Raw genomic sequence first — 121,896 nt, 5'->3', positions numbered from 1 at the left:
GTTCTATTAGAGTATCTCGATCTCGCATTTGCTACACGGAGTTGGCTTTCGAATCATAACTCAGTGGTTTGTAATCCGATTCTTCTGTACTACTTCAAGGACTTTCTATGAAGATTATTCCAGCTATACACCGATTTTCAGCTCATTGCTCTAAGCGGTTTGCCTAGTAGGCGTGAAAACTAATACTTTTTTATTCATAAAAATCGATCGCGTAATTGTGATACAGGTTGGGTTTTGTGTCATATCTCCATAGTCGTTATCTCGATTCCTTTCAAACCACCAAAAAGCACTCCTACGATGGTTACTCCATCTACATAGCAATTTTCAACTCATTCCATGAAGCGGTTTACCCTGTAGGCGTGACAACAAATCGATCTTGTTTTACGCGAATAATCGGTCATAACTCCTGAACCATTCATCGGATTTGTACCAAATTTGATGCTAGGATTCGCCTTTGGACTCCCTTTCTGTGTGCCAAATTTCAAGGCGATCGGAGTACGCGTTTGCTTGTTATAGCAATTTTTGCAAGTGTGCGAAAAGACGAAGAAGAAAAAAAAACGAAGAAAAAAAAACGAAACTTTGGTAGCTCGTATCTCGGAAATGGCTTGAGCGATTGCCTTCAAATTTGGAATGTAGACTCCCCTTGCTGGTGGGCAACTGTGTAGCAAATTTGGTTCCAATCAGATAAGTGATCACCGAGATACAAAGGTGTGAAAATGACGTTTTCGTTCTTCCTTAATTTCTTTGGGCGGCCTTGTACTCAAAGGGCTGGCATTTCAGTACATTGTGTGCTCTAACCTTTGTCCTCAAAGTTAGAAGTCAAGCCTAACCCGGAGTTTTGGTCCAACCCATGTGGCAGTCATTCAGGATACTGAGTTGCTGTTATTGTTAATTACTGTGTAGAGCTCACAGAAGGAGTATAAACTCACAGAAGGAGTATAAACACACAGATAATCATACATAAAATCAGTCCGTTGGGAAGAGGTATAAGGATAAATCATGTTTAAATTGGTTCAAATCATCAAGTTCAACTAATGAATCAGGTAGAGAATTCCACAAAGTGATTTCAGAGGGTAGGAAAGAATTTAATTATGCTTTTTATTATGCTGGCATATTTGATGCAGGCCTACAGTTAGGCATCAAAGCCATGAGCAAATTGCATTCCTATGATATTTCCTGGCAGATATCAAGATATTTTCCAGGCAATATGCAAGTTAAACTCCAAGTGGTGCCATTGAATGCCCATACTAAAAGTAGTGCACATATATTATTAATAAATTTAAGATACAACTTTTAAGCATATAAGTAATTTAGGCACTAAGGCCTGGGGAAAAACCCAGTCACAATGAACCAGGAAAAAACCCATACATAATAACAATGAAATATTTGCATCTAACTAATAAGTTTTTGTGCTAATACAGCTCTGTCAGACCTTAAGTTAATAACTACATGTGTGTATTTATTATTATTTACTTTTGTGTATCTGTATATAGCTACATTAGTCAGTTTCAGTTGTTAACCCGTAGGTTTCAGCCAGATTATTTATTGCATCTTCTTCAGTGATGTCATTCCATCCTTCTTCATCTACTGGAGTTGGTTCTGCCTGTGTCCATTCAACAATTTCAGTGTTGTATGTTGCTATGAACCATTCCCAGTACTTGGGACCAGTTTGTGGGCTCTCTGTTGAAATCAACCAATTTGGGTAAATCTTTTTGTACTCCTTGTAAGGATGAGGTTCATTGTTAGTGGCTGCATTCTTGAATGTGTAATTAGCTTCAGGATTAACAGCATGAGTGCATATTTTGAGGACTAGTTTATTGCTCTCAGTGTAGGTGTATTTTCCAAGGCATCTGGGGCGGTGAATTTCTGTATAGTGGGGCTTCCCAGAATCAAGATGGTTCTCATCTGTCAGTTCACACTGTTCCTTGCAAAATGGACATTGTTCTTTGCAACCAATCAGTGAGTTGTGTAATACATTGTGAGGGGATTTTACAGAATCTGTTAACTTTTCAACAATTGCTCGTACATTTTTAAATTCAAGCAACATTTTCTTTGATTCATCCTTAAGGCTTTTAATAAGCTGTTTTGTGAAGAAGTTGAGATTATGAATACTCTGGATACCAACGATATCTGTCATCTCCTGTAGATCAATGGCTATGGTTTTGTTGATGCTGTCATGAAAGCTCTCTAGCCACACTTTCATATCTAAACTTTGAATGGATTCATCTTGCAGACCCAAGTCCTCATCAGAAATGCTCACTGTTATATCAGGGTTTTCAGTGCAGTATTGTGAATGCAAGTACTTTATTGTATCAATTATTTTAATGATAATATCATTCAGGTTTACCTCAGCAAGGTTGTACAAATTAGTATTTCCTTTGTTTTTCTTTGCTTCACAATACTGTTTAACATAAACTTTACACCAATACTTCAGACTGTTGGCAACGTTGCTTAGATAAGCAGTAAATTGTTTAAAATCTCTGGTGGCTGCTAGATCTTTCATTACCAGAACCTTAAAATAATTCTTCTTTCTGTAGTGACTGCTTTCACTTTTCATGCTGTCTACAATCTCTATCTGAAGTTTTTCAATTAGTGCCTTTACTATTGGTTTTGTAATGATACTACATATGTTCTGTACAGCTGTTTTATCATTGGAAGCTTCTGAAAACTGTGTTTCAAAAGTTCTGAAAAACACAGGTTTGAGTAGATTCATTGCTTCTATAGGGTCATTTTCAACTTCACGCTGTCTAACTTTTGCTACAAAACGTTTGTATGAATACCCAGCAACTGTTAATCCCATGTCTACATGATAATGTGGAGTAAATGCAAAGTTATTTTTTGCATTATTGAATTTTTCTATGTGGTTTCGCAATTTCATTATCAAACTAGAAATCAAACCTTTATTGAAATCTTGAACCTTTTCCAAACTTTCCTCTATCCACTCTTCTACTAAGATGAAAAAGTCATTAGTTTGGAGTTTTGCTAAACGAACATCTTCTTCATTAACATCAGCGTAACGTCCAGCAGATCCAGTTATTCCAAGCTTACTTCCTAAGTTTTTTGCATATTTTGTTAAATTTTTGGATAATCGTGTAGAGTCAAGATGAATGCGATCAATGTCCAAACGTAATGTTTCCCTTCTTTCTAAGGGCTTTTTGGTTAATTTTTCTGTAACAAGGTGACCATGAGTAGTGTACTGCTCTTCCAAAACATGGCAGATTTCCAGACTTACTTTTCGATCAGAAGTATACCTCACTGGTGGTATGTTTTGTGCTATTTCTTGTAGCCACTTTTGCCACTGTTTGTTGAAAATCTCCTCTCGCATTTTTGATGTATACTTTTCTTGCTTGGCATCTGCTGCTAAGCCAATAATTTGTGCCTGAAGTCTTTGCCGATATGATTGCTGCATGCTATCAATTTTAACTCTACCTTCACGATTGCGCTTTAGTAAATTGCAATATTTCTTTGCTTCCACTTTATGCTCTTCACAGAGACCATTTACTCGAACTTCTGTACTCTTTCGCCATTGTGCTAGTGTTTCAGATCTGTCACTCTTTTCAAAGAACTCCACCATTTCCTCACTCACTCTAACATAGATTTCATTAATTTCTTTTTCTACTCTTACCAAACAGTTGTCTACCACAGAATCAATTGCAGATGCATCACAACTGCTAATTTCATTCCCAGCTTGATGTTGCCATTCTAGAACTTTGTGTTGCAGTTCCCAAGACCACTTCCCATATTTTGTGTCAAGCTCATTGTAAGCAGTGACTTCTAATGTATTTTTAAAGCTAAACACAAATTTTTCTTGAAGAACTGCACCCCATAGTGTTTTAACCCTCAGTTGAAAGCTGCCAAAACTGCACAGGATTTTTCTCTCTTGTATTGCAGCAACTACTGCTTGCTTTAAAGTGCCTGCTTTAAAGCTATACCCAGGGTTCACTGGAGCCATTGGAGGATCTCCTTTCCACAAACTGGGAAACATGGTGACATTTTTTTCATCATCAAATTGAATAACATCTTGAAAGGATCTGTACTGACTTTCACATTTTTCTACCTTGGCTGCTGTGCTTGTCATATCATCTAACCTGTTTTGGAAATTTTGTCTACCCACCTTGCTTTTACTATCAGCCATGACCGCTGTAACATTTTGGTGCACAAAGTGACAGCTAAGCTGCATGTCAACTTTTTTCATTCGTATAAAAGCATGAACTGCAGTTTGTAGTATGTCCGTTAGCTCACCTGGTGTTTCACCGTAAATATTGATTATTGTCAAATCAGCCAGACCAATTACAAATGCTGCTAATTCATTATCATGTTTTTGAGCTTCTTTGTACTGTAGCTCAGGAGCACGTAGTCCTTCTGTGTCCACAATCAATATATGATCGGTGCCAATTCTCTTAGCAAGAGTTTTATTAACAGGCAACAACTGAAAGTAGGCTCCACGTGTACAACGTCCTGCACTGACATTAAAGTGAAGTCCAAATATGGTGTTTAAGAGAGTAGATTTTCCAGTACTTTGTATTCCCAATACAGACACAACAAAAATGGACTGTTTCTGTGAGTGAAGATCTTTCATCTTATCAATCACAGCTAATACCCATGTGATAGGGACATGTGAAGCATCTCCATCCATCAACTCCACTGGGTAACCCTCACTCATGAGCTCTGCAACTACACGTGGAAATGGTTCAACTTCATTCCTTCTATTCTTTGAAACATTTTTCAGTTGAATGTCCATTCTTGCTTCATACATCTGTCCCATTTCTCTAAAGAAGTGTTCAAGCCCAAGGGAAGCATTTACAAGCTGCTCATTTTGCTTTTTCAGTTCCTCTTTCAGTTGTAATATAGCATCAGTATCATCTGTCTGAGCTTTATTTTCTGCCTTTGCTTTAAGTAACTTTGTTCTTGTTTCTTGATAAGTGCTATGCAGATCTGGGAGGACTTTTCTTGAGTAGTCATCCAACAACATCTTCAACCAACACAGATAATACAAGCGTACATTTCCAGAATGGTCCAACAGACCATTTAAAAATTCCTTCATTACTTTAGTTGGCTTCTCTGTGAAATGAAACTGATTTTGCCTAATTGCCTTCTTTTTTGTATCCATATCAACATTGTAGTGATCGATACTGTCTGTTAGACTCTTTGCAAGTTGACGATAAGATTCTTTATCATGTATGGCCCATTTGTGCCATAAGTCTGGTCCTTGAAGAGGGAGCATTTTAAGCTTAGCTTGATGAGCAGAAATTGAAGTCACCTTCTCCATTACATTTTGTGCTAGTTTCCTTCCTTCCTTGTACCCTGTATCATCTTCATCAATCTGGATTCCAATGGCACGTGCAGACTCTACACAAGTGCTCAGACTTCTGCAGTTGCCTTTTGTGGTTTTCTGTAGTCTGGTCATTATTTCTTTACGAATTTCATTTCTTATTTGTGCATTGTTCTTGCCTTTCAGTTTAATAACCAACATACCACTTAGCATTTGTTCATGCTTCACATTTTTAAATTTTTCATTACCTTTGAGATCAGAAAACATTAGTGCCACACCGCCTGGGGTATCATTTAGCTTTTTCAACAGCTCAATTGTTTGAACATCCAAGCTGCTTTCTGTCAGTAGCACGAATGACATAAAGCTAATCTGCTGAAGAAAAGTTGTCTGCTTGGCATGCTTCCTAGCATCACCACGAAGATTAGCAAACAGTATTATATCAGAATAAAAACTGTTTGCATCATTTTTGCCAGATGGTAGATAGCAACACAACTCTGCCATTCCATCTATAAACAATCGATCTGCAGTCCCTCCTTCACAATCCCAGTGGAAGAAGAAATCCAATTTTGATTCACTGATTACTTCATTTATAATTTTAGACTTTGATTGCTGTAATTCTCCTATTTTGAAAAAGGAGATCATCGGACCAGCATAATCAACAACTCGACATTCGTTTGCAAAAATTTTACCACCTAAGTTAGATTTCCAAGCTCGGATTATTGATCTCATTCCCCATATAAGGAAATGAATATTGCCATTATGTGGGTTAGGCAAAAGGAATGGAATTGCAAGCTGGCAGGTAGATAATTTTGATAACAAATCCTGAGTCAGAAAATTGTCGCAACAATGGAGTAAAACTAATAGGACATCCAAGGGGTGGAACTCTTCCACATCTGCTAAAGCAGAGTTACCATTAATTTTTCCCTTAAACAAACTTTCTCTGCATCTTGAATCAAACATCATTATTTTTTGCAAAATGAGATGAGGTAGTACTTTGCCATCTTCTGTTTCATGAGTACTACCTAATGTCTCTTCACGAATGCTCATGGCATTACTAATCTTCAACTTTCTAGGAAATTTCTGAATAAGTCCCATTAGCCTCAGACACTCATCAAATAGTTGTTTCTGATGGCCTGGTGTGGGTTTATCATCGGGCGTAGTAGAAGCTCCAAGATCACTTTGAGGTGGATAATCAAACACAGGTTCAGAAGTTTTCTGTGTAGATATATACATATAATGCATGCGTAATAAGGTTACACTTGTGTGGATACATACACCCAATTAAGTATACTCTGCAAAGGTATCAAGATACACGTAGTGTGTCATGCAGCCAAGAAAGCTGGCATGCTACATCATGAGTATATTTACAGGAAGAACAAAACGTGATTTTTATGCATTTGTAGCTCTGTGCTCCCTTCTCAAATTGGAATCATTTTCATACTGCAAATGCCTTCATTGCACATACCAAATTTGAGTAAGATTGCCTAATGCAATCGTGAAATATGAGTCTTCAAAGCTCTGCTTAATTTCTTCATTTTTTTTGTTCATTCAAGGAGTTCGAGTGGCTTGATCGTTCTTTTCACACACTTTTATAAAATGTGAATGTGCAGTTCTGTTCTGTTCTTTTTTTAACTTTGGTACACTTTAACAATGTATTGCGGTACAATTGTTTGCCATGTTTGGTGCAGGTCTGGTTAATAGTTATAGAGCTATGGAATCTCAGTGGCAATTCTAGGCCTGACCTACAGGGGGGACAAGTAGAAACAGCATGACTAATGTTGTATGGCTTTAATATAAAATAGAATTTATTTCAGGAGAGTCTGGGGTGGAACCCCCGGAAGCTGCAGGATTTTTGCAATTTGGAGACTTGAAAACAACGTATGCTAAAAACCAGAAAAATGCTTAAAATAACAATGCCAATCTATACTGCAACGTTTCCCCAAGATTTAAAAAAAGTTATGTTTCAGCAGGGGGGCCATGGCCCCCACATGGCCCCCCTTAGAATCGCCTATGCTATGGATGATTACTTGTGTTTAAAAGGCTGACTTATCATGCCTACAGGGTAAACTACTTATGAGAATAACTTAAAAATTGGTACTATATATGTAACGGCTAACCATCATAACTCTAACCTTTTGTGGTTTAAAAGAAATCACATTGATAGCTATAGAGTTAAAGGCAAAACTAAACAACTGTAAATTGCAGGGTCAAAATAATCTAATAGAACAGTCACCTTGAGGTAAAAAGATACATGAAAATGTTGAAAAAAACTAATCAGTGTTTGAACCAGGGACCTCCACACTGAACACCCTAATCCTCAACTATGAGCCAATGCTATCATGAGTTCATGACCATTCACCTCACTTAATTTCCACTTTATGAATGAAACTTTTATAGCTAAAATCTAGTTTATAGTAAAAGTTCATAATTTCATAGTTTACCAATGGAAAATCTAGATTGTTCTAGAACATTCAATGTGTAATATAAAAATCCACACATTCTATTAGAGCATTACAAAAGTAATCAAATAAACTCGGTAATAAAGTACTATTGCAACTTCCATTGAATCAGAGCCAATAATTATTCATGTCTAATTCGTAATATTCCCAAATTACGCTAGAATAATTCGAGCATACCTTCTGCAATCAAAATTCCCAAAACTATTCCAGCATAATTCCCACAGGCCTAACTATAGCCTCCATGTATAAAACTTGAAAGGATTTGGTGATATTGTGTGGCTGCAGTAACCTTCAAAAGTCACTGTCCCAAAAAATTGATGCTCGGACAAAGTGATCTTTGTTCAGATACAGTACCTCCATCTCTACCCTTCCCATGCAATTTATATGCTTGTCATTAGTAGAGCTATCCTTGAGCTATCCCATGATATAAGCAGATTAGATTTATATTAATTAGAATTGCAGATATTGTCTGATTCCCAGACATTGTAACTGATGAATTGTTGGATACCAAAATTAATTGCAATTATAATTTCAGGCACAGCAAGTCTCTATAATTTCAGACACAGAAAATTCTTGTATTTTGTGAGTTTATGTATAGCCCTAGGTTAGAAACATATAAACATAGCTATTTAGACACCTATATACAGTGATTTTTGTCATTTCCAGATGGTAAGAATAATTACTTCATGGAGCTACAATAGATTATGTAGGTTTAGAATAGCTGCATAAAAGTATCTCAAAGTAATAATTTGAACTTATTTGAGACATGGAAGGTCAGAAATAATAAACTGCAACAATGTACAGAAGGTCGCCACTACTTAATCACCTTAGTGACTGTTCTATTAGGGTATATTAAATGCATTTAGATGCTACTATATAACAACAAATTAAATTAATATTGGCATAACTAATATTTGGTGGTTTGCTATATAATCACATAGTGATTTAGTTTGCCATACATTAGTCTCAATAGTAGGAGTGCAATTAATCCCAAATCGCATGGCCTTGTTTCTGTAATTGCACTGTAAAGTAGCGAACAAAATAGCGAATAACAGAAGCCTTTTAAGTGCAACAAGAAAGTGATATAATGAATAAATAATGGCCAGAAGTGATATAATTTAGCTTCGACCACTGACACAGGATGTCAGTGGACCATCAGTGTGCTGCCACGTGCGCCGATTCTATCATACCAACATCTGCAACTTGTATATATGTATGTATATGTACACTGTAAAGTTCATTATTATTATTATTATTATTACTAGGCCCGGGGCACATATAACCAAGTACAACCACCAATGGGGCATGTACAACAGTGCATGACCAGCACAGTGAATAGTGATAGTTACAGGTTTAACGATAAAATAATTATTTTGCAAAAAAACAAAAAAAATTCTTGCAGGCTACATAAGTACAAGTATAAGAAAAATTAGAAATTTTAAGCTACACTGTAGAGTATGGACAATGTACTTGTATATATGCAAGTAGTCAGCAAATTTTTGCCGATTAGTTAAAAGTATAACGGACCGCATATTGCTAAACTGCATGTATTCATTTAGAAGTTTATCAAGTTATCTAGCTTAACACAAGGTTCACTCACTAACTTTGTTTACATGGTATTACATGTATAGCTATATTATGTGGTTTACTTGACACATCATGTGAAGAAACATACAGAAAGTCATGAAGGAAAGAATGCTACCAGTCCGGATATGATGAAGCAAACAAGAGAAGTGTGCTTGACTTTATCCAACTAATACTGTCATGTCGTTATGAAGAAAAATTAAGCAAGTTTTTGGGTGATGTTTTATCACCAGCCACGCCCACACTGTCATTATCCTTACTATGCAGTACTATTGTGCTGTATGATAAATGTGCCCTTGGGTTGGTGCTACCGATAGTTAATAAGAGAGGAGAGTGTCTAATGCCGTATAGTCCTGTAATAGATGATTGCGCAGAAGTTAAATGGCTTCTTGTCTGCGTAACATACAGACTGGCTAGTATATTTTCGCATTTAACCACAAAGGCTATCCCAGACACAAGGGCGTGCGTTCAACCCGATGTTCAAGTTCACCACGAAGAGCATCGCTCTGTTGCGTAAAGAAGTGTGGCTGTTAACCTCGAAGATAACTCTGGGGGAGAGTGTCTGAGAAACCAATAAACACTGAACCAAAGGCGGAGTATCGCTTCGAATTTTCACTGCATCGCCATGTTACCCTACCTTTGAGCATTCTTCAATTGAAGGAGCACTGTTCCTTGTACATACAGCTCAGTCTTTAGTTCAGTCTTTGAATATTCTCGAGGATTCATCACGGTGCGGCTAAACTAATTGCAGTAAAGAAACGAACGAATACTAGAACCCTATATGTTACACAGAAAGGAAGCTGTTTAACTTCTGCACAATCATCTATTACAGGCCTATACAGTGTTAGACACTCTCCTCTCTTATTATTAACTCTTGGTGATACTGATGCAAGTTTTCATACTCAATGGAGGATTTTAATATAGTGTTACATATGGTGACTGTTTTATTAGAGTATTTGACAAGACTACAAAATCTTGTGTACAGAATTTGTGTGTGTCTGTCTGTGGGGAGGGGGGTCGGTTGTGTGGTTTCCACCCAGCCTGTGCATGGAGCTAAGGTCTGTTGGAGAGACAAGGTGAGGCAGGAACCATAGGACCTGATTCAAAAGATTCAGTACTGCCTTACCAAAGACAGATTATGTAGAGAGATGTGTGCCAGGAAAAACTGAAGAAGGTGCAGAACACTACTCTTTCTGCAGAGGAACTTGTCACCATTAATTTCAAAGTAGACAGGGCATTGCCAGACAAGTATTAAATGACATGTCTACAAGGGAGGAAGAGATAGCCATGGTTTGGTCCACTACCAATAGTGTGAGGCATCATCCAGTGGATAGCTTCACTTTAATGGTCAATGGTGTGTGTGTATGTGTGTGTGTGTGTGTGTGAAAGGAAAGTGGCATGTGCTCTGTACCCCCTCCCACCACTGTCAATAGCATTGTACACTTTCGCTTTTGATACATGCACTGTATATATGTGGAAATTTGATGTTTAATAACATATAAAATATTATAGTATTGTCAATACACTATGTACATATTATGTGCTTTGACTTCAAGTTCGGTGACACTAAACCAACTAAGGGCAGCCATACAAAGTTAATTTGACAGCATGCTTGTGGTTATGCACAACAAATGCAGAAACCCAGACCATACTGAAGAATCTCAGTGGACTAGCTTATGTATGTACATTGTTTCAAAAGTGGCAGAATGGATCAGATAAAGCATAATACAATCAGAATTTTAAAAGGAGACTACTGCAATTCATGTAACATATGCAAGGCCAAAATAATGATGATCTTATATGAATCTTATTATGCGGCAGTAGGTTGGCTCCAAAACATCTGGATAAAAACCAGTTACTGATGAGGAAGTTTAAACATTGTAATTGAGTGGACATCAGAGATACCCTTTCCACAGCAGTGTGAAAATGACAATCACAAAGTTCACACAATGTACTTATTCCTAATAGAGCAATCAACAATATGTTGTCAGTAGAATTTATTGTTTCACACTATCAGAGAGTAGCTGGGAAAGAAATAACACTTATTTTGCTTAAATTATAGTACAGTTGCCATTACAGTATTTCCACCAGTCATGAGAACTGTGTGAAAAATTGAACACAATGACCATTAACATGAAGGGACACGTACTTAGAAGCCGGACATTCAAAAGAGATCAATCTAAGAACTAGTTGATGTGACTCAACATTACTGCAAATGACAGTCAAAACCCTTCACCTTATGTGTGGTGATAAACAAAAGCTAAATAGAGCCTACATTATTGAGGTAACTTTCATCTGCTCTATTAGCGTGTCTTGATGTGCTTGACATTAGTGCTGCCACAATATGTCACTAGATATAGCAAAATCAACCATATCGGTGCAAGAGCCAAAAATGAGATAACACCAGCACAAAGTTGCTGCACTATCAGGCTAACAATTTCCATATCAAACTCCTCTTCAACTTGTCAGGTTTGCTTGTGGTAGACTGTTTTCTGGCAGCCTGTGTAACCATGCCAGATGTCTGTACAGGTTTGTGAACAGCAGGGAAGTGCTTTTGGGGTTCATGTATACACTCTGATCAGTAAGCTAAATGTGTGATGTATGTTTGTTTTGTGAGATTTCAGTCTATTCCTTACTCTGATGGGCTGTTTTGTGGTCTGGTGCCTTCAATTACCATCCTCGTCCATTTGTAGTCTATCTATTGCCCACCCTGCCACCCCCACACTCAGCCCCTGAGGACTCATGATAGAGCAACACTGGTGAAAAATCTATCTAAAATGGTGGGAAACTCTGCAAGAATTATCTTGGCCACCAGGTGTTCTTAAATGTTATGAATTGCTCCATCTTTGGTGAAAAATCCATACGTGTAGTTAGCAAGGCTGGTGAGTAACAATGCATTAAATTATTAAAATACTTTTTCTCTCAATCAGCAATGCAGTAATTTTCCAAAATCCAGTCACACATAGAAAAACTCCATATCATATATCACCAAGGTTTATGTCATGATACAAACATAATTATATCATGATAACTAACTATATCATGACAAACTCCTCCTTGTATTTAAGTTGGATGTATACCTCAAGTTAAAGTTACTCAGGTTTAAAGCATATTTTACTACAGCTGAGAAAAGTGGTTAGCACTCTATAGAAACCTTAAAACCTCAGCTTACTTTGGGGTTGAATTGTGCCCACCACTATAAAACATCAACACATACTTAATTAAATAACAAATACCATATTTCTGGCCTCCCCACATCATTGTACAGGGTACAAAGTGGTGCTACTATTGTGAAAATGTCGATATAATTGATTGGCTATATCACCACCTTGTTATCTCGATACTATCGATATATTGTGGCAACACTACTATTAGATATTTTCCTGGTGCCAGTGGCGTAGCAAGACTTTTCTGGACATAGCTATACAAACCATATAACTAGCATGCCAGTTTGAGGGAATGCACCCAAGTAATGTTGTTTTGAAAATTAGACTCACTGAAATTGAACCTGACAGTGATTTCAAAAATTTATACGACTGTTGCATTAGGGTAACTGCTCTGTTAGGATATCACAATATTTTATAGCATAAGCTTTCTACTAAATACATAACACCAAGAAATTTTTTAACTTTAGACCCTCTGAAATTGAAGGTGAGATGGATTTCAGCAGTTTAATAGAATAGCTGCTGCTGAATACTCTGATTTTCCTGACTGTTACATTAGCGTGACTGTTCTATTAGAGCAAGGGGGTGACACACAGGCACTCACTGTAGGTAGATCTACGACTGCGGTCTAAGTCAAAGGTCAAGACCACCAAAATCATGCCAATTCAATGGTCAAGGGTAAAAGCTTCCAACCCACAATCGAAAAGTGCTGAATTATCGTCAGTAAGTCACCAGTCAAAGGTCGAAAAAGGCTCTTGGTCACAGGTCAAAGCAAAATTTTGGCTGGTAAAGATTATTACCGTGGTCGCAGATCTACCTACAGCGCGTACCTACGTGACACCCCCTTGTTAGAGTATCTCGATCTTGTTATTTATGCTCGTACCTGGGCCTCGATTCCCACTACGCCTCTGTCAGCCTGGTGCTACCTTTCAGTCCTACCCCTACTTAAATTACAGAAACTTACAACACTTCTAGCCAGTTTAGTTGTAAATCTTCGGCTCACTGTTGTTTCAACCTTTTAGTGCCGCTCATCAGTAGCCATCCTTCTGGTCAAGCAGCTAGTCTATCCTAAACACCAACTTTCTATGTAGTATGATGGTACCAGTATAGTACTCTAGCCAATGGCGGTTCATTCTAATCCACTGAGTTTGTCTTGAAAAAGATCTAACACCTAGTTAAATGCGCAGTGCATAGATATGAACTGGTTGCTATAAGCTAAAACCGGTTCCGACCAGTTCTCAAACCGGTTATACAAGTTCAATGTTTATTGTTGCTCGTAGTACATATACAGCAGATTGCATATCCATTTAAAAATTGTGTGGCACATGCGCTGCTTTAATGCACACTTTCTCAAATGCAATCTTTCACAGAGCTACTTTTACAAACTGGAAATCATAGTCCCAGACGTCACTAACTTGTTCTGTGAAACAAAACATTTTCAATCTTGTGTGCACATGCACACATGTGGCACGGAATTTTTAAACGGAAATGCAATTGCTGTAAACTGGTTGCCATACACTCAAACCGGTTATACTAGAGGAATGTGTTGTAACTAACGTGTGTTGTAACTAACGTGTACTGCATTTGAACTAGTTGCCAGGTACTGAAGAGCTGTTACTATGCAAGAGAGTGTCACGTCGGCTCATGCTGTAGGTAGATCTACGACCGCGGTCAAAGTCTTGACCGGAGAAAATTTCACCTTGACCCTTGACTTGCAGCGTTTATCGTCTTTGGCCTGTGACTTGAGCATTTCTTATCGAAAATTTAGACCTCCACTTATTTTTCTATTTTCCTATATGCACCTGTGCTTGTAACCTAGTATAATATTTCTTAGTGCGTTCTACCAGCAGCTGGGAGAGAAAAATCATTTTAGTTACGACAAAATACCTGTTGGAGCTTTAAAACATCATCCTTACTTCTTGTGAGTTACGTATAATTCCGTAAACTTGATAATAGCTATGTATAGTTTTCGATTGTGGGTTTCGAACCTTCTGTATCGTCTTGACCCTTGACCCACTGTAAGAGCTATTTTGTGGCCTTGACCATTGACTTAGAGTTTGACCGCGGTCGCAGATTGACCTACAGCAAGAGCCTGAGTGACACCCCCTTGCTATGGATAGCGTTATATAGAAAACCTAACTTAGTAATGAAGAGTTGCAGAAATAAACCCGTCATTTCATTTAATGTTCGGATATCGCTTCACCCAATACCGGTTAGTGTTCTGTTCTATACCTTGTAGTTTTGTCTGTGAATTATATTTATGATGTCACGTTTGTATTATTTTTAGTACTTGGTTATATAATTATTATTATTATAGTCTTTAGGAGATTTATTTATTTATTGTTGTTTCCAAGCTAGCGTGGTTATCTACCAAGCTTCAAGAGTTTAGGAAGCTGGAAAGTAAATACAACTGAATTCCAATACAATGTACATACACTAAGTTGAATATACAGTAGCTAGTACGTATTGTTTGTAACGTACTGTGTTTGCTGCAATTTGAATTAGTGAGGGTATATGCTACTATTGGATACAGTGCTTCTTAGTTTCACTTGCCAACCCGAGTGCGAAACAATTAGCACCGATATTAGTGTGACTGCTCTACTAGAGTACCTCATGCAGTATTAACTTTGCTCGCTTAGTCTCACCATAATTATTATGTGCGTAAAGACATATTTGATTGTGGAATAATTTTCACTTCATTTAATGCCTAGTATAGAAAGCCACACTGGATAACACCATCCTTGACATTCTTAGCACTTGTATACATCAAATGTCCCAACACACGCAGAACAGTTTTGTAGCTCCCATCTTTGATGAGAAAAGCACTGGTTCACGACCATGCATGCAAACTACACGAATGCATGGAAAGAACTCACTGGGTGATGAGGCGATAGCTAATCCAGTGGCCCAATGTTACTCGTGCCTGAGACCGATGACCATGTGTATACTCCTGCCTGCTTTGCAGTAGTATCAACAACTGGCATGGTGAGCTTGTCCACTTCACTCCCTTATTTTATTTTTCTTCATCACCAAGACTGAGTTTCATTCAACCAGCTACACGGTTAATACAACCCATCCATGTGGCATTTTTCTGCACATGCATTTGAATACTGATACCTACTGTTTTGTACTACCTCTAGCAACCATGATGCGAGTGTCCTACACACTATACATGGTGCATAGTCTTTATATACTCTCCCATGCTTGCTAGTTGTGATCTTACCATACAAGCACACACATTAAATTATCTCCCTCCATTAACTTTGTTTAACAAGTTAATCTTCATTCAACATTCGGTCTCCTGTAAGCGTTTTCTTGTTTTTAACACTGAAATTCATGTTAGATGTACTAAGACCCTCCTTTAAGGTGCTTTTCATCATGTAAGATATTTCCATGATAGTTGTTAGTGGCAGCATTTTGGCTTGATACATTTATTATATGGGTAAGCTTGACTAAATAGTACTACCATACTGTTTGAGAACCCTACTAAGTAGTACGATGGTGCTATTGTACTGTTTGATAAAAATAGTAAAACAAGTGAGGTAACCTACAACTGTACTGCAGCTATTCTAGTAGATATTTACTCATCAGTTATCGCAATGCTACTGACAAGCTATACTAAGGAATAATTATCCATTAGTATATCTGCAGGTGTAGGTGACCTCCCTTGTTTCTTATTATGGTCCCTACTCAAATTTAAATTCCTAATTTTTCTCTTTGTACTTGTACAATGTACAAATATATTGATAAGCTGTGTAGTATTTTATTCATGAGGTGCTGTTTGTGCATGTAACGTTTATGCTGAATAATATTAGCGAGCAAAATATTTGAGAAAAATGCAATAAGTGATCTTAATTTGGTGGTCTAGCAGCCTGGGAAATAATTTAAATAATGGATGATGATGTTTTCATGCAATAGAGCCATTCACATGCATGAAAACAACATACCACAGAGAAACGTTTTACTGCAATAGTAGTGAGGGTTGTCAAGGCTACATACTATCCTATTCTGACTTTTGTTGAAGAATGTAAGAGTTGTACTTCCTACATTCTCTGGTGCAGATTATAATGTCTCAATTTAGTTATCATTTTCTTTGTTGGTAACCTCCTTTCCTTTCTTAATATCACCCAAGTTCCTGAACTATCAGTTAGCCTATCTTTCAACTCAAAGAAAGTCAATAGTTCCATGTTGTATGAATTATTGAGTACCAATGCATAATTAAAATGGTGAGCATTAAATTTGACGATTATATTAAATATCGCCAAATTTTCAAAATACTGAGTACGCATACATACGCACAGATTATGTGTAATGGCTAAGGAATCAGAAATCAAGATGACAGAGAATACTTACAGTGGTTTCAAGCAGTTGTTTTTGAAGTTCCTGCAGTTGTTTTATGGTTCCTACTGACTTTACAATTTCTTTCAGTTCATCTCTTTCCAATAGAAGAAATGTGGCACCATCTACTTTGTTGTCTATAGGATAAGATGTGCAAACTTTAGCAACTGTTCATGTAGTGTACATACATGCAACTAAAACAATTATATTTGATATCACACCACAAGTTGATAGTTTGCAGCTGATGAAATAAAAGTGATAAATATGTACTTGAAATATATACTCTAAATCAGGAATAATTTGCTGTCAAAAATTTCCGTCGCTGGCTGTATCGATGAAAATTAAAACAACATTATTTAACTATATGAATAATTTGCGCATGCAAATATTAACATTAGGTATTCCGTCAAAAACGTTTCATTGATTATGCCAGTGACGAAAATTTGTTGCGTTGAAAATTGAAATTTAATAGATAAAAATTTTCTACACCAAAATTTTCCTGATTTACAGTACGCTAACAATTTTATTTGCATTTAGACCACAGCAAGGTAAAATATTCAAATTCCATTTGCTGCTTACAGGTATCTAAACCCTGTACATCCCTTGTTAATGTCTTAATAGATCCCCGTCTCTGGAGCAGTACAAAACTGCAAGGTAATTACGTGCCTGTAACATTGGCGACACATGGACGTTTAACTGGTACCAAGGTGCTGTAATATGCATGTCACAAGCAGCTGTGAAGGTACAACAAGCAGCATTGAAGGCACAACAATGAGCTGTGGTCTAAATTAGTTAGACATTGAAACACAGGATTCTACAGAATTTAGAAACCCTCAGGCCCTGTAGTAGCGCCCTCGCTTTGCCCATGCACCACAACACTTGGCCTTTCGGGTTTCTAAATTCTGTAGAACCCCGTGGTTCAATGTCTAACTATTATTTATTAGACTCTATTTAGGCTGTTTCAGGTGAGTAATAGATCTCATATACTCCACCTTGTTTTCTAATCTATACTCCATGTCTTCAGGAACAATATACCATATGCTCAAAATCTAGGTTTATCCAATCAGTATGCATTTTTCACATACAGTGATGCAATAAGGGCACTTATCTTGTCACGTGAGCATGCATAATTGCCATGGCACCAGTATTATCGCAGGAAAACCAGCCGCTTTTGCCAAGTCTACAGCAGAAACAGCCGTGGACGAGGTTTGTAATTTGAGTGTAATGTAAAGTAGAGTGTAAAGCATTTATAAAGGCACTATGTGGAGTCTATGAAATTTGTAAACCCTCAGGCCCTTAGTAGCGCATGAGCAAAGTGACAGTGTTACAGATTTGGGCCTTCGGGTTTATAAATTTCCTAGACTCCACATTGTGCCTGTATAACTGTTATTAAAATAGTTTAAAATTTATATAGGGATCCTTGTACAATGTAATTTGCTCAATATAATAGGGCACTCCAAGAAAATTCCTTGTTTTCCATTTCATTGACCTCAAAAATACATGTAGGTACGTAGGCGGTTCATTATCTATTATTCATTATAGACATTTCCACTGATTTTCAAAATTCATAGCTAACTTACAGGTAAGAATACAGTAGAAATATTTAAACTAAGAACCTGAACAGTGAAAAGCTAGCTAACTGGGCTTTCTGAATGCCAAACTAGTTACTGCTATGCAATCACAGGATAAATAATAAATAAAATGTTCAGTTGACAGCAATAATGAATGACCATGCAGGAAGAGAATCTGTATGCGGGCGGGAAATGGGAAACAATGAATTTTCTTGGAGTGGCCTAATAATAAGTATACAATACTTTTAATGTCTAAACTTTATTGACTCCCACATACCTCTGAAGGCTTGGCAATCTTGTATACAATATCCTTTTCTCATTAGCCATGCCATAAAGTCTTCAAAACTTAATTTGGATACTTCTGTTTCACTGGTAGTTGTGTCTGCAAAAGATTTCACTCCTTTTAAGCTGCTGGTGCTCTTGTGTGGCTGTAAGGAGATCTGGTCAGTAGACAGTGATTCAAGTCCAGCACTTTCAATGAGGGTTTGAATATTAGCACTTCGCCTCTATGTCAAAGGAAGAAGTACTGTATGAACATATGACACTCATTATACTAGGGAAATGATCCAAGTGACAAATGAGTAATGACTCTTTGTTTTAAATATTAGTACAAAAGTCAAATTCTGGCATTGGCAGCTAACCTCTGCCTGTTATGTATAGTATGGGACATGGAGGTTTGCATTTTCTTGCCCAAATATATCTTTAAAATACCAGTCCTTCATGACAGCTTGGCAGCATTAGATAGGTATAGCCAAGGCCATAATGTCTTCAGAGCAACCCTAAATCCTTCCAACAAGTTTCTTATAATATATTTAACTGAATTGTCTACTAACTAACTAACTAACTAACTAACTAACTAACTGGCTGACTGACTGACTGACTGCATGCCTTTTCCAGTGAAACATAACTCAATAGTGGTTAAGGCTGCAGGTCTGATTTCTATACTGTCTGACATTGCTTCAGTCCAAGATATGCTTTTTTGCCAACTGCAGTATAGCTACAATGCATGTATATATCATGGACTTACCATTTTCTTTCTTTACTATCGCACAGGTGTTGATTTACAGTAACACATGAAGGCTTTAGTGCTCTATTTTTCATTTTGACTATAGAGGCACTTATCATACTAGTATTTGTAATACTAGATAATATAGCTGAAACTGAAGTGGAATGGCCACTTACAATTTCAGCAATTGATAGTCAAGTGGAGGTGGGAATTCAGTTGTACAATTACTTTTTATAATGGCACTGGTGCCATTCTTTCCTTTAATGCGGTTTTACAATTTTCTAAATTGTGCATAAATCCCTTGTACGTGAATTGATTTGTAAGAACATTGGATTGTAAATGTGCTGCTTTATGCTCATACTGCTCCCCAAATTTGAAGCAAATTAACCAAATCACACCTAAGGTATTTAATTTTTCTAAAGTATGCAAAAAAAAGAAAAAGAAGTAAGAATTAAGATTATGAAGAAAATAAGAAAAACTTTGAAGACATAGTTCTCATTGATGGCATGGTGGATTTGACTGAAATTTAAACAAGAAGCTCACTGGAGTTTCTAAAGCAAAAGTGGTTAATTTCTGTCATGCACTATTGAGCTATGGATGTGTGAAAATGGTATATTGTTAGTTCCTGTAAATTACACACTTGTCTGTCATGTGTCAGGTGTACTTGGCTGCACAATACGCTATCATGTGTCCTAATTATTGGATGAAAAACTAATAATTTAGTTTATGTGGCCAAATGCTTGATCATACATGATTATGATTAAAAATTTCCAGCATAGTGATCACAGCCATAAGTAGTAGTAGTTACCTCACGCACACACATATGCACTAATGTACAGCAAAATGATTATTGCATACAATATAATAAAATGGCAAATCCAGGATGGAGCATTTGGGGCAAATGCCCCTCCTATGAAGTACACAGCCATAGCTACTTCTTTTGATTAAAATACAAACCTTATGTTAGGCCAAGATCATATCACATGTACCTTGTGGAAAAATATGCTAAGACTTTACAACCATCTACAAAGACCAAAATGACAAAAATCAGCACTGAAACATACTAAAAGGTGATTATTTGCTACTTCAATAATACAGCAACTAACAAGAGAATCTGTTCTCCCCAACTACCTACAACTTAGCCTGTTTGTGCTCTTCCCCTTACCAGCTCCTGGATTTGCACTTGTTTTAATATACATACTTTTAATGAATCTCCATCCTTAGGAACAGGTAGTGAACCTTGAGGTTGGCATGCATTCTGATAAGCTGCTAGTGGAGACATTGGAGAATCTGGGTGAGTCTGCTCTGCTTCAGTTTCAGCTTTCTACACATGTATCAGTACCATTTGATACTACTACCATTTTAACCATATACTAATATGCATAAGTAAACACTATACATGAATGAAAATATTACAATTAAGGAATATATTTGAAGTATACAACTATGCAGTTATAAGATATGAGAGTACGTACTTACAAATAGTCTAAGAGCTGGTCAATTTCTGCTGTTCATACTTATCTGAGTTAGTTGGAAAAGAGCCCAGTGACAAGACCAGTGCATACCACAGAAGGCCAAACATTTTAGAGAAACTGATTAGCATGAAAGTCTGATTATGTGATAATCTGCAATAACATTAAAGCCATATTTCAAAAAATTTACAGGGACTGTATGGTAGTTACTGGGTAATATCAATTACATATATGTGCTTCATTGAATGCCACACCTCATATGGTTGTTGCATTTGAACAGTGGTCATACTATTACGTATGTGCCATTAAATAAAAGCAAAAATTCCATGCTTGGATAACCACTAAGGCTACTCTTTGAGTTCGTATGTAGAAGTGCTTGTTCTAAGCAGTTAGCTGCTTATCTTGGGTTAGAAAAGGGATGTCATAGACTATCCTACAGTAGTATATTTTGAGTAAGGAAAAGAGCAATAGTCATTCTACATACCGTAGAGGATATACTAATTTGCTGTTTCTTTTTTGTGTGCGTTGCAATTAAATATAATATGAATAGGGCTTTTAAAAATAAATTAAGTTTGTACACATGGTCTTCTTATAGCAATTATTTCACATACTGATTAACTGTCATGCTTATTAACTGCTTATGTTGTACACACCACCCTTGCATTGTGCCCCCCTTGAATTACACTTTGGAAGAGTCAGTTTCATATCAACATGCAATTACAAAGATATGACAGCCGTTTTCAGGACTAGTCACATAAAAATGTGTTGTGTCTATAAAAGGAATATATATGCAATCTCACTCCGCAGGCATTTATTTGGCTGTGACAGTAGTCAGAGTTGTTATTTGGCAAGCAGTGAAAGGTTAACAAAGATGGTGGAGAATCTTACAACCACCAAGTGTCAAGCCATACAGGACCCACTTACAATGCTTACATGCAGGACAACACACAGTGGCACAGACCCACAGTCAGGCCCTGGTTTTGCAACACTGCAGTACAGATTTTGATGGAGGCTTGAACCCCTCTTCCTAACAAGAAGACTATAGACTTGAGTACAATGAGGCAGATTCTGTGAGGAAGTAGAAGATGTCAACACTTAATATGGTACACTCATCCCACTCTCTGAGTCTGCTGCTACTTTCTTGGAGGCATCATTTAACAAGAAACTAGATGTGGCAAAGGCTAAGGTAGTTGATATTGCTTTTCCCTTCAGGTAGAAAAGCCATCTATGTTATGGATGTTGATGTCTGTGCAGTAGTCATGCAATTATTTTCATCTAAATTATACATCATGCAGTAGCAGAGACACAATGACAGAACAAATATCTACAAAGGGCCAATGGAATGAGACTGCATGTTCATTTCATATGCACATGTGTATTATACATAACTAGTCTTGTGACTCTTCTCATATCCTTGTAATTTATGCCAATTACATAATGATATTTCACTTCACCTTCCTCGTGTAATTATAAACAACATGCAGACACTTCATGCCCTGAGCCATTTACAAATTGTTGCTGCACCATTTTTGACATTAGACTATATAGTAGTTGTGGCATTTAACTGCGTAATTAACCCAGTAGGGTATTTATTTTAGCTGAAAGGAAGGTGTTAAAAACAAAATTGAAAGTATATGGCTACACATAGTCTACAACCTTATTTTAGGGATAGACAGTAATAGTATAATCTCAGGCTTTGTCTTGGACTCATACGTGTATCAATAACTAAAGTTAATATTTTACTCCTACTGTGATATACCTACATATAACATATTGTTTACTTTATGAACCACTTGTAGCTATGCAATCATGTTTAAATTCATAGGGCTGTACTAATACTGATACTATTGGTATCAATATTCTATCATGTTATGTGTTAAGCATATAGAAAGTTGTTGCATGGTTGTGCAATGGTTGAGATCTTACAATAGTCATCACTAAAGTCTTTTGTACCACCTTTTGGTGAACATAATTATAGTCATTTTTTAATTCTGTTGTTTTACAGGAACCAAAACAATAATTTGTATTAGCATAGTTTGTAAAACAATTACAAATAACTATGTAATAGTTAGACTTCAGACCACAGGGGTCTATATAACTTAGTAACCCGAAGGCCCTGTGATGTGGTGAAGCGAAGGCACTACTAAAGGGCAGAAGAGTTAATTGTATAGACCCTGAGTGGTCTGACACTGTTGACAGCTGCCTGTAACAAAAGAAATGTAGTGTGAATTAGTAGAAACAAGCCCACTGCTTCACCACAAAGTTGGTGTTAAAGATTTAAATTAATTCTCAGAGGTGACAGGTTGCCAGTGTTAGTGCCCATAATAAACATTAAGATACACCTGTGCCTCCAAAATTTGGTCTAAAGTATATAGTATCAGTTATTTAGAAGGCATGTTGGATAACATTTTAGTAATTTTCTTACAGACGATGCTTTACAATCTTTTAAAGAACTTGTGTTAGTGAAGATAAAATGAATAAGAATGCTATTATTTCCACAAACCACTGAACAGAAAATACAGTACAGTGTACAGAAAATACAGTATGGTTGATCACGTGCATAACATTTTAAATTATCAGAAGTAACCAAAAAGATATATCTGTTTGTTTTAAGACTGAACTTGCACTATATAGACACTTACCGATTGTCTGATGGGTGAAAACCGATGCAGTTTGAGTTTACAAAATGAATGCTCCAAACAAAGATGACCAGAAAGTACTTAAAGCACTGCTACGCTAGTACAATATGAAAATAAAGCACTCAGGCTTGGTCTCAAGCCTAATGTAGCACTTGGCTTTGCCTCGAGCTATTTTAGTCTCTCATCCATGCCCTTGTACTTATATTTCCATATTGTACATGCGGCGGTATATTTACAGCTGTTTAAAATTTTAGCAACAGTGGCAATACTGTAAAGCGGGTTATTTTTGAAGAACAAAATTTCGAACAAGAGCCGTAAATTTAAATTTCGGAGAATTTAAATTCAAACAGCTACAATATTACGAAAATAAATTCCTCAGTCTTCATATAGATCTGGCTCGTGTGTGCTAAGTCACGTGTATGCAGCTAGCTTAGTGCAATTGAGTCTTCATGCCACAATGTCTTTCACAGTGCAGTCTGTGATACGAGGATATCACGAATACAAGGATATGTGGATTGCTATGATTGGTGAGGAATTGTCATGTAAGCGAGAGCCTACCACAGAGAAGATCGATTTGCTGTAGCAGTTACCAAAGATTCTAGTATTGTGAGGCATGTACCTAGGAAAATATCAGCTATTTGCTCCTTGTTTCTGCGGCAGTCTGGCAAGATCAGTTGTTGTGTCACTGGGCCAAGACAGTACTCTAGTGATTTACCACAAGGGGGGCTCGAAATTCCCTGCATGCTAAAATTTACTCGTGCCAAAGACCTCAATCACCTGGAAAAAGTTAAGAAGCTAATTGAACATGCTCTTTCCTTTGTGATTGACGAATTTAGTCATCATCGGGAGTTTCTTGATAGAGTAAAGAGAGAAGTCACAGATGATAGCTGTGAAGAAGCCTTGGAAGAAGCACTAACTGGTGATGGTAGTGATAGTAACAAGCTTAAGGGGGTGACATACAGGTACTCACTGTAGGTAGATCTGCGACTGCTGTCTAAGTCAAAGGTCAAGGCCACCAAAATCATGCAAATTCAACGGTCAAAGGTAAAAGCTTCCAATCCACAATCGAAAAGTGCTGAAATATCATCACTAAGTCACCAGTCAAAGGTAAAAAAAAGGCTCTTAGTCACAGGTCAAAGTGAAATTTTGGCCAGTCAAGACTTTGACCATGGTCGCAGATCTACCTACAGCATGTACCCACGTGACACCCCCTTGTAGTAATAACGATGGCAATGATTTGGTGATAAATGATGAGTCTGTTTGCAGTGCCAGTAACAATGTGGTTGACTTAACTATGGGCAGTGATGTACCTAGTGTGTTTCCAAGCGATGAAAATGATGCAGACTGGTGTAGTATTTGTTTAACACAGCAAAACAAGTACAATATTCTTAGGGGAGACAAAGTAAATGATCTGGTCATCAACTTCATTCAAAAGTTGCTAAAGAAACAGTTTCCATTTATAATGGGGTTACAGTCTACATTACTGCAAAGCAAGCCACTGAAACCATCAGATAACATCTTTGCTTCCCATTTACAAGTTATCCATTGCCATAATGGTCACTGGATGGTTGCTTCGACTATGCATAGTGGTCCAACTGCAAAGGTGCAAATTTGTGACCGAATTTGCGAAAAGGGGTCTTCCATACACATCCAATTCTGTGAACTCGGAAGACCATAACTCTACATTCACAAAACATATTAACCTGAAACTTTCTCCATCCACTAAGCTATGCTGGTGCTCAATACTGACCAAATTACAAATCCGTAGTTGTTTCTCATCTGAAGTTATGAGTTGTCAAAGTTGGTAAATTGGATGTGTGTGGAAGACTCCTTTTCACAAATCTGATCACATTTATGATTACCTGTTTGATACTATAGATAGTCAAACAAAAACTGTTATATCTAATCTCTTTGGATCAGCTGCTAACCCCTGAAATAATAGTTGTTCCTAGGCAAGCTGGCATCAAAGATTGTGGTGTTTAGACATTAGCTATTCTGATAGCTCTCTGTTTCAGAATGAATCCTGTCGTTACCCATTTTAAGCAAGATTTAATGAGGCTACACCTTGTTCAGTGCATGGAAAGTGGTACTTGTACACCATTTCCATTGATGAAAGAACTTTCACATTATTAGGCAACTTTCTGATGGTGTAAACCACTTGGTATTGTTATTATTGTGATTTCATCTACATTTTTGCAAAATAAGTTCATCTTAATTACAGTACTAAAATATGCATGCAGACAATTGTATGATTTAAAGACTATGCCATAATCAATAAGCATGCCATAATCAAGTCAAGTGTAATGCACTGACAGACAATTATAGTGACAGAAGGTAAAGGTTGCATTTGCCTTATCTTAGTTGCTAGGAGTGGTACATTCTTACAGTGCAAAAGTAATGTAGGAGAGGAGATGAATACACTAGGCTTAATTGCAGAAATTTCCCTTGTACATGTAGTCAGTGATCAGTTAATTGTAAGACACAGTTCAAATAATAAACTTGATGCTAGAATTAACAATATGTGAGTATAAAACAGTCAGGCATATAATATTTATACACACACTCAGGTTGCAAAAGAGTTTAGCTATAGTCTGTAATGCAAAGGTACATCATTTGTAAAAAACTACAAAATTTTGCTAATTATATCAGTTATGCCTGCAGCTTTGAAGCCGTTCTCCACCATGGTATCTTTTCCCTTGATGTAATTGTAGGCACCAACAAGCCAACCAGCTCCCAGCGGTTTCATTGTGGACATTCTCAGATCAACAGACACGACATTGCCTGATTGACTATAGCCTTTCTTGACCTCCTCTGAATACCACTTTTGAAATTTGTCCCGTAAAAAAGTACTTTACTGGTTTGTTTATGATCGGATCCATAGGCTGAAGGTGGTCTGTACAATTTGGAGAAACTTTTACAATTTGTATGTTGTCGGAATCTAACATGTTGTAAACTTCATCTGTTACCTGGCCTTTAAATTCATCGAAAATGACTAATGCAGTCTGATTAGCTTTTCATGAGCTTTGCGGTTCTCTGAGACATATGGCAGAATAATCTTTTCTATGTACTCTTTTGTCTTCTGCTCGTTAGACCAATGGTTTGGTGTGAAAGTCACATTCCAGTCTTGGGGAAACATAAGACATGCTGATGTCTCACCTTGATATATTAGCTGTAAAGGAAGGAGCTCACCACTTAGTGCAGCACAAAGCACCGCAGTGATTTGAGGCTTGTCGTTGACCCCTACTGTTTCGACCCTCTTTGATCCTTTAGCCTCCATTGTCCACTGCGAGCCTAGCACCACATTGATGCCAGTATGGTCCCAATTTAGAATGAGATCAGATGGTACATCTTCCATGTCAACAACAGCTTTTATATCTAGAAGGAACTGTTCTTTTAGTTCCTTAAAATGCGAAGGATCAATTTTAGCTGATGTCATAACTTTTCTTTTCACAAAATTTGTTCGTTGATGTATTGATTTACTGGTAAGCTCAATTGGTCCACCATTTTCCTTCAACAGACCTTTATTAACTTTGTTTACTATTGCTTCACCAGTAGCTACAGTAACAGCAGTAGTAACAATCCCCTTCTTCTCATGAACCTCCTTGATGTAACTTATCACTTGTCAATCTAAATTTCACCCAGCAGAGGTGGTCTTCCTCTTTTTATCTGAGGCAAACTTTTAACTTCAACATCCTTCTTCTTGCCGCCACTCTCCTTTAGCGGATGCTTCATCTCAGCCACATATTTCAATTTCCACATACTGACGGCGCTATCTTTAATCTCTGTATGAAATTCTCTTGCATACCTTCGAATAGCTGCTTGATTTCCAAAGGTGAAAGCATGCTTTGCAATCTGCGCCTGTTGAACAGGCGTTAACCTTATGTAAAAACCTTGCTTGCGTTCAAATGGGTGTTCACGAGTGTGGTTCCGTGAAGAAAAAGCCTTGGCATAAGCATCGTTGTCGTCTTGTATAGCTTCAGGTGGTACAACTGCAGACAAGGGGCCATTTGGATCAGGCAGTTGTTTATCTTGGCGTTTTACAACAACTCCTGTGGTGGGTGTGAAGTAGCAATATAGACTATTCATCACAGCAACTACAATCACAGCATTAAAATAGCTACAACACAGCTCCTCACACAAAGATATGGTGACATCAGCTCTCAGTCACGGGCTAAAATGTTAGCCTTCAACACATGATCGAAAACGTAATCTTTAATAACATCATAAAACTGATTCGCCAAAACTTTCATAGAAATTATTTTCGAAGGGAATACGCCCTGCGAAATATTCGAAAAAGATTCCTTTCGAAAATAACCCACTATACGGTAGTAGTGGCAGCGATAAATCATTAAACAAAGTGCATCTCTAAATCCCCATTTGTACGTAACTTAAATTATAGCATATAGCTTTTTCTTAGCTATGTATTGCATTGATTTCTAACCACTAGCTCTGTAGCTTCTGAGTTAATGTTTGTGGACAATGCCTGACTAATTATTACTGGGTATTCTCATAACTGATCCTTGATAGAAAGGACTCTGAGTAATGAAAGGTAAAGAGTAGTTAGTATTGAGTACAGTTTACTTCAACTTATAATTGTATACATTATTAAGTGCATAATTCTCTGCATAAAACTTTCCGAACACTAATCAACAAATCGCTAACCTTTCTTGGCTTTGGTGCTGTGCGGGGAGCTACAGTTGGTGGAACATGAGCAGACCCAACAGGACTAGAAGATTGATTACCATTACTTTGACTTGGTGATACAGGTTGCTGTGTATCTGATTGAGTTAGCCCAATAGTCTGTGAATATGATAAAGACAAGGATGTAATGTTATGGATATGAGCTGCAGCCAAGCCTATGTCAAACACTTCAATGCATATTTGGTTAATTATCATTCCTACTTCACATATACATACAAAGTGTTTTTGACGAAACATAATATTATAGAAACCAGTTGGTATGGATGCAGCAACAAAATACACAGGCAAAGATAGCACCCATACTAAAATTAATAGCTAATAATTTAAATGAAGTAGGGTTCTGGTGATAAAAAGTAGATGTAGTGAAACAGGATAATATTATATTGTGTGCCTGGTATGATTGATAGTAGCTATTATCTCATAGCTATGTGGGAAATCCCTACATTGGCATGTTACTACCATCTGTTCAATGCCAAAATAGGGATTTTTCCACACAGCTACTGTATGTTATAATACTGTACATACCATCTTGTTTTACTATTCTTCATCACTGGACTCTACTTCATTTGTATTTCATTGTAAACTATAACACAGCTATGTTATGTACCCATGTGGCCGTTTATTAGAGTATCTTGACCTCCCTGCTTGTCCTATGTGAGCTACGCAATAGATTAGCTAACTGGTGTGGTTTTCTATGTCTAGTTTCTACAGCAAAACCGCAGCTGATTGCAGCTTATAGTACCTCCATCTTTTGTTCTTTTAAAGACACGCTATTGTTGACTACAAGCAGCCTTAGTCATAACACATCTTCACGAAGGTTCATAACAAACTCTCTACATATTACATCATTCTATAGTATCTATGGTAACTCCAAAACAAACTTCACAAAAATTTAGCTATTACCAACAATGCAATCTGATTGGAGTTAACTGTTTTTTTTTGTAACACACTCCAAGTTTTGAATGCTAGAGTGACCAGACCCTTCCTCTTTTTGTGAAGGGGTGCAGGTACCGCCAGACTAGTGAAATGGTGGTAGTGTGTAGCTTCTTTTGGCATGGCCTCTAGCCTAGCCAGAATGCTTTTTTCTTTTGTGTGAAAAAGGGACTGACCTACGTTAAGAATTCTGTGTAAAGTCAGGGTGAATGCTGATTGCTGCTGATTGGCAAAACCCTAAACTTCTTAGACCTGTTAAGTATAGCATCACGCACGCAGTCTGCACTTTTTACTGTTCTAAGAACTGGTAAAGTAGATAAGTACAGGAAGTTTATGGCTTCACCAATCAGCATTCAGCCAGGAATGTTACACAGAATTCTTATCATAAGTGTACCAGACCCTATTTTCCCCACTCCTACACAAAAGGAAGAAAGAAAAAAGTGGTATGGCTATAGCTAGCTACTGTATATTAATAGGTAGCTATACACAAGACTAACCAAAAGACGATGTTTCAATTCAATATCTGGTTGTCTGTGAGTGTTTAATGCTGAATTTGAATTAGATGCATTAAGACTATTCCTTGAAAGTGATTTTTGTAACATTTGATGTTTATATGATGATTTTAACTGCAGCACTTTTGGGCTGCGCCCATCATTTTAGGGTAATTATACTGAACGCAACAATACTAGGTATATCATACAGTATGGTAGTACTTTATGTTAGGGATCAGGGTTTTTCTGGCCAAAAATCACCCAAAAACCAGCTTTACAATACCATCCTGGTACCTTGGCAGTATTGGTTAGGTAACCAAGCCCAAAAGTGCCTTCAGTACGACTCTCAATGCTTCCAATATAATACATTGCTACAAATTTAAAAACTTTTATTCAATGAAATTTTCTATTGACTGACTGACTGACTGACTGACTAGCTGCCTGCCGGCCTGCCTGATGTCTTCAGACAAGCATAACTCAATAACAGCCAAGGCTATGGGCTTGATGTTTTCACTGTTTGATGTCACTTCAGCCCAACTGGTGCCTTTTGGCACACTGCGGTACGTACTGTACAATGCATGCATCATGGACTTACCTTTGTCCTCCTTTGTGTCCCATTTCTTTTTGCTGACAGTCCAAACTGTTGATTCACAGTAGCTAGCACAATGGCTTCCCTATGATAACGGGAATCGTCCGTATTTTCTGTGGAGACTGGATTGATTGCAGAGGCACTTTACTGTTCTTCATTTGTAATGCTGTGAAACAGGCTGAACATGTGAAGCATAATGACCATTTCACTTTTGAGTAAGTTAATGATAGTTGGGATGTGCCTTCATTACCTCAACACCATCTTTTCGTTGGATATGATATGAGTGGGTTCACCAGTCATAGAAATGTTACAAAAAAGTAAACAAACATTTATAAGAAAATTAATAATTTTAAGTTCGATTAGGGATCACAGAAACAAACAAGGGAGGTCATGATATACTAGTGGATATTTAATCCCTAATTCAGTCTTGGATATAGACCGAATTAGGGATTAAATGTCCACTAGCATATCTGCAGGTGTAGATGACTTCACTTGTTTCCCTACCTTTTTCTATGATCTCTAATTGAACTTAAAATTCTTAATTTTTTCTTATACTTGTTATACTTGACACTGCAATACCATTTTCTTTGCACGGGGACGAGGAGAAACTGAAGGACCAGAAGAGGAACCAAATGAGTTGTTCCTGCTGCTGAGATTACTGTCACCATTGGTGGCTACTCCATTTGCAGTTGGTTGATAATTTGAATTAATCTTTGTGGTAGCAACTGGTTGATGTGTTGGTGAATAAGGCCTTGCAGAGCACTGTAAAATATCCAGCACACCATATTACACAATATTATGTGTAGTAATATATTCAGAAACATTCACAAAATAATCATGATTAAATTAGTGAGCAACAAATTGAAATTTACATCAGTATTTTCATAGGTGTAGCAAGCACCTCGTGGTTGGGGGAGGGCAGGATAAAATAAAGGCTGTAAATTAAACTAAGGGGGTCTGGGGGCATGCCCCCCCCCCCCCCCCCCCCCCCCAGGAAAATATTTGAAAACAAATAATCTGAGATTGCATTTCACAGTATTTAACATTCTTGAATCATTTTAGCAGTACATTCTTACTTGTGTAATTTACTAGCTAATTTAATTATGTAAGTCACAAACAACATTGCCTATACGAAAATTAATTTCATCACTGTGTAAGCTGATAGTTTCATTAACTCATTATGGATTGAATAGAAAGGTGAATTATAGAGTAATCGAGTTTTATAGAGTTGAATATGAGACGACAGCCAAATTCATGCCCCCCTGGCCCCACCGCTTCCTACACCTATGATTTTAATAACCTGGTCTATACAGTAAGCATGCTTATATCAATTTTCATTGCTTCAGTCATGTATAAGACAAAAGGACTGTACGCAGATAAATCATGACAATTAAACATCAATGCAATTTACAACATGCTTGTTAATTGTTTAACTACATGTCACTAAAAGTAGTTCATTGCTATGTGGTAGTGTATAGCTATATGATTATTTATTTTAGCTTGCTTATAACCAACCTCTTGCTGAAGCTTAAGTATCTTTTTTACAACTCCCATTTTATTTGGAATCATTTCTTTCAAATCAGATTCACTTAGATCCATGAATGATTCACCATCAACTTCATTGTCTATAAAAGAAGGAATGTTAAAATTAATATTCATCATGGCAGTTGGAAATTGTCAAGGGAAATCAGACACTGGAAACTGTATGGTATAAGGCTTAGGGGAACTGAGGTTCTCACAAAGCCTGACTCAGTTTACTGATAGTGAATCCCTAGTTCTATGCTTCCTTGCTATGTCTAACTTTAAATATCATAATAAACACAGCATAAATAGTGTTCCAATACTTATACTAACTCTGTCTTTAGTCAGTATTGGAAAACTAATTTTATAAAAACTTCCTACATATACCAAGGCAAAATGGACCACAAATCTATAAATTCTAGTGCTAGCTATTCAGTATGCTTTTGTTTGAGCTTAAGTAAACATTTTGGACTAGTAGTGTCAACACACACATAGACAAAGTAAATACAGGCAGTATTTGTATGGATATGAATTATGCTGTGAAAGAAGTCAACGGTTGCAGTGAGCTGTAAATATATGAAATAATATGTTACCTGACATGTGCATGTGAGTAGACTCTATGTCACTGAGGAGATTATAACAGAGCATGATACTAAATGTGACCGAATTTGACAAAACAAGGCTTCCACACACATCCAGTTTTATGACTTTGAAGGACAATAACTCAATGTAGGAACATGCAATCTGTTTAAAATTTTGACCTGTTATTTGGCAGTACTGGGAAAGAATTGTGTAAAAATATTAGGTAAATGGCTTACTGAGTAGTCAAGTTACAGTTTGTTAAAGTCAGAAAATTTGATGTGTGTGGAAGCCTTGTTTTGTCAAATTTGGTCACAAATGCTTAGCTTGTGCTAAAATGGTAAGAAAACACATTTCTCCATAATCACCTAGACACTGTTCATTGTATCACTTGTATAATTAGCTAGATAAATTTGCATTTGCACTAAACACATCGCTTGCTAAAAGTAACTACATAGCAACAACTCCATGTAGCTATACATTTGATATTATTATACCTTCAAATGTTTGACATGATTCTGGTTTCACATTGTGTGCTTTTAGCCACACAACCAGTTCATCACAGCTGAATGCTTTGACATGCTGCCCAGGCAGTGGTGAGCCAGACATGATGGCTACAGCAAGTTGTGACTGGATTAGCTGCAGTTTACTTTGAATTTTTTTCACGTACTGCTGACATCAGGTGAGGCAACCAAGAAGTATAATAACTTAGCTCGCAAACTGCTGTGTGCATGCTACTGAGCAATTTTTATATCACTCACTTGCATGCCATATCAGCTGCATGCATGCATGAATCCATATAACGCATTTTCTTACTGTAGCTATGCAGATACAGCTGTGTAGTAAACGCAATGTACCTTGCAAATATCTCAGAACAATTGTGGTTGCTGAATAAAGTATGTGCCTGTCCAGGGCATGTAGCTCTGTTTGTAAAAATGTGTGTTGATCATGAAGAGACATGAACTCTGTTATCTCAGTTGTATAATAGTAGATACTACTTTGTTTTCACTCAGCTTGTACACTGTATGTATATATGTGAGTGTGTTGGCATAACATTATAGACCATAATCATAATATGTGACCGGGCCTGCAAAAATAGGGCATGTGGGCACAAACTACATTCCGTCATATAACAGGCCATATCTCAGTAATGGAATAGAATATTTGCATTCTGTAACTTGTATTATAAAGCTAATTAAATGGGTAATGAATGCTGAAAGTGTTGTGGCCATAACATAATACTTTCAAAAGTTATGAGCCATTAAAGCTTGAAAAATCTGGCTAATTTTATGTGCCCACATGTCCTATTTTCGCAGGCCCGGTCACATATGTTGGCACAACATTAATTTTGGTGCCATAACAATTTTGTTGATACGTAAGGATCTCTTAATTAATTTTTGCAGCATGCAATGTACATTCTGTACAGTAGTACACTCTGTACAATATAGAGTCTAGAGACACACCATAGTCAATACAGAAATCTGTCACGTACACATTATTATGTATAGGAGTATAAAAATGAAATTCAGTGGTGGTGATCTACTGTACCTACACTTTTGGGGTATTTTAGCACAGCGATATGGTGTACAATTTGGTAACTTTACTTGATAAAGTCTTCAATCAAAACAGATACAGATTATACAACATTTACTGCCAAAGAATAATCAGATCATGTCATTGATGAAAGTGTGCTGAGTTTATATTGTGTTACATCTTCCATTGCAGCAGAGCTTCAGTGCTTTACGTTGTCAGAGATGTGATTGTGTTTGCATTATTGGCGACATCCCTATGACCCTCACAAGAATTTTCATTTCAGAATTAGAACATATCCTCAGAGTGTTGCTGAACACCTCTATGGGGAGATTTATTACACCCTTGTGGAGTGTGGAAGCACCACAGGGAAGCACCACAGAACACTCCTGAAGGTTTTTTTGGAAAACAGTATAATTAATTGTATTTCTTAGAACAAAATATACTTGTCTCAACAGGATAACAGTTTGGCTAGCAGCCAGACTATCATCTAAAGCAATTTCCTGGTCTAATAAAACAAGAGTATTATTATTATTGTTTTAGATAATTACCCTGTAGATAGTAAATTTTATTTCAGTTGGATTGTGCACTTAGAGAAATAAGCCATGTGCATTACCACTCATTGTTGTTTTTTGGTGAAGTTGAAGTTCTAATTGACAATTATATACATTTGAATACCTATCCTAAACATCTCAGTTGGGATCATCATATAAATAATATTGCTGATGTAACAAGATAGATGTACATAATTGTTAACAAATAGGCTGTGACCATTGACAAGTGTCCTAAAGTCTCTACACATCACCATTTCTATTTTGAGGGGTCAGTTTCCTATACACTGGAGATTCACTTGCCAGACTCAGCAACAGAGAAATGTATTATCTCTGTCAAGCAAGGTGATAAACATCATCAGTTGAAATTTAAAATGTAGGAAAATTAAGTTTCTTGCATTATCGGACAGCAAATGACAAAGGGTAAAGGTAGAACCTTGGTCTTTTGCTGATAGTTGGTTAGATAAGCTGGAAATGCCAAGCACATTTTCATACATCATAATAATTATTCAAGAAGTGCTCCACTTATCTATATGCATGTATGCATAAAAATAAAAATAATAAAGCAAAGCATCTTTAAGCTGTGGTGCGCACAAAAATATTTATTAACAAACAGCTGAGCAGGTTGTTCAATGATTGCACAAATGAGTTTGCTTAATAGCTTCCTATTACATGAATACCATAGATGTAGTTCCAAAGGTACATACCCAAGACCAATTCTAGGAAATCCTATTTTGTTTAAGAATGTTTGGTCCTCCAGGAACACTTTACACTTAGTCAAGTTATGTCATTGTCAGTAATACACCTTGAACTACTCAAATGCAAATGTTGCAATACATGGATGCTTGTTTCAGATGTTCAGTGGACGTGTGTAGTAGGCTACAATGTATGCAACAGCACAAATACTGCAATATAGCTATACCTTGGCTACTTAATATCAATTACCTTAAGTCTATAGAGCTGGGCAAATGACTGAGCAATATCATTAAGCCATTGTGTACCACAAAATGGCCTTAAAAGGAAAAAAAAAACTGACTGACTGACAGACTATTGTACATCAAGCAATAAGACAACTATTTAAAGAGTTCCAAGAACTGCTTCCAGACCAAAGCATTCTTCTGCAAATAGAATTTCTTAGAATCAGTCTTGGGTATGCACCTTTGGACCACATCTATAGTATTCATGCAATAGAAACCTGTTAAGCTAATTCAATCACCATAGACACCAGGCTTTAAATAAATACCTTTGTTTCATTTCATGATGCTATGCTTAAATTATTTTATAAACCCTGGAACATAGCTACATTGTGTGTACATAACTACACATGGAGTACTACATTGTGACTAGGGATTGGGTACATAATGTATCAAATCTGTTTGTAATATACAATACATTCAAATGCTTCTTAGATTAAAAGGGACCACCCCTTGGTTGATTGTGGCAGAGCCTTTTAATTGCAACACAGCTAAACACTTGTATCTATGTTAATCAGAATCAATATAGTCCAAACACTGCTATTTGCCAATGCAAAATGAATAAAAAAATGAACCACTGTCAGATCCTACAATAATGTACTTTTACATAGTGAAATAACTGTTAGCAGTTCCTGGAACTCCATAAAATACTATCCCAGCCTAGAGTTTGGACCAGTTAAACTACTGGTACCAGACTCCCAGTACTATGTAATTCAAAGACTGACTCATCATGAGTCAGTGATGTATACATGTATCAAATATCAACACATGACCACACTTTTATGCCATTAGATGTAAAGTCACTGCACAGTTAATAAACATGTTACTATGTACCAGAACAATAAACATCATTTATAAGTGGTTGAATTTTTGCAGGCATATAATAATATTATACAGAAATTATTTCTGTCTTGTGTTCTTTGTCTAAGTCACCAAGGGAATCGAACACCAGTAACTCATTACACAGTAATGAATACCATTAAAATCAGAATTGTCTGTCAATTTGTAAATACCATTGTAATCAGGACACTTGTATGTATGATGATAAATGCCAAAGCATACACAAATACAAATAGAGATGTTTCACTACAGTGTGTATATCAGTCAACCTGCAGGCTGACTGCTAAGTGTTACACTACATGTACTTAGCTCTTATACTGGTACTTTAATAACAAATGTTTGTCATTTAGTGATTACCATCCCAGACAGATATTTTATTATTTTAAACCTATTAACTACAAAGGTATCATCCTACAACATTCTTCAACTACAAAGCATCAGCAGATGGCTTCATAATAGCTTTCATGGTGGCCACAAAATACTGAAATCACTATAAGTCACTCAAAGCAGGTAATATTAAAGTAGAAAGAAATCTTATCTTTGTAACAGAGTATAAAAATATTAAAACAAATTGGAATCATTGCATAACAATCTATTCATTGCTCAATAGGACAGCTGAGCCCACACATAGTTGCATATGATGATTATACATGTACACATCTAAACATCTCAGTCTGTCCTCAGACTAAAATGTGTATAGTTGCTGTTTATGCAGCTATTATTATGCAGCCATTTAATGCACAATTGAAATTCCTAGAAAAATGATCTGTTGGTAGTGGCAGATACGATCACTATCATCCAATACTACTAGTTTGTTATTCTTTGGAAGGATAGCAGTTATGTACATGAGAGGTGATAACTTACTGGCATGCATTATAATATAGCCACTGTGTAAGAAACTATGCATGTTTATTGAATGTACAGTAGGTGCCTGTGATAAAGTTTTGCAAGTTCTAATCATTTAACTGATGCGTAACATAATAATGAGCGTAAATCACAGTGGCTATATGTGACCCGGTCTGCGAAAAGGGCTCTTATAGCCTTTCCAATTATCCATGTTTGGCTAATCATAACTCCTAATCTACTAAAGCTATCACCATGTAATTACACCCACAGCTACTGCCAGGTTAGGGTTGATGAGTGACCAAATTGTAGGCTTGTACCATATTCACCAGTCAAGTTATGGGTTACCATATATATGCAATTGGAAAGGCTATAAGAGCCCTTTTCGCAGACCGGGTCACATATTATAATGCATGCCAGTAAGTTATCAGCTCTCATGTACATAACTGCTATCCTTCCAAAGAAACACAAACTAGTAGCATTGGATGATAGTGATTGTATATACCACTACCAATGGACCATTTTTCTAGGAATTTCAATTGTGCATTAAATGGCTGCATAATAATAACGGCGGCGTAGTGATATACAGCAACCATACACATTTAGTGTAAGTGCTATTTTGACAGGGTGATCATAAGATACAATGACTGACCCATGCCACAGTCCATTAAGTGCATAGAATTACTGGTATTTAAAGTGGTGAGGAGAGATTCACTCATCACCCAGCTTTAAACAGTGCACGTGGATGTGGTTTAATTGAAGAAATACATGGCAAAGTACTAGAAAAGTGCAAATGTACTAAATAAATGTAGACATGTACTTCAACTAGTCCATGATAACAAGATGGCAGTGAATGCTAATAGCTACAGCTCTTTCATAAAGCTTGCAAAAAATAAAAATTAATGCATAGCGCTTAATATTATAGTAATGCATGTACGTACGTATATGCACATGGAATAATCAAGCCTTATAAACTTAATAGTACTTGCTGAAAATTATAAGCAGTAATATTGTCACGGGTAACATCCTTTAAATACTACATACAAGCTGAAGTACATATTTTGCTACATTACACAGCACATGCACCTATATAAACACATTTGGCGAAAAGGGCTTATGCTGATAGTTTAAAGCATTTTAGTATCAAGTTATCTCTCTATAAGAAGTAGCACAGAAATATTAAAAAAATTGGTCAATGCATGGGTAGCTAGCAGGATAAAAAGTGTTTGAGGAGATTTCATACTGGGTTAATTATAAAAGCTATGGCTGTAATGTCTGCATAATTTTGTAAAACAACATTGAGTTCAACATTGAAACAATGAGTTCTTATTACTGTATATACTGCAGTCGCCACCCTGACAATCTCATAAGCATTTCAATAGTGTCATGTTAAATATGCTACTGACTGCAGCTGCTGGAACTGTTCATTATGTAATTGTTGTTACATAGTTAAGAAAAAGAAGGACAAACAGCTACATGTCAACTGTTAAATAATCTGAAATATTTTGTTTAAAACAAGATAATACCATATTGTGTATTGCTTTCCGTGTGATTCAGGAATCACTGTGTGCTCCTCTAAATCCTGTCTAATTCAATAAGAGTTATCTGAACTTTCATCTCCATTGACAAATTTGTTAAGTGAATACTAGGTACATAAAAATATCTTTCTAAGAACTCACATCATAAGGCTTTAAACTTGTGATACTTCAGTACACTGTACATAGCACAGTGTTGTAGAGTAACTAAGAACATACATAGAACAGCCCCCGAGCCGGAGTGTATCTGTTTCAACATAATTATGTTTGCATGTTTTAACAGCTGCTAGCTGAGATCATGACAAGGGTAGAATATACACCCTACCTCAATCTCAGTAGGTATCCATATACTGCATGGTGTAACTACTGTATGCATCAGCCATCTTATTTGTTTGAAATTAAAGTGAGGATGGCAAACACATAGTAACCAGGAGTTGCGATTGACACTAAGCTCTTCTGGACTCTTAAATTAGCAGAAAAATGGCATACTGTAGCTACATAATACATGTATGTATATGTGTTAAATCAAATATCTACAGAATATCTTGTGTTGAGTTATGCTGTATCTGTTTGGGGTTCACCATTAAGCCTTTTTATACTGTCCAGATTGTTCTTTTTGTGTAAATCAAGTAGTCTATGAATATAGCATAGTTCCAGTAGTTAAAGCCTGTGAAAATAATGAATGTGGGCACAATCTACACACCATCACACAACAGATCATATCTTAGTACTGGAATATTTGCACTCTGTAACTTTTATGATAAAGCTAATTCAATGTGTAAACAGCTAGGGTTGAAAATGTCATGGTCATAGCGTCAAGACATTAAAAGTTATGAGTCACAAAAGTTTTAAAAGGTAAGTAAGTTTTGTGTGTACACATGCCCTATTTCTGTAGGCCCAATCACTTATATTTATATAGCATCTTTAAACAGGCTGTAGGATCAGGTGTCATACAGATCTTCAGCACTTGTACTATAAAGCCTTAATAACTGAATAATAAATTAATTGGGTTTCTGTCCATGTTAGCTGAAATTTGTTAATACTGCATGTCTTCCTTATCACAGTGATGAGCGCACCACCATTTTATCAACTCCACCTCTTCAGTTTGCAAGCATAATGTCTCGTAATTGTGGTGTTAAATCCTGGCCATATTGAGGCGACCACAAGCCCAATAGTAATTAAAGTAAAGTTATTCCTAGGATATGTGCAGCTTTAATTTTTTCTTGTTCCGATGCTCCACATTTTGCACATTCTCCAAGTCACTATCAAATGCAAAAGTGTACCTTAAAACTTTGTACATGCAAATGGCATAGCTAGCTACAGTGTATATGCCGGCCAATTCACTTACCAAGTTTGACACAAATCCAATTGCAGAGTTATAGATGGTAATCATGTAAAAGTACCATAAATATTGTCAGTCACACCTAGTGGGCAAACAAGAGGTTGACATGGATTAATTTATCTCAGATACATGCATGAACTACATGGATGCTTATCAAAACATATTTACAAAGTCCAACATTACTACTTAGGAAAAACAATAAAGAATTATAACACAAATACATGTGTACAGTGAGTAAGTCATAACTCATGCAAAGCACATAAACCAGAAGCATAATATGTATAGTTAGCAACACATACTTTGAGAAACTCCCCTGGCTGGCTGCATAGGATTCTGAATTACTCACATGATATGCCTACTGAAAAGATAGTGGTGGAAAACAGTACCAAGTATTGATATGCACATTGTACAGTATGTACTCCGGTATACCAAAAGGCACCTGTTAGGCTGAAGCGATGTTTAACAGTAGCTGTTGTTGAGTCATGCTGGTTTGAAAGAATCAGTCAAGCAGCTAGCAGAAAATTCGAATTTTATTTTAAATTTAATAGCAACCTATTCGAAATGTTTTAAGTTGCACAGAAGGCTTGATTATATCTAATCAATACTGCCAAGGCACCATACATGAAGGTATTTTGTGAGTTTAGTTTCTGGTCAATATTTTGCTGGCACAGTAGATCCTTGTAAGAGCTGGTCTGGTTGGTTTGGCTCATTCAGTTTGGTTAAGTGGGTTTTTATACTGGAGTTGTGCTGAACTGAGCTAGCATGCTATATGAGGCAAGTGTAAATGCAGTGTAAAAGCTGTCTTAATGTTGTAACTTAATGTACATATACATATGTATTCATTTACCTGATTTAACAATGACTTTTAAATGATTTACAATATTGGAAAGCCCAAGGAAGGGATTAATCACAGTACCATGCAAGGTTCAACAAGCATTGTAAATACTTAATCTTCTATTCTTACTTGTCTTTCTTTGATTTTTTCAACATCATACATACATGTACTTTAATTTCAAAGTAGTTATAATTTCAAAGTAGCTATTTCCAACAAATTTCTATTTTATCACACAACTGTTGATCCACTAAATGTCGAGAAAAGTAAACACAACAGAAGTTAATAATGTGATCAGTGTAGCATAGCAGTACATGTTCTAAAATTTAATGTGGTTGTGATCATGTACCATCAATATGCTCTAAGCCTCTAACCCAGCCACCCACTTACTTGATGGTTCCTTGTGATAGAGCATGTGGGCAGCTGAGGATGAAACTACTTCTTTAGTCCCTTCAAGTACATCAAACTCCTCTAAAAACAATTAGTATGTCAGCTATATATTTTTGATACTATGAATAACCAGTCACATCACTATAATGTGTAATTGCTACAGTAACTCTACTTAACCACTAAGACAAAACTTCGAATTCATGTTGATATTTATCTAGTCAAAAACAGCTAAGCTGTAAAAAAAGGAGTGCAGCCCTTGAAAAGGCTATGGTGAAAAAAGATGTGAAATCCAAGGTGGCAGCCGAGAAATGGCTGTGATGGTAGGTTAATGGTAAAAATTTTAATAACGACAATTCAGGTGAATTAATTCAGGTGAATTTGGTGCCGCTTGGTCAATTGGCACAGAATTCACCTGAATTGTCGTTATTAAAATTTTTACCATTAACCTACCATCACAGCCATTTTTTTGGCTGCCACCTTGGATTTCACATCTTTTTTCACCATAGCCTTTTCAAGGGCCGCACTCCTTTTTTTACAGCTTGGCTGTTTTTGATTAGATTTCACTTATTTTTGTATTTGTATACCCCAAAGCCAGCCTATGGCCAGCTTTGGGGCTTTTTAACCTATATATTTTTCTTTACCACAGGAAAAAGAAAAAGATGAAGCAGATTTTATAAATACTTTAACTCATTCTGATTTTATCAGTAAATGTACAAATTATATATATAATGCATATATCAAGAGTTCATAATATAAAAAGAGAGCATATATTTATTACATGTCAATTAATCCCCACAGGATAAGTTTCAGCTGATCTCTCTACTGGGTGACTTGAAATGTAGCTGAACTCTCTACAGGGTGATCTGCTTGTACGTAGATGAACTCTTTACAGGATTCTCTCTACAGGGTGACTTGACTCTAGCTGAACTCTCTGCAGCAGGGTGATTTATTTGCAGTTGAACTCTGTACAAGGTACCTTCTTCTAGCTGATCTGTCTACAGGGTGTCTTGTTTCTAGCTGGTCTCTCTACAGGGCGATTTGTTTGTAGCTGAATTCTCTACAGGGTGATGTGTTTGCAGCTGCACTCTCTACATGGTGGTTGCTTTGTAGCTGAACTCTCTAAAAGGTGACTTCTTCTAGCTGAACTCTCTACATAGTGATCTTTTCATAGCTGAACTCTCTACAGGATGATTTGTTTGCAGCTGAACTCTCTACATGGTGATTTCTTTGTAGCTGAACTCTCTACAGGGTAATTTGTTTGTAGCTGAAATCCCTACAAGGTAACTTCTTCTAGCTGATCTTTCTACAGGGTGATTTGTTTGTAGCTGAGTTCTCTACAGGGTGTTTGTTTGCAGCTGAATCCTCTACATGGTGGTTTCTTTATAGCTGAACTCTCTACAAGGTGACTTCTTTTAGCTGATCTCTCTACAGGGTGATTTGTTTGTAGCTGAATTATCTACATGTGATTTGTTTATAGCTGAACTCTCTACAAGGTGATACTTCTAGGTGATCTCTCTACAGGATGACTTGTTTCTAACTGAACTCTCAACAGGGTGATCTGTTCATAGCTGAACTTTCTACTGGGCGATTTGTTTGCAGCTGAACTCTCTACATGGTGGTTTCTTTGTAGCTGAACTCTCTACAAGGTAATTTCTTCTAGCTGAACTCTCTACAGGGTGACTTGTTTCTAGCTGATCTTTCTACAGGGTGATCTATTCATAGCTGAACTCTCTACATGGTAGTTTCTTTGTAGCTGAACTCTCTACAATGTGACTTCTAGCTGAACTCTCTACAAGGTGACTTGTTTCCAGCTGATCTCTCTACAGGGTGACTTGTTTCTAGCTGAACTCTCTACAGGTGATTTGTTTGTAGCTGAACTCTATTATGGTGGTTTTGTTGTAGCTGAACTCTCTATAAGGTAACTTCTTCTAGCTGATCTTTTTACAGGGCATATTTGTTTGTAGCTGAGTTCTCTACAGGGTGGTTTGTTTGCAGCTGAACTCTCTACATGGGAGTTTCATTGTAGCTGAACTCTCTACAATGTGACTTCTTCTAGCTGAACTCTCTACAGGGTGAGTTGTTTGTAGCTGATCTCTCTACAGGTGATTTGTTTGTAGCTGAACTCTCTATATGGTGGTTTCGTTGTAGATGAACTCTCTACAGGGTGATTTGGTTGTAGCTGATCTCTCTACAGTGGGTGATTTGTTTGTAACTGAAATCTCTACAGGTTGATTTGTTTGTAGCTGAAGTCTCTACACGGTGTTTTGTTTGTAGCTGATCTCTCTACAGGGTAATTTGTTTGTAGCTTAACTCTCTACAAGGTGATTTGTTTGTAGCTGAACTCTCTACAGGATGATGTGTTTCTAGCTGATCTCTCTACAGGGTGATTTTTTTTGTAGCTGAACTCTCTACAGGGTGATTTGTTTGTAGCTGATCTCTCTACAGAGTGATTTAGGTTGTAGCTGCTCTCTCTACAGAGGGTGATTTCTTTGTAACTGAAATCTCTACAGGCTGATTTGTTTGTAGCTGAAGTCTCTACAAGGTGTTTTGTTTGTAGCTGATCTCTCTACAGGGTAATTTCTTTGTAGCTGAACTCACTGCAAGGTGATTTGTTTGTAGCTGATCTCTCTACAGGGTGATGTGTTTGTAGCTGAACTCTCTACAGGGTGATTTGCTTGTAACCGAATTCCCTATAATATTGTGTCTAGTGTCTATATAGCTGATCTCTCTACAGGTTGATTTGTTTGTAGCTGAACTCTCTACAGGATGATTTGTTTGTAGCTGATCTCTCTACAGGGTGATTGTTTGTAGCTGATCTCTCTACAGGGTGATTTGGTTGTAGCTGATCTCTCTACATTGGGTGATTTGTTTGTAATTGAAATCTCTACAGGTTGATTTGTTTGTAGCTGAACTCACTGCAAGGTCCTTTGTTTGTGGCTGATCTCTCTACAGGGTAATTTGTTTGCAGCTGAACTCACTGCAAGGTGATTTGTTTGTATAGCTGATCTCTCTACAGGGTGACTTGCTTGTAACCGAATTCCCTATAATATTGTGTCTAGTGTCTATATAGCTGATCTCTCTACAGGTTGATTTTTTTGTAGCTGAACTCTCTACAGGATTGTTTCTTCGTCACTGAACTCTCTACAAGGTGACTTGCTTCTAGCTGATCTCTCTACAGGGTGACTTGTATAGCTGAGCTCTCTACAGGGTGATCTGTTCATATCTGAACTCACTACAGAGTGATTTGTTTGTAGCTGAAATCTCTTGTTTCAAACTGATTTCACTGTAGGGTAACTTGTTTGTAGCTGAACTCTCTACAGGATGGTTTCTTTGTAGCTGAACTCTCTACAGAGTGATTGTTTTTTGTAGCTGAACTCTACATAGGGTGATTTGTATGTACCTGAACTTTTTACAGGGTGATTTGTTTGTAGTTGATCTCTCTACAGGGTTTCTTTGCAGCTGACATCTCTACAGGGCAACTTCTTCTAACTGAGCTCTCTCTTGTTTCTAGCTGTTCTATCTACAGAGTAACTTGTTTGTATAGCTGAACTCTTTACAGGTGGCTTTTGGTTACTGAACTCTCTACACTGTGATTTGTTTGTAGCAAAATTCTCTACAGAACGACTTGTATGTAGCTGAATTCTCTACAGAGTGACTTACTTGTAGCTGAACATTGTATAAACTATAAAGTAACTTGTCTGTAGCTGAAATCTCTACAGGGTTACTTGTTTGCAGCTGGTCTCTATAGGTTAACTTGTTTGTATAGATGAACTCTCTACAGGGTAGTTTCTTTGTAGCTGAACTCTCTCCACAGTGACTTGTTTGTAGCTGAACTCTCTAGAGAGTGTAGCCGAACTCTCCACAGGGTGCATGACTTGTTTATAGCTGAACTTCTTCAGTGTGACTTGTAATGTTCTGATTCTTCTGAATCTCTACAGCGATATACCTGTAGCTGAACTCTCTATAGGGTGACTTGCTTCTTGCTGAACTGTCTATAAGATTAACTGTTTGCAGCTGAACTCCCTACAGAATAACTTGCAATGTAATAAAATTCTATAATGGAGTAAATATATTAGCTGAATGCTCTATTAGGGTGACTGTTCTATTAGAGTATCTCGATCTCGCATATGTTACACGTAGTTGGCTTTGGAATCATAACTCAGTGGTTTGTAATCCGATTCTTCTGTACTATTGCATGGACTTTCTATGATAATTATTCCAGCTACACACCGATTTTCAGCTCACTGCTCTAAGCGGTTTGCCTAGTAGGCATGAAAACTAATAGTTTTTTTATTCATAAAAATCGATCGCGTAATTGTGACACAGGTTGGGTTTTGTGGCATATCTCGATGGCCTTTAACTGGATTCCTTTCAAACCACAAAAAAGGCACTCCTACGATAGTTACTCCATCTACATAGCAATTTTCAGCTCATTCCTTCAAGCGGTTTACACTGTGGGCGTGACAGACCTTCGACCTTATTTTACACAAATAATCGGTCATAACTCCGTGAACGTTTATCGGATTCTTACCAAACTTGGTACTGAGATTCGCCTTAATGAGCCCTTTAAGTGTGCTAAATTACAGCCCGATTGGAGCACGAATTCGTGTTTTATGGCGGATTTTGCAAAGTGTGCGAAATGAAGAAGTAGAAGAAGAAAAAAACGAAGAAAAAAACCCAAATTTTGGCCGCTCGTATCTCGGAAATGGATGGAGCGATTTTCTTCAAATTTGGAATGTGGACTCTTCTACCTAGCCGGCACTTCTGTAGCAACTTTGGTTGCAATCGTATAAGGAATCACGGAGCTACAAAGGTGTGAAAATCGCGTTTATTTTCTTCCTGTAAATATACTCACGGTGTGGCGCGCTGGCTTCTTGGGCCGCACGACACACTACCGTGTGTCTTGATACATTCAAATGCTTCTTAGATTAAAAGGGACCACCCCTTGATTGATTGTGGCAGAGCCTTTTAATTGCAACACAGCTAAACACTTGTATCTATGTTAATCAGAATCAATATAGTCCAAACACTGCTATTTGCCAATGCCTAATGAATAAAAAAATGAACCACTGTCAGATCCTACAATAATGTACTTTTACATAGTTACTAACAATGAAATAACTGTTAGCAGTTCCTGGAACTGTTGCTAGACCATAAAATGCTATCCCAGCCTAGAGTTTGGACCAGTTGAACTACTGGTACCAGACTCCCAGTACTATGTAATTCAAAGACTGACTCATCATGAGTCAGTGATGTATACATGTATCAAATATCAACACATGACCACACTTTTGTGCCATTAGATGTAAAGTCACTGCACAGTTAATAAACATGTTACTATGTACCAGAACAATAAACATCATTTATAAGTGGTTGAACTTTTGCAGGCATATAATATAAATTATTTCTGTCTTGTGTTCTTTGTCTAAGTCACCAAGGGAATCGAACACCAGTAACTCATTACAAAGTAATGAATACCATTAAAATCAGAATTGTCTGTCAATTTGTAAATACCATTGTAATCAGGACACTTGTATGTATGATGATAAATGCCAAAGCATACACAAATACAAATAGAGATGTTTCACTACAGTGTGTATATCAGACAACCTGCAGGCTGACTGCTAAGTGTTACACTACATGTACTTAGCTCTTATACTGGTACTTTAATAGCAAATGTTTGTCATTTAGTGATTACCATCCCAGACAGATATTTTATTATTTTAAACCTATTAACTACAAAGGTATCATCCTACAACATTCTTCAACTACAAAGCATCAGCAGATGGCTTCATAATAGCTTTCATGGTGGCCACAAAATACTGAAATCACTATAAGTCACGCAAAGCAGGTAATAAAAGTAGAAAGAAATATTATTTTTGTAAACAGAATATAAAAATATTAAAACAAATTGGAATAATTGCATAACAATCTATACATTACTTAATAGAACAGCTGAGCCCACACATAGTTGCATATGATGATTATACATGTACACATCTAAACATCTCAGTCTGTCCTCAGACTAAAATGTGTATAGTTGCTGTTTATGCAGCTATTATTATGCAGCCATTTAATGCACAATTGAAATTCCTAGAAAAATGATCTGTTGGTAGTGGCAGATACGATCACTATCATCCAATACTACTAGTTTGTTATTCTTTGGAAGGATAGCAGTTATGTACATGAGAGGTGATAACTTACTGGCATGCATTATAATATAGCCACTGTGTAAGAAACTATGCATGTTTATTGAATGTACTGTAGGCGCCTGTGATAAAGTTTTGTAAGTTCTAATCATTTAACTGATGCGTAACATAATAATGAGCATAAATCACAGTGGCTATATTATAATGCATGCCAGTAAGTTATCAGCTCTCATGTACATAACTGCTATCCTTCCAAAGAAACACAAACTAGTAGCATTGGATGATAGTGATTGTATATACTACTACCAATGGACCATTTTTCTAGGAATTTCAATTGTGCATTAAATGGCTGCATAATAATAACTGCGTAGTGATAAACAGCAACCATATGTGTTTAGTGTAAGTGCTATTTTGACAGGGTGATCATAAGATACAATGACTGACCCATGCCACAGTCCATTAAGTGCATAGAATTACTGGTATTTAAAGTGGTGAGGAGTGATTCACTCATCACCCAGCTTTAAACAGTGGATGTGGTTTAATTGAAGAAATGCATGGCAAAGTACTAGAAAAGTGCAAATGTACTAAATAAATGTAGACATGTACTTCAACTAGTCCATGGTAACAAGATGGCAGTGAATGCCAATAGCTACAGCTCTTTCATAAAGCTTGCAAAAAAATAAAATGTATAGCACTTAATATTATAGTAATGTATGTACGTACGTATATGCACATGGAATAATCAAGCCTTATAAACTTAATAGTACTTGCTGAAAATTATAAGCAGTAATATTGTCACGGGTAATGTCCTTTAAATACTACATACAAGCTGAAGTACATATTTTGCTACATTACACAGCACATGCACTTATATAAACACATTTGGCGAAAAGGATTTATGCTGGTAGTTTAAAGCATTTTAGTATCAAGTTATCTATCTATAAGAAGTTGCACAGAAATATAAAAAAATTTGGTCAATGCATGGGTAGCTAGCAGGATAAAAAGTGTTTGAGGAGATTTCATACTGGGTTAATTATTAAAGCTATGGCTGTAATGTCTGTATAATTTTGTAAAACAACATTGAGTTCAACATTGAAACAATGAGTTCTTATTACTGTATATACTGCAGTCGCCACCCTGACAATCTCATAAGCATTTCAATAGTGTCATGTTAATATGCTACTGACTGCAGCTGCTGGAGCTGTTCATTATGTAATTGTTGTTACATAGTTAAGAAAGAGAAGGACAAACAGCTACATGTCAACTGTTAAATAATCTGAAATATTTTGTTTAAAACAAGATAATACCATGTTGTGTGTTGTTTTCTGCGTGATTTAGGAATCACTGTGTGCTCCTCTAAGTCCTGTCTAATTCAATAAGAGTTATCTGAAATTTCATCTCTATTGACAAATTTGTGAAGTGAATACTAGGTACATGAAAATATCTTTCTAAGAACTCACATATAAGGCTTTAAAACTTGTGATACTTCAGTACACTGTCACATAGCACAGTGTTGTAGAGTAACTAAGAACATGCATAGAGCAGCCCCCGAGCCCGAGTGTATCTGTTTCAACATAATTATGTTTGCATATTTTAACAGCTGCTAGCTGAGATCATGACAAGGGAAGAATATACACCCTACCTCAATCTCAGTAGGTATCCATATACTGCATGGTGTAACTACTGTATGCATCAGCCATCTTATTTGTTTGAAATTAAAGTGAGGATGGCAAACACATAGTAACCAGGAGTTGCGATTGACACTAAGCTCTTCTGGACTCTTAAATTAGCAGGAAAATGGCATACTGTAGCTACATAATACATGTATGTATATGTGTTAAATCACATATCTACAGAATATCTTGTGTTGAGTTATGCTGTGTCTGTTTGGGGTTCACCATTAAGCCTTTCTATACTGTCCAGATTGTTCTTTTCGTGCCAATCAAGTAGTCTATGAATATAGCATAGTTCTAGTGGTTAAAGCATGTGAAAATAATGAATGTGGGCACGATCTACACACCATCACACAACAGATCATATCTTATTACTGGAATATTTGCACTCTGTAACTTTTATGATGAAGCTAATTCAATGTGTAAATAGCAAGGGTTGAAAACTTCATGGTCATAGCATCTAGGCATTAAAAGTTATGAGTCATAAAAGTTTTATAAAGTAAGTAAGTTTTATGCATACACGTCATGCCCTGTTTCCGTAGGCCCAGTCACTTATAATTATTTATATAGCATCTTTAAATAGGCTGTAGGACCAGGTGTCATACAGACCTTCAGCACTTGTACTATAAAGCCTTAATAACTAAATAATAAATTAATTGGGTTTCTGTCCGTGTTTGCTGAAATTTGTTAATACTGCATGTCTTCCTTATCACAGTGATGAGCGCACCACCATTTTATCAACTCCACCTCTTCAGTTTGCAAGCATAATGTCTCGTAATTGTGGTGTTAAATCCTTGCTATATTGAGACGACCACAAGCCCAATAGTAATTAAAGTAAAGTTATTCCTAGGATATGTGCAGCTTTAATTTTTTCTTGTTCCGATGCTCCACATTTTGCACATTCTCCAAGTCACTATCAAATGCAAAAGTGTACCTTAAAACTTTGTACATGCAAATGGCATAGCTAGCTACAGTGTATATGCCGGCCAATTCACTTACCAAGTTTGACACAAATCCAATTGCAGAGTTATAGATGGTAATCATGTAAAAGTACCATAAATATTGTCAGTCACACCTAGTTGAAAAACAAGAGGTTGACATGGATTAATTTATCTCAGATACATGCATGAACTACATGGATGCTTATCAAAACATATTTACAAAGTCCAACATTACTACTTAGGAAAAACAATAAAGAATTATAACACAAATACATGTGTACAGTGAGTAAGTCATAACTCATGCAAAGCACATAAATCAGAAGCATAATATGTATAGTTAGCAACACATACTTTGAGAAACTCCCCTGGCTGGCTGCATAGGATTCTGAATTACTCACATGATATGCCTGCTGAAAAGATAGTGGTGGAAAACAGTACCAAGTATTGATATGCACATTGTACAGTATGTACTCCGGTATACCAAAAGGCACCTGTTAGGCTGAAGCGATGTTTAACAGTAGCTGTTGTTGAGTCATGATGGTTTGAAAGAATCAGTCAAGCAGCTAGCAGAAAATTCGAATTTTATTTTAAATTTAATAGCAACCTATTCGAAATGTTTTAAGTTGCACAGAAGGCTTGATTATATCTAATCAATACTGCCAAGGCACCATACATGAAGGTATTTTGTGAGTTTAGTTTCTGGTCAATATTTTGCTGGCACAGTAGATCCTTGTAAGAGCTGGTCTGGTTGGTTTGGCTCATTCAGTTTGGTTAAGTGGGTTTTTATACTGGAGTTGTGCTGAACTGAGCTAGCATGCTATATGAGGCAAGTGTAAATGCAGTGTAAAAGCTGTCTTAATATTGTAACTTAATGTACCAGGGGCGGATCTAGGATTTATAAAAGGGGGGGGGGGGGGGGGGGGGGCTACCTCAAGGTCTAATCTCTTGGGTAGAGGAAGCATGCTGGAACTAGGGGGTCTGGGGGCATGCCCCCCCCCCCCCCCCCCCCCCCCCAGGAAATTTTTGAAAAATAGTTGCTAAAATACTGCAATTTGGAGACGTTTCCACATAAAATTCATAATATTTTGTACCTGTAGATATTTTATATACTGCCTTTTAGATTATAGGTATGGCTCTCTGAAGCATTTTGCTCATGGAAAAGCTTGGGTAGGTACAGACAACCAAGTACATGATGCACCCCCTCACAATTGCACAACACTGAATAGGTGCATGTTAAAATAATAATGTTGAAAGTGGAAAATTTTGAAATTTGAACAATACAAGATTGAATCTGAGAGCATTTTCAATGGAAATTGTGTACCTGAATTAAGTATTGCCATACATATTAACTACACAAGTAGATGAATGAAGCCCTTTAAAGAGACCAATGCACTTCATTGTATGTATAGGTGCAGGTAGATTTGGAAAAATTCCATAACAGAACCAACTACATGTTTCCAGTGAATGTTCTATTAGAGTAGTTAGCTGACTGCTCTATTAGAATATCTCGATCTTGTACACATCCAATGCTGATCCGGGTCCTTGTTGCATAAACTTTAGCATAAATCCACTGATAATACCTTGGAAAGATGTTTATAAGGTGGTTTTCTGAGTAATTGTATTATTAGTGATCATATAATTATGCTAAGACAAAATTTCATTATAATACTCAGCATATTGATCAAGTAAAGCCTAAATATGAAGGGGGGGGGCTTCAGCCCCCAAAGCCCCCCCCCCCCCCCCCCTGGATCCGCCCCCTGTGTACATATACATATGTATTCATTTACCTGATTTAACAATGACTTTTAAATGATTTACAATATTGGAAAGCCCAAGGAAGGGATTAATTACAGTACCATGCAAGGTTCAACAAGCATTGCAAATACTTAGTCTTCTATTCTTGCTTGTCTTTCTTTGATTTTTTCAACATCATACATACATGTACTTTAATTTCAAAGTAGTTATAATTTCAAAGTAGCTATTTCCAACAAATTTCTATTTTATCACACAACTGTTGATCCACTAAATGTCGAGAAAAGTAAACACAACAGAAGTTAATAATGTGATCAGTGTAGCATAGCAGTACATATTTTCTAAAATTTAATGTGGTTGTGATCATGTACCATCAATATGCTCTAAGCCTCTAACCCAGCCACCCACTTACTTGATGGTTCCTTGTGATAGAGCATGTGGGCAGCTGAGGATGAAACTACTTCTTTAGTCCCTTCAAGTACATCAAACTCCTCTAAAAACAATTAGTATGTTAGCTATATATTTTTGATACTATGAATAACCAGTCACATCACTATAATGTGTAATTGCTACAGTAACTCTACTTAACCACTAAGACAAAACTTCATGTTGATATTTATCTAGTCAAAAACACCAAGCTGTAAAACAAGGAGTGCGGCCCTTGAAAAGGCTATGGTGAAAAAAGATGTGAAATCCAAGGTGGCAGCCAAGAAATGGCTGTGATGGTAGGTTAATGGTAAAATTTTTAATAACAACAATTCAGGTGAATTTGGTGCCGCTTGGTCAATTGGCACAAAATTCACCTGAATTGTCGTTATTAAAATTTTTACCATTAACCTACCATCACAGCCATTTTTTTGGCTGCCACCTTGGATTTCACATCTTTTTTCACCATAGCCTTTTCAAGGGCCGCACTCCTTTTTTTACAGCTTGGCTGTTTTTGATTAGATTTCACTTATTTTTGTATTTGTATACCCCAAAGCCAGCCTATGGCCAGCTTTGGGGCTTTTTAACCTATATATTTTTCTTTACCACAGGAAAAAGAAAACGATGAAGCAGATTTTATAAATACTTTAACTCATTCTGATTTTATCAGTAAATGTACAAATTATATATATATATATAATGCATATATCAAGAGTTCATAATATAAAAAGAGAGCATATATTTATTACATGTCAATTAATCCCCACAGGATAATTTGCAGCTGATCTATCTACTGGGTGACTTGAAATGTAGCTGAACTCTCTACAGGGTGATCTGCTTGTACGTAGATGAACTCTTTACAGGATTCTCTCTACAGGGTGACTTGACTCTAGCTGAACTCTCTGCAGGGTTATCTGTTTGTAGTTGAATTCTCTACAGGGTGATTTGTTTGCAGCTGAACTCTGTACAAGGTAACTTCTTCTAGCTGATCTGTCTACAGGGTGACTTGTTTCTAGCTGGTCTCTCTACAGGGCGATTTGTTTGTAGCTGAATTCTCTACAGGGTGATGTGTTTGCAGCTGAACTCTCTACATGGTGGTTGCTTTGTAGCTGAACTCTCTGAAAGGTGACTTCTTCTAGCTGAACTCTCTACAGGGTGATCTTTTCATAGCTGAACTCTCTACAGGATGATTTGTTTGCAGCTGAACTCTCTACATGATGATTTCTTTGTAGCTGAACTCTCTACAGGGTGATTTGTTTGTAGCTGAAATCCCTACAAGGTAACTTCTTCTAGCTGATCTTTCTACAGGGCGATTTGTTTGTAGCTGAGTTCTCTACAGGGTGTTTGTTTGCAGCTGAATCCTCTACATGGTGGTTTCTTTATAGCTGAACTCTCTACAAGGTGACTTCTTTTAGCTGATCTCTCTACAGGGTGATCTGTTCATAGCTGAACTTTCTACAGGGTGATTTGTTTGCAGCTGAACTCTCTGCATGGTGGTTTCTTTGTAGCTCAACTCTCTACAATGTGACTTCTTCTAGCTGAACTCTCTACAAGGTGACTTGTTTCTAGCTGATCTCTCTACAGGGTGACTTGTTTGTAGCTGAACTCTCTACAGGTGATTTGTTTGTAGCTGAACTCTCTATATGGTGGTTTTGTTGTAGCTGAACTCTCTATAAGGTAACTTCTTCTAGCTGATCTTTTTACAGGGAATATTTGTTTGTAGCTGAGTTCTCTACAGGGTGATTTGTTTGCAGCTGAACTCTCTACATGGGAGTTTCATTGTAGCTGAACTCTCTACAATGTGACTTCTTCTAGCTGAACTCTCTACAGGGTGAGTTGTTTGTAGCTGATCTCTCTACAGGTGATTTGTTTGTAGCTGAACTCTCTATAATTATGGTGGTTTCGTTGTAGCTGAACTCTCTACAGGGTGATTTGGTTGTAGCTGATCTCTCTACAGTGGGTGATTTGTTTGTAACTGAAATCTCTACAGGTTGATTTGTTTGTAGCTGAAGTCTCTACACGGTGTTTTGTTTGTAGCTGATCTCTCTACAGGTTGATTTGTTTGTAGCTGAAGTCTCTACACGGTGTTTTGTTAGTAGCTGATCTCTCTACAGGGTAATTTGTTTGTAGCTTAACTCTCTACAAGGTGATTTGTTTGTAGCTGAACTCTCTACAGGATGATGTGTTTCTAGCTGATCTCTCTACAGTGTGATTTTTTTTTGTAGCTGAACTCTCTACAGGGTGATTTGTTTGTAGCTGATCTCTCTATAGAGTGATTTAGGTTGTAGCTGCTCTCTCTACAGTAGGTGATTTGTTTGTAACTGAAATCTCTACAGGCCGATTTGTTTGTAGCTGAAGTCTCTACAAGGTGTTTTGTTTGTAGCTGATCTCTCTACAGGGTAATTGTTTGTAGCTGAACTCACTGCAAGGTGATTTGTTTGTAGCTGATCTCTCTACAGGGTGATGTGTTTTGTAGCCGAACTCTCTACAGGGTGATTTGCTTGTAACCGAAATCCCTATAATATTGTGTCTAGTGTCTATATAGCTGATCTCTCTACAGGTTGATTTGTTTGTAGCTGAACTCTCTACAGGGTGATTTGTTTGTAGCTGATCTCTCTACAGGGTGATTGTTTGTAGCTGATCTCTCTACAGGGTGATTTGGTTGTAGCTGATCTCTCTACAGTGGGTGATTTGTTTGTAATTGAAATCTCTACAGGTTGATTTGTTTGTAGCTGAACTCACTGCAAGGTCCTTTGTTTGTAGCTGATCTCTCTACAGGGTAATTTGTTTGCAGCTGAACTCACTGCAAGGTGATTTGTTTGTATAGCTGATCTCTCTACAGGGTGATTTGCTTGTAACCGAATTCCCTATAATATTGTGTCTAGTGTCTATATAGCTGATCTCTCTACAGGTTGATTTTTTTGTAGCTGAACTCTCTACAGGATTGTTTCTTCGTCACTGAACTCTCTACAAGGTGACTTGCTTCTAGCTGATCTCTCTACAGGGTGATTTGTATAGCTGAGCTCTCTACAGGGTGATCTGTTCATATCTGAACTCACTACAGAGTGATTTGTTTGTAGCTGAAATCTCTTGTTTCAAACTGATTTCACTGTAGGGTAACTTGTTTGTAGCTGAACTCTCTACAGGATGGTTTCTTTGTAGCTGAACTCTCTACAGAGTGATTGTTTATTGTAGCTGAACTCTAAATAGGGTGATTTGTATGCACCTGAACTTTCTACAGGTGATTTGTTTGTAGTTGATCTCTCTACAGGGTTTCTTTGCAGCTGAGATCTCTACAGGGCAACTTCTTCTAACTGAGCTCTCTCTTGTTTCTAGCTGTTCTATCTACAGAGTAACTTGTTTGTATAGCTGAACTCTTTACAGGTGGCTTTTTGGTTGCTGAACTCTCTACGCTGTGATTTGTTTGTAGCAAAATTCTCTACAGAGCGACTTGTATGTAGCTGAATTCTCTACAGAGTGACTTACTTGTAGCTGAACATTGTATAAACTATAAAGTAACTTGTCTGTAGCTGAAATCTCTACAGGGTTACTTGTTTGCAGCTGGTCTCTATAGGTTAACTTGTTTGTATAGATGAACTCTCTACAGGGTAGTTTTTTTGTAGCTGAACTCTCTCCATAGTGACTTGTTTGTAGCTGAACTCTCTAGAGAGTGTAGCCGAACTCTCCACAGGGTGCATGACTTGTTTATAGCTGAACTCTCTTCAGTGTGACTTGTAATGTTCTGATTCTTCTGAATCTCTACAGCGATATACCTGTAGCTGAACTCTCTATAGGGTGACTTGCTTCTTGCTGAACTGTCTATAAGATTAACTGTTTGCAGCTGAACTCCCTACAGAATAACTTGCAATGTAATAAAATTCTATAATGGAGTAAATATATTAGCTGAATGCTCTATTAGGGTGACTGTTCTATTAGAATATCTCGATCTCGCATATGTAACACGTAGTTGGCTTTGGGATCATAATTCAGTGGTTTGTAATCCGATTCTTCTGTACTATTGCATGGACTTTCTATGATAATTATTCCAGCTACACACCGATTTTCAGCTCACTGCTCTAAGCGGTTTGCCTAGTAGTCGTGAAAACTAATAGTTTTTTTATTCATAAAAATAGATCGCGTAATTGTGACACAGGTTGGGTTTTGTGGCATATCTCGATGGCCTTTAACTGGATTCCTTTCAAACCACAAAAAAGGCACTCCTACGATAGTTACTCCATCTACATAGCAATTTTCAGCTCATTCCTTCAAGCGGTTTACTCTGTGGGCGTGACAGACCTTCGACCTTATTTTACGCAAATAATCGGTCATAACTACGTGAACGTTTATCGGATTCTTACCAAACTTGGTACTGAGATTCGCCTTAATGAGCCCTTTAAGTGTGCTAAATTTCATCCCGATTGGAGCACGAATTCGTGTTTTATGGCGGATTTTGCAAAGTGTGCGAAAAGAAGAAGTAGAAGAAAAAAACGAAGAAAAAAACCCCAAACTTTGGCCGCTCGTATCTCGGAAATGGATGGAGCGATTTTCTTCAAATTTGGAATGTGGACTCCCCTACCTAGCCGACACTTCTGTAGCAACTTTGGTTTCAATCGGATATGGAATCACGGAGCTACAAAGGTGTGAAAATCGCGTTTACTTTCTTCCTGTAAATATACTCACGGTTTGGCGCGCCGGCTTCTTGGGCCGCACGACACACTACCGTGTGTCTTGATACATTCAAATGCTTCTTAGATTAAAAGAGACCACCCCTTGGTTGATTGTGGCAGAGCCTTTTATTGCAACACAGCTAAACACTTGTATCTATGTTAATCAGAATCAATATAGTCCAAACACTGCTATTTGCCAATGCAAAATGAATAAAAAAATGAACCACTGTCAGATCCTACAATAATGTACTTTTACATAGTGAAATAACTGTTAGCAGTTCCTGGAACTGTTGCTAGAACATAAAATACTATCACAGCCTAGAGTTTGGACCAGTTGAACTACTGGTACCAGACTCCCAGTACTACTGATGCAATTCAAAGACTGACTCATCGTGAGTCAGTGATGTATACATGTATCAAATATCAACACATGACCACACTTTTATGCCATTAGATGTAAAGTCACTGCACAGCTAATAAACATGTTACTATGTACCAGAACAATAAACATCATTTATAAGTGGTTGAACTTTTGCAGGCATATAATATAAAGAAATTATTTCTGTCTTGTGTTCTTTGTCTAAGTCACCAAGGGAATCGAACACCAGTAACTCATTACAAAGTAATGAATACCATTAAAATCAGAATTGTCTGTCAATTTGTAAATACCATTGTAATCAGGACACTTGTATGTATGATGATAAATGCCAAAGCATACACAAATACAAATAGAGATGTTTCACTACAGTGTGTATATCAGTCAACCTGCAGGCTGACTGCTAAGTGTTACACTACATGTACTTAGCTCTTATACTGGTACTTTAATAACAAATGTTTGTCATTTAGTGATTACCATCCCAGACAGATATTTTATTGTTTTAAACCTATTAACTACAAAGGTATCATCCTACAACATTCTTCAACTACAAAGCATCAGCAGATGGCTTCATAATAGCTTTCATGGTGGCCACAAAATACTGAAATCACTATAAGTCACTCAAAGCAGGTAATATTAAAGTAGAAAGAAATCTTATCTTTGTAACAGAATATAAAAATATTAAAACAAATTGGCATAACAATCTATACATTACTTAATAGAACAGCTGAGCCCACACATAGTTGCATATGATGATTATACATGTACACATCTAAACATCTCAGTCTGTCCTCAGACTAAAATGTGTATAGTTGCTGTTTATGCAGCTATTATTATGCAGCCATTTAATGCACAATTGAAATTCCTAGAAAAATGATCTGTTGGTAGTGGCAGATACGATCACTATCATCCAATACTACTAGTTTGTTATTCTTAGGAAGGATAGCAGTTATGTACATGAGAAGTGATAACTTACTGGCATGCATTATAATATAGCCACTGTGTAAGAAACTATGCATGTTTATTGAATGTACTGTAGGCGCCTGTGATAAAGTTTTGTAAGTTCTAATCATTTAACTGATGCGTAACATAATAATGAGCATAAATCACAGTGGCTATATTATAATGCATGCCAGTAAGTTATCAGCTCTCATGTACATAACTGCTATCCTTCCAAAGAAACACAAACTAGTAGCATTGGATGATAGTGATTGTATATACTACTACCAATGGACCATTTTTCTAGGAATTTCAATTGTGCATTAAATGGCTGCATAATAATAACTGCGTAGTGATAAACAGCAACCATACGTGTTTAGTGTAAGTACTATTTTGACAGGGTGATCATAAGATACAATGACTGACCCATGCCACAGTCCATTAAGTGCATAGAATTACTGGTATTTAAAGTGGTGAGGAGTGATTCACTCATCACCCAGCTTTAAACAGTGGATGTGGTTTAATTGAAGAAATGCATGGCAAAGTACTAGAAGAGTGCAAATTTACTAAATAAATGTAAACATGTACTTCAATGAGTCCATGGTAACAAGATGGCAGTGAATGCTGATAGCTACAGCTCTTTCATAAAGCTTGCAAAAAAATAAAATGTATAGCACTTAATATTATAGTAATGTATGTACGTACGTATATGCACATGGAATAATCAAGCCTTATAAACTTAATAGTACTTGCTGAAAATTATAAGCAGTAATATCGTCACTGGAAATGTCCTTTAAATACTACATACAAGCTGAAGTACATATTGGCTACATTACACAGCACATGCACTTATATAAACACATTTGGCGAAAATGATTTATGCTGATAGTTTAAAGCATTTTAGTATCAAGTTATCTATCTATTAGAAGTTGCACAGAAATATAAAAAAAATTTGGTCAATGCATGGGTAGCTAGCAGGATAAAAAGTGTTTGAGGAGATTTCGTACTGGGTTAATTATAAAAGCTATGGCTGTAATGTCTGTATAATTTTGTAAAACAACATTGAGTTCAACATTGAAACAATGAGTTCTTATTACTGTATATACTGCAGTCGCCACCCTGACAATCTCATAAGCATTTCAATAGTGTCATGTTAAATATGCTACTGACTGCAGCTGCTGGAACTGTTCATTATGTAATTGTTGTTACATAGTTAAGAAAGAGAAGGACAAACAGCTACATGTCAACTGTTAAATAATCTGAAATATTTTGTTTAAAACAAGATAATACCATGTTGTGTGTTGCTTTCTGCGTGATTCAGGAATCACTGTGTGCTCCTCTAAGTCCTGTCTAATTCAATAAGAGTTATCTGAACTTTCATCTCCATTGACAAATTTGTTAATAAGTGAATACTAGGTACATAAAAATATCTTTCTAAGAACTCACATATAAGGTTTTAAAACTTGTGATACTTCAGTACACTGTCACATAGCACAGTGTTGTAGAGTAACTAAGAACATGCATAGAGCAGCCCCCGAGTGTATCTGTTTCAACATAATTATGTTTGTATATTTTAACAGATGCTAGCTGAGACCATGACAAGGGAAGAATATACACCCTACGTCAATCTCAGTAGGTATCCATATACTGCATGGTGTAACTACTGTATGCATCAGCCATCTTATTTGTTTGAAATTAAAGTGAGGATGGCAAACACATAGTAACCAGGAGTTGCGATTGACACTAAGCTCTTCTGGACTCTTAAATTAGCAGGAAAATGATATACTGTAGCTACATAATACATGTATGTATATGTGTTAAATCACATAATCTACAGAATATCTTGTGTTGAGTTATGCTGTGTCTGTTTGGGGTTCACCATTAAGCCTTTCTATACTGTCTAGATTGTTCTTTTTGTGCCAATCAAGTAGTCTATGAATATAGCATAGTTCCAGTGGTTAAAGCATGTGAAAATAATGAATGTGGGAACAATCTACACACCATCACACAACAGATCATATCTTATTACTGGAATATGTGCACTCTGTAATTTTTATGATAAAGCTAATTCAATGTGTAAACAGCTAGGGTTGAAAATGTCATGGTCATAGCATCAAGGCATTAAAAGTTATGAGTCATAAAAGTTTTAAAAAGTAAGTAAGTTTTATGCATACACATGCCCTGTTTCCGTAGGCCCAGTCACTTATAATTATTTATATAGCATCTTTAAACAGGCTGTAGGACCAGGTGTCTTACAGACCTTCAGCACTTGTACTATAAAGCCTTAATAACTATGTTTGATAGTCCATGTTTGCTGAAATTTGTTAATACTGCATGTCTTCCTTATTTTATCAACTCCACCTCTTCAGTTTGCAAGCACAATGTCTCGTAATTGTGGTGTTAAATCCTGGCTATATTGAGGTGACCACAAGCCCAATAGTAATTAAAGTAAAGTTATTCCTAGGATATGTGCAGCTTTAATTTTTTCTTGTTCCGATGCTCCATATTTTACACATTCTCCAAGTCACTATCAAATGCAAAAGTGTACATTAAAACTTTGTACATGCAAATGGCATAGCTACAGTGTATATGCTGGCCAATTCACTTACCAAGTTTGACACAAATCTAATTGCAGAGTTATGGATGGTAATCATGTAAAAGTACCATAAATATTGTCAGTCACACCTAGTGGGCAAACAAGAGGTTGAAATGGATTAATTTATCTCAGATACATGCATGAACTACATGGATGCTTATCAAAACATATTTACAAAGTCCAACATTACTACTTCGGAAAAACAATAAAGAATTGTAACACAAATACATGTGTACAGTGAGTAAGTCATAACTCATGCAAAGCACATAAATCAGAAGCATAATATGTATAGTTAGCAACACATACTTTGAGAAACTCCCCTGGCTGGCTGCATAGGATTCTGAATTACTCACATGATATGCCTGCTGAAAAGATAGTGGTGGAAAACAGTACCAAGTATTGATATGCACATTGTACAGTATGTACTCCGGTATACCAAAAGGCACCTGTTAGGCTGAAGCGATGTTTAACAGTAGCTGTTGTTGAGTCATGATGGTTTGAAAGAATCAGTCAAGCAGCTAGCAGAAAATTCGAATTTTATTTTAAATTTAATAGCAACCTATTCGAAATGTTTTAAGTTGCACGGAAGGCTTGATAATATCTAATCAATACTGCCAAGGCACCATACATGAAGGTATTTTGTGAGTTTAGTTTCTGGTCAATATTTTGCTGGCACAGTAGATCCTTGTAAGAGCTGGTCTGGTTGGTTTGGCTCATTCAGTTTGGTTAAGTGGGTTTTTATACTGGAGTTGTGCTGAACTGAGCTAGCATGCTATATGAGGCAAGTGTAAATGCAGTGTAAAAGCTGTCTTAATGTTGTAACTTAATGTACATATACATATGTATTCATTTACCTGATTTAACAATGACTTTTAAATGATTTACAATATTGGAAAGCCCAAGGAAGGGATTAATCACAGTACCATGCAAGGTTCAACAAGCATTGTAAATACTTAATCTTCTATTCTTACTTGTCTTTCTTTGATTTTTTCAACATCATACATACATGTACTTTAATTTCAAAGTAGTTATAATTTCAAAGTAGCTATTTCCAACAAATTTCTATTTTATCACACAACTGTTGATCCACTAAATGTCGAGAAAAGTAAACACAACAGAAGTTAATAATGTGATCAGTGTAGCATAGCAGTACATGTTTTCTAAAATTTAATGTGGTTGTGATCATGTACCATCAATATGCTCTAAGCCTCTAACCCAGCCACCCACTTACTTGATGGTTCCTTGTGATAGAGCATGTGGGCAGCTGAGGATGAAACTACTTCTTTAGTCCCTTCAAGTACATCAAACTCCTCTAAAAACAATTAGTATGTTAGCTATATATTTTTGATACTATGAATAACCAGTCACATCACTATAATGTGTAATTGCTACAGTAACTCTACTTAACCACTAAGACAAAACTTCATGTTGATATTTATTTTATGGGCGTGTATAAATATTATAGTGCAATAAAAAGTTATTAATTTGAAAATGAAGTGGAGTTCCTGTGATAAAAAGCAGTGAAACAAGAGATGATGGTAGCAATAAGGGAAAATTCCTAGCTACTTGGCATTGTAGCAATGAAAATCCCTACTTGTAATTGTAGGAGTAGCTGCGACAGTTTGTTAAGTGCCTCAAATAGGTTCATGGTATTCAAATACATTCAATTTCATAGAATTTCCCTAGAATTTCCTAGGGGGGTGCTAAGCTAGGGGCATCTAATATCAACTACTATAGTGGGGGCTAAAAATGTGGCAACTGGTTGATACAACTATGTAGTAATGCAGTGTGAGAAGCACACTCAGCATGAGGAGCATACTTTATCTAGGAGATCTGGGGACATGCTGTCTTAGGAAAATTTTGTATAATTAGCTTCCTGAGATCGAATTTGGCAATAATATTGACTGAATCTTTTTGAATAAGCAATGTGAGCCACTTTAGTAAGTGAAATCATTATTTTATAGTAGTGGTTACTGACTTTCATACAAAGGGCACAGCATAAAAATAATGTTGCAGTATATGGTTTGAGTTCAAAATTGAAATTCATGGGGTCTAGGAGTTGGTCTTCGTTAAAGAATTTTAATGATGAATGTTCTATTGGAGTTTACTGTTCTATAGCATTTTGATGAGTAGCAGCTTTTTAAGCATTCATCCCTTTGATCCCCTCTTGTTGATTCATATAGAAGAGATTGGCTCTTCTCTTCTCACTCTTTGCATGTTTTCATTTCCCATGTATGCAATTGCACCTGTACTGCTATTGTTTTAGCTAGCATGGCATAATAAAATTTTGGAGTTGGGGTACAGCCCCCCATGCACCCCACCTCCCAATCTTCCCTTGCTATTAGTATGTATATATTAGCAGGTTTGTTGTTACAAATTCAGTACACTTTACAAAGTTGTTTACAGATTTACTACTATTACACAAACAAATTTGCTGATTCTATGCAGGCTAGCTATGGAAGTTTCTCCCTGTTGGCCTCAACAGTTTCACATTATAATTAGCTAAGCAGTAAATTGGCATCTTGCAAACTCAAGTTGCATTGAGCTTTAAACTGCATGTCTAACATTATATACAGTACAGTCAGTACACAAGAGGCAACAGTGACATAAACTAGCTAGGCTGCTTTGCCTTCATAATATCTGTTATATTGACAGGTGAGACAAAAATAAATGATGTGGCTGTATGTTGTACTATATATTCCTCAACACAGTAGCTATGCCCTTGCTGTAAGGGTAGTACAATTATGCAGTGTTCCTCTAACCATGACTGTCATTATTATTACAAGTACAGTTTTTGTATTGTTTCTGCAAAATCTGTTCAGCGCTTTAGTCGTAATGTCAGTGTCTCAATGTTAATGTCTAATCTCGATGTCCATAATTAGGTGCACATGCAGCTGGGAAACTCAACAGGACACGACCACACCAGGTGTAAAAATATAATACTTATTGTTTACAGGGATGAAACGTGAATGTACTTTGCTACTGTAGTAATGTTTACACTTAATTAACAGCTTGTTGTTAAGTAAGGTGAAGGTGACGCCAGAAGGTGTATATGCACCAAGTATAGGTATTAAAGTTATTTATGGTGATAAAACGTGAGTTGTACTTTGCTATTGTTTGCATTTACCGTACTGTCAGTAATTTAGCAAATAAGTATGCACAAGAGAGAGGTATGTAGACTTTATTCCACTGATCAAAAATAAAAATCAATTAAATTGTGGGCAGAAGCATTTGAATCATTTGCAGTTTTCCATTCAAACATCTGAATCCTCAATTCTAGCATTCGTTTATGCACCACTAATAAGAGTCATAGTGACATACACTGTAGTTGTTATTGTTATTAACACTTTACAGTGACTAGCACTGAAGGTCTGACAGCAACATGTGCTGCAGCCTTTGGATTACCTAATGTAGCAAACTGGAACTGGAAACCTAAGAACATTACTTGACCTAGCTAATATTAAGGTTACATATACAGTATAGTAACAAGTGTAATTAACATGCAATACTGAATATGCATAACATTGGCACAAGTAGGACAGGTAGTAATCATCAGAAACTGTACTGATGTCAAGCCATAATAGTTACAGAGTTCCGTAGTTTGATTATGCTTGCAGTGATGTTAATTACTTTTATTATTAGAAAAATTGTTATAATATATGTTCTGTTGGTATATTTTCCTGAGCCATAATTTTTTCTTAATGACTCTTGTTACATGGGCCAGATGCCAATTGTTTTTAGCACAGTGAACCCTTTAATATACTGGAAAAGTACTCAGATGAGAGCCAGAATAAGTGACAATTCTGACATGAAAATGTAAGTGGAAGAGAACAGTGCATTGCTTATGCTTATATTAATGATAATTCAGTATTGACTTTTTGAAAAAATTCTGCAATAACATGTACTATTAATTATTATGTTCAATTCAAATTTAATATACAATGATTATTAATGTAATTAATTTAACCTGTGAAGCAGGAAAAAAAACCATACAGAAGTAACTATTAAATATGTATATCTAACTAACAAGCATTTGCAATAATGTCACACAGCAAATTATACTACTGCAACAGTACATGTATACGTATCCATAATTATTTACTATTTACATGTGTATGTACATTAGTCAGTTTCAGTCCTTAACCCATAGGCCTCAGACAGATTAGCTATTGCATCTTCTTCGGTGATGCTGTTCCATCCTTCAGCATCTACTGGGGTTGGTGCTGCATGTATCCATTCAACGATTTCAGTGTTGTATGTTGCTATGAACCATTCCCAGTACTTGGGACCAGTTTGGGGGCTCTCTGTCGAAATCAACCAATTTGGGTAAATCTTTTTGTACTCTTTGAAAGGGAAATATACATCGTTAGTGTCAGCATTTTTAAAATTGTAATCAGCTTCTACATTTGTGCATGTTTTCAGTACTAGTTTGTTGTCACCTATATGCTTGTACTTAGCAAGGCACCTAGGACGATGTATTTCTGTATAGTGAGGCTTTCCAGAATCAAGATGGTTTTCATCTGTCAGTTCACATTGCTCCTTACAAAATGGACATTGTTCTTTGCAACCAATCAGCGAGTTGTACAAGACATTATGAGGAGATTTTGCAGAATCTGTTAACTTTCCAAAAGTTGCACGTGGATTATTTTTAACATCAAGCAAAATTTTCTTTGATTCATCCTTAAGGCTTTTAATAAGCTGTTTTGTGAAGAAGTTGAGGTTATGAATGCTCTGAATACCAACTATATCTGTCATTTCTTGTAGATCAATTGCTACTGTCATCTTAATCTTCTTGTGAAAGCTTTCTAGCCACTCTTTCATATCTAAATATTGAACAGATTCATCCTGCAGACCCAAGTTCTCATCAGAAATACTCAATGCTGCATCTGGGTCCTTTTTACAGTATTGTGAATGCAAGTACTTTATCGCATCAATTATTTTACTGATTGTATCATTCAGGTTTACCTCAGAAAGGTTGTACAAATTGGCATTTCCTTTGCTATTCTTTGTTTTACAATATTGTTTAACATGAACTTTGCACCAGTACTTTAGACTGTTGGCAATATTTTTAAGATAAACAGTAAAATGACGGAAGGTTTTGGCAGCTGCCAGATCTTTCAGTACTAGAACCTTAAAATAGTTCTTCTTTCTGTAGTGACTGCTTTCACTTTTCATGCTGTAAACAATTTCTATCTGTAGCTTTTCAATTAAAGCATTTATTATTGGCTTTGTAATGATACTACAAATGTTTTGTACAGCTATGTGATCATTAGAAGTTTCTGAAAATTGCATATCAAAGGTCCTGAAAAACACAGGTTTGAGTTGATGCATTGCTTCTAAAGGATCATTTTCAACATCCAGTTGTCTAAGTTTAGCTACAAAACGTTTGTATGAATACCCAGCAACTGTTAATCCCATGTCTACATGATAATGTGGAGTGAATACAAAGCTATTAGCTTTTGCATTATTGAATTTTTCTATGGTTGTGCGCAAAATTCTTATCAAATTAGAAATTAAACCTTTATTGAAATCTTGAAATGTCTCCAGAATTTCCTCTACCCATTCTTCTACTAACATGAAAAATTCATTAGTTTGGTTTTTTGCTACACAAACATCTTCTTCATTAATTTCAGCACATCGTCTAACAGATCCATTTACTCCAAGTTTGTTTCCTGCCTTTTCTCCATGGTCATTGATTAATCGTGTAGAGACAAGATGCAGGTGATCAATGTCCAAATGTAATGCTTCCCTTCTTTCTAAGGGCTTTTTTGTTAATTTGTCTGTAACAAGATGACCATGAGAGTTGTACTGGTCTTCCAAGACATGACAGATTTCTCTATGAACTTTTTTATCAGAACTATGCCTTACTGGTGGTATGCTTTGGGATATTTCCTGTAACCACTTTTGCCACTGCTTGTTGAAAATTTCCTCGCGCATTTTTGATGTATACTTTTCTTGCTTGGCATCTTTTACTAAACTAGCAATTTCTACTTGAAGTCGTTGCCGATATAATTGCTGCATGCTATCAATTTTAACTCTTCCCTCACGACTGCGCTTCTGCAGATTACAATACTTTTTTGCCTCCTCTTTATGCTCTTCACAGATACCTTTTAGTCGAACCTCTGTGCTTTTTTGCCATTGTGCTAGAGTTTGGGATCTTTCACTCTTTTCAAAAAATTCCACCATTTCCTCGCCCACTCTAACATAGATTTCATTAATTTCTTTTACCACTCTTACCAAACAGTTGTCTACAATAGAATCGATCACTGATGCATCACAACTGCTAATTTCATTCCCAGCTTGATGTCGCCATTCCAGAACTTTGTGTTGTAGCTCCCAAGACCACTGCCCATATTTCGTATCAAGCTCATTGTAAGCAGTGACTTCTAACGTATTTTTAAAGCTAAATACAAATTTTTCTTGAAGAACTGCACTCCACAGTGTTTTAACCCTTAATTGAAAATTAGCAAAACTGCACAGCATTTTTCTCTCTTGTATTGCAGCAACTACTGCTTGCTTTAAAGTGCCAGCTTTATAACTATACCCAGGGTTCACTGGAGCCATTGGAGGATCTCCTTTCCACAAACTGGGAAGCATGGTGACATCTTTTTCATTATTAAATTGAATAACATCTTTGAAAGAGCTGTACTTACTTTCACATTTTTCTTCTTTGGCTGCTGTGATTGTCATAGAATCTAAACTGTCTTGGAAATTTTGTCTTCCCACCTTGCTTTTGCTAACTGCCATGACCGCTGTAACATTTTGGTGTACAAAATGGCAGCTAAGCTGCATGTCAACATTTTTCATTCGCATAAAAGCATGTACTGCAGTTTGTAGTATGTCGGTTAGCTCACCTGGTGTTTCACCGTAGATGTTGATTATTGTCAAATCAGCCAGACCAATTACAAATGCTGCTAGTTCATTATCATGCTTTTGCGCCTCTTTGTATTGTAGCTCAGGAGCACGAAGACCTTCTGTGTCCACAATCAATATATGATCGGTGCCGATTCTTTTAGCAAGAGTTGTATTAACAGGCAACAACTGAAAGTAGGCACCACGTGTACAACGACCTGCACTAACATTAAACTGAAGTCCAAATGCGGTGTTTAAGAGAGTAGATTTTCCAGTACTTTGTATTCCCAATACAGACACAACAAAAATGGACTGCTTCTGTGAGTGAAGATCTTTCATCTTATCAATCACAGCTGTTACCCATGTGATAGGGACATGTGAAGCATCTCCATCCATCAACTCCACTGGGTAACCCTCACTCATGAGCTCTGCAACTACACGTGGAAATGATTCAACTTCATTCCTTCTATTCTTTGGAACACTTTTCAGTTGAGCGTCCATTCTTGCTTCATACATCTGTCCCATTTCTCTAAAGAAGTGTTCAAGCCCAAGGGAAGCATTTATAAGCCGCTCATTTTGCTCTTTCAGTTCCTCTTTCAGTTGCAATATAGCATCAGTATCATCTGTCTGAGCTTTATTTTCTGCCTTTGCTTTAAGCAACGTTGTTCTTGTTTCTTGATAAGCGCTATGCAGATCTGGGAGAATCTTTCTTGAGTAGTCATCCAATAACATCTTTAACCAACACAGATAATACAGGCGTACATTTCCAGTATGATCCAACAGACCATGCAAAAATTCCTTCATTGCTGTGGTTGGCTTCTCTGTGAAATGGAACTGATCTTGCCTGATTGACTTCTTTTTCTTATTCATATCAATATTGTAGTGATCAATACTATCTGTTAGACTCTTTGCAAGTTGACGATAAGATTCTTTATCATGTATGGCCCATTTGTGCCATAAGTTAGGTCCTTGAAGAGGAAGCATCAGTAGCTTAGCTTCATATGCAGAAACTGAAGTCACTTTTCCCATTACATTTTCTGCAAGTTTTTTTCCTTCCTTGCACCCTGCATCATCCTCATCAATCTGAATTCCAATGGTACGTGCAGACTCTACACAGGTACTCAGACTTCTGCAGTTGCCTTTTGTGATTTTCTGTAGTCTGGTCACTATTTCTTTACGAATTTCATTTCTAATTTGTGCATTGTTCTTGCCTTTCAGTTTAATTACAAACATACCACTTAGCATTTGTTCATGCATTGCATTTTTAAATTTTTCATTCCCTTTAAGATCACAGAACATCAGTGCCACACCTCCTGGGGTATTGTTTAGCTTTCTCAATAGTTCAACTGTTTGAACATCCAAACTGTTTTCTGTCAGTAGCACGAAGGACATAAAGCTAATCTGCTGAAGAAAGGTTGTCTGCTTGGCATGCTTCCTAGCATCACCACGAAGATTAGCAAACAGTATTATATCAGAATAAAAACTGTTTGCATCATTTTTGCCAGACGGCAGATAGCAACACAACTCTGCCATTCCATCTACAAACAGTCGGTCTGCAGTCCCTCCTTCACAATCCCAGTGAAGGAAGAAATCTAATCTTGCCTCACTGATTACTTCGTTTATAATTTTAGACTTTGATTGCCGTAATTCTCCTATTTTGAAAAAGGAGATCATCGGACTAGCATAATCAACAACTCGACATTCATTTGCAACAACTTTACCGCCTAAATTAGATTTCCAAGCTCGGATTATAGATCTCATTCCCCATATAAGGAAATGTATATTGCTGTTATGTGGGTTAGGCAAAAGGAATGGAATTGCAATCTGGCAGGTGGATAATCTTGATAACAAATCCTGGGTCAGAAAATTGTCACAGCAGTGGAGTAAAACTATTAGGACATCTAATGGATGGAATTCTTCTACATCCGCTAAAGCAGAGTAACCATTAATTTTTCCCTTAAACAAATTTTCTCTGCATCTTGAATCAAACATCATTATTTTTTGCAAAACGAGATGAGGTAGCACTTTGCCATCTTCTGTTTCATGAGTGTTACCTAATGTTTCTTCACGAATGCGCATGATATTACTAATCTTCAGCTTTCTAGGAAATCTCTGTTTAAGGCCCATTAGCCTTAGGCAATCATCAAATTGTCGTTTCTGATGGCCTGGTGTGGGTATATCATCAAGCTTAGTAGAAGTTCCAAAATCACTTTGAAGTGAATGATGATCAATTACTGTTTCAGAAATTTTCTGTGTAATAAATTTGCACATGTGTAGGTAAACACGCCTTTTAATCTGCAAAGGTTTTTAAAGCTTTATGTATTATTGATAGATGGGTGATGCCAAATCTTTATAGCCATTATGGAGAATGTTACAGTACTGCTCAAAGTACAACTTCACACATATATATATATATATATCAACAATGCGTGATATTGAAAATGACCACTTATGTGATTTAAATATTCATGTGTAATAATCAATTGCACACTACTACTACATGCATGCAAGCTATGCTATTCACATCGTACATGCATCTACGTGGGTACAGAATAGCAAGTTGTACAAAACTGATGGGTTGTAAAAATGACTTCTTTGTATTATTGAGTGTCCCTAAGCTAGACTAAATTTTTACATGCGTAAATATTTTGTCACTGTAGGATGAACTACCATCTGTCACGCATTATGATTCATATCTCAAGAAGTAAATTTGAGAATACAATCTCTGGAATTTTTATTTTATTGTTATAATAAACCGTATACAAGTATTATTATTATTATTATTAACACCGTACAGTGACCAGCACTGAAGGTCTGACAGCAACTTGTGCTGCAGCCTTAGGATTACCTAACCCACTGAATTATACAACCTTCATTGTTACAGCAACGGAAGTCAAGTCAGCATGTGCAATTACACGTGCATCATTTGATTTTTTACAAGTACACACTAAAATTTGGAATTTTCAACTAGAGTAGGGACCATAGCACATCAATAAAAAGCACTGAAACAAGCTAGAGTAGTGCATGATACTAAAACAATAAGAAGTGTTATATCCCTACTGTGCTCAAGATACCATAATGGAAGTGCACAGTAGGGATATAATATTTTTTATTATTTTACTGTGATTTAATATTGTGCACTACTCCAGCTTGTTTCAGTACTTTTTATTGATGTGCTATGGTGAGTTGAAATTCGAATTTTTTTTGCGTATTTGCTTGTTAACTTTTTCTTGTAAATAATTATTGAGACTGGTGAATCCACGCATACCGCATCTGAAATGGCGCCGCATACATCAGCTATATCAATTATCATCTGAAAAGTGAAGTAACCATTACGTTTCGTTGTCAGCTATGTTCAACCTGTTACACAGCAGTACAATTCAAGAACTGTTCAAAAAGCACCTTCAGCAATGATGAATTGGACACAAAGGAGGGCACTGGTAAGTCCATGAAGAATGCATTGCATGTACTGCGGTATGCCAAAAGGCACCACTCAGGCTGAAGTGACATCACACAATGAAAAATATAGCCCCCAGCCTTAGCTGTTATCATGATATGCTTGTCTGAAGACATCAGTCAGTCAGTCAGGCAGTAAGTCAGTAGAAAATTCTGTTAAATAAACTTTAAAAAAAATTCCATACCAACTTGTTGAAAGTATTTCAGGTTGGTCTGAAATCTTGTTTGGGCTTAATTTTACCTAACCAATATTGTCTCATTGTCGTCTGGGAAAACTGAGGCTGGTTTTTTGGTGTTGTTACTTTGTGGACCATGCCTACTCCTTTGTGGCCCGTACTATCATACTGTACAATACTAAAAATTAATATTTTAACACATACCAATTTTCAATAATACAGACTCTAATTCAGTTTATCTTTGGACATCCTAATTCTGATCCATAACTCCTTGTAAGGCACTTGAACTGATGGCAATTAATGCAAATCCGTGGCAGCTGTGCCAAACCTTTACTTTAGCTAAGTATTACATGTGTAGTGGTACTGGTTCACGAGTTTAGCATGTTGTGTGTCCATGAGATAACTCCATGTGTGCATGTTGCAATTCATGCGTGTAGCTATACATGCGACACACAAGTATTGTGAAATTATACGGCATTTGAGCAGTACTTTTTATACAGGGAATAACAGCAAAATAAAAACGTTTTTCAGCTGTGCCCTATACATGTGATATAACATACAATGAAGTACACTACACACACACATTAAAACAGTACTGTAGTTTGTATTCACTTCTCGTATTATCAAGAGTCCATAATAAGAGAGAGGGTGTCTAACTCTAGTATGCTGTATCAAAAATGAGCCCGACTAGTGCAGTACCCCAGTTGGCTTCTAGTAAAGAGTCGATTATTGGTGCAAATAACCAGTTGCGCGGGGCCTTATTGATCACGAACTGCGTACACGTGTGCTAGACAGAATAACTGGTGGCATTAATTGGAGAAATGGCGTGTAGGTCAGATGGCGATTTGCCAAGAAGAAGCCGACGAAAACTCGTAGAAAAAGGTCAGAGACTTGGCAGTGATTCGACGTGAGTTAGTGTTGCTGTGTACAAGCTGTTCATTCATGTAATTTCTTTGAATAGGTCCGCGTGCAACGCGAGCGAACCAGAGAAGGGTAGGCCTCAGCCACCACCGATCATGAGGAAAGGACAAAGAAAGGTTAAAAAAGCGAGTACCAAACAATCGCAGAATTTGGACCAGTTACCACCCGTACCAAAGTTGAGGAAGTCTAAAGTATTAAACAAGAAAGAAAGAGATGAACTAACAGCATCTTTGGATTCGATAGATGTCTCAGTACTTAAAAGAGAAGTTAATATAAAGTTAGACGAGCAAGTTTTCCCAGATACGTTGATGAGTCTAGTTTGCAAGCTTCGTGAGGCTGAACAACCACTACCTGATATAATTGCAAGTCATCAGTTGTGCTTCTCAGGTCTTTACAAACAGTGTAAAAAATCTCCAGATTCTTTTGTAAATTTTCAGTTCCAGTGGTACCAGTACTGTAGTGCGTTTCTTCTTAGCAGCCAGTATGCTTTATCAGAGATCAATTTAACTGATCCCAATGCCTACCAGATAAGTGAAGCTAGAACACTCTGGCTTGGATTCTGTGAGGAGAATGGTTCTCCAGTTCCCGAGAGCAACCCTATCATGATGACCATATCATCAGCCATATACTATTGTTTACTGGATCATGTATCCACTTTTCAAAGTGGCAGTCTTGAAAAGACCAATCCTACCGTCCAGGAAGGTGATGATGTATACTATCGGTTTGGTGGTGCTGCCATATCAGACATGCTTCATCTCCGCTATAAACAAATTAAAGCTTGTCGAGATGACCAGAGAGATATTCTTTCTCAAGAAATATCACTACTGCACTGTATCAACTCCAAGGACAAAACTAACATACCTCAGTACCTAAGTTATCGTGACCGAGGGTATATGTATTTTCCAGATGCTGCATTCCTGCCATTTATAAGAGAACTTGATACGTTAGTGACAGAAATTGTTAATCTTGATGGACTAAAGTAGGAGGGAGAAAATTTGATCAAGGTTAGCTTGTACTTGAATAGCACTTTAGTTGACAATACATGTACCCATACAGGTTACACATGACAAAGTTAAAAGTCAGGAGAAGCTTGTACATGTGTTCAGAGAAGCATTATCTACTAGATCACTGAATGTGGAAGCCACCTACAGTGATGAAGCAATACAAAATGTGTATTCTACTTTTACAAGAAAGATTTGTAATACAAGAATACAGGAATTCTTGTCAGCTACAAAGCAGCATTTTGCAACGAAGAAAGGCCTGGCCTCCACAGTTGATGTCAATTTAAGAACTACTCTCCTAGCTTATCATGCCAAACTAGAATCCAATTTAGGCCTTAGCGATTAAAATTTGATTTAATTGTGTTGTTATTGTTGACATGTTGTAAATTATGCTTGCTTATTGTATGTTTTCTTCTGTAAAGGAGTTTCTACAAAACTTAAGTTTTCATCCCTGTAGTTTTTGCCACTATGATGAGATGCGGCACACTACTTCACAAGGTGGGCAGTACGGGCTGTTGTGAAGTTGACGGAGTCCAATTTTCCTCCAACACTAAACTTGTACTGACTGAACAGGCTTTCGACTGCTGATCCTGACAGCCGCAGAGGAGACACAAAATATGATGGGTATGTCTGCAAAAACCACTTGCAAAAGGCTTGAATTCCATACACATCAACTCGGAGTAGATCCCAGGCTATTGAACAAATATAGAATATAACAGCACGTTTACGTAGCACAACAGTATGTATGATTCACAGTTTAGAATAATTAATCACTAAACAGTACACACTATAAATCCCTTGAAAGATGGTTTGTTCAACTAGTACACTCACTTTGCCACGCGAGGAAATACCTTTTAGTTGATGATGTGTGAGGATACTTGGATCTATTGAACAAAACAACTAAATGCATCATAATTTTATGTAAATGCATGTACATACCTTTCTTTATTAATGAGCTCAGCCATTCAGTGAAATATTTGTACCCTTTGGTGATGTTTGTCAGTATCTCACACTCCAAACTCCTTATTCGATCATGAGACAAGAAGCCATGTTCAAAAATTATATGGGAAGCTTCTAAATAAGCCAACGTCTCAGCTACAGCTGCTGAATCATCTGGTGGAGGAACTTGGTTCACATACCAGTGGAGCTCACCAAGAACTTGCTCTTGCTACATATGAAAAATAAATGGAGCATTAAATTTATCAAATCATGAAACTCTAGCAACTGTAATTGGGTACATAATTCTTTACGAGCTACCAACTATATTGTTTACCTGCATGATTTTTGCTGGAAGAACATTAAGTTTTGTCCATGAATCACACAGGCAGTGTGCTTCCCTTAAACGTGGCACCATCCTTGCCTGGTTGTTGCTGGCTCTAACCAGCTCGCGTTTGTATAAATCTGTAATGGCATTCCATCCAAATTCAACACCTTTGCCACGTCTGAAGTGCTTTGTCCCATTCTCTTACGAAGAAAACAAAGCATTCACCATGTTTTTCAACTATAAAATGTAAAAGTTACCTCAAAATATGTACATAGGAGGTACATTGTCATACCTGATGGGAAGGACAAATCAACCAAAAAAGTTTGTTCAGTGGGTTAAATGGGTTGATTATCCATGGCTCTACTTTGTATTGATCACTCTCATCATCCTTAATCGAGTATGCTCCATTGCAGCCATGACTAGTTTGATAGTTGCAATGTTCGCAGATCCACCATCGCATACAAGCAAACTAGTTTTGAGACCATGGAACTGAAATAGCTTAATGTTTCAAACACACAAGCTACAACAAACTTGCTGTCTACTGTTGAAGAAGATGTGAAATATGGACCGACTATATCATAACAGCTGGTAAGGTCTCTCCAAAGGAACTGTAAAATATACGATGTCTGGTTAACTTCGGGGTCTGTTAGAACCTTGTATATGTCATTCAGTGAAGCCAAGTCCTTGGAATTCATTGCCAACCCCATAAATTGATGGTTTCTGGAATTCCACACCAGCTGGAACGCCACTTTTACTTCATCGAATATTAAAACTCCATCGGCTTTTGGCTCCTGCTTGCCTGCTTTACAGCACTGTTCTTTAAATGCTACATATCTAGCCACTTGATCAACTATACAGGCATTACTGGCACCTGGGGAATGCATGAATGCTCCTGTGAATGCTTGCATGGTAGACTTGGAAGGTAACTTGAGTATACCAAAGCTCTGCAAAGCCTTGTATACAGCTGGACTGCGAGTATACACTGCTAAAGCTAGAGGACCAAGAACATACATATCAATAGTAAAATATTATAACTTCCAACCTACCCATGCGGATGGTTATCATATTCCATCTGTTTCCATAACCCTCATTAGCTTCTAAATCACAGTAAATAAATAAAATACACAAGCAATAACCTATGAGAGCCTTACTGTTCCGCTCTTGATCCTGGGAAAACTCTTTTCTCTGACGATCTTTATCGGTAAACCAAACATTCTTCATTAGACTGCCAGCACCATGTTGTTCTCCTTCTTGGAACAGCTTTTCTAATTCTTCAGTGGGTATTGCTTCTACTACTGTACACATCTCTTCATTTTGTTCACTGTCCAAAGTAACTTCATTCTCCTCCAGCCTAGCTAGCTTCCAAATACTACTCGACCTTTGATATCGGGTATTACGTTTATGTGCCTGTTGGCTACCAGGAGACATATATTGCAGTCGTGCCCTTGATGAGGGAATTTGTCTTCTTATCCTTTTGGCTGGGCTTTCAGCAAGTGTCCTCTTCTTTTACAAATTCAAGTAATATATCAAACATTTGCAAGCTGGACACTTCACTTCACTTACTGCTTTCTCTGCTGCACATAAATTCGATGCAGGCAAAAACCAAAGTTTACAGTTGATGGAATCCACCCTTGAGAAAGGAAACTGAGTTAGACGGACGCTTTTAATATGAAACCGAATAGCTTTGTGGAACTCATTTTCATAATAATCGGGATCCACTGCAGGACAAAACGACTCTACGTGGACTCTACGGAAATGTGGACTTGCAACCAAAAATATGACACAGCTCTACCACATCATCAACTGACTTTATCTCCCCTTCTCTCCACAGCCTCATCAAAACGTGTACTGAATAATGTTTGTATTGAATGGTGATGGTAACACGAGAGGTTATTCCAAACGGGGAATGACTAAACAGGCTTTTCTGAGTTATCGTTAAAACAGGGTTGTTGCTGTCTGATGCAAGGTATCCAGTCACAAAAACAAGTTCAGGAAACTGATTACTAACAGCATCAACAATACCTTTCAAAAACATTTCTTTCTCAACCGGGGTAGCTACATCAGACGGAGCCATGGGTGGTTCTTTCTCGGATCTATCTGGGACGACATCAAACTCAGACTCGAAAAACGATTCGTTCATATTAGCTACTGGTGAGGGTTCTAACATCAACTCATTTGCTGGTTCCACATCCTGAATCTTGGCAACCGTGTCCATTTCCATCAATTCATCTTCATCAAGACTCTCTTGTTCAAACAATTCATCAAATAGCCAATAAGATTCCTGCGTGGTAGACACGCGAATATTCCTAGAAGGCGTAGCATTTACTGTAACACTCGGAGTGGCATGGGGCAGCGTGGCATCCATTACCGATCACGTGTCTATCGCTACAAACCCACATTCGAAACAGTTTGATGATTACTGCTGTATGCGTGACACAATGCAGCTGGCTGGCGAATCCATTGAAGCGTCCAGGAAAGGTGGCGATTACTGAAGTTAACACTATAGTAGTTTACGAATGATATACTGAGATACTAGTCGGGCTCATTTTTGATACAGCATACTAGAGTTAGACACTCTCTCTCTTATTATGGACTCTTGGTATTATCTATGAACTTTATGTGGTGTAAATCACGATCACATGTACAGGTATAATACAATGTAGTCCAGACATATTGATATATGTGCCATTACTTCCTGCATGGCATAATCTAATTTAAAACATCTAAGGTCGAGCCTGTCGTTATTGAGTTACACTTGTCTGAAAGCATCAGGCATGCAGGCAGGCAGGTAGGCAGGTGATAGAAAATCCTGTTAAATATATATTAATCGTATAGCAACTTATCGGAAGCATTTTTTGACCACTTTTGTGACATTTTGGAGCTTTATTCTACCCAACCAATATTGCCAAGGAAGGTCCATGAAGGTATTGTGGGGCTGGTTTCTAGTTAATATTGTTGTAAGAAAGTGCAATATAAAATTGCTATATTAGTGTATAGCAGCCTGGGCAATAATTTGATCATAGATGATGTTCTTATCATAGACCCATTCTCATGTAAGCCACACTACAAGGAAAATGTTCACTACATTAGCTAGTAGCGAGAGTAGATGGGGCTATTTTCTGCCTTATTCTGGCTTTTGATGAAGCATTTAAGAGTAGTTGTGTTTGCTATCTGCACGTAGCCTATTTTCAAGGTGACGTTTGTGTGAATCAGTATGGTTACAAAAATATCATTAAAATAGCAAGCACTGAATTTGACAATTACGCTAAATGCCAAAAACAAAAGTATTACCAAATGTTCTGAGTACATGGTACACATACAATGTAAACAGCTAAGGAATTAGGAATCAAGAATACTTACAGTGGTTCCAAGCAGTTGTTTTTGAAGTTCTCGAAGTTGTTTAATAGTTTCTACTGACTTCACAATTTCTTTCAGTTCATCTGTTTCCAATAGAAAAAATGTGGCACCATCTACTTTGTTGTCTGTAGGATAAGATGTGCAAATTTTAGCAACTACAAGTTGGTGTGTACAGTACAGCTAAAATGCTTGATGTCACACTATAAGTTTATAGTTATATAACAACTGATAAAACAAAAGTGATCAATAAAGTCAGGCTCACACTTCTGTGTGCAGTTATTATTGAAAATTTAAACTGGATTTTTTGCAATGTAGTTGTCCAATATATGGTATACTATTTCTGACATTTATTTGTTTGCACCACCTACCTCTGAAAGCTTGACAATCTTGTATAGAATATCCCATCATCATTAGCCACTCCATAAAATTTTCAGCACTTAATTTGGATACTTCTGCTTCACTGGCAGTTGTGACTGCACAAGATTTCACTCTTTTTAAACTTCCCTTGCTCTTGTGTGGCTGTAAGGAGATCTGATCAGCAGACAGTCCAATACTTTGAATGAGATTCTGAATGTTAGCACTTCGCCTCTGTGTCAAAGGATGAAGGTATGAACATAATAATAATATTCATTACACTTAACCAAAGGAAATGATCAGTGAGACCAAATGATTGACAGTTGTTTGACCCTTGAAGATGCTGGAGAACCAATTTTGGGTGATTTGATAATAAATTGTAGTAAGTTTGAGTACTGTACTTTAAATTGTGCGGTAATTATAAGTAATCTTTTGCAAAAACCATGTGAATTCAAATTACTATAAGTACACAAAAAGTTTGGAATTTTCAACTAGAGTAGGGACCATAGCACATTAATAAAAGTACCGAAACAAGCTGGAGTAATGCACAATATTAAATCACAATAAAACAATAAGAAGTGTTATGTTCCTACTATGCATTTCTGTTATGATCAGTAGGGATTTACCACTTCTTATTGTTTTACTGTGATTTAATATTGTGCATTACTCCAGCTTGTTTCAGCACTTTTTATTGATGTGCTATGGTCCCTACTCTAGTTGAAAATTCCAATTTTTTGTGTACTTGTTTGTAATAATTATTATGACTGGTGAACCCACGCATACTGCATCTGAAATGGCACTGCGTGCCCCAGCTATATCAATTATTGTCTGAAAAGTGATATCCATTATGCTTCATTGTCGGCTATGATCAACCCATTACACAGAAGTGCAAATCAAGAGCTGTTTGAAAAGCACCTCTGCAATCAAAATAGTCACTATGAAAGTATGGACAATTTCTGTTATGAAGGGAAGCCATCACGTGCTACCACCAAATCAACACTTTTCACTGTCAGCAAAGATGAATGGGACACAAAGGAGGACACTGGTACAGTTAGTCCATGAAGAATGCATTGTATGTAGTGTGGTATGCCAAAAGGCACCTCTTGGGCTGAAGTGACATCGAACAGTGAAAAAATCAAGCCTGTAGCCTTAGCCGTTATCAAGTTACGCTTGTCTGAAGGCATCAGTCAGTCAGGCAGTCAGTCAGTAGAAAATTCTGTTAAATAACTTTTTAAAAATTCCGTTACAACTTGTTGAAACGTTTCGGGTTGATCTGAAAGCTTGTTTAGGCTTAGTTTTACCTAACCAATTCTGTCTCATCGTCGTCAGGGAAAATGAGGTTGGTTTTTAGGTGATGCTATTGCGTGGGCCATGCCTACTCCTTTGTAGTCCCTACTATACAGTACGATGATCGTTCAATTAGAGTTTACATTTTTAAAGCTGAATAGTTTTCAGAGATGGGTGAACCCCCCATAGAATGGTGCCTGCATATACTGCCAATACAAGAAATTCTAAATTTAGAAATATGATATAAAGTGTTAGCTATATTGAAGGATTCATGCACATACAATTGCAAACAAACCACACATGTCAACGATACCATCATTGCACACAATACATATCTAATGCACACTTTCAATGAATCTCCATCTTTAGCCCGAGGACGAACAGGTGGTGGACTTTGAGGTTGACATGCACTCTGATAAGCTGCTAGTGGAGACATCGGAGAATCTGGGTGAGTCTGATCTACTTCAGTTTCAGTGTCCTGCACAAAGACAATAGAGTCATGGATTTTTTATCCTTTCTCCACCTTTTCAAAAATACTTTCTGTAACAACTTTAAACAGGCTGGAGTCCTAAAAACTTTCAGTACTTGTGCTGTATATTATTTTATTACCACTACCATTCGAGTCATATATATAGCCACAAGATAGAGTGAATACCAAACAATAACATTTGAAAGGGAATATACAGCTACATAGTGTATGCAATCAAATACTTACAGATACAGCTCGTCAATCTCTTTGTTCACTGATTTTGTGTTATTTGAAAAAATCAGAGACTATAGGCAAGAGTGGCACATGTATAGAAGGCCAAGCATCTTAGAGAAAAAGAATCTGATATCAATAACATCATTTCACACTGAAATTCAAAGAATTTACAAGGACTGGATAATGCTGGTTATTGTTATAACTGTATAGGTCATAAAGTAAACTAAAGTTTACATGTAGATATATCAGTAGGAGCAGAAAAGTTACTGTAGTTGTTGATATGAGTCAAAGATAAAGCCACGGATGGTAACATATTGTACCACTTCTGCTGCTTGTTGTTAATACTTCAGAACCTTCTCATAATACCCTCTCATATCAACACCTTGCTGGGAATATTTACTTGGTTAAATGCCATGGCTACTTATACGTCAACTGATTGAATGGTTGTGTACATTGTTAAGTATATAATTCTAGATATGTATCTGCATAAAACCTTGCTAAGATTATTAATAAAAATTGCAAACCTTTCTTGGTTTTGGTGCGGTGTGGAGAGCTAAAGTTGGTGGAACATGAACAGATCCAACAGGATGATTGTTATTGTTACTTGGTGACACAAGGTGCTGTGCATCTGATTGAGTTCGCCGAATAACCTGTGAATATGATAAAGACATAAATGCAATGATATGATATGAACTGCAGCCAAGCCTACAGTATATGTTACACTCTTCAACCTCATTCTTTCTGCATGTACAGGTGTATATAAAGTGTTTTGATGGAATACATAGAAACCAGTTGGTTGTGGATACAACAGGAAAAGATACACAGTATAGGTAATGTTGATTACTAATTCTGCTACAGTAACTGCAGTGTGTACCATTTTGGGACGAGGAGAAACTGGAGGACCAGAAGATGAACCAAATGAATTGTGTCTGCTACTGAGATTGTTGTAAGCCACTCCATTTACAGTTGGTGGATAACTTGCATCACTCTTTGTGGAAGCAACTGGTTGATGTGCTGGTGAATACGGCCTTGCAGAACACTAAAACACATCCAGTACATTGCATTAGACATGTGTACTAAAATCTTCAAAACATAGTATAGAGTGTTTAATGGGTAACAAATTGAAACTCCAAACATGTATTTTAACAACCTGGCCTTCATTCTTTGTATATAATATGCTTACAAACACTTCACTTATATAAGAGAAAAGGACTGTAAACCTTGACAATAACTTTGGAGAACAATGCAATTTGCAACATCTTAATACAGTAATTACTAACACTTTGCTGCCATATATGATTGTGTTTTCTAGCTTGCCTATAACTGACCTCTTGCTGAAGCTTAAGTATCCTTTTAACAACTCCCATTTTGTTTGGAATCATTTCTTTCAAGTCAGATTCACTTAGATCCAAGAATGATTCACCATCAACTGCATTGTCTGTAAGGGAAGGAATGTTAAAATATTCATTATGGCAGCTGGGAATTCTAATTAAGAGCAATTGCATTCAGAAATCTATACATTTTTATAGTCACCCACTAGGGACTGTAGCTACATTAGACTTAGTGGAACTAAGGCTTTTCACTTTGATTATATCAGTGAGCTTGGCCCTGTATACATATAGTTAGTCTACTTAGTTCTAACACTTCTTGTTTATGTTACACTGTGACTTCGAATTGCAGAATTAATTTTAGAGTTAAATATTGCAGCCAGCTGTAAGCAGCAAAGATACAAAACAATAATAATAATTTAACTACAATTATCTGGTATGTGCATGCCAGTTGACTTGAGCTATACCAATGACATTGAGGTAATTAGGAACTGATACTAAGGTATCAGATTAAAGGTTGCACTAAACATGTTAAAAAGTACAATCAGGTGGCAAAAACACAGTTCTCTGTAATTTACTGTTTGTTTTATATCACTTTTAATTAGCTGGATAAATTCATACCTGTATTAAACACATTGTGGCTGCATGGTGTCAATTTCATGCCATACATTTGATACAGTAATATCATTGTACCTTCAAATATTTGACATGATTCTGGTTTCACATTGTGTGCTTTTAGCCACACCACCAGCCCATCACAGCTGAGTGCCTTAACGTTCTGCTCGGGCAATGGTGAGCCAGACATGATGGCTAGCTAAGCTGTTCCTGGATCAGCTACTATTTACACTGAGTTTAGGCATCAGTACAGCAACCCAGAAGTACAATAACCTGTCAACTGTCATGTACATGCTACTGAATTATTTTTGTATCACTTGCATGCATGCCATATCACACTGCATGCATACATGAACCCATATAATGTTACTATAACGGAAGATTACACATTCTGCATGCTACAGATGTCTCAGAGTAATTGTGGTTGCTGAATGAAGTGTGTAGCGCATTTACGAGGGGTATTTAAAGTAATGTGTGTTGATTGTGTACTGGCATCTTGTATTGGATTCATTTAATCAGTTTGTATACATACAAAAAATTAACGTGTATGTGTGTTGGCATAATATTGTGTACTAAGAGAGGCCACAGTAATATCATTGATATGTAAGGATCTTGGTAGTTTGGTGTAATACATTCAGTTTCTAGGCAGTACAATACACTAATCACTACAGGAATTTGTCATATACATATTATTGTAGGAGAAATAAAGCAGATTAAAATGAAACCATTAATACATATATACATTGCAGCAATTAATGGTTTAGATCAGTGTTAGTCTGCTAAGCAGTTTATTGTTTGTATATGCATATAGTGTAAAATACTGTAGCTTATTGTTTTCGGTTAAAAAAATTCATCTCAACAGGGTTTGTTTAGCAGACTATCACCTAAAGTGACTTCCTATTGTAATATCCTGGGTTAGCTACCAAATGTATGATATCAAAGTTTGTTGTGTGGACATGTCCATGGTGGATGATTACACACTTATAGTGCAATGGCACACATGCCACTCTACATTACTGGCCATTTTTGTTTTGTTTGCCATAAATTCATGCCATCTTGGAACTATTATATTGGTGAGGTGACAAGACAGTATGCACATATGGACACAAATAGGCTGGGACCATGGATAAATGTCCTCAGTAAAGTCTCTATACCACCATGTCTACTTCGAGTTGTCAGTTTCCTATAATTTTGCTTGACAGACTCAGTAACAAAGAAAACTATCTCCATCATACAAAGTTTTGCAAAGTTATGTAAATATGTTGTTGTTTTTAGATGGTGACTTTGTTCACTAGATTTAAAGTAAATTAAGTAACTGTACAAAGGCAAGAATCTTGATTGATATTTGGTTAGAAAAGCTGGGCCTACAGTAGTTTGATGTATGTTGAAGCCATCAATCCTATCTGTATACATGCATAAAAGTCTATGTAGCAAAAAGAATAAAGTATAATATCTTTCAACTGTAGTACACAAATGTATTGTTCAGTGTACACAAATGAATGTGCTTAATGGCTTCCATTACATGAATACCACACATGTGGTCCACTGGTGCATACCCTAAACTGATTCTAGGAAATCTCATTTAGGTGTTATGTCATTGTTAGTAACATGTACACTTTGTTTACCCTTATTGTTACAGTACATGGATGCTTGTACAATCAGATTCAGATGTCTATATAGCTGGACATGCACATGTCCAGTAAATTATAAACAAAACAACAGGCTACAGCCTACTTAGCTATACGTATGTGGGATGGTGGCTGCTTTAAAGTATAGTCTGTAGATCTGAGCAAATGACTGGACAGTATCGTATAATGCATAATTATGTCCCCCTACAATGACCTTAAGACATGTATGTTGATCAACATGACAAACAGATAGAGACTTTTACTCATTAAACATAATATAAACACACCAGATTTGACAAAACCAGGCTTGCACACACATCCAGATTTGTGACTTCGAAGGATCATAACTCCATGTAGGAGTAAGCTATCACCTTCAAAGTTTGACCTTTTATTGCATCATGTAATTAAATGAGAAAAAAATTGTGAACATTGTAGGTCAATAGCGTACTGAATGGTCAAGTTACAAGTGGTTAAAGTTGAAGAATTGGATGTGTGTGGAAGCCTGGTTTTATGAAATCTGGTCACCTATGTATTTCCAGTGAGATAACTTGAGTAAAGAGTTCTAGGGACTGCTGCCAGACTAAACCATTCTTCTACAAATAGGATTTCTTAGAATCAGTCTTGGGTATGTACCTTCTGACCACATCACATCTATGGTATCCATGTAATAGCAACCAGTTAAACCACCACACAACCAGGATTTGGTTAAATGTCTTTGTCTACTTCATGATGCCACCACAGTTTATTTTACTTGAATATAGCTAAAGTTACATTATACATACATCTAACTACACATATAATATGCCTAGCATAATCCTGGCGGGTTGATTGAGGCAGTGTCTTCTGATTGCACAATGCACACAAAAATTAATGAACTACTACTCACCAGTTGGTCCATTCTGACTTAATTTTATTTATGAAGTAAAGTACCACTATGTGTGGGATAGAAGTTAAACCACACCTGCTCTATGTTATCAATACCTCAGCCTAATGTCTGGGAGGAATATTTTCAAACTGGACATGGTAAATTAAACTTATTAGATATGTGAATTTGTAACACAGTGATGTAACTGTATGATTATGTACTACATCCTACTTGATTGTTAAAGTGCCAGCTATTTCATTTTTAAATATATTTTTATGCCACTCTATTACATAAAAATGTATTGCTTTATGGCCTCCTTAGTGATTTCACTTTCTGTGGCCACAATGAAAGCTATTATGAAGCCATCTGTACTTTGTAGTTAAGGAATGTTGTAGGATGATGCCTTTGGTGATTACTTGAAATATCTTAGGTATTCATAATAAAATAATGGTCTGTAATGGTAATACTATTTAAAAAAGATGCTCTAGATGATTACTTTACTACTCTAAATTCCGTGCTGGGCTATTAACATCATAGAAGTATCTGTGTACTACATATAGCTGGTGAAGTGACCAGCTAGTGTACACATAATAGGATCATGGGCAAGTGTTCCAGTTACAACAGTGCAAGGATTACATACTCACTTGGTACTTGGTCAAGTTACCCAAAAGAAGAACACAAAACACAGCAATAATTTGTCATACGATGTGTGATGCACATTATAAATATTGTTATTTGGATATACTAATCAATGCTATCATCTAGAGTGTTACAGTGATCATGTTATAGTTAAATCCCACACAAGTAGGATATGCTATTATTATAATTTGAATGATTAGAATTTGTAAAAGGATGTTATAACTGAAAATTATCAGACACTTACAATCGAGTCAAGCAAGCAAATAAAGCAAATCAATATTATACACACAGTATCACACACACAAAAGCACACACATACACTGCAACAGTATACACATTCCTAGAGTGACTATAGTATCATTATATATATATATATATAAATATGACATCAGTTTTTTAGAGGGGAAAATATTTTGCAAATCGCAACCATCTTAGGATGAAAATTTTGCTTCTTCAGGAAGCATTTGTAATACTGCCATAATTGAGGGGAATATTTTCACAGATACGTAGTAGCCAAGTTTCCCCCTTGGAAAAACTCACATTTAAATGCTGGCACGTTTTCAGCTCTTGTATAATTATACAGCTGCGGAAGTGACTGAATTCATTTCCTGCCCTGCAGAACTGATTATGTAACTACCGTGATGTCAAGTGTTACCACTCTATAGATTATAAAGAGTCAGAGACCCTCTACATATCATTATATAAACTATGCAATGGGTTACACATACACTCCTTACAGACTACAAAATTAATGATTAGCTACAATGTAGTCAGCTCCATGCTATTAAACCTCTTCAGTACCTATCTGTCATTAGTATAAATGCATGCAAACACAAAACTACAGAGTAATACTATTACAGGTTTGTGTGAAGTTGAAAAATACTTATAGTTAGATAAGATAAAAATTACAATGTCAAGCAGCAATAACTTGAAGATGGCGATTGTGATACTCTGCAACAAAAATAGTACCAATGCTGTTGACTGCTATACCAATGATGTCATTAATTGTCCTTTTTGACTTCCCTTTGTTCCAAATTTATTACTCAACTGGTAGGTGGGGCTCAGTACTGTGTGACTTTCACCATCTCTAGTTAAAATATAATCATCAGGAGTAACTCAAACAGAAAATGGATTAATTACAATTGATCTTAATAAAGTGACCAACTTCACTAAAATTTTATTTCTCCATCACTACAACAGTTGGTCACATATACTTGGTCACTGCAGTCCATGGCAACATAACATGGATCCTGAAACTGTTCTGAACCAAATCCTTTGGAGCCAAATTTAAATACAAGTTTGTTATTGTTATCAAATATTTTTTTCATCCTGATATCCTTTGTCAGACAGTTAAATCAGTGTAACAGATGTCATCTGCAAAACTAATAAGCTAGTTTTACTTCTGACGAACTAAAAACATATGCAAATCAAATAGCTCCAGTCTTACAAATAATATTAACCCACACTCAACTCAGGCACTTTACCAAATGACTGGCTTTCAGCCAACACTGTTCCAGTATTTAAGAAGGGAAATAAAGGCATCTCATCCAATTATTGACCCTTTTCTCTGACTATTGTTTGTTGTGAAGTGATGGAGCACATCTTATTCTGTTCTACTATGAATCACTTAAACTCCCACAATATTATCAACCTTAATCAACATGGCTTCCGAACTGGTTTTTCCTCTGCAGCACTCAATTAATGCTTCTTGTTGATGACATTAAAAGCAATGGACTCTCATTATCAAGTTGATTTAGTGCTGTCAGATTTTTCTAAAGCATTTGACACAGTCACACACAATAAACTGCTACATAAGCTCACCCATTATGGATATTATACAATCTAACATTCATAAATGGATTACTACTTGGCTTACCTCCAGAACTCAAAGAGTTTCTGTTGAAGGATATACATCAAGTTTCGTCGGGAGTTCCCCAAGGCATTGTCCTTGGACCTCTTATGTTTCTACTGTACATTAATGACATAGACACCAACATTGCATTGCTTCCACCATTCATCTTTATGCCGATGACTGTGTTAAGTTACCTCAAGATCACCTTTTGTCTTACAGCAAGATTTAAACAAACTATCCCAGTGGACAGATATTTGGCAGATGAAATTGAACATTGAGAAATGTGTGACTATGACTTATACCAGATCACCTACCTCTACCCCCACAGTCTACTATATTCATGAGCACCCATTAGACACTACAGACCAACATGACTACCTAGGTATCAGACTTCACAGTTCTATGACATGGTCCTACCACATCCAACTTAAAGTGATCGAGGAAACTAAAGTATTAAATCTCATCAAATGAACACCACACAAAGAAGTCAAAGAATCTGCTTATTTCATTCTTGTAAGACCTGTTCTTGATATGCGACAATAATCTGGGACCCATACCAACAATATTTGATTGATAATCTTGAGAAGATTCAACGGAGAGCAGCTAGATGGGTTATGGCTGATTATCGTCTAACAAGTAGTGTATCCAAGATGTTATCTATATTAAACTGGCCTTCAAATGCCTACATAGCAGACTAATTGTGACCAGATTTAGCAAAATCAACCATATGGGTGCAAAAGCCAAAAAGTGAGATAACACTGATATGAAAGTGCTGCACTATCAGGCTAACAATTTCCATATCAAACTCACCTTCAACTTGTCGGGTCTGCTTTTGTTGGACTGTTCTCTGGTGGCCTGCATAACCACACCAGATGTCTGTACAGGTCTGTGAATGACAGGGAAGTGCTTTGGGGGGGTTCATACACTCTGAACAGACAAGCAGGGAGCTGAATGTGTCATGCATGAGACTTCCTTCTTTTGACGGGCTGTTGTGCGGTCTGGTGCCTTCAGTTACCATTCTCATCTATTTTGTAGTCTATCTCTTGTCCGCCCCGCCACCCCCACCCCACCCCTTTTTGAGGACTCGTGATACAGCAACATATCTAAAATGGCAGGAAACTCTACAGGGATTACCTTAGCCACTAGCTGCTCTTAAAGGTTGTGAATTGCTCCATATCTTTGCTGAAGAATCCAAATGTGTAGCTGCCAAGGCTGGTTAGTAACAAAGCTTTAAATTATTAAAGTACGTTTTTCTCTAAATCAACAATGTGCCCATAAAGGCGATTTTCCTAAAGCCAGTCACAATTATGTTTTATAACCTTGTTAACAAACCTACATATATTGAAATCCCACAACACCTATATACCATCACCTCACTTCTACTTATAACACCTGCTATTACTACCAACTCCACTATGTGGTACCATGATCATCAACAACGCATTACCAGATGAGATTCTTTCCCAAGACCATTTGTGACTGGAATAGTTTACCCCATCAAATCATTGAATCTGACTCAACTCGTTTTCTAATAGATTATCATGATTGTAATAGCTGGACCAATGATTAATACTTTACTTTTTAGTGATAAGTTGGTTGACTTTGTTGTATGTATATGTATATAAATTGTAAATTGTATGTATGCTCTGGAGCTGTAATGTTTCACAGCTCCCTGGGATATTATCAGTGTAAGCTGCCTATCCCAGTAACAAAGTCAATCAATCAAACTGTTCTAAATTTGATGGGTGTGTAGCAATGGCTAAAGCAGAAGGACTACTTGAGGATGACGATTATGTTTCTTGGGCTGCATTTCCAGCAGCAACCCTTAAGATCCCTTATCAGTAATTGTACTTTTATCCCTTTTCATCGAAAAGTCTGCAACTGTTGCCATGCATGGTTCATAGGCACGGATTGTCTAAAATAGATCTTAACTAAGTCATAATTCCATTTGATTAAACACTATTTGCTCTTGCAAAGTATGTACAGTAGTCTGGCTGCAGTCTCTTTGAGAACAGTACTTTGTAGTGATGCTTGGAGGCGGACTTCACTTAGAAACGGCTCTGTGGAGTATTATAGGCAATGCAGGGACAGATCTAGGATTTCTAACAGGAGATTTCTGGTGGTAGTAGGACTCAGATGCAGGAGTCTGTGCCCCCAGATGCTCGGACAAGGTTTTAGTTTATAATGCTTGAAATTTAATAAAATTTGATACTTAGAACTACTAAACACATTAGTTTTGGTCTATTGATCCTCACTACTATCATCTCATGCCATCACTTTCTGAGTGTTACTTGCAACTTCTGCAATGCAGAAATACAATGGTGTCTTGACTATAGCTTAGAAAGGGTACAATACTTACACTCTATCTAGCTACATGTGGTAAGTATATGTAATCCTTTCACACTCATTAAATAAATGTTCAGTTATGCCTTCCATATTCTAGTAGGAAGCTTAAAAACACTAGGTAAAATACAATAATTGAATATCAATGCCTAGAATAGATTATATATACGTAGATAGGTACATCTATCTACTGAATTCTTACTATATGGTTAGCTTATTTCACTAGCTTTACAATAGCTATAGGTCACTAGGCTAGCAACATATTTTACAATTATCTTGGAACATGTTTAATTAGTGAATGTTCTATTAGAGCATTTCACTACAAAGTAACTGTTCTATTAGAGAGTATCAATCTAAGGAACTAATCAACTCTTTGCTTTTTTATCTTGGCATTTGTCCTTCGTTATCACTACTACTATTACTACCACCATCTCTACTGTTTGTTTGAATTCTGCATGTAGTCTTGGAAGGTTTACTACTAAAAATCAACAAACTATAGCTAATGATTAAACAATGGGCATTGATGGGAAGTTTCAAACTTTGGGGTGTGATTCTTAAGTTTCACTGTAAGGAAAAGTGATAGTATCAGTTAGCTTGGTGAGTATGATTCATGTTTTATGCTCTGTGGGATGGTTTGTTTGTAGTTAAGGAAGAATCAGTTTAAACTAGCTAATAGCTAGTTGCCTACTGATTGTACAGCTGTTCAGAAGTATGCTAAACCCAAATGGATTTCTGAAAACCTCGGAAACCCCCTAAAACCACCCTTGCAATGTCTGGTTGGACAACTGCCTTGTATGAAGCTTGTATAGCAACAGCTGGAGTAGTGGATTTATTTTTGAAGGTGTCACATATCACTAGGATCAGATGCAGTCATCAAATTGCAACATTAGTCTAAGCATGCTTGAATGAAAGTGTAAAATGAGGGCCAGAGATGAAGTTAGGTTTGTTTGAAGAACATGAATGTAGTGACAACCAATGATAAAGAAGTATTTAACCTTTCAGTAGTAGGTTCTAATACTTGAATTGCTTGCTATATTTTCCAGATGCATTGTGTAAAGGATTTCAAATTGTACCCTCAGTTTTTTCTCTAGACCATGTGAACTATGCTAGCTGGGTTCCAATTCAACATTAAATCTCTTCCAGATAATGTAAAACATGAATATAAAAGATGTTGAGTGCTCAGGAAAACTCTACTGAATATTCCTGTATCTGATCAGGGTCATGAGCAAGATAATATGAGCTGGTGAAGGGATATTATGGTGGCAGGGGCGGATCCAGACTTATGGAAAGGGGGGTCAAAATGAACTAGGCACTACATTATCTGGTCTGGTAAGGTGAGGCCAAAAAAAGAAAGGTCACAACCAGCTGACAATAGCTGCCCACCTCACCAACCACGCATTTATAGCTGATATAATACATAAAAATCCTTACATAGCTTGCTACACACTGCTCTAATACTGTGAGTCTGTGACTACTCTGTTAGAGTATCTTTGCATACTAAAAAAATTTGGAGAGGGTCAGGAACCCTCTTTGATCCCCCACCTGTATCCACCCCTGTATGGTGGGGCAGTTGGGATCACAGGGTAATTAACCGCAATTAAGGAAGTGGATGGTGCAGCAGACCAGAATCTCGAAAATCAGTTCACAGCAGAACATGAACAAGGTCTGTCCACCCAAGAATTATTAAGAACTCCAACAATTTGTAATTGTTTGAGACCATTATACAAGCATGGAAAATCTTTTTAAGGATGATTGCATAGGCATTAGATTCCCACAACTACGTTAATCAGAGCACATTAAAAAGGCAAAGACTATTAAGAACACTGGCAATATCAAAAGTATCTGGTGATTACTAAAACCAGATCTAATTCAATTCATCAACTTTTCAAAAAACTACCTGCAACTATGGAAAAGGTAGTTTTCTAAAGTCATTAACTAGTTCAAAGAGTAATTGTAATCTATTCAGTCACCTCTACATTGAAACAATATTTGTGATGATGATTTAGAAGACTCTTTCACATGAGAATCACTCATGGTCTCTTTCTATTTCAGCTAAAACATTTTTTCAAAGAAGGCAGACTTAGTAATTTGTTTGGGTGGATCTACCTATACTGTAATTTCCATACAAAGATATTTGATGGTCCATGCCAGCTGTTGTATAATTATTGTCTTTCAAATAAATAAGCTGGTTCATTTGATCAGTGGGGTGTTGAATGTTCCTACCTTGGACAAACCAACAACTTATCTCGGCCTAATTGTAAATGAAATGATACTGAGTATGGAATCGATACATAAATGGCACTCTTAAAGGTGCTACTAGAGCAAAGGTTTGAGGGGATCATACAGTATAGTAGGGACCACAGAGGAGTAGGCGTGGCCCATGAAATAACATCATACAAAAATCTGCCTCAATTTTCCCTAATGATGATGAGGCAGTATTGGTTAGGTGACACTAAGCCCAAGCAAGCTTTCAGATCCACCCAAAATGCTTTCAACCAGTTGCTATAGAATTTTAAAAATAATTATTCAACAGAATTTTCTAGATTGACTGACTGAGTAACTGACTGACTGATGCTTTCAGACAAGCGTAACTTGATAACAGCTAAGGCTACAGGCTTGATTTTTTCACTGTTGAACATTGCTTCGGCCCAAGAGGTGCCTTTTGGCATACTGCAGTGTGTACAATGCAAAGTGGATATCAACCTCACTCATGACCCTAGTGTAAACTGCATAACACTGTGAAGCGGTTTGATTGGCATTACACCACAAGGATCAATCGACCATCCACATCACCAAGTAAAAGATTCTTAGCAAACCACTTTTTCTGTCAAGTGTACTCGACCACTCCAACCTCTTGAAATAAAGGCAATCGAAGGTTTAATATTCATGAGGCTGCCGGGATGTACTGTTAAACTACCACTCTATATTAGAGGAAAGATACAGTTGAGTATAATGGAGATTGATGCTTTCCAATGTCAGAATTCATGTCGAACAAGTCATTGATATGGTGAGACAATATATTATGATCTTCAGTCTGTTTTACTGATCACTGATATGCAAGAGTGAATCAGACATTTCTTCTGTAGATAAAATAGTTATTATATGTAGCTCAAGCTGCTTCATTTCACCTTCATTAAGGCAGTGCATATATCTCGCTACACACTGCATTAACGAGATATATGCACTCCACCAGTGCATATATCTCGTTAACTTGAGACATTGCACACTTAATAGGAGTGCACACTATATCTATAAATCATCAGATTTGTTATACTGTTATCCTCTTCTCTTATATAGGGAATCAGGCAAGCTGTGATTGTGGGATTCAATTTTAATACATCAACAGTAGTTTGTTTTTATATTTGTAAATGTAGCAATTAAAATAACATAATTAACACTAGTCTCTTAAAATTGCTATATTAGCAAAATAAAGTCAAACTACTGTTTGATGTATTAACATTGAATCCCACAATCACAGCTTACTTGGTTCCCTATATAAGAGAAGGGTATAGCAAATAAAGATTTTGCCAATTAAGTGGGTCTACATGGTTAAGTAGAACATAATAGTTATACCAAGGGCACTCGTGCTTTGCCTGTATATACGCACTTGGACCTGCGGCCCTCATGCTTGTGTGTATATATCAGGCAAAGCACTTGTGCCCGTGGTATAACTATCACACACACGCACGCACGCACACACACACACACGATCATTATGTGTGAGAAATATTAAACTACCAGAAGACTTGTTGATATAACTTGTAACCAGCTTAGTACTGTAGTTGGCACAGAACCAGTCAATAGTTATCAATGACTCCATCAATTTGTTAAACACATCTTCAGACAACTTAATGCAAAACCATATTCTCAATGCATTGTGCACTCAGATGCTCTTATTACACTTATCATAATTATATTCAGCTACCTGATAAGAATTGTTTTCATGCACCAGGGTAATATATGGAACAAGTACATACTGTTTCTAGTGAAGTACAACTAAATTATGTGAATCATTACAGGGCTAATGGAACAGCACAAAGTGCAGAAGACAGAGATTGGTTAGAACCTCAAAGGCACATACCAACGGTGAATGTATTGTGGCATACAATGGTGGCTATGTGCTGCTTCATTTCACCTCTAGCCTTGCGACTGTGGTCAGGCAGGCAGGGTATCAAAATTCGAGTTTCAATGTGTTATTGCTGTATTTGATGTTGAATGGAGTATTCTATAAAGGTGCGCATATGATATTTCTTTGATTCTTTTTAGATGCAGAAATTTTAGGAGTATACTCGTCACTATATGGGAACCCTACTAAACTGTACTACTGTACTGTTTGATAGTAACACATGGAAACTTTTGAACCTTAGAATATACTATTAGCTAGTTATAACTGTTGTTAGAAATACATACTAAACTGTATTACTGTCCTGTTTGATGGGAAGTAAACATGAGGACATTAGAATAAAACTATACTAGTAGCTAGCTATATCTATGATTAGAAATTTACATTTTTGAGTAAATATTTTGTACAAATTTTGCATCCAACATTTTATTTGACAACAAACTCTGACCCATTTTTACCGTTGCAATTGTGTACTAAAACGTAACATTTAAACAGCATTTAAGGATCTCACCAACACTTAATTTCTTCACTAGTGGGGTTATTGATTAGTGGAACTCCCAATCACATGAATAAAACAGAAAACTTAAGTAAATTATATCTACATTAGTATTGGAATTGAACAGAATAAAAGGAATATGTGTGGTTTACAGGGAGGTTTCCTGAAACTGGTCAAGTGTGTTCAGATTGATTTTGCATTGATTTGCCCAGGTATCAAATTGAAAAACTCTGGGCAGTCAACTACCCTAATAGAATAGTCACATTTTATGTTTCTAAAGTTACAGTAAAATGGTCTAAAATAATATACCAAAGTGTTATAAGACTCCCTGGAGGCACGCCGCTAGAACCCCTGAACGACAATTTTGTTGTATGCTTCAAATTTCATACAGCTCTACCTCTTAACTCTTTAGCCAGGTCCTGACATTATGCCAGCAGAAGCAAGCATATATCAAATAATAACGCATGTTTAAAATACCAGCTTCAAATATTTTTTTGAGGGAAATTGTTACCAGATTTAGTCTCAGAATACATAAGTATCAGTTATTGCACAAATCCAGGTGTCTGCACCACTCTGAAGGTCTCTAAAAGCACCGATACCTGGGCAACAACCAATTTAGGCTACGGCTCAGACAGCTCTGGTTACTGCCAGAAATGGCAGTTTTCTGATTGAATTAGTGCTAAAATAACTCACTGATAGGCTTCCTAGATGAATGCAAACATACGTAACAAAAAAAATTGTCAACAGTATCAAACCAGTTTAGATACCTACCCATTAAATACCTCATTAATGACTAAACTTCATAGCATACTACACATGCCATAGTCTCTTTTCATCGTACACTTTCCATTATTCAATATTTATTCTATGACACAGAGAGATATCATGCAACACTGTATGCATGCTAGCTTAAATAATATACATTGCACCAAGAGTTCTAAATATTATATTATTATGAACTCTTGATTGCACCTGTTAACTATGACCAAATAAGTATAATACTAACAACACTCAGCATGCTCATGAGCTGTTTTCCTTACATCACGTAACAGTACCCTTTGATACATAGACATAATGTGTGTCCTTCATGTAAAGCACACTGTTTATTGCAATGAGTTTTAATGCAAAGCAAGTGAATACAACTATAAGTTAGCATTAGATAGTAAAATTTGATATCTTTATATTTCAAGCACTGTGTTAGCTCAACCTTGCTAATTCTTCTACTATATATTATTAGCTTTTCAACATTCTGAATAGCAATTTTTACCATGTCTTATGACCAGCACGTTTTCCATGGTCTATTGTTCACAAGACTTTGAAAAGCTCTTGGCAGCATTTCTTTGGATTTCCTTTGCGTGTTTCATCAATACTTTCAACAGTATTAACTTTGCAATACAAAACATAGGCAACTCTTTCCAATAGGTTGGGATTACAATTTTGTTAAGGTCGCCCATTTCTGGTCCTGTGAAAACAAAATTTAAAAAAAGCATATGGTACCTATTACATACAACTTACATAATAGCTAGACGTCAAGAACCAGGGTTCTACGGGATTTAGAAAACTCGAAGGCCCTGGGCTGTAGCGCCCGAGCGCGCTACTAAGGGCCTGAGGGTTTTCTAAATCCCGTAGAACCCAGTGGTTCTTGACGTCTAACTCATTTAGACTACAACTCGTTATTGTACCTTGAGTTGACAGCTGCTTGTAAACGAGAAATGTATGGCTAATTACTAGAAACAAGCCCTCTACACCTCCCTACATGGCGGGACCTCAGCGTGGCTGTTGCTACCCATTTAAACGCCCATGCGTTGCCAATGTTACAGGCGCGTGCTATGTATCGAAGTACTGGACTCAGCGACTAGACTACAACTCATTGTTGCTGTTGTTGTGCCTCGACAGCTGCTTGTAAGCAAGTAATGTAGTGTTGATTAGTACAAACAAGCCCATTACACCTCCATCTAATTTAGTACGGCTGTTACTAGCCATTTAAACGCCCATGCGTTGCCAATATTACAGGCGCGTAATCATCGTGTTTCATATCGCCTCAGAGCGTGGTCTCTATTGGACATGAGCGTGGCTCTACGAGATTTAGAGACCACGTTTTCAGCCAATCAAATTTCAGTATCAAACTTGTTGTAGTCTAACTTTCTGTAGAATCTCCTCTTGTTGGCCTAGTTGCACTAGTGATCAAAAGAACAACACTAAAAAAATTATTAATTATTGAATCTGGTGTGGCTCTTGTGGCACATGTCTACAATGATTATTGATGGAGAGTTTCACTACTATGCCTAATTTAATGTCAAGGGTCAGAGTACTTGGTATACGACTTCATGCATCTCACATGTCCATACTTGGATAGCACTTACACAAGAAAAACTGGATAATATTACATATACACTATCACAATTGCAGGTATAAAATCACACCACCTTGTAAAGGTAACATCTATAAACCAGTAGTGAGCATGTGTCTTGTTGCATGTACGTACACATATACTGTAATAATCACGCAGTGAATAAATGTATTGTATTCTACATCAAATTGCTATGGTGTGTGTCAACAGTAGATCATGGTAATTTCAAATGTTTCTTCTTTCTTTCAGAGAGTGGAATTGACAACAAAATACTCTACACTCTATCATCAACATTAAGCAATTTAACCAAGCAATTATTCATACTGGTAATTGTAACCCTTATATCCACATAGTCCTGAAAACCAGATAATAAATATGAATGCCTTACACAAAGCACTGTCACTCTGTGGATAAAACGATACCTACGGTTTACTCTAAAGATAAATGGTGAAGCCAAAACTAACTGTTGGTAAGGAAACATGAAACCCTTTACATGCGTACATTTACAATAATGATCCATAACTTGATGGTTTTACTCCTATCAACTTGCACCAAGCACAACTTAAATCATGACAAAAGTAATAAGGAGAAGAAGATGGACTGTCTTAGTAGGCTGAAAATGGACAAAAACACTGATACAGACTCAAGCCCATCAATGAAACAATATAGGGAATGTAGTGCTGTTCATAACGTGCACATGATTACAAGACATCCAAGCCTAAAACATCAGGAGAACCAGAAGGAAACAAAAGCATGGGTGCATTTTTAACATGATATTAAACAATTATGTGAGTGGTTATATAATTATACTGTGAGAGTACTCCAAGCAGCAACAAAAGCAACTGAGAGGTCCCTTAATAGTCACTATGATTTGTACAAAAATGTTCAATGGTGGCTCAAGAGGGATTTCTGAGGTTTCCAGAAACTGGTTAAGATCAAGATAACTACTATAATAGAGCAGTCATCTCACTTGTACTATGCATAACTGCAGAAATTAGAGTCTGAGTTTCAAAGATCCAGACCCTACACAGATATCTTCACAGGGTTAGCTATGAACTGCTGCTTTCCATTGAATGACATCGTGAACACGGGTAAATAACAAAAATTAATAGTATGTTAGCAGGTAGTGTAAGCTTTACTGTTGGGAGCGCATGCTTAAAATGTGCTCCCCATAATTACATACTCAGCATGGCCTTGTTTCAGGTATCTTTGTATTATTTGTATGCTGTGAAACATTTAGAGCCTGTGGTAGTAAAGTGTTCAGCATTCGATGTGCCCATAACGTTGACTGCTATATAAAATTATGAACGTATCATTTGTGTAGTTTGCTTGTTGCCACCACACAAGAGTACGGAATATCACTGGACATGCTAAGCAGGTCTTCCTGGTTTTTGAATTATAATCAAACAGTACGGTAGTACTGGACCCCCTCAAAAATGATGCGAGTCACCTAAAATTCCACCACTAAAAATCATCCTAGAAACATCTTGCGTGATGAAAATCACTTTTACAGAATAATGATTATTACTCTATCTAACATCAAAATTTATACAGCATTAAAAACAAGTTGGTATTGTGCTAGCTACTTCTAAAATCTAGGCGCCATGCAGCAAACAAGCTTAGCTAGAATTACTTAACAGTGTACTAAACTAACATTCATTTTGGGCTTTGCTTTGTTGCTACATATACACAATTGAATCATAGTAATTTTTATTTCACAATGGATACAACATTTTGTAATTCTGTAATTACGTTGCTAAGGAGGTGTACCTCGAACAAACCGCTTTAACACACTAATAATGTACAGCAGTACCTTCTTAACTGTTTTACTACTTTGTATTGCTTGGATCTCCACTTTATTTTGTAATTTTTAATAATATACTAGTATGAATGTGAGTAGCATGTGTACATTTTATTTGAAAGTAAAGATTTACATCATTTCATTGCAGCTTAGGTACTAAACACTGCCAAATAGCTACTGTGACGCTGTTAATAATACTACCAGTGCAGATATGCATATATACACACTTGCCCCCTTAATTTTTAACAACAGTTTAACTGAAAGTGCTTTAGAATGCATCAGTAGCTACCTGAGAGTCTAAAATACAGAAATGTCTTGGCAGGCATGTGGCAATTGAAAATGCACTACAAGCAATCTACAAGAGTCTAAAATGAAAAAAATTACTTGGAGCGGCATGTCACTCTGAGAATGGTCCAGAAGTGTCTAAGATACAGCCCCATAGACAATGTGTGCATAAAAGTAAGCACACAGATTATTCAACTATCCTCCTCCCTTACTCTTGTTGTAAAACTTTATTTTGCTCCCCTTGATTTCCTAGATGAAGGCCAGTATGTAAGAGATGGATGAAGAACAAAGGTACTTGAATGCAAGGGAATATTACATATGTGGTATTTAGTATGTAAAACTTATTATTTTTGTGTTGTCTCTAAGTACATTTGATATTCAAATAGTCTATACTTTTGTTGCAGTTTTGTTTCTTGAATACATAGTATCCCTCTTTGCTTCTTCCCTGGTTAGTGATACACAACATGTTGAAAAAGAATAAAGGCTCTATCTCTACGCACTTGGATTGTAATGCTACCAGATACATCATATTATTAAGAATTAATAACACAGTGAACCTTCAGTTATCCGAACCCCTTTGTTTTCAGGCAATGATAAAAGTGTCCAGATAAGTGAAATGTTTGGATACAGAGTTCTGTTGAAATACTCTAATAGAACATACAAATGTATGTAAAATACTCTAATAGAACAGTCATTTCCAATTTCGAGGGTACGGATAAATGAGTGTCAAATAACCAAGGCTCTACTGTAATGCCACCCCTACTCACCATTATTAAATCTTGACTTTATTTTAAAATTTATTTGTTTAGTGAGGATCTAGATTTGTGTGAAATTCGTGAATTGCAGCTTAACTCACTGCTACAAGGCTGGCATTATTGAATGAACTATATTTTACCAAAGTATTCAACTCTAATCTTCCTGCCACAGTATTTAAAGAGATACGTAGAAGTGCTTTGTACATATCTAGCAATCACAGAAATTTAAGGATAGTAACAATTGCAGAAATTGTTAATTCAACTGAGGTTTACATTGGTACAATTTAAACTAAGTTAATTTGCCAAACACATGAGGTAATCGTGGTAAACAACAACAGCTGTGGTTAGGATGTACGCATGCGCAAAGTAGGCATGTGATCATTATCTGTCACCTAAACACAATGCTGGCACTACTCAACCTTCAGCTCTGCTGGTTCCTTTCTGTTGGTTTCTACTGATTGTCTTCGTTAGGCCACTTTGTCAGATGAAGAAGTCCATTCTGTCTGCCACTCAAGACCTTGGATGAAGCATCCATTCACAGTCCACTGAAACAAACTGGCCACCTCGAACCGGCATCATGCTAAGAATAGGACCAGAAATGACCATCATCGGGTGGGAGCATCTCGGGATGTACACAACACTGTACTAACAGTGATCTAGCAGGAACAATGATACCCACTGTGTTGCAAAAGTTTCTGCTAACACAACATTATGCCTTGCATTACACACACTGAGGGCCACAAAGATAATGGCAAGGATCAGGAATAGGCATCCCCTGCTGGGAAATGTAGTTATAGAGAATGCCTTCTATTTACTTCCTACGTAGATAGATGCTTGTTAGAATTTGAAGTGAGGGAATGGTACATGTTACCTTTGGGCTCCACAATTAATTTGTCAATCTATTTGTTTGGTCAGCACAGCAAAGTAGAGCTTTTCTTAAAATTTAGAGAGGTGCACTATTTGGACAATACTCTTACAGTGGGACCAGAAGAGTATAGTACAGAACTGAAACACTTTGTGCAGATATAGGCATGCCCCACACCCTCTGTTTTTAGCATCGGTAAAGGTGAAAGGGCCTTCATCCAGAATCTCTTTTTGAACAATGCTGGACATACCTCACTCAAAGATCAGATTCCCTGCAACAAATCCAGAGTACCTGGTCAAACAAGCTGAAAAAAAAGAGCCATATACTTTCTTTAGTGTGATTCATTTGCAATGACAATGACCAAAAAAAACAAAAAAAAAACAATGGTCTAAAAAAAGTTGATAGAAAGCAAAGGAGGTAATCAGGGCTGCCCAGAGAAATTAAGGGGCCCAGGGTAAAGTTAAAGTGGGGCCCCAGGGGCAAGGAGGTTTACACTCTGAATCACAACTTTGCCCAAGCTGTCAGACAAAAAAAAAGAAAAGGTCATTACATACTGACAATGATAATAGCTACCCCTCACCAACCATATCTCCTTATTGATAAGCTTGCTACATGGCTCCGCTGTTGAATACTGTGACTGCTCTATTAGAGTATCTAGATCTGACTGCTCTATTATCGATCTTATAAACAGATATTCGAGGGCCTTGATGGGGCCTCTTTTAGGCTGGGGCCTGGAAATAATCCCAATTGCCCAGGCTTATTATCTGGTGTTACCACTTGGCTAAAATAGAGACCCTGGTTAAAGTAACAATCTCAACATTGTTGCAGCATGATATTAAAAAAAAACAGTACTAGTGCACCTGCTACAGTGTATGATGTTCTTTGTTGTCCATTTTGACATTCTGATAGTATTCAAGGAACTTGCAAGGAAAAGACTAACAGAACTAATGTCAAACTGTTGTGGAGGGCTACCAAAACTGCCAAAGCTCATACTGACATGTAATCTTACAGCAGTTTCTCTAAAAGGATAGACTATCAGACTGGATATACCCAAGATTCCGTAAGTTGCTTAAGGAGACATTATTCCTAGTAGCTAGACAAGGCTAATGTACTACCCAACTGGAAAATGTGTGTGAATGTAACTACCAAGTTAACTTTTGATTAGGTACTGGGAATTTTAGTGCGTATAGTGTTTTTTTCCAATCTCTTTGTATTGTTCTTAATGGAAATTGCAATGAAGCTTGGGCAGTACTATTTCAGCTTGGGTTTTCTTCTGAGACTGCCTTAATTACATAATTGGCAAACACGGATTACTCCTTTCCAACTACAAAAGTTTACCTATACAAGTACTCAAGGGTTGTTATTCAAGGGTTGGCACAAATCTTTTGATAACACATATCCCATGGCTACAACAAGTCTATATAAATGGAAACCAGGCCAATACACATCCCAGAGCATCCACAAGTTTATTACCATTTCTATGATATCACAAATAAAGTGTTTGCTGGCCAAAGAGGCTACATCATACCACAACTGATTGTTGTGGGCAGCTTGTTACACAGCTGACTTTGGATTTCTGAGGTAGAGTGGATTCACATCACTAGCCTTAGATTTAAGTGTATATCTCTCACTAGCAGAGGTGGTAGTTGTCTAAAGTTAATTCCAATACACTCAATTAACACAGGACTGAAAACATTCTATTAGGTAGAACAAGACACAGTATATGCCTGGTGAAGGCAATGACATTATACGTGAACATGACAAAAAGATCCAGCTAACCAAGTACTTTTTTTGATTCATATAGCTTAACTAGACAGTCATTCAGTTCAGAACTGGAGGTTATTGTTATCTTTAGCAGCTCCAGTTGACGACTGTAACACTCACAGTTGCTGAAGTGACGCAAGCAGCCAATACAGTTAAGGAAGTGGGTTTCTCAGAGTCACAAATCATGACATTGGAAAGTTATATTGCCTTGTTAACAGTGTATACATACCTGTTTGCACTACACCATTTCTAATAAACTTTGAAGCGACTGCTACAAACTGGGATGAATATAATGGACAACAGCTTTTGTACACTCCAGAATGTGGTAAAATAAAGTTATCTCCTTTACATATACAGTGGAACCTCAGTTATATGGATCCCACTTATCCAGATTCTCGGTTAACCGAACTATGGGAATGACTGCTCTATTAGAGTAGTGACTGTTCTATTTGGGTAGTTGAAAATACTGATATTAAAAAAATGATGTTATTTTCAGGTTATTTATGCAGTTTCAGAGATATGGACTTTTCAGACTTATGGACCAGCCCTGGTCCCAAGTGGTTTGGATAACATATTTCAGTGGAATCTGCATGTCTTAGTGATCAACTGTGTTAGCAGACCACCTCTCTATACCAGCAGGGATATATATGCTGAAACACACTGTTCAATTGTTTAAATAAGATAGAACACATTGCTAAAGTGATGCTGATGCTTATGGGATATAGCATATTTCTATCCCAGTACACTCAAGCATGCGATACTTTAGATACAGTATCCTTACACTAACTGGTACTTACAATGTTGTTATACTGCAGACCACAATTGGAGTCCAGACAAGAGATTACAGGGCTGTACTGGCTTCTTGGTGGCTGGTGGCAAAATCAACAGAAAAAATATCTGGCCAACATTATCAGGCTATCCATCAGCAAACCATTGACTCTTACCAAGCCAGATTCTTCACAAGGCCAGAAACCGCCACTCGAGCTCTCCATACCAGCCAGAAAAGATGTCTGATAAAACCAGTCTCAGGTAGTTTGAGTTGTACTGAGGGTCACAACTAGAAGTATGATAGTGTAGCTATCCACTGGTGGTGTTAGTTTGATTTTGCTGGATGTGTGATTTGGATTGGTTTTGTAAAAAACTTTGACCACAAGTATAGATTCCAGATCATGTGCATGATGTAGGGGAACTTTCCACGATGTACAATTATAACATGGTTCAACAAGGTAGATACAGTGTAACTAGGTGGATAGCTATGTCCACACGACTTGAAAAGTGGTCCCATGACAGATCATTTGACGTTATTGACACTGCCGTATTTATTGCATATATTCTGGAGGAATTATGGATTAATTCTCCTCTGTAGTAATTGCTTATTAAACTGTGAAGTTCTGTTTGTGTTGCCAAAACTTTTTATGTGAATAACCCACATAAGCATGTGGCAAGAATTGTGAAACACGGAAGAATAAATTGCTGTTTTGTAAGCAAAGCTGCTGCATAGTTACAGGTTCATTTAAACTTCTCCATGTAGCCCAGGAAACACACTTTTGATTACTAGCTGTATAGTTTTAGGCCACAGGAGTTAAGATACGACACCTAATGTTGCCTCAATGCATGACCCTATTATGAAAACACCCATTCCCCAAACGTTCTATGCAGGGTTAAGGGTTAAATAGTCATGTTTTTCAAGTATTAAAGTATCACAAACTACCTCAATATTATTACACATCAAATAATATTGGCATGATGTAGTTCTATGCATAGTACCTTGCTTTTCTACAACAAACCCTTCAGAGGTTTCTTGTTGCATGTTAACATGTTGACTGTGCAAACGGCTTCCATGTTGACATTCTGCAGTTTGATCTTGTTTTTGATTAGGGTTAGAAGTTTCCTGTGGTTAATTTTGACTACTAATTGAGTGTGATGTTGTTGTCCTTGTTTCAAGATCAGATTCTGTCTGTCTTCTTATTGGGGTAGTATGTAGGGCTAGTAATGTTAAAATACAGTACAAGCTGGGATGATGCTTTTGCAATCGCCATTTTATCATGTTCCACAATATATTTAAATCCTTGATGATGAGATACTTGTGATATTGAAGATATCTCTATGAACAGAAAAAAATATGGTCCATTGTTCAGGAAACATAATTTTACATATTCACATAACTGCTCCATAAAGATATTTACTAATTTACACTGTAGCTTGTCACTATATCTTTATCATGACAATAGTACACCTAATGGGCTAATATAATATGAGTGTAGAAAGATTTACCAGCTACATGGTATGACTTCCAAAAACATCACAGTGTTGTAGTTATGCGACTTGAGACCTCAACCACAGAATGTTATCAAATAGAATACAGTTATTAGGGATCAGGGTTTTCTGGCCAAAAAAAATCACCCAAAAACCAGCTTCACAATACCATTTTGGTACCATGGCAGTGTTGGTTAGGTATAACCAAGCCTAAAAGTGCCTTTAGTATGATGCTAAATACTTGAAATAGATAGCTACAAAATTTAAAACCAAAAAAAACCTTTATTCAATGGAACTTTCTACTGACTAAAACTGCCTGCTTGCCTGCCTGATGCCTTCAAGCAAGTGTAACTTGATAACGGCTAAGGCTACAGGCTTGAGTTTTTCACTCTTCAATGTCACTTCATCCTGAAACGTGCCTTTTGGAATACCGCAGTACATACAATGTATGCATCATAGACTTACCTTTGCGCTCCTTTGTGTCCATTTCTCTACGTTGACAACCCAAGGTGTCGATTTGTGATAGTGTTGAGTGGTATGGCACTTTTGATCCTGGTATTCGGTATTGAGAAAATACCCTGGTATCTGGTATTTCACAGTACCCTGGCAGTCAAACTAATAACACACTTTTAATTAACATGGTATTACTCTATTTGGGATAAAAACAGTCTAGTGTTAATCTGTAGTTACTATCAAAAGTTGGATATATACCACAAGTAAAAGTTACCCAAGGCTACCAGGTTATAAATACAATTACTAACATCTATATGTACAGTTGATACAAGTAGGCTGGCAGTAGGTTGTTACCTGAAACCTCACAGCTTACTGTTAGGCTGGCCTTGTGGTCACACTCAAACCATTACTTAATTAAATGCCAAGACCTGATGTCTGGCTTCCCTCATAGGACTATGCAATATTACCAGTATATTTGAAAGTCAATATCCTTCAAACAGTATGATGAAAATACTGCGGTATACAGCATTTTCGGTATACCACCCAACACTAATTTGCGGTAGCACGCTACATGGCTTCTGTACATTTGTAAATGGGAATTATCCATATTTTCTATGGTGACTGGATTGACAGGCCCTCACTGTTTTCGTTTGTAATGCTATATATGTGACAGGGTAATAGCAAAGCATAATGGCCATCACTATTGAGTCAGTAATTGATAGATGGGGCACGTGAACCATCCGTATTTTTGCTGTGACAAGATTAATTGCAGAGGTGCTTTTCCTACTGTTCTTTGTTTGTAGCACTGTATATAGGCTGAACATAGCTATAAGTGAAGCGTAATGGTCGCTTCACTTCCAAGTCAGTAATTGATAGCTGAGGTGTATGTTTAGATGAAAACATTAATTCTGGTGCTTTCCTTTCTTTTGATGGGGTATGCTCAGGTTCACCAGTCATAATAATTAATGTTGCACAAAAAGTAAACAAACAAATATTAGGATTTTAAAGTTCGATTAGGGACCATTGAAAAAAGTGCGGAAACAAGGCAGGTTGTCTATACCTGCAGATAATACTAGTGAACAATTAAAATTCCTAATTCACAATCAGTCATGGTGTAGATTGAAGTAGGGATTAATAGTTCACTAGTATATCTGCAGGTGTAGGTGACCCCTTTTGTTTCATTATTTCCGTACCTTTTCAATGATCCTTAAAATTCCTAATTTTTCCTTATACTTGTATTATAAAGTGACCCCAGGGACTTCCCTAAAGAATGGTAGAGTGGTGCAGTACTGCTCTACTTTACTCAAAATTCTTTTGATGTGGTAAAGGAATGTATATAATTAACAAATTGACTCTGATGTTGGTAGCAAAATTACACTTTTACCACTCTACTTTATTTTGCTGGGGAAATCTCTGGACCCATTGAGCAAAACCCAGCCAACTCGTTAGCACAAATCTGTTTTGAGATAAATCACATTGAAATAATTATGATACAGTATGGTGAAAAACCTGAAACACTACTAAAATATTCAAATTGACATAATGAAACTATCAGATTCGCGTTTTTATAGCTAGGTGCGTCGTGAGTGATATATTAATGGTGATGTAGTTTTCTCCAACTTGATACTACGTTAATCATGCAATCCTTTTTAACAAAGCCAGCGAGACTTGTCACCTGTATAAATGAACTCAGAAATATGCATGAAATAAATCCACATGCACCATCCTGTTTTCCATAAATGATGAACAGTCATTTCCAATTTGTCCTCTATGGTTAATAATGTGGCAGGTGTGGAATCATGTTGTACATGCCATGTTGGAATGTTTAAATAATGTAGAATGAATAGATCTCTTTATCCACTCTCATAATAATTATATATACTTAGGAGAGTATCCTACTCTCATATACCCCAGTAGAAGGGAAGTTATGACAAGATGTTGTGGTTTGTGATGTACAAGCAGCCATAAAAGTGCAAGAATTGTTAGCACCATTTCACACTCGCGATGCTCAGTATACCCGTATTTGCAAATGGCCTAGCAAGAAACGGCTATGAGGCAGTCTTAACCCATAAAGAAACGATTGTAGTTCGGTGAGAAACGCTTAGAGCTGGAGTTAATTTGGTCGCTAGCGACGTTGTTAGGCATGCATTCAATCGATACCGTGTTCAACTAATGACATCATTAATTATACAAAGAAAAACAGGCGAACTCAGAAGTGTAACGTCATAACTTTACGATACACCCTTCTACAGGGGTATATGAGAGTAGAATACTCTTCATATATATATTATGAACTCTTGGTCTTATGCATTATTATATGTTTGTGCCTTTTATCAACAGCAATCATAATCTCAATTGTTGTGTATGTTTGTATGTACATTATCTTTTTGCTTTGTTTCTGCACCATAACACATATTAATGTTGCAGTAAAATGTAACAAACGCCACTTACTTATTATAAAAGCATGGATGCATATGTATACCTTGGTGGATTCATGATGAACAAAATAAACAAGTTCATACATACTACATAGCCTGTTGCAACAGTGACTTATAATAAATAAAATGAGTGGCTGTAAAAATATTATCAGAACACACACATGATTGTTTTGCTCCTCCAGATGTCTACTGCTATACGTCCAAAAGTTTTCACCAAATAAGGCTGAAACTTTAACAACCCACTAGTTTTTCTATCTAGACAACAAAGAAATCATAAAATTAATGTGACTGGATCTGCGATAACCATTCTTATCACGCAAGACAGGAAGTTTGATTTTTTTTTTACACAAACACAAAGCTTAATGAATGTACTATCAAATTTCACTGTCAAATTCAACCAGAGTAAAGTGGTCTGCTTTTGCTGGCTGCTTTTTTAAAACACATTGGCGAGTCGTACGAGTGATCTGGAGTCTTGATGGAGCCCTGGCAAACCAGGAGATGACTGTGTGTAGCTGTACAGCTCCATGGTGTTGGACAATGACTTGTGCTGTAAATTTCCTTTCATTTTAGCTATTTCTGAGCCCTGAATGGCCCATAACTTTGCCTAATTCATCCCAACACGTTCCTTTTCAATTTTTAAACACCATCTTGCCGGCCCCTGCCTCCCACCCTTCTGGAGGTCGCCTGATAAAGACAACCTCGGTTTAAAAACTATCTAAAAATGGGTGGAAACTTGGCTGTTGGCTACTTCATCAGTGGATGATCTGGAAGGTAGGAAATTGCTGTGAAATGTTTGTGAAAATTTGGTATGCGCAGCTACCACCACTGACCAGCTACAACACTCTGAATATTTAAAACCGACATTTCTCGATCCTTTTAAATGGGTGATAAGACCGGTTTTCCCAGAGACAGTCACAAATAAAGTTTGAGAAAAGTCAACTAGTCAGGTTTCCACCCAGCGGGTCACATTTTTACTGTACCATCATTGTAAAGTATTTATCTTCATCATTTTTGATTCACATAAAGCTAGCTACCTATTATAACATTCCCTGAATCAGTAGAACTATACCTCTTTAGTACAAACATGAACTGGCATAGATATATCTAATCAAAAACAGCCAAGCTGTAAAAAAAGGAGTGTGGCTCTTGAAAAGGCTATGGTGAAAAAAGATGTGAAATCCAAGGTGGCGGCCAAGAAATGGCTGTAATGGTAGATTAATGGTAAAAATTTTAATAATGACAATTCAGGTGAATTTGGTGCCGCTTGGTCAATTGGCACAAAATTCACCTGAATTGTCGTTATTAAAATTTTTACCATTAACCTACCATCACAGCCATTTCTTGGCCGCCACCTTGGATTTCACATCTTTTTTCACCATAGCCTTTTCAAGGGCCGCACTCCTTTTTTTACAGCTTGGCTGTTTTTGATTAGATTTCACTTATTTTTGTATTTGTATACCCCAAAGCCAGCCTATGGCCAGCTTTTGGGCTTTCTAACCTATATATTTTTCTTTACCACAGGAAAAAGAAAAAGATGAAGCAGATTTTATAAATACTTTAACTCACTCTGATTTTATCAGTAAATGTACAAATTATATATATATATAATGCATATATCAAGAGTTCATTATATTATGAACTCTTGCATATATTTATTACATGTCAATTAATCCCCACAGGATAATTTGCAGCTGATCTCTCTACTGGGTGACTTGAAATGTAGCTGAACTCTCTACAGGGTGATTTGCTTGTACGTAGATGAACTCTTTACAGGATTCTCTCTACAGGGTGACTTGACTCTAGCTGAACTCTCTGCAGGGTTATCTGTTTGTAGTTGAAATCTCTACAGGGTGATTTGTTTGCAGCTGAACTCTCTACAAGGTAACTTCTTCTAGCTGATCTGTCTACAGGGTGACTTGTTTCTAGCTGGTCTCTCTACAGGGAGATTTGTTTGTAGCTGAACTCTCTACATGGTGGTTTCTTTGTAGCTGAACTCTCTACAATGTAACTTCTTCTAGCTGAACTCTCTACAGGGTGACTTGTTTCTAGCTGATCTCTCTACAGGTGGTTTGTTTGCAGCTGAACTCTCTACATTGTGGTTTCTTTGTAGCTGAACTCTCTACAAGGTAACTTCTTCTAGCTGATCTTTCTACAGGGTGATTTGTTTGTAGCTGAATTCTCTACAAGGTGATTTATTTGCAGCTGAACTCTCTACAAGGTGACTTCTTCTAGCTGAACTCTCTACATAGTGATTGATTGTTTTGCAGCTGAACTCTCTACATGATGGTTTCTTTGTAACTGAACTCTCTACAGGGTGATTTGTTTGTAGCTGAACTCTCTACAGGGTGATCTGTTCGTAGCTGAACTCCCTACAAGGTAACTTTCTTCTAGCTGATCTTTCTACAGGGCATATTTGTTTGTAGCTGAGTTCTCTACAGGGTGATTTGTTTGCAGCTGAAGTCTCTACATGGTAGTTTCTTTGTAGCTGAACTCTCTACAATGTGACTTCTAGCTGATCTCTCTACAAGATGACTTGTTTCTAACTGAACTCTCTACAGTGTGATCTGTTCATAGCGGAACGTTCTACTGGGTGATTTGTTTGCAGCTGAACTCTTTGCATGATTGTTTCTTTGTAACTGAACTCTCTACAAGGTAACTTCTTCTAGCTGATCTCTCTACAGGGCAATTTGTTTGAGCTGAACTCTCTACATGATGGTTTCTTTGTAGCTGAACTCTCTATCAGGTACCTTCTTCTGGCTGATCTGACTACAGGGTACTTGTTTGTAGCTGAATTCCCTACAGAATAACTTGCAATGTAATATAAATGAGTAAATTATAAATGCAGCTGAATACTGTATTAGGGTGACTGTTCTATTAGAGTATCTCGATCTCGCATTTGTTACACGTAGTTGTCTTTCGAATCATAACTCAGTGGTTTGTAATCCGATTCTTCTGTACTACTGCAAGGACTTTCTATGATGATTATTCCAGCTACCTACTAATTTTCAGCTCGTTGCTCTAAGTGGTTTGCCTGGTAGACACGAAAACTAATAGTTTTTTTATTCATAAAAATCAATCGCGTAATTTTGACACAGGTTGGGTTTTGTGTCATATCTCAATGGTCTTTATCTCAATTCTTTTCAAACCACAAAAAGGCACTCCTACGATGGTTGCTCCATCTACATATCAATTTTCAACTGATTCTTCAAAGGAGTTTACCCTGTAGGCGTGACAGACCTTCGACCTTATTTTACGCAAATAATCGGTCATAACTCCGTGAATGTTCAGCAGATTCCTACCAATGTTGGTACAGAGATCCACCTTAATGAGCCCTTTAAGTGTGCCAAATTTCAGCCCGATTCGAGCACGCATTCGTGTTTTATGGCGGATTTTGCGAAGTGTGCGAAATGAAGAAGAAAAAAACGAAGAAAATAAAACGAATTTTGTTCGCTCGTATCGCGGAAATGGCTGGAGCGACTTTCTTCAAATTTGGTGTGTAGACTCCCCTAGCTGGCAGGCACGTCTGTAGCAAATTTGGTTCCAATCGGATAAGGGATCACAAAGCTACATAGGTGTGAAAATTGCGTTTTCTTTCTTCCTGTTAATATACTCACGGGTAGCACGCCGGCTTCTTTGGCCGCACGACACACTACCGTGTGTCTTGATTCCAATCGGATAAGGGATCACAAAGCTACATAGGTGTGAAAATTGCACTTTCTTTCTTCCTGTTAATATACTCACGGGTGGCACGCCGGCTTCTTGGGCCACACGACACACTACCGTGTGTCTTGATCACGGAAATTACATTCTCACCACACAAGTCAGTAACTGGATCAAGCCCTAGTTGAAACCTTTGTCCATTGGTAAGAGCAACTTCCAGTGTTTTCCATGTGGCTTTAGTATTTAATTTCAGCAACTTGTCTAGCATTTTTCGAAGACATTTCTCTACTTGTTGCTGGCAATTAGTTTCAATATTATCAAGTGCACTAAGCTCTAATCCTAACTCTAAACCAATGTTTATCCGGTCATTAGCATACTTCGTAACATATCTAATTAGGCCTTTCATTTTTGGAGTATCATCTATGTTAAATATGACAATGGTAATAGCAATAGTATGTAATATAATTACTTACTATTTGTAATTTGCTTAATCACTACTGCACCCTGTACTAGTTTTTCAGCTGCTAAAATAAATGTAAAAACAGTGGTAACAAAAAACGTAACCAAAATTATGGCACGATTACATCAAGTAATAATAAATATAGAAAACAATGAATAAATTAATCTACATGTCAAACTATTACACAGCATTTTTCTGTTAAACAAGGCACTAATCATTTGGCTACACCATAGTTGGTTAAAGGAGCCAATCTCATTGCAGCTTATTCAATGCAAGGGTACAGAGGAAGTTACACTTCTGTATAACTGAGTTCCAGGGTACAATTCCCCCATAAAAACATTTGTAACTGGATTTGTGACAAGGTACCTTTTCACACACTTTATATTCCAGCAAACATAATGATGCAGCACTTTTAATAACTGACCTTTTTGTTTCAAAGCACTGTCAGATACTTTAGCTGCACTCATGGAAAATTTCAGGCAATCATGTGCAATGAAAAAATTGCTACGAAGATTCAAAGTTCAAAAAATGGGTATGAAAAAGTACCTTTTCACACACACCCAGCCACATTTTGTCTTACTGGCACTTTTCATTGCAAACAGTTGTAACTGATCTGCAAAAGCCCAACACAATCATCCAATTTTGAATTTCTATTTATTAAACATCTGGCGAAGTTTCAGCCTCAAATGCTATGGGTATCACAGTCCAACAAAAAGAAAAATTGTCAAGGGAAAATAACATACATGCAGGCACTTACTTAAACAGTTGTAACTTACAAGCATAATGACATCCGGAGTGCACCATCACGTTTATCATGAATAGGCACAGCTTAATAAGTGATTATTATGGAGGTTCATAATTCCTCTGACATTCAAGAAGATATGCGATAACTACAGGAGGCGTCAATAACATCATGATAGCATTGGGACCAGTTGATCTGTTGTCGGACCAATTTTCAAGACATACAGATATAGCTATCCATCTTATTACACCGTATCTACCTTCGTACACCCCATTGTAATGTGCGTCATGGAAAGCGTTGTTATATCATGGATGTAATCCAGTATCTATACTTTATGTACAAAAATCGGATATATAGTTAAATGCAATAATTATAGCGCTGGTAAAAAATATCACATATTTTACTTTTGGTGATAACTCAGCTTCACAAATAAGCACGCAGCTGTAATTACTGGCCCATTACAGTTCATAAACTATAGTCTAATAAGTTGAGAGGTTTGAAGTTGCTAGTGTTGATCATTCATTTGTTATAAAGCGGCTTGTCAAATGCAGAAATCATCATGCCATACTATTACCAAATATAACATTTACACTTATGGGTATACTATCTATGGTCGAGCGCATGGGCGTCTGGGGACGAGACTAGATGCTCGGAACGTGGTTTATAATATTAGAGATTTCCAACCAAATTAAAAATTTTACATTCCTTAAATTTTTTTGTATGGCATATATTGTGCTATCTATTACAATCATTTTAGTGCAAACCACACCTCTATCAGTGGCTCCTACAAAAAGATATAAGCAAAGACTGAGTCAGCAGAGCAGTGATTTTTGTGTACCACATTTTTAGGGCTTTTCACAGCTGTACATAAATGTGGCACCAAGCACAATATCCAAAGCATAGGTGGATCTGGGGGGGGAGGGGGGTGCTTGGCACCCCCTAACTGTATTTACCCCCTAACTGTATTTTTGCCCCCCCCCCCCCCCCCTGAAGTTTCTGGAGTTAATACACTTCTTAAGCAGCTATATAAGCATAGTACTAAGGCTATGTTACACAATACGTAATATACACATACTACAAACACATAAACCTTACCATTGTGGCACTGCCTCCAAGTAGTTGTAGTGATTGGTAGTAAAACCCACAATCAATTTTTTTTACAGTTGCTCCAAATAATGCACAACCGCATGGGCAGCGTGGCAAAACGTGGTATTAATTTAGATTGTTTTTTAAGGAAGCAGAAACGAGCAGAAGGTGAGTAGTAGTTTTCGTGCATGTGCAAGTAGTAATGAAACTGCTACAGATGATTTTGATGATTATTCTGAGGATTATTGTGAAGCTGATGAAACTAGTAGCTCTGGCACCTCTACTAGTATAGATATTGACACTAATGATGGCAGTTCTGACAACAGAGTAAGCCATTTAAGTAATTAGCTAATGCCTATCTGTAAATAATTCTTTAGGGACTTAATTACAATAGTGCTACTATTACTGGCAAACTAGATGAAATACGAGATCCTGCTAAAGGCACTGAAGGTGCAGCTACTTGGTTTTACGAAGGATATGGCCCCTTTCAACCAAGATGTCACTATCCTCTTGATTCTAGTGGCCGACATTTTTGTTTTTAATGGTATTCACAATTCGATTGGTTAGAATATAGTCCAAGTGTTAATAAAGCATTTTGTTTTGTTTGTCGTGTGTTTGGGTAGAACTAGTAAGCAGCATGAAGCATTTGTATCAACTGGTTTTCAAAAGTGGAAAAGTGCATTGGAAAAATTTCGTGCACACCAGAGTTCAACTGCACATAAAACTGCAGTTTTGACTTGGAAAACGGCTCAGAGAACGCGAAATAATCCAGAAACCAATGTGGTAACCTTGGTAAATTATCAAAGAAAGAAGGAAGTTGATGAAAATAGGCAGTACCTGAAAAATATTGTTGAAACACTGATTTTTCTTGGTAGGCAAGGAATTTCATTAAGGGGGCATCGTGAAAATAACGAATCATTAAACAAGGGAAACTTTTTGGAACTTTTGGCATTTCGAGCCAAGGATAACCAATCAATCAACCAGTTTTTAATAAACAAGGAGAAAGGTGTTACGTATACTAGTCATGGTATATAAGAGGAGTTGCTGGATATCATTGGAGAAAATAATTATGACGGATTCTATAATCGCTGAAATAAAAAGTGCTGGTGCATTTGCTAGATGAATCCTTAGATATTTCAAGGCATGAGCAGACTGCAGTAGTATTAAGATATGAAAATCCTGAGTTTGCTATACAAGAAGAGTTTGTTGGCTTTTTTCGTGCAGTTCAAACAGATGGTGAATCATTATACCAACTTGTACAGGGTGTTTTATCAAAATTTAAACTCAGTATTGATCATATTGTTGCTCAGTGCTATGATGGAGCTGCGAACATGAGAGGCATTTACAAAGGAGTTGCAGCAAGAATTAAAAAGGATAATTCAAAGGCAATATATACACTGTAATGGGCATTTTCTTAATTTAGTTCTGGTAGATACAGCAAAAACAGTTACTGCAGCTAGGAATACATTTGGCACTGTAGCTGAGTTGCATAATTTTATGGAGGCTTCTGCAAAAAGACACGCTGTGTTTGAGGAAATGCAAAAAGAATCGGGATCTAAAATATATACCTTAAAAGGTTTGTCAGATACACGTTGGGCATGCAGGGCTGAAGCATTAAAAATTATTGTAAAACGACTTGATGAGTTGGTACTGGCTTTGCAAAAAATAGCTGATGAAGACCCATCATGTGGAGCACAAGCACAATCTTTGTTAAATTCAATCTGTACGTTTGATTTTATATTTAACCTTGTAGTACTAAATGAGGTTTTCAGTATAACAAAAATACTGTTAAAGTATTTACAATAATTATGTTGATGTGTCTGTATGTGCTGCACGGTGCAAAGTAAATGCTGTAGAAAAAAGCTTAAAGGAGATGAGAACAGATGAAGAATTTAAGAAATTCTGGAAAAAGGCAGAAGAAATTTCGAACAAATTTGAATTAGATGCTCCACAACTGCCGTGACAATGGAGAATATCTTTAAAACTAGGAGGAGGAGAAACACAGCCAACATACAGGAATGTGGGACAGTATTATCAACTGACGAGCTATTACCCACTTTTAGACACAATAATTGGTCAACTCCAGGAAAGGTTCAGTGAAAATTACATTGATACCGTTCAGAATGTTGAGAAATTGTTGTTGGCTGATAGTAGAGGTGATTCACAAGCAATCCTTGAATAAAATAGCACCAGAATGCAGATGCATTGTCCAGGTGGCCATGCCGACAATGCCAACGACTTGATAGTGAATGTGATGCCAGTGGTAATACTGTGGTTAATGATGTGTGTATCTCACAGGTCCCACCAGTTGAACCAGTGCCAACTAGTATGGCTACTCAAGTACAGGGCAGTGAACCAAATGAGAGCATTAGAGAAGTGCAGTCAGCAGATCCCATGATTGGACCAGTTTTGAGAGCCAAGGAAGCAGGTACACCACCAACAGCGGAATTCACTACTGCAAGCAACCACCACACCCGCCAGTTAGTACAGCAGTGGGATCAACTTGTCATCAAGGATGGAATATTGTATCGGAAGTTTTAATCTAGTGATGGCACAAAGAACAATTTCCAGATGATTATCCCCACACAGCTACAAGAGAAGGTGTTAAGTGAGATACATGGGGGTAGATTGAGTGGGCACTTGGGGGAAACTAAAACACTGCAAAAGGCTAGAGAACGATTTTACTGGCCTGGAATGTCAAGGAGTGTAAGTGACTGGTGCAGAACATGCCCCAGCTGTGCAGCCCGCAAGGGAAATGGCCAAAGGAGACGTGGAGCTTTGCAAAATATGAAGACAGGATACCCCCTTGAAGTAATTGCAATGGATATAGTAGGACTATTTCCCCCTAGTAAGTCTGGTAATAAGTACATCTTGGCAGTGTCAGACTATTTTACAAGGTGGGTGGAGGCCTTTGGCATTCCCAGCCAAGATGCAGTGACAGTAGCTAATTGTATTGTGGACTCAGTGTTCTGTAGATGGGGAGTACCTAGTCAGCTTCACTCTGATATGGGAGCACAGTTTGAGTCTCTGATTATCAAGGAAATTAGTAAGATCTTGTGTATAAGTAAAACACACACAACTCCCTACCATCCGCAATGTGATGGGCTAGTGGAGCGATTGAACAGGACCATCTTGGCAATGCTGGCAACAATGGTCAATGACCATGGTAATTCATGGGAAGATCATTTACCAAAGGTATGCTTTGCTTATAACACAAGCACCCATACTTCTACCGGCTACACTCCATTTTATATGATGTATGGGAGAGAAGCAAAAATACCCGCAGATATTGTCTATGGCACTCCTACAGAACAACCCCAGACTCATTCTCAGTATGCAAGTAATCTACATCGTTCATTGGAGAAGGCACACTCCCAAGCAAGAAAGAAAATGAACACAGCTGCCCAAAGGCAAAAGTCCTTATATGATAAAAAGGTGCATGGAGAACCCTACAAGGTGGATGACTTTGTGTGGTTACTAAATCCTGCAGCTCCTAAAGGGAAATCCCGGAAACTGAATTGCCCTTGGGTTGGACCATTCCGGGTGGTAAAGAAATTGTCTGATATTGTCTATCACATTCAAGACACTTGCAGTCGCAGGAAACGTCAAGTGGTACATTTTGACAGACTTAAACCATGTGATCCAAACATGAGAATTGCACAAGGCAACCAGCCAACCAGGAATACATCACCTGCACCAGCTCCAGTTATTAACACAGAACCCCCATGAACAAACCTACAGTTGTTAGATGATAATGATATGGATAGTCAACCAGCAGAAATACCCACAAATCCCACCACAGCAATGAGGGATCAGCCGAGACGCTACCCAACAAGGACATTTAGAAGGAGACCAACTCGTTATGCTGATGGCTATGAGTGAACATCGGACGTGTTCTTATGGAACCGGGAGTAATGTAGTGGACCTGAAACCTTATGCATACACCTTATGCTATTGTAGCCTTAATGTGTCTATTGTAGATGTATGCTATTGACCCTTTGATATTTTTGTAATATAATTGTATTCTGCTGAGGCAGCTGAGAGTCTTTGTAGTGAACTGTGTATGAGTGGTTTGTTCATTGTGTTGTCTAATCCAGTCGATCCTAGCTACCGATTGCTCCCCAAGGTCGCCTACTACATTTCTGTCACAGCTTTTGGCTAGAGCATTTGCTCAGGCTACCTGGGCCACTGGAATACATAAGCGAATCGCCAAAAGTTGGATCGCTGCTTTCACCTGTGTTTATTTTTGAAGAACAACCAGACGTGGGGATTTATTTTTGAAGAGAAAGGCCTCTTTGAAATATCCGAAAATAAAAACCTTTCGAAAATTACCAGCTATACGTAGGTAGCTATTGGCGGATAATACTTTGGCGATAATAATATTACTACTGCATGATATGGATTGTACTATGCTATTCGCCAAAGTTTTTTAGCTACCACCAAAGTTTTTTTTAAGTATACGGTAATTATATAACAGCATGTGTATGATGGAGTTTAATTCACTTGTCAATTTCATGCCCCACGCCCCACCCCCGGGCGTCCCCACACCCCAGGTGGGGATTTGACATTGCTTCTTGTCCCCACCCCTGGGGCAATTGACAATTGTCTAATTCACTGACCGATTTTCGGTAGTTGTATTTCTAAATTGCACTTGCTATAATTTTACTAGCTACAGGGCAGGTTTATTACTAGTCGTATGTATGAAATATGCGCTTAGTCATCCTTGAGGTGTTGTCAAATCCCCTACTATGGGGGTTGGGACATAGTGAGGATTTGACAGCCGATTTTTCCCCAGTAGTGGGGAATTTGACACCGCGATTTGTCAAATCCCCTGTATTCCCCCACTCTCCCAGGGGTAGGGGGTGGGGCATGAAATTGACAAGTGCATAACTATAACATGAACCCTGTAATACTCTAGATGATAGCATTCATTGGTATATCCAAATAATAATGTGCATCACAATACCAGAAATTTGAGGTCATGGGCCTACTGATTAAAAATTAAATTGACATACAGTGTTGGATTGGCAATACATCTCAAATAGCGGTGTACAATTTCCGCTCTGCAGTGAAGGTAATGAAATGTGTATAATAGAGGCTAAATGACCCATTTGGTAGGATTGAAGTCCGTCTACATGTGGCAATACAGACTATGGTTCGGTAGGCCCAAATGTATGGGTTTGACATACAATAAACTCACTCACCCTATGAAGTCGGTTGAATCTGTATGTAACCAATCATTTTCACCTTATTATTAACGCGTAGGCTAAAACCTTCGCTAAATACAGCCATCTACTTGTGGTTCCAGGCCGTCCATAAATGTCCAGCGGTGCTCCAACAAATTAGAAACTGCTTCAGTCTATGACGTATTACCTACGTCATTCGTCATTAATAGGCAAATCCAGCACTGACCTTACTTAGAAAGCTCAATCCAACTAATTATAGGTGTTCTGTTTTCTCCAGCAAGTAAACTACGAAAGTAGTAGCTAGCTGAAACTGGCGCCAAATGAGATAGTCTACTTTTCAGGGTATATTTCCAAATCACGTACATCCAACTAGAAAATGCTTGTAATAAAACCAGCAGACTATGATGGGTGCCGTTTTAAAGTAAGGAGTTTTGAGCATATATGCACGTACACAGTGCAAAACCTAGAGCATGCTTTAGCATGCTCTCGTCTAGGGGGGTCTGATGGCATGCCCCCACAGAAGATTTTTTGAGAATTTACCCATCTAAGGTTAAATCTGGTGTAAATATGGACCAAAAATTGCTCGACTAGTTATGCTAGCGGTAATAACAAAGCAAAACGACTGAAGTATGATGTGATAGACCAGTTTCCTCCAGGACAAGACACTTATGGCGTACGCGTTGTGATACAGACTACATTATAGTCAATCAACTCAATTAATTTAAAAATGCAACAACATGCACACATGCATGCACATTAGAAACAATCATCAGTTTAGTCGGTGACTTGTGGCTTCCGGATGAATGGTTTTGTATAGACGAGCTGCAGGCTATAAAGGAACATGTACCTGTAAATTACAACAGAAATTGAAACAAAATATTAAGAAACAAACAGTTTATATCTCACACAATGTTCCTTAACTGAGAAAGTTAAAGCACACAAACAGTTATTTCGAGTATCCCTTTGATGTGGTTAACACTCTAATTTATGAGGTATAAATGTGTCATGATTAAACCATGCAGACACAGATACACACTACATACACAGTATGGCTTTGAAGTGTACTAAGTGGAAGCAAATTTTGAGGTTAGTGCAAGATAATATCGTGGTTAGGGACTAAATGGCTTCAAACCCTTTGGAATGTGTTGGTTTCAATCATTAGACATTTATTCCAACAGATGCATAGCTTTAAAAACATTGCATTCAAAAGTGATTGTATTATATGAATATTTTACACGGGTTGTCTACACTAATGCACACGACCAAAAATGTACTAAATTTCTGGTAATGACACATTGTATGACAAATTATTGCTGTCTTGTGTTCTTCTTTTGGGTAACTTTACCAAGTTACAAAGTGAGTATGTAATCCTTATACTGTTGCTACTGGAACACTCATCATTACTATGCCAATAACCAGAAAACAGGAGATCCAAATGGGAATTGCATGATGCCATCTGCTCTAGAATCAGTATGGTAGATAGCAAGCTATGATCGAGCCAGTGAATTTACTCCACTCGAGACTCCCTCAGTCTTCTCTCCAGTACACAGAGATAGGATTATTCTATCAGTAAGTCAGATTTTGGCAAACATTCACGCATCTTCATAATTATTTGTGACCGGGCCTGCGATAATAGGGCATGTGGGCACATGATTTTTGCCTACTTTTTCACTCTTTCATCACTCATAACTTTTTGTACCATTATGCTATGGTTTTGCAATTTTCAGCTCTTAGTAAACATTTCATTGGCATCATGATGCAAGTTAAAGAATGCAGAAATACTATTCCAGTACTGAGATATGACCTGTAGAATGACGGGGTGTAGTTTGTGCCCACATGCCCTGTTTTCGCAGGCCCGGTCACATTTTGTGATATAAATTTCCGTTCATTATTTGAAATCCATCCGGACTTCGAAATATGCACTCCTCAAAATTAAAATTCTTCGAAATTCAGATTTTGCTTCTTGTGCGAAATTTTCTGTTTCGAAAATAACCAGCTATATGGTATTTTTAGCAATCACATGTGCAGATTAGCCACGTCGAAAGTATAACTTAGGTATCAAAGTATTGTGGCAGGTACTGTGCAATGGATGAGGAAGTAGTTGATATGAAGGGGGGGGTGTAGGCAACTTTTTTTTTGAAAGCTATAACTACAATAATGTTACCCCTTCCGTATCATGCCATAAATTCACCTATAGTGGAACTTATCTTATTTGGGTGGCCTGGTACATACTACACTGCTTGAAGGTTCTTAGTTTACTAATTTGTTAAGATGCCTTACTGTAGTTATACTGATAGTAAAGTGTCAGTAAACTTAAGTATATGGAACATAATTATTTTACTAAGTTTTAAACTCTCAGTAAAACATCAGTGAATGCGGGTTTACTGAAAAACTACTAAAATAACAAACAATTAACTGTTCCATATACTGGGGATATACCACTGTAGTAAACTAAGATACTTCAAGCAGTGCTACCATCTGCATGTATCTCAGAAATGTCTATAACTAATTAGAATAACATTATGCTAGCTAAATAACTAACTTAAATGTAAGTAATGTTGTTATTAATATTGTCAGTTAGTGCTTAGTGGGCAGAGGGGGAAGTTACTAGAGAACACTCCTTGGGCTATAAAAATCCTAGGTAGTTATTATTAGTAGAATAAGCAAGCCACCAAACAGGTAAACAGCAACCTTTAGGCTCCCGCATTGTGCTTTCATCTAAACAAGCCTCATTAACAATTTGGCCATGTGCTGTCTAGACAATGGAGGTTCCCAAGTAATAAAGGTCCAGATAAAAGAGGTTCCACTGTATACCATAATGTACAAACTCAAAGATTTAATCTATGAATGCATACGAGTTGCTGTAATGGGCAAGAATCAAGCATGCAAAACTTGGTTCTGTGACTATAAATCTTACAAGTGTATAATGCTTGCTCTGAAACACCTTGCTGCAATGGCAAGCCACCTCCTGCTTTATACACATACATGGGTACCGTAATAGTACTCATTTATCCTTCTTTTTGCAGTCACAACATATACAAGTATGATAAAATATTTCATTTACATACATATGTTTGTACATGAATGACATGCACAAACACTACAAGACACATAAGCACTGTACACATGCAATACACAACACAGTTACCTTTAGTGCCTGCATCACAGTTAATAATAACTTTACTTACATGTAATTGACTGCATGCACTGTAGCTATGAAGAATTGTCTGAATATATAATATCTAATCAAAAACAGCTAAGTTGTAAAAAAAAGTGCGGCCCCCAAAAAGGCCATGGTGAAAAAGATGTGAAATCCAAAGTGGCGGCCAAGAAATGGCTGTGATGGTAGGTTAATGGTAAAAATTTTAATAACGACAATTCAGGTGAATTTGATGGCAAGACCAAGTGGCACAAAATTCACCTGAGTTGTCGTTATTAAAATTTTTACCATTAACCTACCATCACAGCCATTTCTTGGCCGCCACCTTGGATTTCACATCTTTTTTCACCATGGCCTTTTTGGGGGCCGCACCTTTTTTTACAGCTTAGCTGTTTTTGATTAGATATCACTTCTTTTTGTATTTGTATACTGCAAATCCAGCCTATGGCTGGCTTTGGGGCTTTTTTAACCCATGTGTTTTTTATTTACCACAGGAAGAAGAAAAGAACTTACATGTATAGAAGATTTTTAATACTTCAATTATTTTTGATTTTATTAGTAATTATACAAATTATATACATATATTTATTACATGTCCATTATTCCCCACAGGATATTTTTTTAGCAGCTGATCTCTCTACTGGGTGACTTAAAATATAGCTGAACTATATACAGGATGGTTTCTTTGTAGTTGAACTCT

At 37.1% G+C, this 121,896-nt stretch overlaps 4 protein-coding genes and 1 long non-coding RNA gene across 6 annotated transcripts; 1 reads left to right on the top strand and 4 right to left on the bottom strand.

Annotated features, from left to right (window-relative positions):
- Positions 1-1,254: 1,254 nt before the first annotated feature.
- On the bottom strand, positions 1,255-33,027 carry LOC136252794 (interferon-induced very large GTPase 1-like). Its single transcript, XM_066045361.1, has 8 exons — positions 32,817-33,027; positions 31,735-31,844; positions 30,799-30,981; positions 28,168-28,305; positions 20,596-20,718; positions 18,666-18,894; positions 16,833-16,954; positions 1,255-6,487 (listed from the first exon to the last, which is right to left on the bottom strand). The coding sequence occupies exons 1-8, from the start codon at positions 32,926-32,928 to the stop codon at positions 1,499-1,501; spliced, it is 6,006 nt and encodes a 2,001-aa protein (XP_065901433.1). The 5' UTR covers positions 32,929-33,027; the 3' UTR covers positions 1,255-1,498.
- A 6,015-nt stretch (positions 33,028-39,042) lies between these two features.
- LOC136252322 (uncharacterized) lies at positions 39,043-50,773 on the bottom strand. The gene is made up of 6 exons (XR_010699464.1): positions 50,271-50,773; positions 49,978-50,053; positions 41,157-41,237; positions 40,234-40,292; positions 39,941-40,016; positions 39,043-39,259 (listed from the first exon to the last, which is right to left on the bottom strand). It is a non-coding gene; the product is annotated as an uncharacterized lncRNA (long non-coding RNA).
- Positions 50,774-64,553: 13,780 nt separating this feature from the next.
- On the bottom strand, positions 64,554-82,297 carry LOC136252319 (interferon-induced very large GTPase 1-like). Of its 2 annotated transcripts, XM_066044731.1 has the most exons (8): positions 82,068-82,297; positions 81,375-81,484; positions 80,921-81,085; positions 80,571-80,696; positions 79,690-79,821; positions 78,071-78,290; positions 77,706-77,827; positions 64,554-69,777 (listed from the first exon to the last, which is right to left on the bottom strand). In XM_066044731.1, exons 1-8 carry the CDS (start codon positions 82,177-82,179, stop codon positions 64,798-64,800), a joined length of 5,967 nt encoding a protein of 1,988 aa, XP_065900803.1. In that variant the 5' UTR covers positions 82,180-82,297; the 3' UTR covers positions 64,554-64,797. The 2 variants fall into 2 exon arrangements, with proteins under 2 accessions (XP_065900803.1, XP_065900804.1); XM_066044732.1 differs by lacking the exons at positions 80,571-80,696; positions 80,921-81,085; positions 81,375-81,484; positions 82,068-82,297 and adding an exon at positions 79,881-79,973.
- Positions 71,927-73,859, top strand: LOC136254477 (uncharacterized). The gene is made up of 2 exons (XM_066047173.1): positions 71,927-72,066; positions 72,121-73,859. Exons 1-2 carry the CDS (start codon positions 71,981-71,983, stop codon positions 73,061-73,063), a joined length of 1,029 nt encoding a protein of 342 aa, XP_065903245.1. The 5' UTR covers positions 71,927-71,980; the 3' UTR covers positions 73,064-73,859.
- Positions 74,072-76,585, bottom strand: LOC136254476 (uncharacterized). The gene is made up of 5 exons (XM_066047172.1): positions 75,497-76,585; positions 75,392-75,442; positions 74,638-75,336; positions 74,355-74,582; positions 74,072-74,249 (listed from the first exon to the last, which is right to left on the bottom strand). Exons 1-3 carry the CDS (start codon positions 75,771-75,773, stop codon positions 74,765-74,767), a joined length of 900 nt encoding a protein of 299 aa, XP_065903244.1. The 5' UTR covers positions 75,774-76,585; the 3' UTR covers positions 74,072-74,249; positions 74,355-74,582; positions 74,638-74,764.
- Positions 82,298-121,896: the final 39,599 nt, after the last annotated feature.

Source organism: Dysidea avara, chromosome 4, assembly GCF_963678975.1.
Source record: "Dysidea avara chromosome 4, odDysAvar1.4, whole genome shotgun sequence".
In the NCBI taxonomy this organism is placed as follows: Eukaryota; Metazoa; Porifera; class Demospongiae; order Dictyoceratida; family Dysideidae; genus Dysidea; species Dysidea avara.
The sequence above is the reverse complement of the archived record's forward strand: the minus strand, read 5'-3'. Positions and strand labels throughout refer to the sequence as shown.

What these genes read in the sequence shown, in the direction of transcription:
- LOC136254476 (XM_066047172.1), bottom strand. Translation starts at nt 75,773, where the DNA reads ATGTCTCCTGGTAGCCAACAGGCACATAAACGTAATACCCGATATCAA. An exon ending in CCAGGATCAAGAGCGGAACA is followed by an intron (nt 75,443 to 75,496) that starts GTAAGGCTCTCA and finishes ACTGTGATTTAG; the next exon opens with AAGCTAATGAGGGTTATGGA. An exon ending in TATGATAACCATCCGCATGG is followed by an intron (nt 75,337 to 75,391) that starts GTAGGTTGGAAG and finishes TTGGTCCTCTAG; the next exon opens with CTTTAGCAGTGTATACTCGC.
- LOC136252319 (XM_066044731.1), bottom strand. Translation starts at nt 82,179, where the DNA reads ATGTCTGGCTCACCATTGCCCGAGCAGAACGTTAAGGCACTCAGCTGT. An exon ending in ATCATGTCAAATATTTGAAG is followed by an intron (nt 81,485 to 82,067) that starts GTACAATGATAT and finishes CTTCCCTTACAG; the next exon opens with ACAATGCAGTTGATGGTGAA. An exon ending in AACAACTGCTTGGAACCACT is followed by an intron (nt 69,778 to 77,705) that starts GTAAGTATTCTT and finishes TTTATTACACAG; the next exon opens with AAAATTTCTGAAACAGTAAT.
- LOC136254477 (XM_066047173.1), top strand. Translation starts at nt 71,981, where the DNA reads ATGGCGTGTAGGTCAGATGGCGATTTGCCAAGAAGAAGCCGACGAAAA. An exon ending in AGACTTGGCAGTGATTCGAC is followed by an intron (nt 72,067 to 72,120) that starts GTGAGTTAGTGT and finishes TTCTTTGAATAG; the next exon opens with GTCCGCGTGCAACGCGAGCG.
- LOC136252794 (XM_066045361.1), bottom strand. Translation starts at nt 32,928, where the DNA reads ATGTCTGGCTCACCACTGCCTGGGCAGCATGTCAAAGCATTCAGCTGT. An exon ending in GTCCCCGTGCAAAGAAAATG is followed by an intron (nt 28,306 to 30,798) that starts GTATTGCAGTGT and finishes TCATATTCACAG; the next exon opens with ACTATTGGGCTAACTCAATC. An exon ending in AGGATGGAGATTCATTAAAA is followed by an intron (nt 18,895 to 20,595) that starts GTATGTATATTA and finishes CCTTTGACATAG; the next exon opens with AGGCGAAGTGCTAATATTCA.